General features: G+C 41.2%; 1 protein-coding gene and 1 long non-coding RNA gene across 2 annotated transcripts; one reads left to right on the top strand and one right to left on the bottom strand.

The window, feature by feature from the left end:
• Positions 1–35814: 35814 nt before the first annotated feature.
• Positions 35815–119349, top strand: COL6A5 (collagen type VI alpha 5 chain). Its single transcript, XM_029940830.1, has 40 exons — positions 35815–35875; positions 36972–37571; positions 41204–41836; positions 44725–45285; positions 48350–48907; positions 50989–51564; positions 54471–55046; positions 57076–57416; positions 57530–57611; positions 59742–59884; positions 60438–60530; positions 61657–61710; positions 63426–63497; positions 63856–63882; positions 63993–64037; positions 64127–64180; positions 66287–66349; positions 67181–67246; positions 67697–67750; positions 71999–72034; positions 72539–72601; positions 74025–74087; positions 75119–75181; positions 76725–76787; positions 78208–78258; positions 78389–78424; positions 79941–80003; positions 81031–81093; positions 83435–83470; positions 83587–83623; positions 86775–86786; positions 88801–89285; positions 92288–92381; positions 92924–93583; positions 96491–96581; positions 98741–98949; positions 111526–112215; positions 113581–113677; positions 114593–114837; positions 119321–119349. Exons 1-40 carry the CDS (start codon positions 35815–35817, stop codon positions 119347–119349), a joined length of 7845 nt encoding a protein of 2614 aa, XP_029796690.1.
• Positions 83408–87267, bottom strand: LOC115292846. The gene is made up of 2 exons (XR_003909169.1): positions 87194–87267; positions 83408–83760 (listed from the first exon to the last, which is right to left on the bottom strand). It is a non-coding gene; the product is annotated as an uncharacterized LOC115292846 (long non-coding RNA).
• Positions 119350–144179: the final 24830 nt, after the last annotated feature.

Raw genomic sequence — 144179 nt, 5'->3', positions numbered from 1 at the left:
GCCCTCAAGGAAGCCAGGCCAAGGTCAAGGGTCAGCGGCGGCTTTAAAGGGCCTCCGGCGGCGCTAGCTCCGTACCACCTGCTGCGGCGCAGCGTGGACCTGGGCTCCCCCACCAGCTCCCTCCAGCCCGCAGCTGGCGCCCCAAGGCCCTCTGCACAGCTGGGGGTTTGTCTCTGGGGTTTTGAGTAGCCCCAGACCCCGGGAAGTTCGGTGAGTGTTGAGGTGCGGGGGCGGGGCTTGCAGCCCGAGGTGCGCGGGAGGAGAACGCAGAGGGCAGGTGCGTCGGTGTGAGTGGGATTGTCCCCTTCCTGTGATTTTGCGCCTAAAATCCCGGACTCGAAGGAATCTCGCAAATGGTTGGAGCTGAGGTTCTTGCAGCCTAGATTTTTGGAATTGGAAAAGCCCTTAGAGCAGAGCTGTTCATAGTGTGGTCCAAGGACCAGCAGCATCCCCATCCCGAGATGAAAATTCATGAGCTCCAAGTCAGACTTGCTGAACCAGAATCTCTAGGTATAGGGCCCTGGAATGTGTCTTTTCACAAATCCTCCGGGAGAGTCTAATGCAGCTAATATTTGCTAACCCCTTGGAGGTCATTTGGTCTAAGATTTGGGCCTCTCACTCCATGCAGGAACCCCCCAAGTCAACAGGAAGGGGTGCATGGAGGAGAAACCACGAGGCATTAGTATATTCAGGCATAACAAGAACTTTGAAACACTCTTGGTTTGTGGGAATTGCTATTTCTTGTCAAACTGTGAACTATGGTCTTTGATTTCCTCAAAACAGTTCAGTGCTTTAAGAAATGTTACTGAGTTTCTGCTAGGTACAAGGCTCCAAGCAAGGTTCTTTCAAAGTGAAGGAGGGAGTTTAGTACTTTTAAAATCTTCAAACTGGTGGTATATTTTTACTTTAACCAATATCTTTGTAATTTGGTATAGTGCTTCTCTCCACATTTATTTTGGTTTTTGGGTATTTAAGTGCACCTTCTGAAGTTAGTTTTTGTGAATTGTTTTTAACGCAGAATGCCAGATTAGATATTCTAAAGAGATGTATTTGCTTTATGAGTTCTGAACAAAAATCCTTAAGAAAAACTCACATTGGCAAGACATATTTTTTATATTCCTATTGAAGTCTACTTGATACATTTTATAAGTAGAACATATAGGGATCCTGAGATTTTTAATGTTTATTTATTTATTTTGAGAGAGAGTATGCACATGAGAGGGAGGAGTGGCAGAAAAAGAAGAGAGAATCCCAAGTAAGCTTTGCACCGGCAGCGCAGAAATTGACAGATATTGACATGGGGCTCAATCTCAATCAGTGAGCTCATGACCTGAGCGGACATCAGGGAGTTGGATGCTTAACAGACTGAGCCATCCAGGCTCCCTAGGATCCTGGGATTTCTTATGAATCAGTGAGAAGGACAATTTATCATCTTCTCTGATGAGTCCAGTGCCAGAACTAGCTACCTATGCAAACTCGGAGAGAAAAATCAGTTGTTATGGGAAAGCCCCTTGGAAACAATTATGGATGGCATAGTGACCCAGATCATACTGTTCCCTGATCTCCAAGGTTCTGAACCATTCTTGCAGATAAGGCAGCCAGGCTCTTCCTCACTGCTGAGAGCCTCATTCATGAAATATTTAATGATGAAGGTTATATGAATGGTTTGCTGTTAGTAGTGTGTTTTGTTCTTCTTTGGTAGCTTAACAAGTCTAAAGCTACTATTGAATCATTCTGAGACTCTGGAGCAAATCTCTATGGATATTTCTCAGTTTTCCCTTTTTTAAAAATGTTTTTTATTTATTTTTGAGAGAAAGAGAAAGACAGCATGGGCAGGGGAGGGACAGAGAGAGAGGGAGACACAGAATCTGAAGCAGGCTCCAGGCTCTGAGCTGGCTGTCAGCACAGAGCCCGACGTGGGGCTCGAACCCACAAACTGCGAGATCATGACCTAAGCTGAAGCCAGATGCTCAACCGACTGAGCCACCCAGGTGCTCCTTCCCTTCTTTTAAAGGGGTGGATGCAGCATGTATGCTTTCAATGTGGTACTTGACAGCATTAGTTTAAAATATCTCCCTAGACTTCCCTACTGGCCGTATGGTCACAATATTGAATTTTTATTAATATGTTAAAATAGAGAAAATAATAGAATGATCATAGTTAATTATATATGCATGTTTTAAGTTAAAACATCTGAGAAGCATCCTCACAGATTTCAAAGGCTATCTTCTGTTTTGAAAACAACTTTGGAAATGTCCGTTAAAATTACAAGTTACTGCTAGGAATGTCATGTGCCTGTGAAAATAAAGCTTGCTATTGTAAATATTCCTCATCCCAAATCATGGCTACACACAGAGCTTGCTCGTAAGAATTCAAAGAGCATATAGTCAGCATGCTTTTATAATGGAGTGTAAGGTTTGTAACATAGGTCTTATTTTTGCCGTATTTTATGTTGTTATTTCCCCTCTTCATGGTCAAATCACCTTCTAAAAGAGAAGAATTTGTAACCCTGGAACATTCCTCTAGAACCCTGTAGCTATGACAGTGGGGAACAGGAATTTACTTGAGATGTATACTTTTCATGGCATTGCGGTTTGCTTTATGGATGCCCCTGTCAGTCTCCTCAGATCTCAGATCCAGGTCCTTTCTGAACAGGTGCAGAGGAGGAGGTGATGGGCACTGGGCAAAGCTGGGACCGAGGATACAAATGAGATGCCTGCCTACCTTAAGAGGAAGGACTAGCTGGTGGGTCATGGACAGCTGCCAGAATTTTTGTCACTCATCAATCTCCAGTGCCCTGTGGTCCTGACCTAGATTCTCCTGACCTGCTCAAATTCTAATCCTTCAAGCCTCGTTTTGGGGGTATACTCTGATTCAAGACTTGGTCTCTGAAAAGCCACTGTAAAATTCTGCCATCTTTGATGGATCCAGGTGACCTTTGAGCCTTCTTCCTTAGCATGGTTAACTAATTTTTGGAAGATAATAAAGAACATAGAGACCAGAATAGTGGGATGAGAACTTTATAAAGACAGTGTAGTGACTTAGAAGGAATATCATTGCAGTCACTGAGATCACAAGTTTTGGGGCCAGCTGTCCTACCACTCTGAGCCTCTGTTCCTTTATCAGTGTTATGGGTACAATCATCATGCAAAAAGACTTACTCTTCTGCTGGTTCAAGCACCTTCAGTGTGTATTTCATTGGCTAATATTCGGAACAAAGGAGGTTTAGAAATGTGTTTGACAGCTAAGCATATTGCCCTAACCATCAGTATAGAGGTTCTATTGATAAAGAGGGGAGATTAGGTAATGAATAGGCAACTAGAAGTTTACAAAACATGAATACAGGACAGGAACAGTTCTTTGGAGGCTGGAAAATGACAATGGTTGTGGTGGATAGTTAGATGTGTGTGCATTGCGGAGTAGAAAGTGGTAGAGAAAATATGGTAGTGTTTCTAGGCAGCTGGATGGCTTGAGGACCTTTGAGTCAAGCCGATGAGCCCCTGAAATAGAAGTGCTCTGGGTGTGAAATTGTGCTGGATGATATCTCTGTCTAGGTCTTGAAGCAGTTTACATAAATGACTATATTTAAATCTCACAATAATCCTGAGAGTTAAAAAAAAAAAAAGTAGATGTGTTTATTACCACTTCATTGATAAGAAAGTTGAGGCTTAGAATTAAGCTTTTGTCTAACTGCACATGCTCAGTTGACACAGAGCTTCTATAGACCTTCCCTTTTCTGGCACCCATTTGATCTCCTTAATGGGGATGGGTCAGGTTGTAGAAGAAATGAGAGGATGAAAATAACTGTGTATACTTCATTTTTACCATTGTAATAAGGCAAGAAAAAAATTTGGAAAGAGGGAGATAACATAATGAAATTTTGTAATTTAATAATTAAAGATGATTTAATGATTTAAGAGCCCATACCTGGGTTCAAATTGGCATTTAATCTCTTATTAGCTGTGTAAACTTGGGGAATACATTTCAGATCACTTTTTTCTTCTGTGTTATGGAGTAATAGTAACATTCACCTCATAGAGAGATAAAGATGAAGAATAAGAAATAGTGACTGGTACATAAGAAGAAATAAAGGCAAGTTGCAAGGGCTTGCTGTTTCAGATAGATCATAGCTAAGAGAAAAAAATTGGAAATTAATTGAGTTAATTAAGATGTTGGACTACAAAATAAATTTTGGTAGTTACAAGCAACTGAGAGTATAATGAGAGGAAAATGTTTATTCTCCATAGCAATAAATTACAAAATACCTGAGGACTATGAATGTGAAATGTGTAGGACCAACTTCTGTTGGATCCCTGCTGCTGAAAATTTGCCCCCCACCCTTGCCCCAAACACACAGATGCTGCACAGAAAACCCAAAGCACCAGTATTGGTTTTATGCAAAAATACTTCCAAGAAAAAAGGAAGCAAAACAAAGGTTAAAAATTATTCCAGGAAACAGAAGAAAATTACTCTAAACTCTAAGGCATTAGAGAACATAGGTTTTCTAAAGTGAGGGCTCAAAGAAATGCAAGAGGTAATGAAAGACAAAGCCAAGGAAAGCACAGAAGAAACATAAAACCAAACCCAGATTAGAAGGTATAAGTCAGCCTTGTGGAAAATTAGGTTTTGATTTAGAGGACAGCTTTGGGGAGAAAATTTTCATACATTGCAGAGGGCAAGGATAAAGAGAGAAAAGTGGCTAGAGAGCGCCGAATCCTAACCACTAGACCACCGGGGAGCGACAAAAAGTGGTTAGAATAATAGTGTTGGAAAACAAGAGAGAAACAGCATCAGATTTATGTGAAGTTTCTGGAAAAAAAAAAAAAGAGAACAACAAAAAGGAATTGAAAATAAATATAAGACATACTGTATTTCTATGACCTCAAACTATCATTAATTTAGATATGTATCTTTGATTTAAAAATCATCTTTGGGCAAATAAAAAGGAACAATAAAACTATATTAAATGAATGTGTCACAAGATATTTCTCAGTTTGAGAAAGACTAAAATGTAAAATACTATATTTTTTAGTTGAGAAAATATAGAATTAGATGAAAACGTTTTCCAAGTAAAAGAACACCAGCACTGGCAGGTCAAAAGCCTCATCATGTTCTGAAAAAACAAACAATCCCCATCCACCACCCCAAAGTCAGATTAGTATGGTGTTCCTTAAGGATAAAGAATTAAATATCCAAGCAGAAAAATAAAAAATAAATTAGACTGGCCATATAAGTGATCTTAGCAACAGCAGATTTCGGAAGACAATGACTCAATGATCAGGGCTGAGAGGGAAAATGATAGGAATGAGATCAGAAATTCAATAACCACAGTCCGTAACGGCTTGTGCTATATTTTCGTTAGACAGCACCCATCTGGATTGCTCCAGATGGCCGGATGGAAGGTATCAGGTGATTGTGTGCACATTAACGCTCAAGAAACATGGTTTCCTTAGCCACTTCCTGAGAGTGTTCTAGCCTACTGCTCTGTAACTGGTGTGTGTGGTAAGGACAGCGGATCTGCGGAGCCGCTGGTCTTTTTGCCCGGGGGGGGGGGGGCGAAGAACTTGGGCCCAGGACCTAAAGAACAATGTCACTTTCTTTGTGCGCCGTGGTCTATGGTTGTGCTGGCCAGTACGGTAGCCAGTCATCATATGTGGCTTTTGGGCACTTGAAATGTGACCAGATTTTGAGGACTTAGTGTGAAAAAAGAAAGCAAAATGTTGCATTAATAACCATTATATTGATTACATATTGAAATTTCAGTATTTTGGATATACTAGGGTTATATAAAATACAGTATGTAATTAATTTCATGTATATCTTTGAGAATTTGGCTGCTAAAAAATTTTAAATTGCATATTTGGCTTGTGTTCTGTTTCTGTTGAACAATGCTGATCTGCTTGCTTAGGTGGAAAGAGGACCAATCAAAATAAAGAACCCAAGAATGGATATGGACTTATAGGGAACATCAATCCTATTTAAACTTAGAAATAAAATTGAAATAGCTGTGGTATTGTGACCACAGAGCAAGAATCACATTTTTAAAAATAAAATGCTATAATATGAAAATCCTAGAGTTTAAAAGATAATTTTTTTTTTAATTTTTTAAATGTTGATTTATTTTTGAGAGAGAGAGAGACAGAGTACTAGTTGGGAAGGGACAAAGAGAGAGTGAAACACAGAATTCAGAGTAGGCTCCAGGCTCTGAGCTGTCCGCACAGAGCCCGATGTGGGGTTCAAATCTATGAACTGTGATATCATGCCCTGAGTCTAAGTCAGATGCTTAACTGACTGAGCCACCCAGGTTCTCCTTAAAAGATAATTTAATGATAACAGATCAGGAGATTACTTTTACCCCTATAAAATTCAATCAAAAAAATGAAAAAAGAGGCAGGTAATATAAACAAACTAATTTTCCTATCTTTTGTAGGTGGAGGCATAAATTTCATTTCTAAAGTTAATAAATTTAGAAATATAAGTTAAAACATTTTATTTACAAGTAATTTTAATTAGTCTGCTCTAAGTAAAAATCTGATATATTTTCTTCCAAATTGATTATCAGTAGAGGAGAAATAAAAAAAAGAAAACCAAAAATAAGGGCAAAAAAGTTAAACAAAAGAAATAGGGAAAAATAAGGGATTACCAATAAAAACAAAGATGATACAAGTCCAAACATATATTTTATAATATAATAAAAGCAAGTTTAAATTTTCCCCTTAAAATTTTTTTAATGTTTATTTATTTTTGAGAGAGAGAGTGAGAGAGAGAGAGAGAGAGAGAGCAAGCGCACAAGCTGCGGAGCTAAGGAGAGGCAGAGAGAGAGGGAGAGAGAAGATCCAAAACAGACTCAGCACTGTCAGTGCAGAGCCTAATGCAGGGCTTGAACTCAGGAACTGTTAGATCATGACCTGAGCTGAAGTGGGAGGCTTAACAGGCTGAGCCACCCAGGTGCATCTCCTCATTTTTTTTTTTTTTTGAGAGAGAGAGAGAGAGAGAGAGAGGGAGCTCATGTGTGCATTCACACTCCCTGGAGAGGGACAGAGGGAGAGTGAGAATCTCAACAGGCTCCACATTCATCCCAGAGCCCAATGTAGGCCCAATCTCACAACCAAGGGATCATGACCTGAAACAAAATCAAGAGTTGGATGCTTAACCAAGTTGCCCAGGCACCCCTAAATCTTCCTCTTAAAGAAAGAGATTCACAGATTAGATCAGAAAACTATATCCAGCCAAAGGCTCTCTACCAGAGATACATCTAAAATTAAAAAGATTTTAAAAAATTTTTAAAAAGATTTGATAACTGACATTAATGATATGCTATCCAAGAGAAAGCAGGGATTATAATGTTATACACTGTTGAGATCAATAACAAATATATTAAATGAGGTGAAATGCATACTTTTTAAAACATCCTTCCTTCCTTAAAACAAACAAACAAATGAACAACAACAACAACAACAAAACCAATATTTATTGAGTGTCAACTATTGACCAGACACCAATAGAGACTGGTGTAGACAGTGAGCCAAAGTCGCTGTCCTTCTGTGAGGGAGTGTATCATCTAGTGGCAGCACACGCTGTAATCAAAGGTCACATCATAAAGGTAAATAACAAAAATGATCTGCAGTGAAGATATAGCTGTCACAGACCTTATGGAATGGCTAGCATGGTAGAGAAATAGATAAAGCTCAAACTGCAAGAAATGAAAATACAGTGTAGGGGAGATGTCGGTCCACTGATATTAGTCCTCAAGACATCAGAGAGACAAAAATAAATAAGGATGACTTAGATTAATAATGAATTCTGTATCATCAGGAGAAAATATTTTATTTCCAAGTGTCCATAAAGCATTTTAAAAAGTGGGTTTAGGGACGCCTGGGTGGCTCAGTCAGTTAACCATCTGACACTTGATCTCAACTCAGATCTCGATCTCAGGGATTTGAATTCAAGTCCCACATTGAGCTCTGCACTAGGCATGAAGCCTACTTAAAAAAAAAAAAAAAAGAAAGAAAAAATAGTGAGTTTATATCAGGTCACAAGGAAACCTCAATCTGTTCCAAAAAAGAAATTATTACAGACCTCATTTTCTGAACGCAATGCATTAAAAGTCAAAGTAGGTAATAAAAGCAGGAGTTACATTAACACTAAAAAATAAAACACGTTTAATGAAACAAATGAAACAAATTTAAAATTCATATCCACTAGAAAAATTTTAAACCAGAATTGAAGAATATCTGGTCTATCATAATGAAAATGCTTGCTTATCAAAGCCCGTGTTGTAGAGTTATAGCTGTACCGAGGAAAATGTGCTGCTCAAAAAGCTTTCATTTCTAAATAAGAATAGAAATAAATGGATTAATCATTCAGTTCAGGAAGCTAGAAGACACAAAATGAGTGGAAGAAAAGACAGAGAACTGATAATTGAGACAGAGGAAAACAGCCACATTGATTAGTAAATGTAAAAAAAAAAAAGCCTTTTGGAGAAAAATCACAGTAAAACGAATCTACTGGTTACCATAATGTAGAAAAACAGCAAGAAAACAAAATGCCCAATATTAGCAATGAGAAATTAGGCATAACACTTAGTAGGGAGAAATGAGAGGATCTGATTTTTATCTGATTTTATCATAAACAGTACACAGCCAGTGTGAAATGGAAAGCTGCAGAAGGAATCAGGAATGCTAATTAACTAAATCCGAAGTAGCAAAGGGGCGTGTAACACGGGAAGAGACTGAAACTGCTGAAAAGCTAGTGCGCTGACCCGCTGAGGCCGTGCATAAATACCTTTCAAAACTTTCAGTGATAGGCAATTCCTCCATCATTTAAAATGTTTAGGGATAAAGAGAAAGAAGAAAGGTTTCCAAGTTGTTTTTGTGAATCCAGCGTGGCTGATATAAAACCACACAAAGGTCGCCCGCAAAAGCAAGGGAAATATGTGTGAACAGTGATGCAAAAGACCTGGACCAACTGTTTGTAGGTAAAAGTCTATAGTACAGAAAAGAAAATATAGAATGACTAAGTGGAATTTGTTCTGAAAAAAAATTAGTTACATGTGAAGAGCTGTAATAAACTATTTACTAATAAAGTTCCATAAATAGATGCTGAAAAGGTATTTGGTAAAATTTAGCAGCCGTTCTTGATTTTCTTAAGTCTTCAGTGAAAATAAGAAAATAGGGGCATTTTCTTATTTCTATGATTAGACGTATATGTTATAAATTAACTGCTAGCATATCACACTTAGTGATGAAAAACTTGAAATATTGCCATTAAGTTAGGAAAATTAACACCACCATTATTTATTATTAAATTCCAGTAAATGTAATAGTTCAAAAGAATAATATAAGCTACTATATATACATTTAAAAAGAAGGGGCCAAAGTATTATTATTTATATTTAAAATAAGAGTATACTAGGATGATCTGAGTTGGCAGGAAAGTTCAGTAAAGTAGCCAGAACAAGTAATAACTTAGTGAGGTGAGTAAAAGAGAAGATTCCATCTACAAATTAATGGAAGATACATAAAATCCAGGACTGTGTATACTCATAAATATTAAGAGTATATCAGATCAATGCAAAACCAACACTCAGGAAGGGAAATGGGCAGAGATCTTTCTTTTTTTTAGGATTTTTTAAAATGTTCATTTTGAGAGAGAGAGAAGGGCAAAGACAGAGGGAGAGAGAGAATCCCAAGCAGACTCTGCACTGTCCCACAGAGTGACGTGGGGCTCGATCTCATGAATTGTGAGATCATGACCTGAGCCGAAATCCAGAGTTGGACACTTAACTGACTGAGCCACCAGGTGCCCCCCAAATAACATTTTTAAGTATCAAAAGTTATATCAAAAGTAACTGTAATGAATTCTATCCTGATAGGAGGCTTATCAGGCAAACGTTCACAGGACCCGTGGAAATCCTAACGCAGCTCTATAGCCATGCTCACTTGCTTACCCATATTGTCTGTGGCCACGTCTGCAAGGGCAGAATTGAGTGTTTATACTGGAGACAAAGCCTCAAATATTTACCATCTGGTTCTTTACAGGGAAAGTGCGCTGACTCTTGGCTTAGTGTATTAATACTCATGGTATTTTTTTTTAACTTTTTTTTAAAATGTTTTATTTATTTTTGATACAGAGAGAGACAGAGCATGAGAGGGGGAGGGGCAGAGAGAGAAGGAGACACAGAATCTGAAGCAGGCTCCAGGCTCTGAGCTGGCTGTCAGCACAGAGCCTGACGCGGGGCTCGAACCCACGAACGTGAGATCTGACCTGAGCTGAAGCTGGAGGCTTAACCGACTGAGCCACCCAGGCGTCCCACTCATGGTATTAAACTGAATTATCCTTATGACTGGGGTTTTATTTTCATTACTTCACCTAGACTAGGAACCTTTCAAGACAAAAAGTTCTGTTTTTATATTCTTCACATTCCTTGACCATTTGTCAAAGGGGGATGTTTTTGTGGGTTCAAAATTTTAAGAGAAGGAAAATCACCAAGTAGTCAAGATTTATATTAAATTCTTCATTCCATACATCATAAAAAATATAAAAAGAATGGGGGAAAGAGATGGTTTTAAGGGGAAAAAATCTCTAAACACGGGGTCTTTTCCAACATCAATTGCAAACAAGTATCTTCTTCGTGTGGCATGAATGGAAAATCAGGAAAAAGCCAGCAGATGACAGTGCTGAGAATATTATTCATGAACTACAGTGCCAGTTGTTTATAATTTTGCTTCTAATGTTTTAAGAAAATAATTGTTGGGCCACTTGGGTGGTTTGGTCGGTTAAGCGGCTGACTTCGGCTCAGGTCATGATCTCGTGGTTGGTGTTTCTGAGCCCCATGTTGGGCTCTGTGCTGACAGTTAAGAGCTTGGATGGAGCTTGCTTCAGATTCTGTGCGTCTCTCTATGTCTGTCCTTCCCCCGCTCTCTCTCCCTCTCAAAAATAAATAAAAATTTTACAAAATTAAAAAAAAGAAAAGAATAAGTGTTTACAAGCTTGGCATAAAATTTCAGATTTATTTTTGGGTCCCTCAAATTTATGCTATATACTATATACTATACTGTAGTTTATTTATACTATGAGGAAGATTCAGTTTTGACTCTATATTAATTTTAAGACTCAAGTCTGCATTTAGTTCATGTGCGCTGTGATTCAGTTATGCATAGGAAAGCTTTGTAATGCCCAAATCGCAGTATCCCCAATGGCCAGAGACCACCAGGGAGACCGAGGCACGCTTGTAAAGGCAAAGGGCTTTATTATTACAGGCTTAGGCTCGCCGGGGCCTAAACTCGGGCTCACAGACTTCACCAGCGCAGTGGACCCATGCTGAGAGCCCCAAACAAGGGCTGAGTAGGGTTTATATAGGGTTTGGGAAGGGGGACTTACAAGAAATTGTAACATAGGTACAGTGACCCAATCATAATGGTACAACAGTATTGGCAGCAACTTTAACCATACGCATTGTTTAGAGTGTTCGTTACTTTTGGTGGGACCCAATCACAATATTTAGAGTAGTTTTGAAATTAACCAATTACAGAGCGAGCCTAGGGTCTTGTTTGGCGACTATCAGGTTAACTTTAACATTAGGTAACAGGGTCCTATCTAAAGTTCCTATCTGCAGGCCTCACCTTAAGGAATGTGGGGAGAGGTAGCCGGCTTTTCCTGACTGGATACCGCAAGGTGGTCTCTCCTGCTCTAGGCAATGTGTCACTGCCTGATAGTTTTGGGGAAACTGAAACTTAGGTCTTCTAGTTCAGAGGGGCAACGTAAAGCCTGTCATGGCGTCTGTTTGGTTTAGCCTTACAGCTTCTGGAAGAATAATATGAAGCTGGTGGAGAATGGGAGGGTGTATCAGTTGGTATACCTCGGTGGAGGTGTAGAAGTGGTCCATGCATCTAGGAAGGAATAGATTATTATTGACATTGATTAGAATTTCCAGCTCCTTGGGATAATATAAAGCAGATCAGGTTGGTTTTATTACTGTTTTATTCACCCAGAGCTCGAGTTTCCATCCCTCCTTCCCTCAAGTCCTGGCAACCACTGATCTTTTTATTGTCTCCACAGTTTTGCCTTTTCCAGATGTATATATAGTTGGTATCATAGAGTATGTAGCCTTTCAGCTTGGCTTCATTCACTTAGGAATATGCATCGAAGCTTCCTCTGCGTCTTTTCATGGCTTGATAGCTCATTTCTTTTTAGCACTGAATAATAATAATGTCCCCTGTCCCACTGTTTATTTATCCATCCCACTTGGTGGAGGACATCTCAGTTGCTTCCAAATCCACTTTCAGATAATACTGTATCACTCCATGCTTCATCCCTCCTGTCACCTTGAATCATTGTTGTCATTCATTTCACCTATGTGTAAACTATAATCATCAAGTACATTATTATTATTTTGAACAGAGTGTTGTTGGATTAAGAACAAGAAGAATAAAAGTTTATATTTAACTTTATTCCTTCTCTAATGCTCTATTAACTATATTTCCTTATTTTCTGTTTCCCTTTTTTTTATGCATATTTATTTATTTTTGAGGATGAGGGAGAGACAATACACAAGCAGGGCAGGGCCTGAGAGAAAGGGAGACACGGAATCTGAAGCAGGCTCCAGACTCTCAGCTGTCAGCACAGAGCCCAATTTAGAGCTCAAACTCACAGACCATGAGATCATGACCTGAGCTGAACTCAGATGCTTAACGACTGAGCCTCTGAGGCATCCCGTTATTGTCTTATTCTTGAGGCTCTGGCATCTGGAATCTTGATGAGGAGGGAGGGACTGCCAGTACCCAGGATTGACTGATTCCTAGAGGTAGTAAAGGACATGCCTGCAAGCCCTCCTTTGATATGCAAGCCAACCAAACCTGAGTCCATATCCCCCACCGGACTCCTCTAATTGGGCTCTTGAACCCTGGAGTCTATCCCCTTTTCCTAATCTTCCCAGGATTGAGCAAGACAACTAGGGACCACCCTGACAGCACAGAACCCACTGTGATGATTCAAATTATCCAATTCTAAATCCACCCTGCTTGTTTACTTTGCCTCATTCGTTTTTTCCCAGGAAAACCATAATAAAGGCTCCCACCCCCCAGTTCTCTCTCTGCCGGGCCCCTCTTGCCTAAATTCTTCCCTCTGTGGCCCCTGTGGTGTGCCAGTGCCTTCTGTTTCCAGGGGGCAGTGAGTAAAATAATAACTTCCTTCATGACAACCATTTTTGTGTCTGTGCATCTAACTACACCGGTTAAGAGAAATCCTGGGTGCCATTACAACTTGAATCTTCATGTAGATCCAAGTTTCTGACCGATGTTATTCTCCTTCCCCAAAGAACTTCTTTTAACATTTCTTGCAAGACAGGTCTATTGGTGATAAATTCTACCCGTTTTTGTTTGAGAACATATTTATTTCTCCTTCTCTCTTGAAGATAGTATTCTAGGATGCAGAATTCCATGTTGGTAGTTTTTTTCTCTCAACACATTGAAAATTCCACTCCACTCTCTTCCCGCACACCTCATTGCTGAGAAGTCAGTTGTAATTCTTATCTTTGCTCCTCGGTAGAGAAGGGTTTTGTTTTGTTTTGTTTTCCCTTCTGACTTCTTTCAAGATTTTTGCTTTGATTTTCTGTTGTTTGAATGATGTGCCGGGTATAATTTTGTTGTGCTGTTGTTTGTCTTTGTTTTGCTCTGGCATTATTATCCTCTTTGCTTCCTGAATCTGTGGTCTGGTGTCTCCAATAATTTGGGGGACATTCCTGGTCATTATTGTTTCAAATATTTCTTCTGTTCCTTTCTCTCTCTCTTCCCCTTCTGGTTCCCACTGTAAATGTGTTATACTTTTTAGTCATCTCACACTTCTTGAATATTCCATTCCATTTTTTCCAGACTTTGTTCTTTGCTTTTCAGGGTTTAAAGCTTTTATTGAAATGTCCTTAAGCCCAGACATTCTTTCTTCAGCCGTGTCCAGTCTGTTAATGAGCCCATTTAAAGTAATTTTTCATTTTTGTTACTGTGATTTTGATCTCTTACATTTCTTCTTGATCCTTAGAATTTCCATGTCCTGCTTACATTTCCCATCTGTGCTTGCATGCTGTCTATTTTTTTCCATTAGAGCCCTTTGCATATTAATCAGTTATTTGAAATTCCTGGTCTGATAATGCCACTACCGTACTGTATCTAAGCCTAGATACTGCTGATCTGTTGCTTTAAATTGTTTTTGCCTTTTAGCATGTCTTACAGTTTTTTTGTTGTTGTTGTTGAAAGCTGGTTGTGACGTAGCAGGCAAGAGAGACTGCAATAAATAAATTTTTAGTGATGTGATGGTGAAATGTGGATGGAAGGGAAGCGATCCATAGTCCTATGATTAGGTCTCTGTCTTTTAAGTGTGCTGTGCTCCTGGCCTGTGAGCTTCACAGGTACTTAGGTTTTTTTTCACCCCCTCTGGTGGGACAGGACAGCTACAGGAGGCTGGAGGTAGGTATTTCCCTTCTTCCAGGTTGACTGGGTTCTGGTAAATCTAACCCCAGTGGGTTAGATTTTGGTAAAATAGAAAGGCAGTCTTATTAAGAACAGAACTTTCTGGAATGTTTCAAAATGGTTACTTTTGCCCTCCCCCTGTTGGAAGCACAAGCAGTTTTCCTTAGATCCTGACTGTGAGAACTTTGTAGAGCTACCTGAAGTAAAACTCAGAAAAGTGTGGGTGCCACCCTAACACTGGGCCTTCCCCTGGAGTTTTAACTCTCAGATTTGTTTACACTGAGCCTCCAACGATTTGTCAGTTATGGTTTAGGCTCATGGCGGTGGGTCCCACAGAGGTCTCCAGAGAGATTTCTGCACATGGGTTTCTGCTCTGGTAAGTTGTGATTCTCTGCCCCTCCAGTGGGGGCAGTGGTTTGCCCTGTCATTTCATTTCTCTGATGGATCTAAGATTGGCTGATTTTCAGCTTGTCCATCTTTTTTTTTTTTTTTTTTACTTGTACTTGAAAGCTTGACTTTCAAGCTCCTTACATGACAAACAGGAAATTGGAAGTCTTGGATACGTTTAAGAGAGAAACTGAGTGCTCTTCATCATTATATCAGAACAACAGTCATTCATTGGTACTATACTAGATAACTGCATCATATATCTGTGGATTTTTTAAAAAACTTTTATTTCTAATTTATTTTTGAGAGACAGAGAGACAGAGCATGAGCCTGGGAAGGGCAGAGAGAGAGGAAGACACAGCATTCGAGGCAGGCTCCAGGCTCTGAGTTGTCAGTACAGAACCCAGGCTCAAACTCACAAGCCGCAAGATCATGACGTGAGCCCAAGTCAGACTGAGCTGACTGAGCCACCTAGGTGCCCCCATATCTGTGGCTTTTTTTACTCAATTTTTATGTTTGCTTTACTCAGGAAAATTCTTTTAAATTTAAGAATCAACTAAAAATGTCTTCAATTCCACCTAACAAGAAATATATTTGACAATTAAAGAAAAGTGGGATCACCCTCTACACACTCTGCATTTACCCGCTAACCTACTGTATTCTTTTAAATATAGCAAGCATTGAGTTGCCTTGCATAATATTTGGAGAACCTGAACCCCTTCCCTCAAAACTTACACTAAAGATAGGTCAATCAAACATGTGTCCAGAAAGAAACAATACAGATAATAAAATATACACGTGGCTATTAAAAACTAGTGGTGTAGACTGAGTGTTTGGGGCAAATGAGAACATGGAAGGTAGATGCATCTGCAGTAATGAGGGCAGGCCAGGCAGGTCTTGAAGGAAAGTTGTGATTTGACTTTATGTAGAAGACAAGGGCTATGCAGGTTTGGGACAGATGAAGACACTGAGTGGGTACCAGGGAATTAGGTCAGCTCAAGAGGGATTGGGAATTTGAGAGCTTTCCAGAGACTGGTTCTTGAAAGTTACAGCAGGAAGGAACCATCTTTGAGCTCCAATCTTAAATTTCTCAGTGGGTCAAGTATCTAAGTGCATTCAAAGGTTGCCAAGTGATGTTGGTCGAGATTCTTTTTGCTTGTGATCTATCAAAGCAGCTCAAGCAAAAATGGGATTTATTGGCTAAAATATCTAAGGATGTCCAGGGACATGTGAGGCTTATCAAGGTGTTCAGTTGAAGTCATCACAAACATGTCTCTCATGATCTTGGAGTTCTCCTTTATGATGGTAAGATGACCCCAGCAACTGTAGGCTTATATCCCCCCCCAGTTTAGCATCCTTGTAGCAAGAGAGCTTCTCCCTCCCAGTAGATCTAGCAAAAGCCCACATATTGGCTGATGGTTATTGGCTCTGATGGTCTGGGTCAGGTACTCATCCTTGGATTAACCACAGTGATGGGAGCAGAGCTGGCTTAAGTCAGGTGTTCTTTTCCAGAGTAGGAGCGAGATCATGAGTCCAGCAACTACATGGATTGAAAGTAGGGAAAGAGGTTTCTCAGAAGCAGTTGTGATTGTCGGGCAGACCAAATCAACAAGTTTCCACTACAAGATACTTTATACACATGATCTCATATAAATGTCTCAACAACACAATGCTACAGCCATTACTGGTCACACCTTATCGATAAGGCCACTGAAGTACAGACTGTACCCCTCTGCTTCTACAAAAGATGGCCCAACACAATGGTTCTCAGCCTTGACTGCACATCAGAATTCCCTGGGATGCTTTAAAAAAAAATTCCAGTGTTCTGGCCACACCCCCAACTGAGTCAGAAATTCTGGGAGTGGGACCTGGTATCAAAAATTTTTAGAAGCTAGCCAGTGTGCAGCCATGGCTGAAAGCCACCACCCCAGAGGTTGTTTTCTTTTCAGAAAGTTGTAATGAGAACAAGGGGCAGAGCCAAGTTCTCTTTTCTCAGCAGTAGCACCAATGAGGCACGCCCTCAGACCCCAAGGAGGTCCAACTACCACAGGGAAGCAAACTACAACCCCCAGTGGAAGTCAGACATTGAGAACATAGATGGAGATGTTACTGATCCGGGAGTTTTAGGATTTGAAGGGCGTCTTTGGTTCAATGTCATTTATTCCGAAGTGGATATAACAGGCTTTACGAAGTTTTAGCAGATGGAAGTAATAGAAGCATACATGATACATTCTTCTCTCTGGGGATGTTTCTTCAAAAAAGAACCTGGTCCTGTCAGAAGGTTTTGGATTAGATGGTTCAAAGGTAATTATGATACTTGAAAAATGAAAATCTCTGATGCCCGGGGCCTCTGGCAGAGGTACCTTCTGGAAGTACTCATGTGGTTTCTCTGCTCCTCTGTAGGAAGGGTGACTGCCTCATCTGAGAGGTCCAGACCTTGGAAGGATGGACCTGCTTTATTTCTGTCTTCAGTAGAGCCAGTATTCCCAGAAGAATTGGGTTCTAGTTCACAAAATGAGAGCGTTTCATAGCTGAAGTTCAAACCTCTTGCTGTGTATAGTAAGGAACCGTGTCTCATAAAAGGAGCTCACAGTTTGAACTATGAATTCTGATTATGAATTTTTCTTCACAAATCCTGATCAAGCTTGTAGAGGTCGTTAGAGTATACCAAGTGTTTTTGTGTGCTTTTGTTGATATTTTTCCTAAAATGAAGTGTTATTTTTTTAAGTTAATTCTCACTCGGTTCTTTATAACTTATTCTGAATTATCATGTTCATTTATTCTTCCCATAAATATTCACTGTATGCTTAGTGTGTGCCAGACACTGGAGTAGGTGCCGTAAATGTTTCTTTTCTTGCTTTTTCATTTTCTTTTTTTTTTTTTATGAAGTTTGCAGTGACATTTAAATAATTTTTTTAAATGTTTTATTTATTTTTGAGAGAGAGACTGCGTGAGCAGGGGAGGGACAAAGAGAGAGGGAGACACAGAATCTGAAGCAGGCTCCAGGCTCTGAGCTAGCTGTCAGCACAGAGCCCGATGTGGAACTCAAACCCACAAATGGCGAGATCATGGCCTGAACTGAAGCCGATCGCTCAACTGACTGAGCCACGCAGGTGCCTCTGCAGTGACATTTTAGAAACCAATAAGTGCTGACCCTTACTATACTTTGGAGTTTAGCATTTGGTACTTTTTATATTTTATGCTTTCATACAACTATTCTGGCTCCCTAAGTAGACTATATACTCTCAGAGGAACTATTTTATGTATTTTATTCTTTGTGTCCAGGAGCTTATTAACAGTTTCATTAATTATCTGTAAATGGCAGTGTTGGATGACTGGGCAAGTGACAGCCGGTAGATTTGTTCATTAAACCACAGCCCATGTTTCTGATGGGCCTTATTTGTTTAGTTTTAGAAGACAGTGGCATAAGCATTTAGGCCTTCAGTCCTAATCTAATCTGCTCTTTCAAAGATGTCCTTAGAATGCGATACCAGTCATTCCCCAAATAAGAAAAATTTGAGAAAAATGTTTCCTTGTTCTGATGTCCTGTGTACCCTACCTGTGAGCTCCTCTCTGTCTGAGATCCCTGATCTCTCCTCTTGCCCTTTGGGCAGAATGTCACCCCTGGGTTTGGAAAGTGCACCAAGGGGCCCTCTAGTCAAGGCCCTACTGTTGCAAGTATCAGTCCTTCCACAGTATCCCTGGGGTTCTCCTTACCCCCGCTTCCTTCAACCAGAACCATCATCAGCTCATAATTGCCAATAGAATTAAGTCACTTCTAAGTGCTTCTTAGAGCATCGAAAGCCCTCTGCCATCTTGTCATCTCAACTCCTGCCTTCTTCGGTCCTGTCTTCCACCCCTTTTCATTCCACATCAGGCACCACAGCCAAAGCAAGGGCTGGTGGCCTCCAGGACACCTGCTGCTCGCTGCTCTCCAGTCTTCGCTCTCACGGCGCCATAGACACCAGAACAGTCTCCTCCGCTTATCTTTGCCTTTTGATATCATAGGCATCCTTCAAGTCTAATCCAGATGCCACCTCTTCCTTGAAGGTTTCCTTAATTCTACTGTTTCCCTGCATTTTGTTCATGTCCTCATTTGAAATAAAGCCTCATTTTGCCTTATAAGTATTTGCATCAGTATTTGCCTTCAGACCTTCCTTAACGTCCTTCTCTCCTTTCTTACTGATCACTCACTCTGTGCCAAGCGCTAGGGATATAGAGATGTATCAAATATGTTGTGGTTCCTGCTCCAAAGAAGTTTACGGTCTGGAGGAGGAGGCAGACCTATAGGCAACCAGAAGGAAAATTTCGGGAGAGTAAAGAGTTTTGTCTCTTTTATCCACTACTGAATCCACATGGCCTACAACCGTGCAGAGAACATAGTTACCACTCAAGAAATGTTTGTTGAGTGAATAAATAATCAGAAGTGTGTGTGGATATACATGCACGTGTATATACATATATACATGTATGTGCATATATGTAAATATATGGAAAGGATGAAATAAAGTCCAATAAGACTGCAAAGGAAGAAAGACTTTGCTGAGTCAGGTTCCTTTTTTTTTAATGTTTACTTATTTTTGAGAGACACAGAATGTGAGAGGGAGAGGGGCAGAGAGAGAGGGAGACACAGAAACTGAAGCAAGCTTCAGGCTCTGAGCTGTCAGCACAGAGCCCGATGCGGGGCTTGAACTCACAAACTGTAAAGATTATGAACTGACCTGAGCTGAAGTTGGATGCTTAACCGACTGACCCACCCAGGTGTCCTGCTGAATCAGGTTCTAAATCATGAATTGAACTTTGCTGGCAAAGTCTTAACCTTCTTTTTCCCATGTTTCCTGCACTGACCTTCATGCATCATGGTAGGTCAGTAAATGTTTATGGCATTGAACTGAAGCTGTTCCTAGCTAATCTGGAATTCTGAATCCTCACTTCTCACCTGTTTTGCCTAGCCTAGATTAAAGGACAGGCAGTCCTAGTACTGATGCCAAATCTCTTTCCTCCCCTACCATCTAGTTCCTTGATGACACAACGTCTTGGGATTTGGAAGGCCTTTGCTTTTATAAAAGTGGAACCAGGACTGTCCACAGAGTGCGGCCTCTGCTGCTAGGGCAGACTCCCAGGGACTTGCCTAGAATGGGTCCAATATCCCTTTGCCACATTGCTGCTCAGACTGGTGGTGTTTGCTTCCCATGTGCAGGGCATTACTTTATTGATTTCAGGATGCTCCAAACAAGGCCATTTGCTTCTAGAAAAGCCTGGAGTTGCTATGTGAGGTTTGTTGAGTAGAAATGGCTGGATAAGTGGAGCTTCTAGCACTTGTACATAATTGACTCAATTCTACAAGGCCTTGAGAACTCGCTGTAGAGCAGGCACTGATCTAGGCAACTGGGACCTTTGGTGGTGAGGGATGAAAGGCCAAATCCTGCCTTCAATAAGCTCATAAGTCAGTAACTACAGAACAGGGTGAAATGTGACCAGTACCAAGCAATTGGATGGTCTTGGAAGTTTGAGCAGCTACAGTGAGGGTCTGTGTGTGTTGAGAGATTTGGGGGTGTGGGTGAGAAAGGACAGCCTGTCTGAGAAGGGGTGCCATGGAGGAAACATGAGGAGCATGGAAACCAAGGGAGGCAGAGCCACGTGGAACCCACACAGTGGGCAGCCAGCACAGTAAAGTAAGACTGGGCACTTACTGGCCCCTATCCCGTCTGTGAGGGAAACCCAAGTGGCCTTCTAGATGCTCTCAGAAATGAGCCAGAGCGCCAGGGAGGCAGAGACCCAGGCTTTTAGCCTCAGGTCTTCCATAGACCAGCTGTGTCACCTTGGATGTGCTATGCAACCGTACTGGGCCTCTGATCCTCAGCTGAAGTGTGTGGGGGGCACACGTGCAGTTATAGCCCCTTCCCAGCTAGAGGTTGTGGTTTCTAAATTGCATCCTTCTCCCTCTGCTGGACCCATATTCTGGTCAAAGCCTGTTCTAGGGCTGTTTGTGGTGCAGATGCCCCGAGTGAGGGATGATTGTCTAGGGAGAGTGGGGGGCGGCCGCTGGGGAGAAGAGAAACAGGGTGTGCACAGAACACAAGATGGCCTGAGCTTACTTTCTTACCCTCTTTCAGTAGTCCTTGCTCCTTTGGCTGCAAAAGGAGAGAGAAAGAGAAATTAAGCCTGGTGGTTTTAGAATGCTCTTTGTACTGTATCTGCCTTAGGATTTAGCAATGTAAACCTCCAACAAACTATTTACATACTTATTTCCAATCCAGTGGGCTCAAGACTTACACAAGAGCCTTTGATGTGTTACCATAATTTACTGCATAATTGCTGTTTTCTTTTCATGTCTACACCTGTTTGAAGGTTGGATCCTTGCATTGTGCCTTAATATGTCACTATGTTAAGCTTCTTTGTTTTCTTGCTTCACCAAATCACATTTAGATTTGCCTTCTGTTATAAAACAGACTGCCTCATAGGAAGTACAGTTTTCCATTCAGAATGAGATTTGTGGAATGTAATCAAAGGAAGGGAGATGATTAATCATTATTCCATTATTACTCTCCTATTTTATCTCCTGGCAATGGCGGAGGAGTTTTGTTCCCATATCTTTGTGTTTGTCTGATGTGTCCTGAAAATCCCTGTGAGAAATAGTGAGGCCACCTAGTTCGCACGTGGAACTTTCTTTTCAGATGTTCAGTTCAGCTACTGATTCCCCCTGAAGTGGGATGGGGTACTCGCCCCTCAGAGACAAGGCTAGCTTTTGATTCCCCATCAGCCTCTGAGAGTTTGAGCATTTGAAAGTGTGAGAATGTCCAGGTTGGTCCGTGTGACAGGTATGTGAGCTTGGAGTTTCTTTGTGCCCCAAAACTGGTTTGGGGTATAAATCCGCCAGCATGGCTGACTGACTTTCCCCAGGGTATCGCTTGTTATGCCACTTTCAGCTTCAAGACCTTCCCTTATAACATCTCAGGATCGAAGACATTTGGAGTTAAGCTGAGCCGTGGAGGTGTGAGTGAATCCTCTCCCATGGTGCTGGGATCCCCACTCTGCTGTCTTGGAACGTCTTTATCCTCACCTTTCCTTACTTTTGCTCTGCTAGTTTGGACAGGTTGATAGTTTGGTATGGCTGCTGGCTTCCTCTATGGAATCCCAACAGGAGAGACTGGGCAGTTGAGCTGTCAAAGAACCGAGAGCCATAGATAGTAAATAAAGGGTAGCTGCTCAAGTATAAGCACAGGGCCTGGGGTAGGAGCACGTGGGTAAGAGATGGGGTTGGGGGTGGTGGGCCCAGGTTACAGCACTGCCCTTTTCCTGTGCTGAGAGGCTGCTTTCTTATGGCAGAGGCTGCTCCCCCTATGTGGGGGGAGACCAGCCTTCCCCTCATCCTCAGGAACTAGCCAAGGGAATGAAAAATGAGCTTACACACACAAAATATATTTCTTTTTCTTAATTAAAATTTTTTAAAATGTGTTTTTTGTTTTTGTTTTTGTTTTTTTTTTTGAGAAATAGAGAGGGGATGAGCAGGGGAGGGGCAGAGTGAGAGGGAGACACAGAATCTGAAGCAGGCTCCAGGCTCTGAGCTGTCAGCCCAGAGCCTGACTCAGGGTTCCAATTCATGAGCTGTGAGATCATGACCTGAGCCAAAGTTAGACACTTCATTGACTGAGCCACCCAGGCTGCCCACAAATCATGTTTCTGTCAAGAGCATAAGCACTAGGAAAGATAGACAAATCAGAACAACCTCTACTAAAGGAGGAGAATAGAAAAAGCAAATAAGAAGGTGAAGTGGAAAACGTCAGCTAGATGCCCCAATAAGACACCCTTCACTCCTACCCCCGGCCCCCAGCAACCATAATTCGGCATTCTTCACTGAGCAAAAGCATCTTTTTGTGAGAGTGCTGGGATCCAGTAGGAGATTGTAAAACCCAGTGTAGTGCAAGACTGAGGAGAGCCATTTTGAGAAGGCACTCACTCAGATAGCTGACTTGCCACAGACCCATAAACAGCTTTGTATCCCCAAGAGTTCAGTTACAGCATCTTTGGCTTTGGTCCTATCACCAGCACCACATGCAAGGGACCTGGGCAGGGTCACCCCTACCTTTGGACCCTGAAGTGGCCCGTAAGTCAGCTCAAGCCCTTCTTGGCTGTATTCCAGGGGCCCCTGGAGATGATGCTATCAAGATGGTAACGTAGGTTGTTCCCAAATTCAGTCCCTTCTCAAGGAGACCAACTAGCAACTATCCATTGGCAAGGCACCATAGGCTGAAGCACCCCTTGGACTACAGAGATCAAGAAAGACAGCATTAGAAAGTAGGAGGAGCAGTTTCACTTTGACTACATTGCCCGCCCCCAGGCTGGCACAGGGGTCATTGGGGGAATCTGCTGGTGTTGGTCACTAAGGGTCAGACAGAGATGGAGAAGGGGAACACGGCTTAGCACCGCCAGCACTCAGATCTTCTTGGATCACAGGTCTGCATGCAGTAGCTCCTGGGTGAGATGCCAGCCAGCAGCTCTGCCCATCTCCTAAGTCAAGCTCATGGCTCTGTGTTGACCAGGGAGCTTGGCTGACAGTTCTACTTGATCTGGGTCCCTAACCAATGGGCTGAATAGGCCATGGAGCCCATTCTATAACCTCATGCAGGCAAGGAAGCAAATTCACAGCCCCACACAACTGTGGAGCATAGCCTCCCATTTTGCCTGACGGGAACCCTGGTTGGAGAGCCCTGGCAGCTTGTGGACCCCTTCCTGCAGCCCTGGTCAGGTGGGGAACCAAGTCAGCAGCCCTGCCAAATCGTGGGCTATACTCACATGACCTGAGAGACTGAATGGTGATGCTGGGCAGCCTTGAAGCCCAGTCTCTGGTACTGCCCAGGCAGTGGCTCTGCCCAACTGAGGTGCAGACACTGTGGCCTCAATCTGCCAAGGTTCCTGGACAGTGACCCCGCCCAACCTCAAAGCTGTCAAAGGTTTGAAATAGCCAAGCTAAAGCCAATGAATCACTGAAGTAATTAGTAAAAATTATTGTGCACGGAGTTTGTGAACCCGGAGCACTCAAACCAAAACATAGAATGAGCCTCAGGGGTATGTTGTAAGAAGGCAGCTTATATAGTGAGAAAGAAGGGACTGTTTATTTGTCCAGTCCCCAATTGGTTACAATATTACAATTTCCACTTCATATCAGTTTCAAGAAACAGTTGAAGTTTGCAGATCATTTCTAGAGGCACAAGCAAGAAATGATCCAGGTCAAGTTAGCCTGGCAAAAGAAGCTACATTACACTTTGGTGTAAATTGGTTCTGTCTGCTCAGGGAGCCTTCAAAGGCTCATCTCCATCTATCCTTGATTTTAACAATTCCCTCTGCTCAGGGTTTCTCTCAGCAGGCTGGAAGTGTGACCGACCAATCATCATAGAGTTATCGCAGTTATCACTCTTGATGTAGTCAGTCTGAAGAGTCACACATTTGCTGTTTCTGTTAGTTGGGTCATCAGGCTGGAGGGCCCTATAATCACTTCATCATTCATGTGGCTATTGTTGATTTCATCGAGTTGTCTGATCCTGACGGATACCCTTTGGCATATAAGTGGATGCCGACAAGAATATAGAACCTTCAAGAATATACAATGCACTTGAGAGGTTAATATGGTGATTATAATTTTTTTTCTGTTTTTTATTTAGTTTTGAGAGAGAGAGACGGAGAGCACAAGAGGGGGAGGGGCAGAGAGAGAGAAACACAGAATCTGAAGCAGGCTCTAGGCTCTGAGCAAGCACAGAGCCTGACATGGGGCTCGAACCCATGAACCATGAGATCATGACCTGAACTGAAGCCGGATGCTTAACTGACTGAGCCACCCAGGTGCCCCAGTATGGTGATTATAAAGAGAACAGCCAAGGATGGAAAAATTCTCCAGAGCGCAGATTCCTAGGAGCCAAGGTTTAACCAATTAAATAAATCAAATGGGTTTTAATCAGATTCAGGCTTTACCTTTCTAAGTCAATGTACAATTTTCCTAGAAGTTATTTATCTTGGCACAACAGGATGTATTAGCAAACACACTTCCTCGTGATCGGGTAGGACAGGGTGAACTTGAGGATGTTGTATTTCAGAAGGCACTCCTGCAGGGGACTTTCACCTAAACATCAGGCCTCTGTATGATATGAGCAATCGGGTGTTTTAATGAGAGACATTTTTGTGGAAACAAAAGGAAAACAAAGGTTAATAGTTTGAGCAAATTATCAATTCAGTTTTCTGAGTTTGGCAAGCAGCCAGTTGAGAAGATTTCTAGATGCTGGGCTCTGAGCATCTTCAGATGGAGGAAGGCAAGCAGTGGAAATCAGACAGATTTTCCTGGTTTGCACTCTGAATGTGCCCGGTGACCCTTCCCAGTGGCCACGCAGCAACAGGGCTGAGAGCTGTTCACGCGCTGGGTTGTTGCAGTGAGGTCTCTGAGGTTTACATCGAGCTGTCCAGCTTTAACCGGCATGGCTTTGGAAAAAAATGCGGCTTTAGTTTTGCAGTGATGGCAAGTCAAAACAGTGGGAGAAAATGGAAAATGTTAGTTTGGAGAACTTGAGCCATCTTTTGGAGGAAATTAGAATACAGGACCCAGTCCAGTTTATAGGTAGAAAACAATCTTCAAGGACAATGAACAGTGTTAGACTCTTCTATCTATGATGGTATATTACTGAAATATAATTTTTCCTGCATCATTTCCATTTCTATCAAAGGTAACAATAGCAAGATGAGTTTGTTTATAAATTTAGTTTTAATAAACTTGGCTTAAGTGCAGTAAGAACAGTGATTGACCATATAGGCTCTTTTATATTTTATTTATTACAAAAATAGTTTTTATTTTAATTATTTTTTCTTTTTGAGAGAGAGAGGGCAAAAAGCAAAGGACTAGCAGAGGGAGAGGGGGACCCAGAATCCCAAGTGGGTACCACACTCAGCATCGCTGGTTCCCACTACCAGGAGACCATGACCTGAGGCAAAATCAAGAGCCCGAGAGTCCGGACTCGTACTTGACTGACCCCCCAGGTGCCCAACCATATACACTCTTTTAAATCTGGAAAACAAAACATTCAAGAACCAGCTCTGTTTTAAATGAAATCATAAAAATTATAATCGTCCTTATAGTTCTTTCAGTCTTCTCTAATTCTTATTGATCTTGATCTTATATTAGCAGTTTTAAATATTCATGTGTTTCCCATCAAAGTTTTAGAAAATCTTACCCAGTTCAGTGTTATGATCTTAGAGTTATCAGAAACTTGCATTCTAGAGTACTTCCCATGAATTTCTCTGAAGATGAAACATATTTATAAAAGCCTCAGTTTAAATCAGTAACTATAAATGACAAAAGACTTAAAAATGACCATAGTTAAAGTTCAGATAAGAGTTCATTATAATGTAATTGACAGGGAAATTTGGTTATCTGTGATATACTACATTTTAAGACAGTAGCTGGAATGGGTCATAATCTTATATTGACACGAATCAGATTCCCAGGAACTCCATATAATTTCTAGAACATTTATATGAGTAACTTCCATGAAAATATTTCCTAAAGAAAGTTTAGTATCACTTTTTTTTTTTTAATGTTTGTTTATTTTTGAGAGAGAGAGAGACCGAGACAGAGTGTGAGTGGGGAGGGACAGACAGAGAGGGAAACACAGAATCTGAGGCAGGCTCCAGGCTCCTAGCTGTCAGCACAGAACCCGACACGGGGCTCAAACCCAGGAACTGCAGGACGATGGCCTGTGCCAAATTCAGATGCTTAGACTGACTGAGCCATCTAGGCACCCCTGGTATCACTTCTAATTTAACAATGCTTTCCATGAAGTTTAACAGATGCAAAAGTTACATAGTTATTTAACAAAATAAACAACTTAGCTCTTTTATTAGAGAAGATTTGGTTTTCTTAGAAAGTTCAAAGACCTGATAAAGATGAAACATAAAATCTTTTTTATGCATAAATACTTTATAATGAAAAACAGCTGGGGTTCCTGGGTGGCTCAGTCGGTTAAGCCTCCGACTTCGGCTCAGGTCAGATCTCACGCCTCCGACTTCGGCTCAGGTCAGATCTCACGTTCGTGGGTTCGAGCCCCGCGTCAGGTTCTGTGCTGACAGCTCAGAGCCTGGAGGCTGCTTCTGGTTCTGTGTCTCCTTCTCTCTCTCTGCCCCTCCCCTGCTCACTCTGTCTCTCTATCTCTCTCAAAAATAAATAAGACATTTAAAAAATAAAAAAGATAAAAAGAATAATTTCATAAAATGCAAATAGAGTACATACATGGCATGTACTGAAAATAGAAAATATGTGCCAGCTTATTCAACTTTAAACTTATTAAACTTATTAAACGCAGGGCCCGAACCCACACACCGTGAGATCATGACCTGAGCCAAAGTCCGACGTTCAACCGACTGAGCCACCCAGGCGCCCCTGAAATTATTCTCTTTTATTTACATATAGAATATAAATAAATTATAATCTAAAAGTTATAAATAAAATAAAGATATATCTTATCCACTTATCTGTAGGGATAGATTTGGATAATATGTATATCTTCTGTTTAAATACATTTTAATCATAATTCACCAGCGGTCTGTGATCACAGCTGGAAAGACAGGAAATTACAGTAAACCCTCCTACCGGAGCGGAAGCTCTCACAGGTGTCCCACTGCCTCTCACCCTCCAGAGGGGAGCTTGCCCTTTGTCCGCCTTCTCGGAGCACCGATGCACACAGTCGGCATAGTTCATTCACGCCTATTACTCTAAGTGTTCTGGCAATTTCTCTTTGGTTCATTTTGTATTCTCAGCTCTTCTTCCAACTTTTTCAACCGCTTGACAGTTCACGTTGCTTTCTAGTAAAATCTAGGGGCGCACAACGGTGAACTATATGTTAGTATTCCGTAGTAAGTCAGCCAATTTATAAGCACATTTTAAAATTGTTAGAAGTGTATTCTTTCTCATAATACATTTTTTTCAGTGTGGCACAAAACATGTTTATTAATAGACCCCCAATTTGTCCTTCTGTAAAAATTAAAAAGCCAAAAATAGGTAAACTTATGTTTAACATTTAGTGTTTTTCTTATTTGGAACTGATTTAGATATGTGGTGACTATCCACTGTTTAGTTTAACTTAGTGTGAACTTTGATCTTATTTATATGTTTTTAAATTACTTGCTTTTAACAATTATGCTTAGATTAGATCTCAAAATTACCATCCTCTTAAGTTCTTTTGCTTGTCGACAAATTTTGAAGAAATGCCTCATTTTATTAAAACAACAAATTTAAATTAGCTTTTATTTATCAAAGATTTTCCCAGGTCATGTGAATTTGAAAAACATTTGGGTTAATTTCTCTGAGAGTATACTTAATTTATATGAATGCTTAATTTTCTTTGAGCCAATTAAGTAGATCTCTTTACAAATTAATTTTGGCAGTACCTTCTGGAGTTAGAAAAAATATCCCATATCCACAGTATACACACATAGACACATATAACATACAGATAGACACAGAGTTCTTATAACTTTTGTTTTTAAAAGTTCAGCCATAAAAAAAGTTCAGCTATGTCTCGGGCACAGCACTCGAAAGAATAGTCAAATCTAGGGGCGCCTTGGTGGCTCAGTTGGTTAAGCATCCAACTTCTGTTCAGGTCATGATCTCGCTCTTTGTGAGTTCAAGCCTCACATCTGGCTCCCTGCTGACAGCCTCAGAGCCAGGAGCCTGCTCCAGATTCTGTGCCTCCCTCTTGCCCAGCTCCTCCCCTGCTCATGCTCTGTTTCTCTCTCAAAAATAAATAAACATTATTAAAAATTTTTAAAAAGAATAGTTGAATTCAAATGGTGTTTTTGGCAGATGGACAAAGTTAAATAAGGCTGACTCTCAAATGGTCAAAGTGTTTTACTAAAGAACTTTTATTTGTATGCTGCAAGGACCCTTTCAGAACTTTTTGAAGTCATTTTGTCTCTTAGAAGCCTCTGCCTACCAAAGGATGAATTCCACTCTCTCTGTGAACCTTGGGATCCTCTCTTTTAAGGATACCACCTAAGATGGACCTATCCAGAACAAAGATTCCCCACAATGGCCACTGTGATTCTAAATTATTAAAAAGTTCATCCATTTTTCCAGAAAGGCACAAGATCCTGGTCCAAGGACCAGATGGAATCTTATATTCTGTTTGGATTTCCTAAATCTCAAGGGGCTCTGTTTTGTAACAGCTGTTCTAAACCTTCTAGAATCATGTTGTTTCCCCTGATTTTGAACAGGATAGGTGATTTACCCATCAACAAATAAAAACAGAAACCAGAAAGCAAAACAGAAACAGAAGACAAGTGTGTACAGTACAGTTGGAGAGCTCAGAAGGCAGAGAGTGGAGCTCAGATCCAGGAGAGACTTACCCTCATGCTCCAGGGCTGGGGAGAAAGCTGTGAGCTCAGTGGGTCTGTGGGTACCAGCACTTGGTTGCTCACTGGCATTGGAGTTGGTGGTTGTCTTCCATGGATCCCACTTCTAACTCCATGAAATGTCAGAAGTTCAAAATAGTCATTATAAAACCAATGAATCACTGAAGTGGTACTTAGTAAAAATGTATTGTGTACACACCACGATGACAGCATTTGCAAAAAGTTTATAAGCAGGGAGCACTCAGACCAGCACATGGAATGCTTCTCAGGGGTATATTGTTAGAAGGCAGCTTGTGTAGTGAGAAAGAAGTGACTCTTTATTCGGCATGGCGATTGGTTACAATGTTACAATTTTCAGTAGTGACCTCATACTGATTTTAAGAAACAGTTGACATTTGCTTATCAAGCAAAGAAATGATCCAAGTCAAGTTAGCCTCCCAAAATAAGCTAAATTGAGCATTGCCTGTGTTACTAAACTGGTTCTCTTTGCTCAGGGCAACTTCAGGTCTAGGCTCCATCTGTCCTTGATTTTAACAAAGCCCAGACTGTGGCCACACCTAAACACCGAGTCCTGCCCGTGGCACCGTCCAGGCCCAGACCACAGCCTGAGATTCCACCAGACAGAGAGCAATAGCAGAGCCTGGCCCACAGCACTGTTTGGTCGTGGGGTCCAAACATCCACACTGCCCTGCCAGGGAGCAGAGCCTGGGAACTTGCTGAACCAAAGGTGATTACAGAGCCCAGTCCGTGGCTCTACAAAAATGGAAATACAACATGCCCAAACTTCTGGGATGTAGCAAAAGCAATTTAAAGGGAAAATTTAGTACTATAGGTGCATACATTAAGAAAAAAGAAAGATCTCAATTAAAGAAGCTACCTTTACATCTCAGGAACTAGAAAAAGAAGAAAAACCTAGCCCAAAGTTAGCAGAAAGTTAGAAGTTAAAATAGTAAAGATTAGAGCAGAAATAAAAGAAATAGAGAATAGGAAACAACAGAAAAGATTAACAAAAGCAGGAGTTGATTCTAACTACAATTTCATATTTAATACATATAACACATGGTGCTCTTCACAAGTGCAAATTCTTTAATTTTTAAAATGATTTGATTTTATTTTTGAGAGAGAGAGAGAGAGAGAGAGACAGAGTGCAACCAAGGGAGGGGCAGAGAGAGAGGGAGACACAGAATCCAAAGCAGGCTCCAGGCTCTGAGCTGTCAGCACAGAGCCTGTTGCAGCCCTGTGGCAGGGCTCATGACCTGAGTTGAAGTCAGACACTTAACCAACTGTGCCACCCAAGTGCTCCAACAGATAATTTTTTTAAATCAATAAAGGATGTTGAATTTTGTCAAATGCCTTTTCTGTAGCTATTTAAATGATCATAAGATTTTTATCTTTCATTCTACTAACATGAGGTATCACAATTATTGATTTGCATATGTTAGCCCATCCTTGCATCCCACAAATGAATCCCACTTGATCATGGCATATGATTTTTCTAATGTGCTGTTGAATTTAGTTTGCTAGTATTTTGTTAAGAATTTTGCACTTGGGGCGCCTGGGTGGCTCAGTCGGTTACGCAGCTCATGTCCTGATCTCACAGTTCATGGGTTCAACCCCTGTATCAGGCTCTGTGTCTCTCTCTGTCTCCAAAATAAATAAATATTAAAAAATAAATGAATGAATGAATAAATAAATAAATAAATAAAACCTCTTGACAAATTAGGTAGAATGAACAACCTCAACATAATAAAGTCCATAGATGACAAATATAAAGTATCATGCTTAATGGTGAAAGGTTGAAGGATTTTCCTCCAAGATCAGGAACAAGACAAGGGGACCCACTATTATTATCCTATTCAACATTATTGGAGTAGGTAATCAAGAGGATGTGACTGTTAGTCCGGGATCAAACTGGATCTTGGGAGTTGAAATCTCCTCACCCCTACTTTGTTCTTGGTATATATGAGCTACCTACCATTTCCATAGTAAAAATTGTCCAAGAACATTTCCTGGAGAGAGTAAGGTATTGTTGAGACCATCTAGACAATACATGTGACTGAACCCAGTTAAGGCCTCTGCATAAACTTCTTCGATTCTGGGGGGTAGCTATGGAGATCTACTTAAGGAAAGTCTCATGAGTAATTTCCTTTACTTATTAAACCTGCCACAAGTCTGGAGTGCTCTGCTCTTTGGTTTCTCCTTGCCCTCTAGTACAGGGGCCAGTTTGTGAACTGATAGATGTAGTACTAGAAGCCCTATTGCCAGAGAAATCAGACAAGAAAAAGAAATATAGTCATCCAAATCAGAAAAGAAGAATTAAATTGTCTTTTTTGTATATGATATGATCCGATATACAAAAAAATCCTAAAGGCTCTACCAAAAAACTCTTAGAACTAATAAACCGATTCAGTAAAGTGCAGTATATAAAATAAACATACAAAAAGCAATCGCATTTGTATCCACTAACAATATACTATCAGAAAAAGAAAGAAGCAAAAACACTCCCATGTGAATAGTATCAAGAAGTATAAAATATTTAGGAATAAATTTAATAAGGAAGTGAAAGATCTGTACTGAAAACCCTAGGATATTGGTGAAAGAAAGTGATGAAGACACAAATAAATGAAAAGATATCTGTGTTCATGGATTGGAAATGTTAATATTGTTAAGAAATCTGTACTGCCCAAAGCCATCTACAGATTTAATGCAATCTCTATCAAGAGTCTAATGTCATTTTTCACAGAAATATTTAAAAATCCTAAAATTCATATGAAATAACAAAAGACCCCAAAGAATCAAAGCAATCCTGAGAAAAAAGAACTAAGTGTTATATTTCCTGATTTCAAACTATACCAGAAAGTCATAATAATCAAAGCAGTATGGCACTGAAATAAAAACAGATACATAGATCAATGGAACAGAATAGAGACCCTAGAAATACACTCTTTCATATATGGTCAATTAATTTATGACAAGGAAGTCAAGAATATTAAATGGTAAAAAAGACAGAAATGGTATTAGAAAATAGAACATCCATGTACAAAAGAATGAAACTGGACCCCTATCATACACCACTCACAAAAATTAACTCCAAATGGATTAAAGCCTTAAAAATATAAGACCCCAAATCATAAAACTTCTAGAAAAGAACAAAGGGGAAAAACCTCCTTGACACTGTTCTTGGCAATGATTTTCTTTTTGTATTTCATCTAAAGCTCAGGCAATGGAAGCAAAAATAAACAAGCAGGGGTACATCAAACTAAAAAAACTTTTCTGTACAGCAAAAGAAATGGCCAACAAAATGAAAAGGCAACCCATGGAATGGGAGACAATATTTGCAAACCTATCTGATAAGGAGTTAATATCCAAAAAATACAAGGTACTCACACAACCTGATAGCCTCCCAAAAAACAAACAAATAATCCAGTTAAAAAATAGACAAAAGACCTGAACTAACATTTTTTCCCAAAGAAGATAAGCAAATGGACAACAGGTGCGTGAAGAAGTGCTTGGCATCACTAATTATCAGGGAAATACAAATCAAAACCACACCTCATATTTGTTAGCATGGGTATTACCCAAAAGACAAAAGGTAACAAATATTGGTGAGAATGTGGAGAAAAAAGAACTTCTATGCACTGTGGGAATGTAAAATGCTGCAGCCACTATGGAAAACAGTAATGGAGGTTTCTCAAAAAATTAAAAAGAATTACTATATGGTCCAGTAATTCCACTCTAGGTACATAGCCAAAGGAAATGAACTCACTGTGTCAAAGAGGTATCTGCATCTTCATGTTCATTGAAGTATTGTCTGTAGTATCCAAGACATGAAAACAACCTGTAATTGACACATAAATGGATAAAGAAATGTGATGTGTGCACACACACACAGAGGAGTATTATTTAGCCACAAAAAAGGAAATCCTCCTATTTAAGGGCATTATGATAAATGAAATAAGTCAGATGGAGAATGCAAATGTTGAACAACCTCACTCTAAAATAACCAAGTTTATAGAAGCAGAGTAGAGTAGTAGTTTTCTGGGGGGCCAGGGGTAGGAATGTGTGAGGGTGGTGAGCCAAAGGATACATACTTCCAGGTATAAGATGAATAAATTGGGGGGATGATTATATTTATAGTTACATTAACTATAGTATAATATGGTTACTACAGTTAACAATACTATACTATGTACTTTAAACTTTTCAAGAATGTAGATCTTAGAAGTCATCAATACTCACACACACACACACACACACACACACACACACGCATACAAGAGTAAGTATGTGAGGTCATGTGTTTGTTAACTAGCCTTAATGTGGTAATTATTTTGTAATGCAGACATGTATCAAATCATCAGTTGTGTATCTTAAACTTACTCCATATAATTTGTCAGTTATGTCTCAGTTGGGGAAAAAAATCAATAAATTGAAAATTATGGAACATGCTGTTTGGGGGGTGGGTATTGGACTATTATTTGAAATATTCAATAGATACCAGTCTGGCAATATTCATAAAATCTTAAAACATATCTTTGACCTAGTAATTCCATCTCTACAAAATTAACCTATAGATATGCACATACTTGTGAAATGGTATATATATAAAGTTACAATATTTATTTATAGGCTTTATTTAAAGTGCCTACTATGTTCCAGGAGCTGGCGATATAATGATGAACAACAAAAATCTCCATTCTCTTAAAACTTAATCCCAACAGTAGGGAGAGAGAGACAGTAAGAATAAATGAGTAAGACATGCCTGCCTTACATCACTTGCTGCTGCCCCAGTGTTTTGGTGCCAAGACCTGCAGAGTGGGGATCTGAGCTGGAAGGAGAATTAGAGAGGAGCCAAGCTAAGGGACGTAGGCTGGAGTGGAGCTGCACCTGGATGGCCACCTAGGATATCTTCTTTGAGGCTCTAGCACCAGAGGCAAATAGGGCAAGCGAGTCAAGCCCAAGCATAAATCCTGAGAAAGGATATACATATAGTTCTGAAAATTTATTGACTCCTGAATCATAAATGGCTTTTTAGAGAGGCCTTCTTTTCATCCCTGAGTTCTTAATATTTCCTATTTTTAAAGAACATTACTGAAAATATGGTGTAAGGAGTTAAAAATTCTGTCCTCCATAGACAGTCTATATTAATTGATTGAAAGAGTTAGCATCATTATAATGACAATACCGCACAAATTTATCTACATGTTCAATGCAATCTCTATCAAAATTCTAGCTGCCACTTTTGCATAAGTTGACAAGGTGATCCTAAAAGTCATTTAGAAACACATGAGGTCCAGAACAGCCAAAACAGGCAAGAACAGGCAAATCTGTAGAGAAGAAAGTAGATCAGTGTTTGCCAGGGTCAGTGAGAAGGGGAGAATGGGGAGTAACCACTAATTATGTGGGTTTCTTTTGGGAGATCATGAAAATGTTCTGAAATTAGTGATGATGGATACAAATTCTGTCATATACCAAAACACAATGAATTGAACCCTTTAAAAGGGTAAATCTTATGGAAATTATATCTCAGTACTAAAAATAATGACTAAGTAAATATATGGTATGTTAGAATGTGATGAATATAGATTTAAAAGTCATCGTTGTCATGATTCAGTCACTAACTACTAGGGAGCTTTGTTAATGGCTGTCCTTAGCAATATAAAGGTTTAGTCTAAATGATTTATCAGTTCTCTTTCAAATCTAGCTTCCAATGATTCTCCATCTTCCTTCATTGTCAGCAATTTCAAAAGAACTGCTGGGAAAGTCAACTCTAGAAAAATAAAACCCAGCCCTTATACCTTTGGTATCTCATTTAAGGTAACTCTATTTTTGCATATCAGTCATTTGATCTCTTTTCATCAGGTTAAAAAAGAACTCTGAATTGGCAGAATTTTCAAAAGATTGTAATTTCTTCCCCTGACAATTTCCAATTGGTTGTGAGTTTCCTGGAGAGAAGTGCTGAGGTTAAAATAATTTGTAAAACCAAGTATCTCTGTAAATGAGAGAACTGTTTTCACAAGGGTTCCATGAAGAAACAGACGTGGGTAGCCGTTGGGTTTTTAAAGCCAAGTTGCAAACATATACAATAGTCATTGTTGACATAAAGGTAGAGGGTAAAGAATATGTGATTCGTGAGGACACAGACTTCATATGAGGCACATGGTGGTGAAGAGCTTGGGCTCCGCAGTCACCTCATCTGGGTTAGGAGCTTGGATCCACCACTTACCAAGCCCCTCTTTGCCCGTTGCCTCATCTGTCACATAGTCATAGTGTTCATCCCTCCCCTTCGGACTGTTGCGGAGATTAAATTCGATGATACGCATACAGCCCTGAGAAAAGTATCTAAGCCAGGATGAGGACTCAGTAGATGTTAGCATTCTTTATTTTCAGTAAATACTCCACATGCTTAATGAGTGTTTTAAACACACGTGGCATTACTTGACAAGTACTTGTTCATAGTGAATTGTGTTCTAACCCAGATTTGCCAGCAGTTATTTCTTGTTCTACAATGAGATTTTTCATATTGTAAGTAACATGTTTTACAGAATAAAAACAAGAAATCTTCACTGACAAAATGAGGATCCTGCTACTTATAGTAATCCTTTGGACTGAAACATTGGCAGATCAGAGTCCAGGTACCAGTATATTTTATGTTTCTTTTCATTTCAGAAAAATAGACTTTTTTATGTTTTCACAAAGTTTTATTTTAATACCTTAAAAACAAATTATTTATTTACTAAAAATTAAAAGTGGACAGCATTGAGTTGTAGTTGGAGGTATGCAATATCAAGCATACTTAATCTCTCAAAGATGACAGAGGGCCATGGGCAAAAGGCATGAATTACACTACACCTGGCTAAAAAAATTTTAATTATTCAGTGATTTACTTAGGTCCCGGTGTTCCATGTCTTCATGAATAGAGTCAATGCATTTGTTTTGTAGGTCAGTCTGCATCCTAGGATTTCCTGACAATTTTCCGAGTTACTTTGAAAGAAAGAGCAATTATTGTTACTAGCACACCACAAATTTCCAGCGTGGAGGTGGCTGGCCATGACTGCTTAAGTAGATGCTGGTGGCACCTCTCCTGGCCCAGGCTCTCTCTATCAGGCTGATAGCCCCCTCCCCCACCCTCTCTGACCCAGCTGCTGTGAATATTGCCGGCAACAGCTCACAGACATGGCCCACTTTCTCAGGAGAATTGCCTTTGGCTTTCCTAGAGACAGCTCATGCAGGAGATTTTTCCCTAGCCCTCTGCTCCTTCCCTGTGATTCCTGGGGATGGTCTGCAGCCCATGACTGACTGAGAGACTATAACAGACTGGCCCGCTTGCTTCAGAGAGCCACATGCTCCAGAGTCCTCAGATCAGGCAAACACTCCAACTCAAGACACCTGCTTACTTGATACTGTTTATAAGAGTTCCTCTTGGCCCACAGACCACTTTGGGGACTTTATTTTTTCTTTAGTATAATATCGGATTTGGGGTTCTACAACCAAAACAGAAAAAAAGATGTCTCTGGTATAGAGTTGAGAAACAAAAACTTTACTAAAAGTCCTCTTGTTGGATATTTTCACAAAAATATAGTTTTTTCTGTTTGACCCCCAGAAGACACTTCCCTGGCGATTCTGAGTTACTCATAATCTAGGACATAGTCTCAAATGAGTCCTGTGGTCTAAAAATGTAAAGGCTGAATAATCACCTTGTTTAGCTTTGTTGCAATTTTATTTTGATAGAGCCAGGCCCTGAGTATGCAGATGTGGTGTTTCTGGTGGACAGCTCTGATCACCTGGGCACCAAGTCCTTCCCTTTTGTGAAAACGTTCATCAACAGGATGATCAGCAGCCTCCCCATAGAGGCCCACAAGTACCACGTGGCCCTGGCTCAGTACAGTGACCAGCTCCACACCGAGTTCCAGCTGAACACGTTCAAGAGCAAGAACCCCATGCTGAACCACCTCAAGAAGAACTTCGCCTTCATGGGCGGGTCCCTGCAGATAGGAAGTGCGCTCCGGGAGGCCCACAGGACCTTCTTCTCCGGACCGGCTGTGGGGAGGGACAAGAAGCAGTTTCCCCCGATTCTGGTGGTTCTGGCTTCATCGGCGTCTGAGGATGAAGTGGAAGAGGCCTCCAAGGCCCTGCGGGCAGACGGGGTGAAAATCATCTCCGTGGGGGTGCAGGACGCTTCTGAGGAGGAGCTGAAGGCCATGGCCACGGATCAGTTTCATTTCAAACTTCGGTCTGTCAGGGACCTGGGTGCTTTTTCTGCAAACATGACGCAGATCATCAAGGAAGTGGCCCAGTACAGGGATGGAGTGGCAGGTGCTGATATAACAGGTAAGGAAGCCCTGGGTGGAGGAGCAGCCGCTCCTGCATGCAGGCGGATTGGCATGTGACCCCTCATCTCCTGCAACACAAATTCTGGTTTCCATCTTGGGCCACACTGAGGTACAAGACGTTTCTCCACCTCAGCTCCTCCTCCTTTGTTTGCATTTCCTCTGAAGGGCCTCCTCTTGCACCCCTTTGTCTTCTTACAACTGGAATGACCCCCAGCCTCATTTCAATCTCAGCCCTATAGTGGCATCCTGTCAGAAGGCTTTCCTTTCAAATTTCTTTGTATTCTCACAGTTCCCTGTGCACGCTTGGTGACAGAAGCACTTCCCATAGGCAATAATTACTTCTCTCTGTGTTGGTCCCCTCCACCGATGAACTGGCGGCCCTGGAGGGTAGAACTGGGAACTTCTATTTGTCTGTATATTCTTTGGGCCTACACGGTGCCTGACAATGATTTCTATTCATCATAGTATTCTGTTCTTAGTATTCTAGAATTCTACTCTTAGTTTTCTATTAGTATTCTACAATTCTATGTCTTAAGGAGGGAATAAATGAAAGTCTTCCAGAAAAAGAAATAAGTTCTGTGCCTGTTCTCTTGGCCCTCACAGCCCTGGGACAGTGTTAGGCACACAGTAAATAATCCGAAAATGCCCGCTAGTTAATATATCGCCACACTAATGGGAGCAGTGACCCTAGAAGGAGGCCAGGCAGAGGATAGAAGCCCTCGGCTGCAGTGTCTCCAGCCCTACATCCGCTGTGCTGGCTCGTCTCCTCTCGCACTGTTATTTCTCCTTACAAGTGAAATCTCTCCGAGGAGGATCAGGGCCTGTGAAAGCCAGGAGGTTGGCTCATTCCCTCTCTCAGTCATGCAATCATTTTGTGCCTATCTTTTTCACATCTAAAACACACATGTCCCCCCACTGCATTTTCACATTTTTGGTAGTAGGATGTGTTTTGCAGTAATGCTTTTTCTTTTTTTAATTTCTGAGAGTTGCCATAAATAATAGTATACCTTACACTAGACTGAATCTTTGAATTGAAGAAATACTGGAAATATTTTGGACAGGCTTATGGGTGTGAATGAGACCAATTAATAGCTCAAATTGAACTGACCCAGTACCCTTACTTATATAGTTAACATCTTAGCGATCGCATCCCCCAACATGAAATTCTCCCCAACTAATTTTCTGAGAGCCACCAAGAGTTTCTCATGTGGCAGCACAGACCCCTCCTCTAAGGCTCCGTCATCCATGTTGATTGATGCCTGTGGTGTGCACGGCTGCTTGAGAGCAACACCTTACTTCAGTCATTGCAGCTGGTTCCCTTTGGGGGTGCTGTTTCTCGGGCATTCTCTCTAAGAGCCATCCCCCAGAACCCCCAGGGGCCACATCTGCCTGTCAGCTCCTGGAAATTTCTGCATTTCACACAAAATGCAGAAGTCCTCCTTCTCAACTGCTCATGTTGACCCCCTAGACAGGGGGAACAGTTATGACTGACCCCATGACTTATAAGGTCTCACGTGAAAAATGCCTTATTTGTCAAGTCTTCAGTGAAGACCTCAAAGCAGAAGACTCTTGAGTACACACAGTTTACGTAGGTGATCCCAGACGGCATTAGGAAGGAATGAGTAGAATGAGATAGGAGGCTCCCCGTGCAGTGTTGAGGAGCAGGCAGAACCGGCCAGCGCACGCAGTAGTGTGCCGTGCTAATGCGAGACTCCTGCCCTCCTCCCCAGAGTGAGGTGGGAAGAATTCCTGGCAAAATGGATTTTCCTGGCTGCCTCTGTGCTCAGTTGGTGATGATGGGCCATTCTGAGCAGGAATTATCTAGTTCTAAGACTCAAGGAAGCCACCTGGTGTGGGCCAGAGTGCCCTGAACAAAAGGTCATATGACCCAGATGCTGCCACTAGCTGGCTCTGCGAGCTTGGGGAAGTGATGTCATCTCTCTGAGCCTCGCGCCAGCATCCTCCTTTTTGAGACATGGGAGCTGGGAGGACCTTGAAACTTCACTTCTGCCCCACTGGTACCAATTTCATGGCTGTAGCCATGGCCTGGTTTTGTAGCCAACCAGTTCAGGCCATAAAAACAAATAGACTTACTGAATAATAGGAAGTTAATTTCTGTTGTGACATTGTAGTGCTCAAGGTGACCAGTTGTTTTTCCTCTACTCAGGTATGTGGGTTGGGAGTGGCTCTTGCATCTTCACATATGACTTCCAAGGTGCCCTGGGGATTGTTACACAGCTGGTGGGTGGGAGAAAGCATGAAAGATCACTCTTGGGAGGGTCTTGTGGGATAAGCTTGGTTTTGCTCTTGTTTCATTATCCAGATCTTACTCCCATGGCCATACCTGACTGCAGGTGAGCCTGGGAAATCAGGTCTAGCTCTGCGCCTAAGAGGAGGAAATGGGTTTTCGTGAATTCTGCCAAGGTTTTAGTGAGTTTTACAAGGTTTTGCCACAGTTAGTGTCGCTCCTGAGACACCAGAGAATCCCTTTCCTTCCACTCTCCTCATCTCTCATTCCTCTTGCCTTGCGAAAATAGCAAGATCTTATGATTTAGGTTCTTCTTTTATTCAGAGAAGAAATCCTCCTACAACCCTGCAGGTGGCTGTATAGCCAGCCTGTGCTCTGTGGGACAGTGAGGTTTTACGAAGGTGCTGTGTGCAGATTATCCTCCAAGTTTACTTCATGGAACTTTGCAACAACAAGGTTTGGCTTGACAGGACACTGAATTCATTATCTCCCCTCAGCAACTGGGGTGATATTTTAAAGATTTAAATAAGATCATGTGACTCCCATAGGACTTAGGCCCTGAGTCTCTCTGGCCTCATCCATCATTTTTCCCCTCACTGTCACCAGCCACTCTGGGCTTCTTGCTGTTCCCACCTCCTACTGTTCTTTCTGCCAGAATTCCCCTTCCTCCAGAACACGTGACTGAATCTTCTTCATTCATATCTCAGCCCAAATGTGATCCTCTTAGAGAGGCCTTCCCTGACTTTATATCTCAAGTCAGTTAGTCCTCATCCCACATCCCCAGAATAGTAGCTCAGTTGACTTACTTACTTTATTTCCTTGTGACACTTATTACCATTTGAAATAATATAATCTAGTTATCTACCCTCCCCATATAATGGGAGCTTCCTGAGGTCAGAGGTATTTCTACTAACCCACCCCTGCATCCTAGCACTTGAGAGTGGTGGCGGTGATTAGGGTAGTAATCATACTGGTGGCAATGAACCTGGAGGTGGTGGTGAACATGGAGGTGATGGTGATAGAGGTCCAGGCGATGGTGGTAGTGGTGATGGTAGTGGTGACGGTGGTTGGTAATTGTTGATAGTGGTAGAGATAGAGATGTTGGTGGTGATGATAGTGAAGTGGAGGTGGAGGTATAGGTAGTCGGTGGTGGTAGTTATGGTGATGGGGGTAGTGGAAGTGGATGTGGGGGCCTTGGTGGGGGGTGGTGGAGGTGAGAGGGGGTAGTGGTTAGTAGTGGTTGCCGGTAGGGTAGTCGTACTAGTGGTGTTGGTGAAGATCATGGCAGTACTGGAGGGGTTGATAGAAAAATTGGTAAGAAGCATTTTTCAGATAGAAGGAACATAATTGCAATAATCCTCCTCCTTTTTCTCTCTCCCTAGTTCTCTTGCCAGGGACCTGTCAGAGAGATTCATTAGCTGACATCATATTCCTGGTGGATGAGTCGGTGGGCACCAGACAAAATTTAAGGAACCTGCAGAATTTCTTGAGGAACATTTCCGCCTCCATGGATGTGAGATACAACTGCACGCGCTTTGGACTGATGAGTTACAGTGATCAAGCTGAGACTATTTCCTTTCTAAAATCAACCACGACCCAGGCTGAATTTCAGCAGCAAATCCAGAAGCTTTCTCTGCGGGCTGGGAAAGCCAATGCTGGTGCTGCCTTTGGGAAGCTGAGGCAGGAAGCCTTTTCCGAGTCTGCAGGCAGCAGACGGGCACAGGGAGTGCCTCAGATCGCGGTCTTTGTCACTGATAGACCATCGGCGGACCAGGTGCGTGACGCCTCGCTGCAGCTTCGGATGCAGGGCGTGACTGTGTTTGCCATGAACATCCAAGGGGCTAACGACACCCAGTTAGAAGAAATAGTGTCTTACCCTCCGAGACGGATGGTCTCCGTGCTCAAGTCCTATGCAGACTTGGAAGCTTACAGTAAGAAATTCCAGAAAAAGCTGCAGAATGAAATTTGGTCCCAAATTTCTACTCGTGCTGAGCAACTGGACCTTGACAAAACTGGTATGTTTAAAAAAATACTTTTCTTATTATTAAAGTAATACAAGTAGTGGCCTACGGCGGGGGCAGGGGCGAAAACTGACCGTAACTGGATAAGGGAATGTTAGTAGTTAGGGAAATGTTCTAAGACTGGATTTTGGTTGTGGTGGCAAAACTTTATAAATTTACTAAAAATCATCGAAAGATTACAATAGGTGAATTTTTCAGCATGTAAATCATACCTCATTAAAATATAAAAAATTAATATGTGTTAATTATAAAATAGTTAAATAGCATTGATGAACATGAAGGGAAAAAAATCATCTGTAATCCTGTCTTTCAGATAAAACCATCTTTAACATTTATCCTCATGTCATTTAGTTTCTTCTCTTTCTCTACACTATGTACACACAAGCACATACGTGTACATTTTTCCAAGGTAGTACAGCATGTACGTGTTGGCGCCGTTCAACAGAACTTTTGCGTGATGATGGAAATGTTCTCCGTCTGTGATGTCCAGCAAGGCAGTCCCTAGCCACGTGTGACTGTTGGGCACTTGAAATGTGGCTCATGTAATTGAAGATCTGAAATTCAAGTTTAATTTCATTTTAATTCATTTTAGTTTTCATAGCCACATGCAGCTGATGGCTATTGTATCAGACAGTGCGGGATTATACAGTTAAGTAACTTGCTGGCCTGGGATCAACCCTATCTTTTGCAGATTACTGCTTATCTTTGCCCTACTATTTTATATGTTTATTTCATAGTTTAATTCTCAGGTCCAAACTTATTTCCAGTAGATCTGATTTCTTAAGGACCAACTCCCTAAAGTAGTGTCAATAGCTACAAATTGCCAAAAAGCTGTCAATAAAGAAAATATTTCTGAAATAAGTAAATAGTCTTATATTTTAAGGATCTGTTCACACACTCAACCAGATAACTACATAAATAACCTAAATGTTAAAATGAATCTCTTTCTCCTACCCAATTTCAATACGTAGTCAATAAAGTTGTAAATAGACTATTAGTAAAGTTGAAGCATGTTTTAATAGAATCTACTCAAGAAAGGAGGGAACATTGAGAGTTTGTTTGTTTATTTATTTATTTATTTGATGTTTATTTTTTGAGAGAGAGTGCACGTGTGAGCAGGGAAGGGAAAGACAGAACAGACAGAGAGAGAGGGAGATAGGATCTGAAGCAGGTTCCGTGCTAATGGCAGATAGCCTGATGTAGGGCTCAAACCCATGAACTGTGAGACCATGACCTGAGCTGAAGTCCAATGCTCAACTGACTGAGGCACCCGGAGTTCTTTTATTTAAAAATTTTTGTTAAAATCTTGTGATGTACTGGGGTAGAAGCAGAAAAGTTGACAGTCTCTGTCTTCATGGGGTTGACACTCTGGCAGGAAGCAGTCTGTGCTCATGAACAAATGAGTAAGATAACTTCAAAAAGTATGGCTATTGTTGTAACCCACCGAGATTGAACCCACTCAGGCAACAGTCAGATAGGGAATTTTAGAGAGCTTTATTACAGATTATTTTAGTTGGCTGAACAGCTCCTCCCAGGTGGTGGAAAGTACTCAGGGAGCATGCTGCCAGGTTGGAGCATGGGGTTTTTAAGGGTTTTATGAGACAAAGCACGTCATTTATTAGTCAGCCAATTACAGGTTATAAGCACCTTATAGTAACCAGTAGTATCTTTTTATATACACATTACTTTTGTTGGGAACCTATTGGTTTTAGAGTTCTTTGTTTCCGATGAGGTTTGAAATGACCAATCACAGCACAAGGGGAGGAGGGAGCAAGCAGTTTTACAGAAGCAAGAACTTTTGCAATACAAGGGGAATGGTTACCTGATACAGAGTCCTGTGAAACAAATGTGGCAAGCAAGCATGTACAGAAGCAGATTGCGAAGACAATGTGCTAGTCTTGTTTGTTCAAGACTCAAGGTTACACAAAGCTGTTACCTTTCTTTTTCCCCTTCTGCTAGTTTCTTGTTATTGCTAGGGTTCACAGACAGTGGAAAATTTTCTGTTGCCTCATCTCCCACTGTCTGTTGTCCTAGTTCCCTGATTAGGGTGGTCTCTAACAGCTATCATAAAGAAAATAGAGAGGGTAATAGGGCAGATGAAGACCAATGTGCTTTAGCTAGAGGGGAAGAGAAGGCTTTTTTTAAGAACTGACATTTAAGTTGGTATATCCATGATGAGATAGAAGGAATCAGCTGTGTGAATGTTTAGGGAGAAGAATATTTCAGGAAGAGTGAGGAGGGCAAGTGCAAAAGCTCTGGGGCACATTCAGAGTATGGAAAGCAGTTCTGGCGTGGTTGGAGCACAGTGAGTAAGATGAAGAATTGCTCAAACTAGGGTCCAAGAGAAAAGCAGGGAGAAAGTTGAGGCCAGTTTTATATTTTTAAATTCTAAAAGCAATTATAAACCATATAAATAGAAGAGTAATATGATCTGGTTATAGTTTTAAATATAGTGTTCTAGTTGCTCTAGGGGAAAAGGTGTTTTTGACGAAGTAAGAGCAGCAGTTCATCTTCATTGCATTTCTCAGGAAATAATAAGGCATAAAGTGTCTGAAAAGGCAGGTGTCAATACTAGACAAACAATTTAACTTACAGCCTGGAGACTTGGGAATCTGGTCCTTCCTTTCAATTAACTGGCAGTGTGACCTAAGACAAAGTATTAGCTGTCACTGTTTCAATTTCCCACCAGGTTGTTGTGAATTTCAAAGAAGGAAATGGGCATGAACAGGCTCAATGAAGCAGACAGTTTCTGCGCAAATAATGAACAGTTCTCATTCTCCAGATCCTTCACAGCCTCCTGTTCCTCTACAAACCCTCTTGCAAATGTCTCTCCAGATTTTCTGTAATTAACAAAGAATGCATTTTCCGCATTTTTTTTTCAGGCTGTGTGGATACCAAAGAGGCTGATATCTATTTCCTCATCGATGGCTCATCCAGCATACAGAGAGAGGGGTTTGAGCAGATGAAGGACTTCTTTTTGAGAGTGATAGAAATGTTCAGCATTGGCCCAGACAAAGTCCAAGTTGGAGCCGTACAGTATTCAGATAAGATAAAAGTGGAGTTTCATATCAATGACAATTCTAATGATGTGGATTTAAGAAAGGCTGTTTTGAACATCAAGCAACTCGGAGGAAACACTGATACTGGGAAAGCCCTGGATTTCATGCTGCAAATAATAGAAGATGGAAGGAAGCATAGGACAAGCAAGGTTCCCTGTTACCTCATTGTACTGACTGACGGGAAGTCTAGGGATAATGTCCTGGAGCCTGCTAAGAGATTAAGGGCTGCACAAATCACCATTTATGCAATTGGCATTGGGGATGCTAACAAAGAAGAACTCCAACAAATTGCTGGGGAAGATGAAAGGGTTAGCTTTGGGCAGAACTTTGATTCTTTAAAGACAATAAAAAATGAAGTTATTCGCAGAATCTGCACTGACAAAGGTGAGCAAAATTTAAAAAGGCTTTATTCTCTGCATGTCTTGGGGGTGCTTCCTGCACACTTATAGCCAGGCTGAGACAAGGAGTGATGTGACCAGTTGTCTGGTTAACATTTTGTAACTTCCTTTCTGGTCATGGAGGGATTCAGCCCCTTACTTTAAACCAGCTGCCAAGATTAGAGAATCCTTCCATCAACAGATGCCCTGAGGCCATCTTGAAAGTCCTAAGTTGGGAAGGTTGCTAAGAATATCGTGGCCTTGACAAAGCCCACCAGTATGGCATGCAAGAGTGTGTGTGTGTTTGTGTGTGTGTGTGTGTGTGCACGCATGCGTGTGCACTAATTGAAGCACACACTAATTGAAGCACATGGATAGAAAATGGGCTCTGGCTTTAGGTAGGTTAGGATTCAACTCACCTTCTTACTTGACCTTCAAACTTCCCCATCTATAAAGCGAGGGTAACATCTCCATCCTAGGATCCTTATGGGTTTAGCATAATAAATATCAACCATCATTCCTCCATTATGAATGCTAATCTAGTATAGGTATAACAGTTGTTTATTTAACAGAAACACATATTTGCATTTTCATTCAGACTAAAAATTATCTAAGTAAAGTTAGGAAGAACAATTTGCAAATACCTATACCTGGTGGTGATTTCTCTTATTAGTAGCAGCGACTTAGTAATTGAAGATGATATACATTGATCTCTAGGATTAGCACATCCTTACTGGTTAAGATAAAGGATACTGGAGTCAGTGAGGTAAAGTTCAAACCCTAGCTTTATTAGCTGTGGACCTTGAATAGTTTACTGTCTATCTGCCTTAATCCCTGAGTGTAGACCTAGCTTCCAGGTGAAGCTTGAAGGTGATAAGGCATGTGGAACAGTTAGAAAAATGCACATGCGCACATAGTAAGTGCTACGTAAAAATTAGCTATTGCACAAGTTAGCTAAGTTCACTGCTGAGAAAAAGAGGAGAATTTTCATTTATTTGAACTTACAAAAGTAAACATTTTGGAATGTTCTGAGTCACTAAAATCAAAAGATAAACAAGCAGAGCTCAGAGCAAAATCTTAAATCCAAATATTGTTCATTGTTCTCCCTGTTATGGACAGTAATAGAGTTGGGTCTTCACGATGCTCTAGAAAGAGTACAAGAGTGAAAAGTTCCCCAGTGTTTCCTGGGGATGACACAAAGAAAAGTAAAAGGGTTCCAGGAAAGGCAAAGTAGATTGTATCTTGGTCCTTCTAAGGGAGATAGTCCTGGGCCAGTCGGAGGAGGTACAGCACATCTCCTGTAGGTCAGGGGGTGGCACTTGACCTGAACACTGGCGCACCTGAAAGAGGAGACATGCTGTGGACAAGGAGATGATCCATAAGATGGTGAACAGAGAAAGGCAGGAAAACTAAGGAACTGAAACCTACAGGCCTAGAAAAACATTGACTAGTTTCAGGGCAGATGCAGATAGAGTGAGACACAGTGTGCCTAGTGCTTAGGGGATAAGAAAAGAGGCCATAACAAAAAAACCCCAAACTACACAACACAGAATATTATTTCTCTCTTGCATAACAGTCCAGGGTGAGCAGTGTAAAGATTTAGTAGAGAGGCTCTTCCACACTCAGCACATAGCTCCCATCTTTAGGTTGATGGTAAAGCTCCAGTTCTCTTCACCTTGCACTTGCGGAAAGGGAGAAAGCCAGGGGAGCCCACCACGCTCCCCTTTGTTTTAATGTTAAGACCCCGAAGTTGCCAAATCACTTCTGCTCATATCTGTTGGCAAAAACTTAGTTACAGGGCCACATCTGCATCAAGGAAGGCTAGAAATTGATATTTACCTGGCCAGTCATGTGTCTCGCTAAAACTATATTGACATGGAAGAATGGGAGACCAGATATTAGAGGACCAGAAGTTATCTTGTCACAAGCAGATATAAGGGGTATACCAAACCGCATGTACACCAAATCACATGTAAAAGTCTCCTCCTTTGACATATGCTTCATGGAGGAGAGGCTTCCATGCTTCACAGCAGTGGGGCATTGCCAAGGCCACAAATATCTTTAATGACCTCTGTAAGTATGACTTTCAAGAAGGCCCCAGGCAGCTTGGGTCTTAAATGGTGGCTTTAGTCCTCCCTGGTTGTCCTTGCACAGGTTATTAAAAAATAACAAGCATTGTTTTATTCCTCTTTGATGTTAATTGTTCATCTTCAAATAGTATGGGTTGACTCTGCAAGAGTTAGGGGAAGGACTGCTAAGAGAATGGCAGTGCCAGCAGGTAGAGCAAAGGGTCAACACTAAGGAGATACATGCTAATGACAATATATTTGCATTTATATATATATATATAAACACATCTGTACCATAAATTAATAATGCCATTTTTTCCTATGGCTTATAGAAATTTGTCTTCAATGTATACACACACACACACACACACACACACACACACAAATATATATCCATTTCTAATCAGTAGAATATCTACAAACTTTATGTATAAAGGAATAGGCCTTTACTTATACAACCATGTTGACGGATATGTGCTTACTAATGTACTTAACTATTTCTAGTAAAAGTTTTTCACCCCAATTTCTAATACTGATTCATAATGTTTATCAAATAAATGTAAATTATCCCAGGAAATTCAAGATTATACATAAAATCCTGAAATATTTGTCCTATGGGTATAGGGAACCGATTACCTTTTCTCTTATTCCTTTTTTTGATCACCATCACATCCTTTAACACATAACCTGATGCTTGGCACTTATACACCTCAAGAATTATGAATGAATGAACTATGCATAAATGAATGATGCATATATGAATGAAAATATACTTTGGAAGTTGCATTTCCTCTTTAAAACTTCTTGGATAATATTCAGTGGATTTCTGATTCAGGATCTTAGTCAATAGGCCTCTACTATAGAAGCAGATAACATTTCCAAATACAATAGCAGGTGTTTGAGTTAATTTTTGATGTTTTCTGACTAAAGCATTTCTTTCTTTCCCACTGCTTCTTTATATTTTGAAAATTATATCAACCTGTTCTTTTTGACAACACGCAGGATGTGAAGACATGAAGGCTGACATCATGTTTCTGGTGGACAGTTCTGGCAGTATTGGAACTGAAAATTTTGAAACAATGAAGACCTTCATGAAAAACCTGTTAGCTAAGATTAAAATTGGTCCAGACAGAACCCAGATTGGCGTCGTTCAGTTCAGTGATTATGCTCAGGAAGAATTCCACCTTAAAAAATACTTCACAAGAAAAGAAATTTCTGATGCAATAGATGGAATGTCTTACATTGGCAGAAACACTTTGACTGGAGGTGCACTAACCTTTGTAGCTCCATACTTTTCCAACTCCACCAAGGGGGCCCGTCTTAGGGTCAAAAAGTTTCTCATCCTCATCACGGATGGAGAAGCACAAGATTCTGTGAGAGGACCTGCGAAAGCTCTACGGGACAGTGGTGTCATCATCTTCTCCGTGGGAGTGTACGGCGCCAACAGGGCGGAGCTGGAGGAGATCAGTGGGGATGGCAAGCTGGTCTTCCAAGTAGAGAAGTTTGAAGATCTAAAGGCAATAGAAAACCAACTCATTTTTCGTGTATGTGCTCTCCATGGTAAGTGACACTGTTATTCTTCAGGACTCAAGGATGTGAGCTGTTGACTTCATAGGATGAACACTGGGTTGTCCCACGGGCTTGGACCATATCTGGACTTTACTGTTAAGTTTCAGTCTTGTCTATGTTGTATTAAAACACCTGTGACCCCCAGGGATATTCCAGTTTAACACATTTGTCTGCTAGTTCGGCAGCAAAATAGTCTGGCTGTGCTGACTTCAAATATATTCCCACAGGTTCTCAGAATTTCTTATTGAACTTCCACATCTTTAACTACAAGCATTCCTAGATTTTCCAGAGCCAATTGTTAATCTCAAATGATTCCTCAGAATTGTTTCTGACCTGCCAATAACCATTGTTAAGTAGTAAATAACTAGAGATATAAATTCATCTTCCTCTTAGTTAAATTAAATTCAATATCTTTAGCATACCCCCCAAACATCCGCTGTATTTTACATCTGCCTGTTCATGTATCTATCACTTTGGAAAATTTTTACTTGTTACTTTTTAAAAATGATGACTTGGGATCATTTTCTCTCACAAACTGTTGTACTTTAAAAATTGAGTTGAAAAACACTTCAATTTGAGTCCATCAACTTTAACAGCTTGTGACCAGAGAAGTTGCTATAAATATACATGTAAGACAAAAAACACCCATGCTTTTAAATCTACCATGTGCTGTTACCTGTTTTTTGGTACAATTAAGAGAACATGCTGAAGTATTAGTAAATTTGTGCTTTGTTGTTCCCCTGGCAACATAGAGACCTTTGGACTGTATTATTCAGAATTATGTGTGAGAAATCTTTACAAAGGTAACAAACAAATTGTCTTAAGACAGCGGTGCTGTGATCTCTCTCATAACAGCTTAGTTAAAGTGACAGTGATTTCTGGAGTGTCTGGATGGCTCATTTGGTTAAGCATCCAACTCTTGATCTCAACTCAGATCTTGATCTCAGGGTTTTGAGTTCAAGCCCCACATTGGGCTCCACACTGGGTGTTAAAAAAATGGCAATGATTACCAAACTCTTGGTAATATTGAGACATTCTAAGAAAGGTTTATCTTAAAGTCACATCCCCACCTTTGAAATACATGGGACTCTTCCTGGCATTTCTTCATTTTGATAAATGCAATGTTGGTGGAGGCTCTTTCGATAGCATTAGGTGAAATTTCCCTGGCTCACACATTAGATCGACTCATAATCCTCAAGTCATGACTAGTCACCAAATCTTGGTGGGTCATTGCCCCAGGTTCCTACAGATATGGTCTGGGTTCATCCATGGCATCTTAGACTTGAGAATTTGAGACCTCATTTCCAGAAATAAGGCTTGGAGTTACCATATATAGGTAGAAAGTGGAGAAAGTGAAATTCTGAAAGGCATGTGTTTAAGTTACTAAGGGAAGAAAAAGAGGGGAGAGAAACCCTATACTTTGGAGACCTATCCAGAGTGGTCACTTGGCTTCTAATGTGGAGAAGAGCTTGGGGCTGAGGTGAGGTGATAGGAGCCTTAGCTCTCCTACTTAAGGCCCTTCTGGGTTCTAATTCAGGAGGTCAGGAGAAGGAGCACAAATAAATGCCAAGATGCATGGTGTATATGAGAAAGTTTGCTCACCAGAAGCTGAAAAGACACCTGAACAGGAGGGAGTAAGATAACAATCCCAGCTTATACAGTGAGCCTCTTGAGCTCTTTAAAACAGCAGGCCAGTTTGGCAAACACTAGTAATGTCTCACCATTATATTGACATTGAACTACCTTCTGACATTTCCTTTCAGTTGAAAGCCTGCCTAGCAAAAGGCATCATGTATCCTAATGAGATGTAGCAGAACAAAGTGGTGTGGCTTAAGAAACACTGATCACAGAGTCATTGTCAAGTACAATGTCCTTGGAATCATGGGCAGGTTGTACATCACTGAGCTTCAGTTTTTTACTCTGTAAAATGGCAACAGCCACCTCTAACGAGTAAGATGCAGTATCTGGCACATAGTAGGTTCTTGGCTAATGTTAGTTTGCTCCCCCTTCCCAACTGTCTGTGTAGGATACACTGCAGAAAGATTGTGATGCCTACTTTCTTCTTCTTTCAGATTGTAAAGATATTAAAGTGTTAGACATCGTGTTTGTGCTGGATCATTCAGGCAGCATAGGTACACAACAGCAAGAAAGTATGATGAACCTAACCATCCATTTGGTGAAGAAAGCAGATGTTGGCAGCAACCGCGTTCGGATTGGAGCTCTCAAATACTCAAATAATCCTGAGGTTCTTTTCCACCTTGGTAGATACTCAGACAGATCTGCAATCATTGAGAAACTGAGGACACGGAGGGACACCAAAGGGGATACCTATACTGCCAAGGCTCTCGAGTATACAAACATAATGTTCACAAAAGAACATGGCAGCCGCATCGAGGAAAATGTGAAGCAGATGTTGGTCATCATCACTGATGGGGTGTCCCATGACCGAGCTCAGCTCAATGACACAGCACTGAGATTAAGACACAAAGGCATCAACATCTACGCAGTAGGTGTAGGACAGGCTGACCTACTTGAACTGGAGACTATGGCAGGGGATAAAAACAATACTTTCCATGTAGAAAATTTCAACCAACTGGAAGATATTTACCTGCCTCTGCAAGAAAAAATGTGTATCAATGCACATGAGCGTAAGTTGTGATTTTTCAAAGTTTCTATGAGGGTAGCAATAAGAGGTCAAGCAAAATATAAATTAAATCTTGGCTTCCTATTACCTGGGTGTCATGGCTAAACATTTCTCTGCTCAGGCTATATTTTCTTATCTTTCAAATGCATTGATTGAACAAGATCTGAGAGTTCCCTTCCCACCACGATGTGCATTGAAAAGCATATGGAAGGAAGTTTCAGAAATATTCTTTGAGGTCTTTCTACCTTGTTGTCTTTTTCTTGGCAGAAAAGAACTCTACTTAGGATCGTATTCACCTTACCCTGTTTCAAGGCCACTTGTACCATTCCATTTGTGCAATGGTCTCAGTGCAACCACTGATCACCAGTTTCAGGCCAGACTCAGCTGGAGAGTTGCATGGTTTGATAGATAAACTTTTGCTTTCAAAGATCCAGGGCCCTCTAACTGGGATTATAGACATTCTCTAGGGCCACAGGAAGTTCAGGTGGCCTAATGTGCTTTTCTGGATAAGGGCTACTAAGGCAGAAGAGAGGATATTGGAGTTCAATATGGAGTAATGGAGGCTGGTTGGTAGGAGCAGAGAGGGAAGGGACCTAAGGTGATTCCATGAGATACCACTGGGGGGGGGGATAGTCTGGAGGCATCACACCCAAGGAAAGAGTAAGATTTGCCACCTGAGCTCAAAGTGAGCAATGAATTAATCTAGGTTTCATATAAAGAATGATAATGGTATTATCTGTAAGAAAAAAATTGTGACTTTTCCCAAGGCAGCAGGGCTTTCTCAGGTCTGCCTGTTCTAGCCTGTCCCTGGACTCCCACCATGAAATGTGGTCTCCTTGCCCTTTGTTTTGCCCCCTTCAGTTCCATTCTCATCACTGAGTGATCTTCCTATCACACACGGGACTATGTCACTGCTCTGCTTACGGTTTACAATTACTGGCCTCCTGAGTTCCATCTCGCCTTGCCCACAGCTCCAACCTCATCTGCTGCCCCTCCCTCCTTCACAGTCTCTCCCGTCAATCTGTAATTCCTCTGCATATTTGTACACAGCATTCTACCCTCCACAAACATGCTAGCCCAGCATTTTCCCTGGCTACCTCTAGCTTAGTTGTCATGTTTCAGCCTTTATTTGCCAGTTTCCTGCCCCAATACTTGGCAGTGACCCCACTGTGTCTCCCAGCTCCTGCACCTTCTATTTCTCCTGGTGGTACCACTGAATGCGAATTCGCTATTTCCTTATCTGTATCTGTCACAAGACTGTGACCTCTTCGGGCAGGCTTGGCCTCTTTTTATCATTGGGCCCCATCAAATCTAGTACATCACCAGGACTCACAGTCTTTTCTTACAAAGACAGAAGTGGTTTTATTCTCCTCTCCCATGCCTTTCAGAGGCAGATGCTGAGGCAGAGTTTAGGATGCAAGATGTTTATTAGGGATCCACACCTATGACAAATTGCGGGAAAATAGGATGGTCAGAAATCAAAGAGTGATCCATGCTTGACAGAGCTCCAAACCTGGCAAAAAGCTCTGGAGCATGGATTGCCCATCAGTGTTGTCCAGGATCAGACTAAGCTGAGTGGGTGGTCGTACCCCCTTCTCACTTAGTCTGCAGATGTGGGCTGCCCAGGGAAGGGCACGGTCTTTGCCAAGACATCTCCCTGTAGTGAGGACGGCTCCCTGAAAGGGCCGACAGCCAGAAACCCTCTGCTGACCATGCACCCACAGCCAGGCAGTAAATCCCTCCTTGAAGGTCTGTGTGGACAGCCCATCTTTGTGTCTACCAGAATATCCTTACAAATAATTGTGTGACCGTGGGCATTCCTTTGTTTCAATTGCCTTTAGTAACCACTTTAGTGCTGGCCCTGTCCCACCCATTGCTTTTGACTGGAACCGAGTATAGAAGATTATCCCTTGGTTATGGGACATTTCTCTTCAGATTTCAGGGAGGTAACCCCATGCCATGTTTACTAGCCATTAGCACTTGTCTCGTTCAGTTTTAATATTTGAGTTATGATATTATAAAAAACTGCAGTATAAAAAATACTTTTACTTAAAGATAAAATGATGAGGTGGTCCCTATGCCAGCTGCACAGTATGGAAATTGTGTATTCTTAGGCAAGTCACTTAATCTCTGAATTCCACTTCTCTATAAAATAAGATTAATTTATTAAGACATGGTCATGAATATTAACTGTTACTGTATGCCAAAAGCATTTTTAAAAAAATTATAATTCTCGGGGCGCCTGGGTGACTCAGTTGGTTAAGCGTCCGACTTCAGCTCAGGTCATGATCTCACATTCGTGGGTTCGAGCCCCGCGTCGGGCTCTGTGCTGACAGCTAGCTCAGAGCCTGGAGCCTGCTTCAGATTCTGTGTCTCCCTCTCTCTCTGCCTCTCCCTGCTCATGCTCTCTCTCTCTCTGTCTCAAAAATAAATAAAACATTAAAAAAAATTTTAAAAAATTATAATTCTCGACACAAATGTAAAGTAGTAGCATTAACAATAACAAGAACACTGATCATAGTCCAGGGGTTCCATTACCTTGACTTGGGTGAACCATCCAATCTGAGTGTGTTGAAGGGATTTCCAGCCTTTGCAATGACTTTTTAATGAACGTATTTGAGCTATTCAAACTTCTCTTTTTCTCTGAGCAACTTTCAGATGAATTCTTTTAGAGACGTTTTTTCAAATGAGTCATGCAACTACTAAAATTTGAAACGAAGTCTATTAACTTTTTTTTTCCCACTATGTTTCCTTCTCTTTGAGGGCCAATAGTTGATTCTCTCTTCTGTTAACTTATTTCAATTTGCTACTAATGTGGGGATTTAGTAAAGCAATTTAAGTATTGAAAAAAAAGACAAATTTTTGAATCATTCATGAGGAAAAAAGTTGTTTTGTTTTTTCCACTTGCAGCCTGTGGCCTTCAAGAAGCTGACGTGATTTTCTGTTTTGATGGCTCCGACATGGTATCCAACTCAGACTTTGTTGCCATGACAACTTTTCTTTCAGACTTCATTGATAATTTTAACATTGAATCTCAGAGAATAAAAATTGGGTTGGCTCAATTTGCGAGTGACTTCCAAAAAATCATTGAGTTGAAAAACTCTCTGACTACAGCCAAGTTGAAAGATCAAATTCAAAAAATCACCAAGAGCAAGGGGTTTCCACAAATTGACCTGGCTCTTAGAAAAGTGAAAGTCATGTTTGATCCACCTTCTGGTGGGAGAAGAAATGCTGGTGTCCCTCAAATTTTGGTTGTTATCACATCTGGGGTTCCCTACTATGATGTGTCAGACGAAGTACAGATCCTGAAAAACCTTGGGATTTGTGTCCTGGTTTGGGGCATAGGAAATGTTCATAAGGAACAACTTCTGCCAATAACAGGCGATTCTGAAAAAATAATCACTTTCCAAGACTTTAGTAGCTTAATGAATATGAGGATGAAAAAAAGAATGGTCCGTGAAGTTTGCCAGAATTGCAGGAAAACGAGTAAGTGTTCCCCTTGTTCTTTATTTGTTTTTAATTTAATTGCACCTTCCCAGTGCTTCATTTCCCCAGGTATCCTAGGAGCCAGCTCTAGACGAATGTCTTTTTAGAATAGTACACAGTGAAAATAGACCTTTTCTCTGTTTCTGGGAAGCTTGAGATCAGCCAGCTTCCCTTAGAGACAAGGAAAAGGGTGCAGAGGCTGGAGGAGGCCGTGGATTGTGTCCTCTGGTCAGCTCTGTCTCCTTACTCCAATCCAGTGTTTATACACCTCTTAGTACCCGGAACTCAGTCTCCTATTTCTACGCTTTCCACTTCTGGAAGTCCTAGAATAATACCTTGCAACCAGTAGGAAGTAAGTAAAGTAAACTTTACTATTTTAACGTTGTTAAACTATCTTGTAAGGGACTCCATGTTCCTCTGTGTGTCTCTGTGTGTGTGTCTATATGAGCCTATGTATGTGCGTTATTATTTATTTATTTATATTTTTACACTATTTAAATCCAAGTCACTTAACATGTAGTGTAATAATAGTTTGAGGAGTAGAATTTAGTGATTCATCACTTACATATAAACAGCCAGTGCTCATCCCAACAAATGCCCTCCTTAATGCCCCTAGCCCATTTAGCCCATCCCCGACCCAACAACCAACCAGTTTGTTCTCTGTATTTTAAGGGCTTCCTATGATTTACTTCCCTCTCTGTTTTTATCTTATTTTTCCTTCCCATCCCCTATGTTCATCTGTTTTGTTTCTTAAATTCCACACGATGGCATTCGTGTGATCCATAACATAGTGAAGATTTGAATTGTCCTTAGAGATTATTTAATACCCAGAGGCCACAAACACAAATGGCTGCAGAAGCCAGGAGGGTAATGTAAATGAGTCCAGGAGGCAGGGAGGGAAGGAAATGAATGGAGAGCAATGACCGGTCTGACAGGGAGGGTATTGCTCGCTCCAGCTGAGAGTCCCCATAGAGGACTCAGGTTCTATACATTTGGGCTGCCGAGTTGGCAGGACAGCACATCTGGAAGCAGTGGTGAATGATAACATTTTGTGGAGCTGGTAAACATGCAGACATTCCTCAGTGTGCTTCTGTTTCCAGAGGTACGACTGATGCTACTTCTTTCACAAAATGGGTTGGTCTTTTCAAGTTCTCCAGATCTTCGACACCCCATTTGGGGGCTCAGCTGGAAGCAAGTTACCGTAGGGGAAAGGGCCCTGGGACTGGATTCAGAAATCCAGGGTTCTCATTCTGGTTCAATAGTAGCAACCTCCATGAATCACTCTTTCCTCATGCAAAGAGGTAGGGTCAACTGGGCAGGGTCACAGGGGTCCAGATGGCCAATTGTAGCTGACTTGTGTTTGTCCTGTACCGTGTTGACAACTTGTTAAAATTCATTGACAGATTTTACAAACTGAAGATTTCACATTAAAAAAATCTAGATTTCAGCTTCTCTTTGAAAAATCAGGCAATCTGACAACACTCGGGCCCTTTTCCCACACGGCTAGCTCTCAGTGGGAGCTGAACAGTGACTAGATGGGTGGTGGTTCTCCATTCATTCTCTGTACTCCCTGACCATTTAGCTCATTTACATTATCCACCTGGCCTTTACAGCCATTTGACTGTGTGATCTCGGGATTAAATAGTCTGTAAGGATAATTCAAATATTTAATATGATCATATGAATCGTAGTATGTCATCATTAAAAGAAGAACATATGCATGTGTGTGCGCACGCACACATACATGCACACACACACACACACACACACACAGCCACTGGGAATGAGGCTGAACCATCATTGGAACCTCAGATAGCTACTGGAACTTGTAATATTTGAAAAAGGAGAGAGGAAACACCTGTATTATATGTTGATCAAGCAGCCAGTATCTTCCTTCTTAAACATTTTTGGGCACCGGAGTCCCTCCAGCCCTAGGGCATGCCATGACTGCTCTCCTTTTTAATGCCTGGTCTGCCCATCCTTGTTTCTGTCTACTCATTAATTGGGTCTCATTTTCCTTGGTCTCCAGATTGCTTTATGGACATAGTGGTTGGGTTTGACATTTCCACTCAACTACCGGGGCAGCAGTTGTTCCACGGCCACCCCCGACTGCAAGCATACCTCCCCAGCATCTTAGAGGACACAACCTCCATCAGGGGGGTAAGCTGCGGGGCAGGCACAGACATGCAGGTGAACATGGCCTTCAAGGTGAATGATGATGGACAATTCCCTACCGAGTTCCTAATCTACCAGAAAACAATATTAGACAGGCTACTGCAAGTCATCGTCAGTGGGCCAACTCATCTGAATGCACAGTTCTTGCAGTCGCTGTGGAATACATTTGATGAGGAATCTGAATCCCAAGGACAGGTACTCACATCACATTTCCTCTCCCATCTTCACAATTTTTTGTTTGTTTCTTCCTCCCCAATTACATGTTTCATTTCCACATCAACCCATTTTCTGCTTTCTTCTTTCTCTAGGTGCTACTCATCTTTTCAGATGGTCTTGGGGGTGAAAGCAAGATAATGCTTGAAAATGAATCGGACAGGCTCAGAGAAGCAGGTACTGTGTTGCAAATTTGAGTGGGGAAGCACAGAATGTGCTGAACAAGGCCCTACTTACTTAAGTGCTTTAGATCTTAGGATCTGTCTGGCCACTAGTAGTAGCAGTTGCTGTTGGTGCCTTCCCAGACCCCCTTGACCTACACACTCATCCCCCAGGGGTTGCAAATGCAATAGCCAAGTGCTTACACCTGTGACCTTCTACAGTCATGAGTCCTTGTCTGACCTGAACCATTACCTGACACTTGGAGCAGTGGTGGGTTTACACCATGTCCTACCTAGAAATGGAAGTTGGGGACAATCGATATAGTGATACAAAAACCTGGTACCTTTGCCTCCAGTGGGTCAACTGTGATTGAGTTTACACCCCAGAGTCCTTCATGAATCCGACCAAGGTGAAGACTTCACTGAGGCACATCTTTGCTCACAACATCCCCTTCCCTTCTCTCCCCTCCTCTTTCCCCCTCAATAAACTAGATACACACAAATTCTTCTGTTGGATTCTGCTTCCAAGGCACCTGATCTAGGACACTCCTTACTGTTTCTGATTATCCATCTGAAGGACAGCCACATGGATCTTGAAAAACATTTCTTAGTCTCCTGTCATAGTTTCAGACTGAGGTGGAAGCTAAATGCAGAAGTTGAGAGTCATATGTAGCAACAGGAGGCTCCACTGATCTTCAGATGGGATGCATTGTTTGAGACTTCTAGGCATAGACCCACACTGGCTTCTGGGACGTAGCTTCTGTTGCCAACCTCCCTGGAGGCCATAAACTCTCCTGCATGATTGTTGGATTATGTCCTCCTCCTTTCCCATTGTTCTGGGCACATCAGGTTCCTTAGTACAGCCTCAGGTACTTTGCAGGGTCCCGCCCCTGCTCCCACTCCTGCCTTCCCTCACTCCCCACATGCAGTGTCCCAGGCACACAGAGCCACCTGCTTCTTCCTCCAGTACACCTCATGCCTCAGTCCCCCCGTCGTGGCATATACTATTCATCTACCTAGAACTTTCCTCATCTCAGCTCTTCCCCAGTCCTTCTCTCCACCTTCCATCTCTGGTTCTCTCCCTTGACCAGTTTCCATTAGTCCTTCAGGATCAGCTTAAACACCAGTTCTTCGCCAAAACCTTCCATGACTTTCCAGGGCTGAGTTAGGAGCTTCTCCTTTAGGCTTTCAAAGCGCTCTGCCATTCCCTCTCAGGACACTTACCGCTTCTCAGAGCAACTATCTGATCTCTGTCTTCCTTTTCTATTTGACTGGACTTCTCTGCAGGGACAGAATGTACCTGTCCTATTCATCTTATAGCCCTGGTACAATGATTGATACAGAATAGACTCCTAATAAGCAAAGATTTGTTTAATGAAAGGATAGATAGAATAAATAGACTAGTGAATGAATTAACAAGTGAATGAATGAATGAATGAATGAATGAATAGAGTCTAGTTATGGTCAATAGTTCACCCTGGGCTTTCCTCGGGCTCTCAGGGCCTGAGCCCCCAGGGATGTTTGGCTGTGGAGATGACATTGAGAACTATTTTTTTAATGTTTATTTATTTTTGAGAGTGAGAAAGAGAGAGAAAGAGAAAGAGGAGGAAGAGGGGCAGGAAGAGAGGGAGAGAGAATCCCAAGCAGGATCTGCTCTGTCACCACAGAATCCAGTGTGGGGCTCAATCTCACAAACTGTGAAATCATGACCTGAGCTGAAATCAGGAGTCGACATTCAACCGACTGAGCCACCCAGGTGCCCTGAGAACTATTATTAATTTAAAACTTTGGAAAAGCTCTGAAGCTGAGCAATGCCCTTTTCTTAAAAATTACTTTCAAATGCCAAAAAACTGCATCAAAATTCGGTGGTGAGGCATTAAACACGGTTTTCTGCTAGTGTTTTTCTGTCGGGTTTGTACATAGTTGCTCTTTGAATGCTTTTTCTCTGGGGATTTCCTACTGAAGTTTGAGCAAGCAAGCAAAGTTGTTGGGTTACCCCTACATCAAGAGTCCTCCTTCTTCTTAATGTTTCCTTTTCTCTTTCTGATTCTCTGAACACTGTTCAGCGAGTAGAAATAGGATGGGCTTTTCCTCTTTTTTCATGGGCAAGCCCTTTGGTTTCAAATCTGTCATGTTTACTGACCAGGACTCGATGCACTGCTGGTGGTGTCCCTAAACGTGACTGCCCACGATGAGTTTTCCAGCTTTGAATTTGGGAAGGGGTTTGATTACAGGACTCACCTGACCATTGGAAGGAGAGACCTGGGCAAGAAGCTAGCACAGTACCTGGTGAGTTGTTGAACAGCGATGCAGTTACTCAAAAGGCCATCAGAACGAAATTGGAATTTTGATGAGCATTTCCGGAGAGTGCCTGGCTTACCCCATTACATGCAGTACATGGTCTTTAGTATATGCAAAAGTGTGAAAGACCAGAGTGATGTATTTATGGTTTTGTGTGTCCTTCTGCCTTTATTATCTCACCAAATGAATGCACAGGGCACTAAAAAACCTACCAGCCCCTCGTTAAGTAAAAAAATCCCCCGGCAGTTAATGCTGCAGAAATCCTCAGAAATGAGGAGTCTGTCAACGAGGATCCAGCCAATTGTGTGCAAACTTGGCCTGTGGTCATATGTGTGGCAGATGTCCTTTCTATAGGGAGGTCATTTCCTGGTGGGTATGCTGCGTCGCAGTTGCTAGTCAGAAAGCACCTCTGAGCCTCTGCAGCCCCTCCCCCAAGGAGAGAAGATGGCCATGCAGGTGGCGTGTTATGATCTGCATGAATATAGTTCTTAACGCCGTAAAGTTCCTGACAATTGTTGCTCACTCCAGTTTTCTTCCCCAGGGAAACATTGCAGAGAGGACTTGCTGCTGCGTATTGTGCAAGTGTTCAGGGAATGCAGGTGCTCCTGGGATCCGAGGACCTCAGGCCTTTAAGGTGCCATTCAGTTGTGAAACTCTTTGATCCATTGTGCGTTGATTTGGTGGGTGGGGCTGAGGCCAAGTGGTAGAATTTGCAGCCTTCACTGGATCCTCATGTAATTGCTTCGGGCATTTATTTCATGTGTCTTCTTTGGGTATTTCGTGTAACTCCTATGGTGTAGGGCCAAGTTCAGAGGGCCTAGCTTTTGTTACTGCTGTTAAGAATAACTCCCTATGTGTGTGTGTGTGTGTGTGTGTGTGTGTGTGTCCCTCATGACGTTGCTCCTTGATTTTACAATTTGTACTTTTGTACCTGCTTTAAACAGTTGGAAGGGTGCAAGAGGTGTTAGAAGAAGTGGGCAAAGTTGTACTTCATCAGCAGTGAATGAAACTGGGCTGCAAAAAGAGCAAAGCATTGCAGATTCACAGGCCTTTAAAAAATGAAGTGTAAGAGATCAGTTACCTAGCAATAGCCTAAATATATTCTCTTCATTCACGGGATGCTCTAAGGTGAGGACAATGAATGAACCACAGGTAGACACAACAACATGAATAGGTTTTATAAACACTATAATAGCAAAACAAAAACAGAGAAGGAATACATATAGTCTGGTTCCATTTATAAAGTCTGAGAGCAGGCAGCACTAACCTGTCATGTATGTCTGGGGATGAGTAAGTCAGGACCTGCGTTACAGGGAGAGGAAAGCAAACCTCAGTTTAAATCTTTGCCACAAACAGGCCACAAGGCAGTGAAACCCCACAGGACAGAGGGAGCGATGGTCGCAGTTAATATGTAGCCTCATTGCTGGGAGGAGTGCTTCTTTCCGGAGCTCTCAGAGAAGCTGCAGAACATGCTGTCTTTGGAAATGTACCCAATTTGCCTGCTAGGAGAGTTACAGTGGCCATGGCTGCCGGCCATGCAGCCTCAGGCACAGAATGACCCAGTCACCTTGACCTGTAACGTGTGGAATCCATGGGTCACCCTCCCACAGAGGTCAGGGGCTATCAGACTCCCCAAACTCACAGCCACCCCTGCTGGCCTGTGACCAAGTTGAAGGGAGGGATTTGTCTGTAACACCTAACGGATGTCACAAGTTCAAGTTGTAGGAAGCCGCTGAAGTGTATTTTCTCTTTCCTCCCAGGGCTTTCCCGGTCTGAAAGGCAGCAGAGGACACCGGGGAGAGGACGGGGACCCTGTAAGTTTTTCTGACCCTCCTCCACGACATGAGCAGTGATTTTCTTTTGCACAGAAAGCTTTATGTTGCTACAGAAGGAATTTTCTGGTGGTTTTAGAGGAAAATGGGTTGTTTCCCCCTCCTTTTATTTGTCTGGGTCATGAGTACTTGTCAAGTGAACTTGTGGAGGGAAGGAGGGAGCAGGCTAACCTACATGTTGCCTGGCATGTTTTTGTCAGTAGCAGGGAGCCAGGCATGCTCTGGGCCCCCCACCCCCGTTGCAGGGCAAAGCAGGGCTATCTTGAGGGGCTGCCTTTGGACTCAGAGTTCAGTGTTTAGTATATGGAATGGCTCGGCTTTCTGGATGCATGGTACACAGAAGTTTTCTAATCTCAATCTTTGACCCTTAAACCAGAACTCTCACTAGATTCATCAAATTGGGAGAATAGATTCGAAGGAACTGAAACACTTGGGTGGTTCTGTTTGGGGCAGGGAAAGTTCAGGAAGCATCCAGCCTGTACCTCCATCCCCTTAGCAGCAAGCTAGCTCTTTGTCTGGGCAGCAAATTCTGATTAAAAGCACAGGCTCTGTGGTCAGATAGCCATGGGCTGACCTGGACGAGAGACCTTGGCAAGACACTTAACTTCTTGACACCCCCAGTCTGCTGATCTGTAAAACTTTTCTATTTTCCTCTGGTTCTAGTGCTATCCTAGTTTACACAATGAGCTCTAACTCACCTCCCACATACCTGCAGGGGGTCTTGGAGCCCACCCAGGCAGCATGGAGGGCTTTGACTGGGTGTCTGGCCATTCAGTAGCTCTCAGCGACCTGTGGCCACGAGTGAGGCCTCCTGCTTTCCTGGGAATAATCTTCAGAGTAAAGAGAGCAAAGCAGGAGGAAGGAAAATCCCCTCTCCCCTCACCTATCAGAAAGGGAAGAATCAAGCTCATTGCCAAACAAGTATTCATCCGAACAGCAAACTGTCAGCACCCACTCTGCACCCAGATCTGAGCCAGGCACCAGGGACACAACTAGGTAAAGAGACAGCCAGGTGGGGGGGGGGGGGGTCCTGCCTTCCAGAAGCACAACACTGCTTTTCTCTCGAGAGTCATTTTACTCCGGCATTTACCTGTGTTTAAATATTTCCTGGGAGAAGCAGGATTGCTGGGAGATGAACACATCATTGACCTTGAACACTCTTCTCCCAGGGGATGGTCTGACTCAGGGTGTTTCACCTGCTGTTCATTTCCATAACACGAGCACTTCCCATCTTTTGGTTCTTGTGATAGTGGCCCCTCCCTCCCTTCAGCTGCTTCTACTCAGCCCCGGTCCCCTGGCACTGGCTTGCTGCAGGCCTGTCAGCAATGCTGACTTTTCCAGGGCAGCTCTGGGACCTTGGGCACAGTGTCAGGGCCAACGTGTGTTGCTGGAGTATTTGAAAGGTGGCCGGCAAGGAAAGGGACTTCTGAACCTTTGGCTGCGCCATCGGATGAGATGGTGTGGCATCCGGGCTCCTCCTCACTCTGTGTGATCTTGGGCCTTGCAAGGAAGCCCTGAAAGTTGACTGGGAAGACGCCGGAATGGAGGGGAAAAGCAGAGTTAAAATGACGGAGTTGTGGGAGGATTTGCTGTCTGAAGCTCAGAGCGCTCCTGTGCTCTAGCTTGGTCTCTTAAAAAGTAAACTGCTGATTTTTGGCAAAAGAGTCACTTTGGACTGTTTGGGTACCTTTCCTTAGGGAAGACGAGGAGAAATTGGGCCGACAGGAGATAAAGGGATTGCAGGATGTCCAGGGGAGCGGGGCCAAAAGGTAAGGCTCTGCTGGAAATGTGATTTTGAATTCCCCACAATAGCCTCTTGCCTCTCTCCTCCTTTCCTCCCTCCCTCCTTTTCTCTGTTCCATCCCCCAGCATGCCCCCCCTTTCCTCTCTCTCCAATTACTTGCTACTGTCCTCCCCTGCAGACTACTTCTACTTCTTAGAAATCTCCCTGAGTTTTGATCGTTTGTTCAATCCCAGCTCTGTAACCCCTGTGGTTGTAGAGCCTGAGGCAACTAAAGAACACAATCACCCTCTTTAGGGAGGCAGCCACTTCCGTCCCCAGCGGGGTGTGGACCCACCTCCTGACTATCTCCGATGTGTCAGTGAGAGGTATTTCATCTTTTACAGGGAGCCAAAGGATATTCTGGATCTAAGGTACTGTAGTGTCTTCTCAGCCGCATTTGATTTCCTGACAGGATTTGTTTCCCAGTAAGTATGTGGCCCAGCTCTCCTCTGACCTGATTGTGCTCCCTGTTGTCCCTCAGGGAGAAAGAGGAGATGATGGGCTTAAGGGACTGGATGGGGAAGAGGTAAGCCATCTTTCAAGTACCTTAACATCATCATGACGTTGATATATTGTTCTTTAAATGGGGGTTTTGTTTTCCTTGTCTTCTTTTAGGGCTTTCATGGGTTACCTGGGGAAAAAGGAGAAAAAGGTGATCCAGGATCCCAGGTAAATCTTCAGTAAATCAAAGAAGAAGTTGGTGACAGAGATAGTCTTAACTGCTGTGCATCAGTGCTTAGAAGGGAGAAAATTAAGAGCTGACTTGACCACACAAGGAAGGCTTGTTACTACTGAACAGATGCTGCCCTTCCCATTTGGGAATTTTCAAGAATTCCAGTGAGGGATTCAAGGCGTGCAAGGTTCTTCCTTTGGCGTGTTCTTCAGAAGTCTGAAAATGATTGTTTTTGCCTTCCAGCAGCTTCCTTGTTCTCTTTATTGCATCAGAAAAAAAAAACCATAAAAATCAATAGAAAGGTACAGAATTATTTTGGTGACCTTGGTGTAGTAAATTACAGTGAAGCTGTTTTATCTTAAATTCATTTCAATACTTACTAATATGTGCCAGTTGGTTCCAAACAGCTCTGTTGTTAGGTTCTGACCCACTTACTTATGCAATATTTTTGAATACCTGGCATGTGCCAAGCACTGAGTTATATGCTGATGATTCAGAGATGAACCACACTGTCCTTGTCCTCAAGGATCCCCCGACGTAGAAAGACAGACATATTAATTGCTAATGACAGTTCAGAATGTGATTGAGGTCATGTCGTAGGCAACTACGTGGGAGCCCAGCGAAGGGCACCTAACAGCCCTAACTCAGGTGGGGAGGGAGTTAGTTCAGAAAGCCTTTCTGGAGGAGATGATCCCTGAGCTGAAGGTGATAGGAATTAGCAAGACATGGAGGAAGGCCATTCTAGACAGAGGGAACAGCATAAGCAAAGACACAGAGGTTCAAGGGCACTGCAAGTTGAGCTTTGGAGTACAGGTAGAGGGAGGTGAGGTTTTGGCAGTGGTGGGAAGAGATTGGGAAGGCACTGGTGAGCCATGTGGAGGAGTTAGGCTTTTAACCATTAGGCGACTGGGAACCTTTTAAAGGCTTTAAGTACATGGGCCACTACTGAATTTGCATGTTGAAAATATTACTTGTCAGTGGTGTGGAGAATGTGTCATAAATGACATAGATGCAAGGCAAAAATGAGAGGATCTGGAATAATCAAGTTGAGAAGTGACAAAGCCTTCAAGTAAAGCAGCATCAGTGAGAACAGACACAAGACATACTAAGGCAAGGCCTGTGCTGGAATGAGCAGCAGAGTGCAGTATTTAAGGACGTACTCATTCTCAGAGCTCTGCAAAATTGCCTCCCTAAATTCTACACCCCAGGCGACTAGCTTCTCTCCCCCTAGTTCTGGCTCCAGGACATAAGATCTCTAGATCTAGGCGGCCAGAGAAGCAGGAAATCAGTCATTCAAAATGTCTTGAACAATCCTGGCTTGGGCAAGCTTAGCTGGGAACACTCAGCTGGAACATTCCTGTGGAGATTTCCGGTGGGCAATTTCATTATAAATGTCAGAAGTTCCTAGACTGGCTGAGACATCCAATACAATACCCACCAGCAATAGAAGACTAGTTAAATTCAAATTAGTGAAAGTGAAAAATTCTGCTCTTCAGTGGTACTAGCCACATTTCACGGGCTCAATAGCCACATAGGGCTAGTGGTTACCATATTAGACAACACAGAGAATATTTCTATTAGTGCAGAACGTTCTGTGGGACAGCGCCACACTAGATCATGAGAGTTTTCCCATGGCTCAACTTCATTATGGACAATCCTGACTATAGATAATCCTGACCTTTTAAAACTGAACTGAGCACTGCTTGGGGCGCCTGGGTGGCTCAGTCGGTTAAGCATCCGACTTCGGCTCAGGTCATGATCTCACAGTTTGTGGGTTTGAGCCCTGCGTCGGGCTCTGTGCTGGCCGCTAGCTCAGAGCCTGGAGCCTGTCTTCAGATCCTGTGACTCCTTCTCTCTCTGACCCTCCCCTGCTCACACTGTCTCTCTCTCTCAAAAATAAATAAAAACATTAAAAAAATTTTTTTAAACTGAACTGAGCACTGCTTGAGAAGTCCGAGGAAACCCACTGGGAAAAAGGAATGTGGATCGTTTTGTCTGATTGACTTTCTTGCTGCCGAAACCACACTCTTGACATTTTAACACCATCCTGAAACCCTCCTACAAGCTAACTCAGAAGCTCATTTTATTTATTTATTTTTTAGGGCAGCCCAGGTTCCAGAGGCCCCCCTGGGACATATGGGGAGAAAGGCTTCCCAGGAGATCCTGTAAGTTACTGGGGTCTAGTTGGCTCTGAATTATGTAGTTGCTTCAGGCTCCTGTCTCCTTTCCCTGTGTCGCCCACTGACATCTAGGTGAAAGCTTGTCTTGGGAGTGGGGGTAGTAGGTATTGGGAAAAATCTGTCCACATCTGATCTTGGCTGATTATGTTGAAAATTTCGGGGCTCCTGGGTGGCCCAGTGGTGTCCGACTTTGGCTCAGGTCATGATCTCATGGATTGTGAGCTTGAGCCACCATGTTGGCCTTGCTCCTGTCAGGCTGTCAGTGCAAAGCCCGCTTCGGATCCTCTGTCCTCCTCTGTCTCTGCTCCTCTCCCACTTGTGCTCTCTCTTTCAAAAGATAAAAAAAACATAAAAAAAATTTGGAGCTGGGAACTTGGCTTACATCTTAATCATCCTATTGTTACGTTGAGACTTCCAGTGTCCTTTTGGGGAGACATTTCCACAGTTTTGCTTATTGAGCTTCTAATCTTACAGATTCCCTAATTGCAGACTCAGTTATGAGGGAATCTTCTTAGACCTCTAAGGGAGTAGCAGAAGCATGTTCGGACATCAGTGAGGCTGCCAATGCAGAGAAGAGGTCATTGTCATTGCTTCAGCAAGCACTCTTATCACTTCATTGACACCAAACCTTCTTCAAACTTGGGAAAATATTATTTTATTTTTTTCAAAAATTGGTAAATTTAAAATATGGAGAATTTTCTCTCACCCATCCTCTCTTAACCCCAATCAGCTCAATACTTGAACATTGTACCGTTGTATTTGAAAGAAAAAGCTGATATTCCTTGATTCTGAAATACTTTTTAAACCTTCCTCTAGGGTAATCCAGGACGACACAGCAACATCAAAGGACAAAAGGGCTCCAAAGGAGAACAAGGAAGACAAGTAACTGGTTCTATTTTATGTACACAGAACCTATAGACCTATTTACATATATATGAATGATTAATTCTGTTACTGAATGGAGGCTTTCACGAAGTCTTAATTATATAATAAAATATGTGTTCCTTCTATAATTGAATAACACCACTGAGTTCACATTTAAAAGAGCATTGTTTTCTGAAAACAAGACAGATCTTTACCAGGTTATACTTTTATGGGTAAAATTATTAAGTTTCTGGCAGGTGATATTCTATGGGGAACCTGATAGTTAGCAGTGCATGTTGCTACACCATTTTCTTCTTTAACAGATATATACCCAGTATTGTTAACATGCAGAAGATTCTAGCATAACCCATTTGCTCTGCTGTTTTAATAGTGCATGAGGTTTTTATGCTGATGTAATTAGTCACAATATATTGCCTTATTATCTTGGGGGAACAATTGTATTTCTAGGGTAGAACTGGACTGACAGGGATTCCGGGTGATCCTAATTCCAGAGGAAGAATGGTGAGTTTTTCCTTGAACATTTATCATCTGAAGATGTCATAAAGGTTTTCACAGTACTTGGCACTGCAGAGTTGGCTGGTCCACGACTGAGACATTGGGACTATTGTCATTTGGGGCTAGGTGATGTGAGTGGCTGTCATGTATATTCAAGGATGTCTAAGAGCACCCTTGTTCTCTACCCACTAGATGTCAGTAGCACTCACTCCCCTCAAGTTGTGGCAGGCACAAAATGTCTGCAGATTTTGCCAAGTGTGTGGGATGAGGGGGAGTGGGGAGTGAGGGCAGGGAGCAAAATTGCTCCTAGTTGAGAACCTCTATGACAGTCTGCCTTCCTTCTTCCATCTTCCAGAGGCTTTTGAATGTCTTTGGAAAGAGTCAGCGCCTTTAACATGAAAATCCTCCTCCGGTAGCTTAGCATCTCTGAGCTTCTATAAGAATATGAACTGGGTAAACCCACTGTCTTTATCTTCATATGTCACCAGTGGCAAATTTTCTTGAATGAACCAAAACACTGGTGACTAGGGACAAGCCTGTGGCACACTCAAGAGCCTAGGGCAACATTATAGCCTCCCCTGTGATATCACGCCTAAAACAGGAATACTGGATTTCCCCTTCTTTTTATGGAAAAACCAAGAACCCACTTTTCTTTTTGTGGACTAATGAAGTGGGAGATGATAATTATAATGAGTTAGAAACCATTTTATCATGCACTCAGAATGGAGATCATAAAAAGACAATAACGCACAGCCTTCTGGATTTGACCCCGCGCTTTGTTCACTTGAGAACTGAAAATACTTGGCTTCCTTTTCTATCGCAGACTTGGAGTCTTCTCATCACTCTGAAGGCTGTGGCGGATCACTAGCTAGATAGTGGGGAAATGTGTTGTAATTCCTCTTGCTTCTGTTTATCTTGAATCTTAGTTCTTAAAGGATAAGATCTATAGTCAGTTGGCTTAGGCTTCCTGGTGCTTCTGGTAAAAATTCTCTGGGACTCTGTCCTGTTCTCCACACAAGAGAATAAAAATTAATCAGAGAACACCCTCGAGTTCCATCCACGTTGCCATGAATGGCCAGATTTCATTCTTCCTCATTGCCATGTAGTACTCCATTGTATATATATACCACATCTTCTTGATCCATTCATCAGTTGATGGACATTTAGGCTCTTTCCATGATTTGGCTATTGTTGAAAGTGCTGCTATTAACATTGGGGTACATGTGCTCCTATGCATCAGCACTTCTGTATCCCTTGGGCAAATCCCTAGCAGTGCTATTGCTGGGTCGTAAGGGAGTTCTATTGTTAATTATGTGGATGGAACTCAAGGGTGTCATGCTAAGTGAAAAAAGTCAGGCAGAGAAGGACAGATACCATATGTTTTCACTCATAAGTCTAACAGGAAAAATTTAACAAGGACCATGAGGAGGGGGAAGGAGGGAGAAAGAGTTAGGGAGAGAGATGGAGGCAAACCATGAGAGACTCTTGAATACTTAAAACAAACTGAGGGCTGAAGGAGGAGGGGGAAAAGGGAAGGAGGGTGGTGGACATGAAGGAGGGCACTTGTGGGGAAGAGCACTGAGTGCTATATGGAAACCAACTTGACAATAAACTATATTAAAAAAATTAACCAGAGGAGTCCAGGGAGCAGCAACATATACTACATACAATAAATTAAAAAGTTTTAAAGTGTTTATTTATTTTTGAGAGACAGAGACAGAGCACAAGCAAGGGAGGGCAAGAGAGAGAGGGAGGTACTGAATCTGAAGCAGGCTCCAGGCTCTGAGCTGTCAGCACAGAGCCCGATGTGGGGCTCAAACCCACAGACCATGAGATGATGACCTGAGCTGAATTCTGATACTCAGTCGACTGAGCCACCCAGGAGCCCCTACATGCAATAAATTTGAAAGAGAAATGTGTATTTTTCTTGGTTTAAGAGAAAATACTCTTAGTCTGAAATAGCTTTATAACTGCCCCCCCTCAATCAAACACCTTTGAAAAACTAGGGATGGGGCTGGGGATTACTACTTGGACAAACCAGCCAGTGACTCTAAGTCACTTCAGAGACAGGAAGCTCTCAGGCCCCCTCTCCTCTCTTCACACCCTGTCCTTCGCAGCTCCTCCTTTGTGACCTCTCTTCTCCTGAACTGAACAAGGCAATGTGAATATAAAACAACATTAAGCTTTTCTACCTCTTCCCTTACTTCTAGTGAAGGCCAGAATTCTCTGTGAGGGTCAGAGGATCTTAAGTAGGTAACAGATTCTAGGAACACAAGCAAACCTAAGACACGGCCTCCCACTCTGTGGGACAGAATTCCAACTTATGCAAGTTGATTGTACCAGGTGTTGCCACGGTAGTGGCTTGATGGACTGAGAACCAGAACACTAGAAATGACATTCCGGGTCCCTTCTTTTTGGCCTGTCACACACAAATGTTTATACAGGCACTGAGATGGCTCGAATAGTTAAGCCTCAGACTTTGGCTTGGGTCATGATCTCACAGTGTGTGAGTTGGAGCCCCACATAGGGCTGCTGCTGTCAGGGCAGAGCCCACTTTGGATCCTCTGTCTCCCTCTCTCTTTGCTCCTGCCCCACTCGCACTCTCTCTCGAAAACAAATAAACATTTAAAGAACACACAAATCCTTCTAAATAATAATATTTATATTTTTATAGCATGTATTTTATGCCAAGTCCTGATCAAATCACCCTTCAACATTAATTCATTAAATCCTCATAACAAGCCTACTAGGTAGATACTATTATTATATCCATTTTACAGATGAGAATAACAAGGACCCTTGGAACACTTGCCCAGGATCAGGATAGGCAACAAGTGGCAGAACTGGGGTTTGAACCCAGACTGTCTCACACCAGAGTCTGGGGTCCTGACCTCCTAGCTAAGGCTTACTGTGCAATTGCTCTGTGCCACACAAGCAGCAGCCTTGAGCTCAAGAATGCCTGACTTCTAAAGACACATCTCTAACCATTGTGCAATATTGTCTGTATGTAGGCCAAAAGCTCTTTTACCCTTTTGATGGAATTATGACATCACAGGGTGATAGTGGCCTCACCTTTGTTTGCTGTTTCTTCCCTGTTTTCAGGTCAGGAATTCTATTAGTCACATCAAGGTACAAAGATCTCACAAGTTAGAATGGGTAACTTCTCCCAAAGGGCATCTGCATTTTGAAACCAGAGTACTTGAATCAAGGGGGCAGACCCTCAGGGAAGGAATTCTGAGCATTAGCCAACGTGGTAGAGGTGATACTTGGTCAGGTAGTTCATTCTAAGGAGATTCGGATGGTAGGCAGTTGAAAGAAAACTGATTCTGAAATAATTTCTGTGGCTGCCTTTCTGAATGCCTAAATGGAATTTTTTAAAAAGTATTTGTCTTGTACCTAAAGGAATCATAGTCATTTATCACAATACAAAGTAGATTGATGATTGAGATGTTCCCTAGCTCTCTCAGAGGGGCAGGGGCGGAGGACGTGGGGGACGCGAGAGTATAGATTTTATTGTTGCTGTTTAGGAAAAAAGAAGTTAAAATCTGGGGTCTCAATCCTCTCCCGCCTTGAACACTCTCTGGACAGGGTGTGGCAAAGTCAGCCACTAGATGGGGAGCCTGAGCTGGGGACATGGAAATCACCTCAGGTTAAGTGCATGCAGATTTCTGGCTTCAGAGATCAATCAGCCCCTTTCTCAGGTGAAGCTGGCCGGTGGCCAGGCCACTGGACCACCACATTGTTGAGCAGACCCCATTGGCCATTTCCTTCTTGTAGAATTCTATGAAAACAAACCTTAGTGGGCTCCTGTGTGAAGCGCTGAACCTAACAATTTTTACTCTCCCTTAAGATATATTCAGGGTCTGGGACAGAGAGACAGACAGGACACAGCTTGTTCTCACGTAGGAAGCCTCTGATTAGCAGACAAGACAGTGCTCTGTGGAATCTGATGAAGAGGGAAGGAGAGGAGTCAGGTTTTTCAGAATGATTTGATTCTCCAAACAACCTCCTGAGTAATTGTCAGACTGGAGCCGGATCTGTAATGAATTTCAGATTGGCTTTCAATCAATCCCCCAAATGTTCGTCCATAATGAAGCGCCCAGCATGAAAACTTGTCTTTGGAAAGTGCTTCAGGGAAGCCATTTCTGTGAGCTACTCATTACTTATGTCTGTCAGGGAATGAAACAGGCTGGTTTGCCTCCAAGAACCCTCCACTTGGATATACACACTAACACTTTGCCTTTTGTGTTCCAGGGAAGGGAAGGCCAAAGGGGGCCCCCAGGTGTCTCGGTGAGTACCCTTTACATCCTGCCCTGCAAGGGGTCGGTTCCAAGGAGAGTCCTCATGTGCAGATGGCACTGAGAATGAGCAAGAATGTGACGAGGACGTTACAGGAAATGTAGAGCAATAGACATGGCCCCGCCCATGGAGCGGAAACAGAAGGGCCCATCGTTCAGCTGCCAGGGACTGGACAGGCCTGACCTGAGGCAGAGCCCCCTTCACAGGCACCTCAGAGACAAGAGGACCTGTGCGATCCCAAATGTTATATATTTGACTGCTTTTCACAAGCACTGGGAATCAACTGGATGGGAGTGAAATTCTTCACTAGAGTAACAATCATGTTCATTTTTTAGTATGGAAATGAATAAAATCCTAGGCAAAGTAAGGGGTGAGCCAAGGTTCATTCAAAATATTACCCATGTACTATATATTACAGTACTAGGTAGTCTAAAGAGAAAAATCTCTATGGAAACTATGTGGATACAGTATTGACACTGAAAACTTGTTCATCAGGGGGTGCCAGGAGATCCTGGACTTCCAGGCGCCCAGGGAGCTGATGGATTACAAGGCCCACAGGTATGTTGAAGTATTTCATAAATATTGATAAATAATGCCGAGTTATTCCAATGGGAAGCCAGTGGGTAGTTCTGTATAAAAATAAATGAGAAATGCTTAATCTGCTCCTGGCCTCCTCCGTGGTCCATGTTTCTGGAATTCTACATTTCCCATGATGGGAGAGTGATTTTGCTTCATCAAACCTACTCCTGTTTTGCAGCTCATGATTAGAGGAAATGGATGCTCTGTGCTCACCTAATAGTGTATCAGTTTGTTACTAATAATGAATTAGTAAAACCTTACTATTATATCAGCAGTCAACTCATTACTATAAATTAGTAATAATTACTAGTTAGTGGTTAGTAGGTACCTGAGCCCTATCTTTTGCTTTCCAGAGAGGGTTCAAGGCAGGAGATGATTCAGACATGAGCCATTCTTTCTTGATCGCATCATTGCTGATATGGGCGTTGGAGTCAGGACATCTCTGTCTCTCTCTCATGTTGGAAATATGGTGGAGGCATGCCCCGAGAATGGTGTTGTAACACTTGGGTATTTAGTTACCTTATGGAGCCCATGTTAAGCCAGAGCTTGTCTGGAAGGTGTGTAAAGACCTAAGACCTTCTCAAGACTTCATTTTCCTTTTAGGAAGTTTCAGATACTAACACTAAGGTAGCATTTGTTATTCTCTTGAGGGTCCTAGGGTCCCTGAATCAAGCCACCAGCTAGCAAATCCTTTAGATTGAGTCACCATGTGACCAGCCCAGATCCATCTCCCCTTTGTAGGGAGAAGGGTGACTTTAGCTCAGCTCCAGGGTCTCTTTGATACTCAGGCAATGAACCAAGGCTGGGCCAGTGGGTGCAACAACCATGTGCACCGGGCAACCAGGGCCAATGGACAGCTGCTGCCTTGGTGGGAAACGTTACCAGCGCCTCCATTTTTTTCTACTATGCAAGAGATCTCTATGAGAAAATTGCATCTGATGATAATATGGGGGAAATTATGCCTAAATTCCTCTGATAGGGCTTCTGTTCCTAAAACGTCCTTTTATACTAACTTGAAACAACTTTGCTTTCCATTTTACACATTGATGATGAGCCCTCAGGCCTAGGTAACCTGCCCCAATAAAGGAACCCATCTGACCATTGTTTATATCTTAGCTCCTTCTTCTAAGGGTTTTATTTCTCCCTGTAGTCTCCTTTTGATTTCCCCCTGTCAGAAGGGAATGAAGGTCTTTGATCTAGGCAGAAATGCCTTGGTAGGATCTGTACCACTGAGTCTGGGCCTCTGCTCAATTCCTTTTGTAAGATATGCCTAATCTCACAGTTACAAGGTGAGGTGCACTGCTAGACCTATGCTTTTCTGTAGACATGTTTCAAAAGCATTAAAGAAGAAAGTGCATGTTCATGGCCTCATGTAATTATGTTTCTTTTGTTACCACTATAGGGGGTAAATGGAATTCCTGGCAGCAAAGGAGAGAAAGGAAGTCAAGGGCACAAAGGACCTCAGGTGAGTGACTCAGGAATGTTGGAATTCAATGGCCTCCAATGAGACCATTTTCTCTTACTTCAAAAACATCTTCATATATAGTTTATTTTATATTATCTCTATTTTGGGTATTTTATTTTTCAATTAATTTGGGATACATTTGTGACAAAAAGGATCGGGAGCAAATTTTAGCACAGCCCTGATCCTTGCATGTCAAGTAAGCCCTCCTCTCTCTCCTTCACTGGGGTTTTACTGGGAGAGCACAGACCCCTCACATCAGCCTGAAGGCAGCATTTGGAAGAGTCCAGACCTTGCCGACTTGTGAGAATTTCAAACCCTGATGCACTCTGCTGGTTTTTCTAACTTTTAAAAATGTATCCATGCCATGCGTATCTCCGCCGACTGTAGATATTTGAAATGGACTCTACAAAGATCCCTCACCACCCAACCTGATTTGATTCCTCAGTTCACCTCTGAATCTGTTTGGTCCCTGGGTTTCTGACCATAAGTAACAAAGAGTCGGGATGGTGAGGGCTTCCGATGGAAAATGTTCTGATTCTGCTCAGTTCTTCAGCTCCGAGAGCGAGAAGTCAGAAGGAACACCTGTGTTCAGCTCGTTATCGCGCTGGCATGTTTGTGGAGTGCACTTGTGCCCACTTTCAGATGGGACTGAAGCACATTCTGTTTTGGATGCACGTGGTGCAATCCTCATGAGTGGCAGTGCCTTGTTCTCACAGAATCAGTACCTTCCAACCAATTTGCCGCATGTAGAAATAACATACATCATGTCAAGAGCACCTTTTCTGGTTCTCACAAAGGCCCCGGACGGGCTCGTGGTGTCCCAGCAGATGAAGACTTGTGGCCTTCTAACCAGGACTCTCACCTGAGCACCCCACTTTCGGCACAGATGTCTCTTCCCTGGGTGGCTGGGTCTCTTGTTAAGCAGGCATCAAGGAGCTGTTGGAAATGACATGAAGAAAAGCAAGACTCATCTAATGGGCTTTCCAAGAATTGCTGCAACACCAACATACATGTCTCCTGTTTTTGTACAGGGCTCTTTTGGGCCGATGGGAGCTAAAGGGAACATTGGAAATCCCGGACCTTCAGGGAAAAAAGTAAGTGTCATCTCCTACAGATTTCAAATACTGAGAAAAAAGTACTTCCCTTCTTGTCCTGATTTCCATGTTAATTCTTCACATGAGCCAGGCACCATCAACCACCCACCTGCTTTCCGCTGATACATTCTTTTGCTTCCATTGGGCAAAGAATTTCTAAATGCTTATCTCTTCCGGACACTGCCCTGTGTAATGAGGAGAGAAGCTGTGATCTCAGCCGTTGTGAAACCACTCTGCAAACGGTCTTCGTGTCCCCAGCTTCCTGCAGGCATGGATGTGTGCAGGAGGCAGAGTCCAGAAGGAGGGGGCGGGTGTGTCCAGATCAAATCTGCTGGTGCATACAGTTCTCCAATTCACCCTGCTGTCCCTGAAGTGGCTCGGTTGGAGACTGTCAGACGGCAGACTGTTGACCTCTTGAGAATCCCACTCGCTGCTAAAAACCTTTGAGCAGTGTCCTCCTCCATGGCCAGCTTCCTGGGACTGGCAACTGTGCTGTCACACGAGGGCGCAGGGAAGGGGGCGCTTGCTGTCACCATCTTGCAAGTCTTGGTATTTGAGGATGGGACCTATGCTTTCTTTCTACATCGAGCCCCACAAATCATGCAGCCAGTCTTCATTTCCCTGGAGCTCTTAGGAAAACCTCTGGATTTTAAAGGAGCTTAGAAGACCCTCTGACCCCGTTTAATTCTGAGGCTTCAGAGCTCTTTTCCCTCCCACATGCCTGCTCCAGGCTTCTCAACAATGCCTTCCCTCTACCCCACCATTCTCACGCCTCCTGTGATCCTTCCTGCTTACACAGCTCTGCCCTCAAGTGTCGCACCCCTGCTCCTGTGCTTTAGGCACCCCCCTCCCCAGCCCAACCAAATCTAATTTAGTTATTTATTTAAAATTTTTTTAAATGTTTATTTATTTTTGAGAGAGAGGGAGCGTGAGTCAGGGAAGGGCAGAGAGAGAGGGAGACACAGAATCCAAAGCAGGCTTCAGGCTCCGAGCTGTCACCACAGAGCCTGACAATGGGCTCAAACTCACGGTTCGTGAGATTATGACCTGAGCTGATGTCTGATGCTTCACCAAGCCACCCAGGTGCCCCTTATCAAACCCAATTCAGATTCCCCTCCCCTTCACTGGAGTAGCATCCTGAGTTTATAATCTTCTGTCTAATTATCTCTCTTTCCAATAAGACTTTTTGGTGCAGTAGGACCACGTCTATCATATTCAGCAGTTCATTTTGCAGGATGATAAATACTTGGATGGGCAGACACATCAGCCAATGAATCAACTTTCCCTGGGGTAAATTTTCCACCCTTTGCCTTCCCTTTCAGTCCTTCCAGAACACCAGGAAAGCAGTGCTTGTGCCCAGCCTTGGGCTGTGCTGATGTTTGCTGCTCACCTTTGGGAAGATCATTACTGGTTTCCTACACCCCATGCCATGGCTGAGCACTGAACCCCCACAGAGAACCTTGAGATTTCCCATCTCAACCTCCTCTAGTGGGAGTCAGTTTGGATTTTACTGACCTGAAGCTCTTTTTGTCTCACTTACCAGGGGGAAAGTGGAATTCTTGGAGTTCCAGGACCAGTGGGACCACCTGGACAGCGAGGAAAGCAGGTATGAGCTTTTAGGACCTTTATCTTTTTGCAGCTCCAAGTGCTTAGTTCCGAGGGCAAGGTAAGGGGACTGGGGCCCTCAGCCTAAGTACCTGGAGTGTTGAAGGTATTTTAGGACCTTCTAGGAAGATGCAGGGGTATTTCTCCCATCCCCTGGCAACTCTTGTTCTAGAGCTGTCTGTTCAAACAAGGGAGAACAGCAGGAGGGAAAGGGGGCATGCAGAGAGGCTACTGGGTCACATTTCAGTATTTTCACAACCAGTATGGCCATATCGATAGATGTCCATTGAAAAACAGCACTACCCATTTCTCTCCCTGTTGCAAAACTCGAGGGCAGCAACAAGAGGGGGGCAGATCCAAGACATGAGCCACCTGTTCTAGTGGCTCTGGCTGTACCAAGGCCTCTGTGCATGGTGCAGCCAATGTAGGAACGATTTTTCATTTCTTTTCAAAAATAATGTTTATTATAAATGGTTATGTATGTGTATTGTAGCAAATTTACCAAGCTTAGAAGATGAGAAGGGGGGAAGAAAAATTACCTATAATCTCACTATTTTGAAATATTTATTATTTACATCCTGGAGATACCAAAATAATGACTCTGTTTTTCTCTTTTAAGAGTGTATCATGAGCACATTTTCATATTGCTACATTTCCCCCTAAACATTATTTTTAATAGCTTCAGAATAGTCTGAATGTATGTACCTTAATTAATTTGACCAATCCCTTGTGGTTGAATACTTAATTTGTTTTTATTTTTTTACTGTCATAAATAGCACAGCAATGAGCATTCTGGTATCTAACTGGACTTTTAGACAAAACATAATTTCTGTGTAGAAGTTTCAAGAAGTAGCATAACTGGTTCAGAAAACATGTACCTGTTTTGCAAAGTGCCCTTAGGAGTATTCAGTGATCTATGCACCCAGGCGTTACACAGGGAGATGCTTACGTCAGGACATCCACACCAACAGTGGGTATTGTCACTTTCTTTTTTCATCTATACCAATTTCATTAACAAGAAATAGTTTCTCATTACTATTTCAAATTGCATTTCTTTGGTTACTAGTGAAGATGACATTTTTTCCATTTGTCTGTCAGCCATTTAGAAGTCTTTGGGGAATTCCTCACCCATGTCTTTTGAATCAGATCCTAATTTTCCAGGCAAGTAATTGCCACTGACTCCATTCGTCTTGACTGAGCATCCCTCTGCCTCCTGCAATGTTTGCAGAGTGGAGCTGGCCAAAGTACCAAGGCACATCCACCAAGTGAGGAAAAGCCAACAATGTGCATGTCCTCAGAGTTCAAGGTCACTGATAAGGGCCCCTCTACATGGAAGTGGCCAGTGCTTCTCTCCTGACACCAGTATAGAGTGCAAGTAAGTTTCACTGTTGAGAAATTAAAACGAACTGGTATGTCCACAGGGAGATTATGGCATCCCAGGCTATGGTCAAATGGGACGAAAAGGAGTAAAGGTAAATATAGAAAATTATTTCTTTAATTATTTCTTTAATTTATGAAACAAACCTAAATAATAGAAGAAGAAACCATCATGCTCCAGAAGAGGTATGTTGATTTATTTATGTTCTCTGCTGCAAATTGTAGGGCCCAAGAGGATTCCCTGGAGATATGGGGCAAAAGGTACTGTGCACATTTCCTTTTGAAATTACCATGATCTTAACTTTTCCTTGAGAATTGAGGTTAAAAAAAAAAAAAGGAAGCAAGGCAGTTGTTTTTCTAGGACTTCATGAAGAAAGGACCATACTTTTTTTTTTTTTTTAATGTTTATCAATTTTTAAGAGAGACACAGTGCAAGTAGTGGAGGGGCAGAGAGAGAGGGAGACACAGAATCCGAAGCAGGCTCCAGGCTCCGAGCTGTCAGCACACCTAACCGACTGAGCCACCCAGGCATCCCAGAAAGGACCATACTTAACTACTATAAATGAATCTTTAAGTTGGAAAAGACAGTCCTGTCCTTTGCTGCCTGATGGTGCTGGTCTTGAAACTCTACCTTTAGATCTCCTCCCCGGCTTACTGCTCTTGTCCTCTGGCTTTCTCGCCTTGGTAATCTCATTCAGAACTCGGCTTCAGCTGCTGCTGTTTGTCCTTTATTATTGTGGCCTTCACTTCCCCTTCCTGTTGGAAGATGACAACATTCTCCTCATTGATCTCCATGACCACCTTCTTACTGCTTCGGTTAGTCCCAAGCACTGCTGTCAACTTGAAGTTTTCCACAGTGTAACCTAGTTATGTTCCTCTCCTTAGCAAACAGGTTCCAGAATTCCTCATGGCCTACCAGATTGAAAAACCCATCTCCATGCTCTCCATCAGACATAACCTTTATATTTCAGTCAGAGTAGCTCCTATTATATCTGTTTTTATACACTGGAAATCTGTAATAAAATTCCCCATCCCCTCTTTTTAAAGCGTCCTGTCCAGAAGAGTGTCTTCCAATGCTTGGTACCCAAATTAAAATGCAAAATAATGATTTTAAATAATTGAATGTCTAAGCAAATCAAATCAACTACAGGAAAACAGCCAATTTTTGAATCTTTTTAAAAGTGCTTTTAATTGCTGAATTACCAGAAGAGATTCTTTCCTTAGGTAAAGAATGGTGCAAAAAGGAACTGTCAGGACAAGCATTCTCAATATAAAAAACCAATTTTCTAATTTACTGATAAAGGAAGAAAATTAGCATATTTCAATTTAGGGATAAATGTGAAATTAGGATTTTTAAAGTAAATAGGTGCTAAAATTCATTTCCCACCAAGGTCAGAGTAAATTTTTTTTTTTACCTTCAGTTTTTTCAGAATTGATTTATGAATTTAGGAAGTAATTAATTGTTTAGTGTTTTCTATGGTTAATGCTCCATATGTTTTTCCTGATTTTCAAAGATTCTTTCTTTAGATATTTTTAGTAACTGATTGAGTAGCCATTGCATTGATAGTTATATAAAAAATTTGTATTAGAAAACTAAGAATAGTTTGGGGAATATTAAAGTGTATCAATGACTTTGTTCCAAGTGACAGAAGATGACATTTAATGTTTAATGCATAGTATAATCATAAGATCAGTTAGGTTTTAGATTAAGAGAATTATTTCTTTTATATCATAGCAAATATTTTAATACCATGATTTCTTATATTTGAATCTTTAGGGTGATGTTGGTGATCCCGGACTTCCTGGGGGTCCTGGACACAAAGGATTTAAGGGATTACCAGTAAGTGGCCCATAATTCCAGAAATAATAAACGTTTCTTTGAAAGACTTTGGCTTTTATGTATAATAATAAATGTGGATTATTGATCTAACCCAAGAGCATCTGAAATGCCACTTTCTGGCTCTGTGACCTTCACCACACCTTTTCAGGGTCTCTGTTTCTCTAACATGAGACTTGAACTTGACACCAAAGGTCACTTTCAGCTCTAAAATTCTGTGGTTTCATGAATCAGAACTATTTTAAAGACTTACAGATTGATAGTTAACTGTTCCAAGAAATGTCAGTGCCTTCCAGTACTTTCTAAGGCAATATTAACCCTGAGTGGGAATGAAGCTGAAATCTTCCCACTGCGTCTCTGAGGGTTTTCTGACAATTCCACTACTCATAACCGAGGTCATCTAGGGTATTCATTTTAAGGAAGGCTGTTGATATCTTCTAATTAGCAAAGTGTAGAGTAGTGTTACAACTTTTAAAAAAACAAAATGCTGAGACAAGCATCCTTTCATTTTGAAGTTTGAGTGTAATATCAGTGGTCATTATCTGCATGAAAGAGATGCAGTTCAACAGATATTTTCCATCTGGCTGGATAAATTTCATTAGCATCCATATCTATCACCTTGAAGTATGGGAATGACACAGCCCACCCGTGTCCTCTTATGTATGTGGAGAATTATTTTTTGTATTTGATCCTCTGCAGATGGGAGGTTTTTAATTAGGTATCTGTGTGCTCTAGTGTATATAAATATAAATATATATATATATATATATTTAGCACCAATCCTAGTTTATGTCATTTAGATTTAAATGCATATCCAGTGTCAGAGAAATGTATGTCACTAAACGGAGAGGCTCAGAGGGAAATGGATACTTACCAATGGTTAAGGATGGCTATTAATAAGTAAGGAATTTACTTACATTCATAGTTGCTTGCTTTAAAAAAATTTTTTTTTAATTATAAAGTCTCATTAAATCTTAGGTACTCTCCATGCATAAACAGTGTGGAAACTAAAGCATATTCCTATCTGCAGCTCACTGTAGGCTTGAAAGGAGAAGAGGGACCTCCGGGACCCCCAGGCCCTCCCGGACGGAGAGTAAGTACCCCCATGAGAGACAAGTAGCCTGTGCTGCTTTCTAGATAGTCATTGGAAGGAGTACAGAATTTGAATTCAGAGCACTGGATCCAACTACAAATTTTTCTTCTTGCTGGCTCTGTGCCCTTGAGCTAGTCCTCTGGTCTCTCAGTTTACCTTTAAAATGAGGATGACATATCCTGTCCTACCACCTTAGAAGGTAGCCATGAAGATCGGATATTTAAATGTGAGCACTCTTTGTGAACGATAAATTTCAATGCAAATACTAGCTGTTACTGCTATTTTTTTTTTTACTGAAGTTTATAAAAATAAGGATGGGATAAGCTTCATAAAGGTGTCTTGGCAAAGTTCTGTCATGCGAGACAAGTTAATAGGATTTCCCAAGTCACTGTTGCCTTCTCCTCTTCAAAACGTAGACTCTAGAGAGATTTGGAACTATAACTGCAGGCTTCCACTAGCTTCCACTGGCAGAGAACAATCACTTCTGGAAGCATTCCCAGGCAGAGTTAGGCACATCCCCCACTGACGAACACCCATATCTCTATTTTAGTGCTTCTCATGTTATCATAGTGATTTATTTCCACATCTCTCCCCTGATGAGCACAGTCAGGTAAGAACTAGATGTTGCCAGCACCTGGGTTTGTGTCACAGGCACAGGAAGCATTGCTCATGGAGTGGAGAAACTGCTTATCTTATCTTGTTTTGTGAATTCTAAGTGTTCTGAGACTACCTGGAGGAGGAGTTCTTTAACTTGGGACCTTATAGAGAAAACAGAAGTATGGATGTTTTGTGGATGACAATAGACTGAGAGTCGGCTAGCTGGAAGGACACTCTGATGCATCTTTGTTTCTTTCACATTAAGGAACTGGCGTATATTCGTAGTCATGTGGGTGGGAATCCAGTCTCTGAGTCATACTGATCGGGTCTGGATTTATCTCCGTTCCAGATTTTGGAGCTCTCATGTGGGGATCGTGCATCTTCCTGCCTTGTGCTTGGCCCCGGCAGTCCACTAGAGTGTGGTTTTGCTGTCCTGGGGCTGCTGGTCCCTAGAGTGTGGCTTCTCTAGCTTGGGTCTGCCAGAATCAGATCAACTTCTGTGTCTTGGGCTCTCAGTCCTCAGCCTCTGCTTAAGAACTTGCTCCAAGCTCTTCTCCAACTCAGTTCTTTAGGACAGACGCTCTTCTGCTCTGATCCTCTGTAAGAGGTGGGCTTGCCTACATGCTTTATTAGCCAGAAACTGTTCCTCTCTCTGTTTCAATGGCTGCATTCTTTTCTGTCTTCTGCCATAACATAAAAGGAAGGATGTGCCTCTGCATCTCCTAGTGAGATAGTTCATTTCCTGATTCTGGTCAGAAGAACCTGTGCTCTCAGTGGGCAGAATTATGGATGCCACAGCATCTCCAGGTACCACCAGCAGCACACAATGGGCCACCTCAGCATTCAGCAGACAGTTAACAGTTTATTGGATGGATGGATGGATGGATGGATGGATGGATGGAGAGATGACCCAGTTGTCATTTAGGACAGGGGTTCCTACACTGACCTCCCTGGTTGAGCTTCTGAAGCCAGTGAACATGTATGATTGTGAGCCTATAATAGCCTTTTCTGGAACCAGCACACTAGCATTCACCAGTTGCCCAAAGAGACCCATGTGCATTAAACATGTTAACTGCTGCCAAGGAGAAGCCTGATCCTGATAAAAGGAATAAGGGGAAAAGAGAAAAGCTCAAGCTGTCAAAAAAGCACTACCTCTTTTAGGAAGCCTCCTTGATTCATTTCACCCAATTATGCGTACTTCTCTGTTTATAGCCTCTCAACATTTATGAGCTCCCTGTGCATGCTCTTCTTTTGTATAATGCCCATTTTGCTACATAATTATCTCTGGCTCTTTCACACATTGTGTGCTACTGCCTGCATTTTAAACTCCTCGAATTGTAATACATTTGTACCTCTACATTCTCAGTAAATTCCTCTCCTTGTGGCACATCTTGGGAAGTCTGTTGTTTACATTTCAAGTTTCTTATGAGAAGTACCTTCTAAGTGTCATATCCTGAGTGCAAACATCTTTAAGAAATACTTTAGTTTCTTATTACCTAGAAAGATAATTCATTTCACTCTGGGCAGACATTGGCTTAACTGATCTCACATTGAAACAAAGAAGTTTACACTTCTTTGGTTTAAGTGGGGGAAATAGCATTGTAATCTGTCTGTTCAGGAATACTTTAATCACTCTCTGCCAGCTGTGCTTTTTAAGAATGTGCTTTTTTTTTGTTTTGTCTTGTTTTGTCTCTAAAGACTCCAATTCACAAACCGATAACTTGCTCTGGTTTTATTTTCCTAGGGCATGAAAGGCATGGCGGGGAAGCCAACATATTCTGTATGTATCTCCTTATTCACAAACGAAAACCCAACCAGTCCACTGGCAAAGAAGCATGGCCTCTCGGGGGCTGCTGTGCTCACATTTCTGTTCTCTTTCTCTTTTTTTCTTTACAGCAATGTGATCTGATCCACTTCGTGCGGGACCATAGCCGTGAGTATCCGTGTGTCGTAGGACAAGGGCACTGGTGACTGGCGGGAGCGCTTAGACGAGGGTGGTGTGGGGACGCAGAATCATCAGGCTGAATCCACTGGGGGCACGTGTCCTCTGCAGCTGGCTTGTCTTGAGTACTTGCAGAAGAACAGCGCATATCAAAGGTGGGATGGAGAGGGATATAAGTAAAAGATTCACCAAGTGTGGTTCATACAGGAGAGAAAGCATGCTTATGAGAAGCAGTTGGCAACCAGCTCAAAAGTTGTCAGAATCAGCTCACACTAAAACAACAATACTGTACAAAGGTCTGCGAGGGTGTTAAACAGACCAGCATGGAGATTTGCGGTTAGGTGGTTAGTTACTTACATCTCGTTAGGGGGGGGTCATGAACCTAGTTGTGGAGAAGTGACGGGGAGCAGAGAATAGTGTCAGCAGAGGAATAAAGCAGGAGTCAACAATAGAGACTGTCTTTGGTCAGGAGGAAGGGCAAATGAGGTAGATGACACACAGTGATCTCATTTCTGAACATTTATCCCAAGGAAATAAAGAAAAGAAAGAAAAAGTTATAGGCAAATATGGTTGTTGAAACATTATTCATTAGAACAAAAATGAACATACCTTTAGACTGTTTGAACTTGGAGAATAATTAGTTTATGGTGCATCATCTTCTGATCAAATACTAAGCAGATATGGGTTTTTTTTTTAAAGATTCAGAATATGAATAATATTGTCATTAAAAAGCAGAAAAGTAAGGTGGATCCTCATTATTTTAAATATAGCTAAGTATATACATAGCAACAAGTTCTAGAAGAAAAGGAGAAAAATGTAATAATTTACTGAGTTAGAGTGGTAGAATTTTAGGTGACTTGTCTTTTTTCATGCTTCCATTGTGGCTTATAATGATGCTTGTACAATCTCAATCAGAAGAATGTAAGATGGGAAAATTGGAGAGACTTTACTGAAGGACACTGGATAAAAACATAGTCATTGCAAGTGTGGGGTAAGAAAAGAACAAGAACAAAACCAAGTTTAAGATAAGCATAAGGCCAGAGCAGGAGAAGTTTAGTAGCACTGTAGATGAGATTGTGAAGAGAAATCCACTGGTAGGAAACTATGATGGCCTCAAACATTTTAGAGACAGGAACATGTTGTGTGGGCCATAAATAAAATGATCTACAGACAGCTAATGAAGTGGGCTGTAATAAAGGTGTGAGGATCAAGAGAAGAGGCTGGGAGGTTGAAGTTACTCACACACTTGTGGTCCTTAAGGTCACATGGATGGGTTGAGGTTCTAAGGATGGGAAATGACAGAGAAAGAAACAGAACCCCAAGGGATGAATCAGAAAGACATCTTAGTAAAGCAAGTGGGGCCAGAGGATGGAAAATGGCATTGCAGAGATGAGAAAGTCCCGCAAGTGTGGGCCACTTGAAAAGTGAGAACAAACCAGTGGACAGAAGATTCAAAGGGAGGGACCTGGGTGACAGATGTTGTTTGAGAAGCAGAAAGGCTCTCCATCACCCTGAGGGAGTAAGAGCCAGGGCCAAGGGCTCCAGGGGGAGAACAAAGGGAGAGCCACTGTGGGGGAGGGGAGTTCTCAGGAAAATCAAGATAGCTTTCCGGGAAGAATAGAGGAGGAAGCAGTGGGGGAGGTGAGTACTGGCCCAGGGATCTGAAGACAGTTTTCCAACACTGAATGAAAGGAGTTAGACAGGAAATTAGGGGGTGGAGGGAGAGTGTGGGTTCTGTAACCAGACAGGGTGCTGATCGGTAAGTGTGGAACTCCGGAGTTCAAAACTGAGATGGCCTTTGGGTAACAGGTGTTTAGAGCTAATTCAGAGGGCCTCACTCCATAAGTGACATCATGGAGGCCTTCAGGGTTGGTCGGACTCCTGGTCTACCATTTGATCTTCTGTCCTACAGCACCGGGATGAGGCACGGGTCCGGAGCTGATCCCTGGGACCCTACCCCCAGAGTAAAATAAGAGCTCCAGGGGGCTGATGGGAATGTGGAGTGGGTGTAGTTGCAAATAAAATAGGAGGGCCCAAATGATGAGAATTTTGGAGGGAGGGGCATAAGTAAAGAAAACTTTTAGGAAAAATAAACATATTAAAAGAGATCAAGTAGTTTTCCCCAAATCAAGCAAGGTTTTCTACACTCACACCTGGTTAGGTGTGGCTCTTTCCAGAGCCTGTGTTCCTAGTCTCACAACTGGGTTGGAGGTTGACAAATGGAAGTGCTCAGTCAGGAAAAGGGGACCTGTTTCAGGCCTTGAGATGTAGAGGAGACTGTGGGTTCTGAGACCTGTCTGCATCCCAGCAGCCATAGGATTAAGACAATCAAATGGTGTTAATGGGGTCGATGTGAGAGAGCAGCTCTGTGGGACAGCAGGGTGGAAGGCTAGCCACTTACCAGTGCTAATAAAATCTTTTATTATACCAGAGTGACTCATTTGCTTCTTAAGAATTGAGAAAAATGAGCAAGGACATGGTCTGGCCACTGCTTTCTAAATATTTCTCAAGATTTCCAACATTTCCCTCTGATTGGTCTCATGCTTACAGAGTAAATCACTTAGAAAAACCAGCTGCTCTTTTGCTCAGGAGAAACCCTTAGGGCCTCTCCCTCCTCCCTGTAGATATGGAGACACTCAAACATGGGAACTGAATTTTTTTAACAGAGACCAAGTTTATTTGGAAATCCCCATATTTCTGCAGGAAGAGAGAGGTTCCCAGGGTGTTCATCTGGGAAGAAAATAAGCCCTCATATTTAGGCCGTGCCTTGCTGAATGACTCTCAAGGCTGTAAGAAGAGAGGCAAAACAAATTGAATTTGAGCTATCTTGCCATTTAATCAGAGGCTCATCTATTCTGCCTCTCAGACAAGTGATCAGTGTTTCAGATTTCAACCAAGATTCTGCTGAAGTCGCCTGGCCGTGGCTCACAAGGAGAAAAGGTCAGGAAGGTTCATCCATTAATTGAATTCTGTGTACAGGTTCCTCAGTCCTCCGACCTTAGCTTCCTGTTATTTAGGAATTAGCCTCATTTGCAGTTAGAGTCAAACAAAATATTAAAGTTTGCTGAAATTTTGTTTTGGGGGATTATTTTTATGTGTGTGCCAAAAATGTAACCTACTCTTCTCTCTCTCTTTTTTATAGCTTGTTGGGAAGGTGAGTATTTTTACCATACTGTGTTTCTTGCTGAGTAATTAATTGCATTCTGACAAGACCAATTTGAAAAAAACTGTTAGCCCCAGCAGGGAAAGACTTCTTCCTTCTATGCCTGACACTTTTATTTTTTGATTATGGCTGTAATTGTCAATATCATGTTTCTACCAGATTGGGAAATGGTGACACCCAGCTCCCAGCCCTTTCACACTATTGTGCTTTCTAGGTCCTGTCTCAGTTCACAATTCAGTTTCTTCACAGAGTAGGCCTGTGTTGCTGGGGAATTCAGGGACAGGGCTCTGCATGACCACATTTTAATTGCTCTGTCGCTGACCCAGTGATCACTGGCTTCTTGGACGGACAATGTTTCCTTTCCTTTCTCTGACCCACATGCACATCTTTTATCTTACCAATGGCGCATTACTTGTACACCTGACCTTGCTGTGGATGGTCTTTCTGGAATTAGGACCTCACTGGGTGTTGCTTGGCAACCTTAGATCCCTTGGACTCCATTGCCACTGAAGTTCCTTTTGTCAGTGTCAAGAGCTCCTGGTCTTCTAGAAGCCAACTGAAGTAGCCTCACAGGAACTTATCCCAAAAGTTTGAGCTTATCCTGAAATTTGACATGATTCACCTTAATTCTGGGAAAAACAAAACCAAAAACCCTTTATATATGTAAGTGCCCAGTAAAATTTCAGGGATTTGAAAATCCCTGCTGAGCCCTAGGAAAAGGAGAGACTAAAAATAAATAGAAATTGGTTCTTCTTTCTGGGAAAATCTGTGACAGTAGGTCAGTCTTGAAGATGCTGGCCTACCACTCCTTTAATAATTTTTAGTATTAGGGTGAAGAAAGGAAGGCTAAGGCTACTTAATTTCTCATATTTTATTGTTCATTATTGGCTTTGATATTTTTTCTTCACAGTAAAATTCCTTAATTCAAAACACATCTCTGAATCAACCCTAGCTCCTTTTCAATTGCTGAGAACACTGGATTGGGATGTGGGATTATTGGAGTCTAATGCGCTTGGAGAGTTAGCCAGGTTCAGGATAGAAGAACAGTCTATGTAGATGAGGGTATTCATTTTTTAAATAATTCCTATTTCTCTTCCCGTGGTCTGACTTTAATAGCACTTTGAAAAGTTAGGTTTTATATGTAGGGCAGATACCCTGTGAGATTCTTTAAGTTCAGTCATCATAAAATTATTAGCACTGAATTGGAAATTGCGAAGAGCCCCCTTTGCATAACAGCTCATGGTAAGCCTGCCGTGGTCCTGCTGTTCACTGCCTCTGGCCACCCTTCCTTTCATTCAAAAGCTAGCTTCTGGGAGGTTCAGAGGTCCCCTCTCTTGGGAAAGAGCCTCTATGCTCATGAAAAATAACAGTCAGTCTGTACTTTTCCATGTAGCAATTCTCCCCAGGACAGATGCCGTAAGGGCAGTCTTGAATTCGGTTCATCTTTACACGCATTTCACAGTGTCTGTCACCCTGCATGCTACTCAATGAATATTTGTTGCATCAGTGGATGAAAATCTTCCAAGCGACGAGCATTATTGATAGATAGTTTCTGAAGATTTTTGAAGACTGTAAGCTTTCAAAACCTTCAATAAGCCATCATATCCTTTTATTCATTTTTTAAAAAATTTGCTTACAGTAAAATTCATTTTTGTCTGTGAGTTTAGTTTTAACACCTGCCTAGATTCATGTAACCACCACCACAATCCAGATACAGAACTGTTCCATTAGCCTAGATACTCGCTTTCAATTCTTTTTAACTAGCAGACTGAGTGAGGGCTGAGAGGTCTGAGTGTTTTACCACCGAATATGACTGCTAGGGATTTATATAACACCTTCACACTAACAGAGTATTACTTGTGCGGACCTATAGTTCCAGAACTGCAGACAACATCTCTATCTCCCTAGACCTAGGTGGGAAACAGCTTCAACCCTGAGGTAAAGAGAATGGGAGGGGCTTTTGAGCAGCAAGATAGCATCATACTTCTGCCTTTCATGTTTGCAGCAAAGTGTCCAGTGTACCCAACAGAGCTGGTATTTGCCCTGGACCAGTCCTATGGTGTCACAGAGCAGAGATTTAATGAAATGAGGAACATCATCGCATCCATCATCCAAGATCTTAAGATCAAGGAAAGTAACTGCCTTGTGGGAGCAAGAGTTGTTGTAGTTTCCTATGACTCTGGCATCAGCTACCTCATCCGTGGGTCTGATTACCGTAACAAGAAACAACTCCTCCAGCTTCTTTCCCAAATAAAATATCAGCTCCCCACGGAAGCCCAAAACATTGGCAGTGCGATGAGTTTTGTGGCCCGGAACGTTTTCAAGCGGACCTATCCAGGACCCAATGTGAGGAAAGTTGCTGTGTTTTTCAGCAACAGCCAACCAACCAGTCGGTCATCCATCATGACAGCCACCATGGAGTTTAATGCCCTAGATATCAGTCCGGCAGTCTTTGCCCTCAATGAAAGGACTTTCGTTGAGGCTTTTGAGGTAAGACCTTCCACCAGCAACTTCTTTGTTTAACTTAGCGGTGCTAGTAAGATGGGAATAGTGGGGAGCAGGGAGAAATACATGGTTTCTTGACCCCCTCTGCAGTTTTCACGACTGTATTGTTGCCAGGGTCCATGAAATCCAATGTCTACTAATAGCACTAGTCAGTAATAAAAGTAGCCACATGTGCTCAGTTCCAGCTGTGCACCAGGCTCTGGCCCTAGAGCTTTACATACATATTCACACATTCTTACAACCCTCTGAAGCGAATGCAGTTTTTGCCTCTTATTTAAAAATGAAGAAACAGGGGCACCTGGATGGCTTAGTCATTTGAATGTCGGACCTCCGCTCAGGTCCTGATGTCACATTTTGCCAGCTCAAGCCCTGAGTCAGGCTCTCTGCTGTCAGCATGGAGCCCACTTTGGATCCTCTGTCCCTCTCTCTCTCTGCCCCTCCCCCACTCACTCTCACTGTCTCTCTCAAAATAAATATACTTTAAAAAACTAAATAAAAATGAGGAAACAGGCCCAGAGGGTTTGAGTGACTTCTCCAATTTTGTACAGGTACTAAATGGCTAAATCAAACTTTGAACTAAGGTCTGTCTCATAGAAGGGGCCATGAATATGGTGCTCTACCAGCAGATTAGGTGTTTCTCATATCTGTCATCTCCTCGCTGAATCTCATTGGATAGCTGGTCTTAATTTATGATGGATGAAGCTTAGGGGATCTTTGAACCCGAAATAAGGAAATGTCATCTAAAATATTTAATGTATATGAACATTTTTCCCAGGAGAGGCTCTGTTTTGTGGGAATCTATGTTTCTTTCTCTCCCACCCTAAATGAAGAATTTTTCCATCTACTGTTCTTTTTTTTTTCTGTTTCTTTAGAGAGAGATCTTAAGTGGGGGAGTGGGGCAGAGGGAGAGAGAGAGAATTTCAAGAAGGCTCTTTGCCCAGCTTGACCCCACAACCCTGAGATCATGACCTGAGCTAAAATCAAGAGTCAGACGTTCAACTGACTGAGACACCCAGGCACCCTCTGCCCTACTATTTTTAATTATATTCAGATTATCCATGGACTATGTGCTCCTGGACCTGGGTGAAGCTGTCATGTCATCCAGGAGTTTATAAATGTTTATATATATGCACAAATACATATATTTCTACTGTGAAAAGAAAAAAGAAGCCCTCTATAACATGAAGAAAATAAATCTGCTCATGAAACATCCAAGAAGTTTTTGGGACTAGGAGACAGGGAGAGTCATAATAGAAACTGACAAAAAGGTTTATAGGAAGTCAGAGTTTTTGTCTATAAAAATAATTACCTCCCAACATACTAGATAATGTGTTTGTTATATTATGGTATATGTCCCCCTTCCACTAGACTGTAAGGTAGAGATTTTATCTGATTTGTTCATTTCTATATCCCCAGCACCTAGGACACCACCTATAACATTATAGGCATCCAATAAATATTTATTGAATGAATAAATGAATGCATGAATGAATGAAGAGCATATGATTTATTTCTGTGAATAACTTCCTTGATTTACCAAGGTAGCATTTAGTCTTTATATGGGAAGACAAAGTAAAATACAATATAATACCCAAAGCATTCAATTTTATAAAAAATAGGAATGTGGGGCACCTGGGTGGCTCAGTCAGTTAAGGGTCCGAATTCAGCTCAGGTCATGATCTCACAGTTTATGAGTTTGAGCCCTGCATCAGGCCCTGTGCTGACAGCTCAGAGCTTGGAGCCTGTTTTGGATTCTGTGTCCTCCTCGCTCTCTGCCCCTCTCCCACTAGCACACCATCTCTCTCTGTGTCTCAAAAATGAATAAACATTAAAAAATATTATAAAAAATAGGAATATGGTAAATATTTTCTGACTGTAAGGCTGGAATAATTATACATATTTTTAAATGCTCACTCAACACTTTACAGAAAAATAGGCTGTGGCTTTTCTAAATCCTTTACTTTCCCAAGGGAGAAGGGGAAAAAGCATGAATACAGTATCCTTATGGATTGAGAAATACATTCATCACCACCTGGGAATGATTGATTTCTTTCATCGTTGTAAAACTATCTGCCTTCCATGGTGCCTCATACAGAGAAAATGCCCCATAAATACTTACTGACTCACGAAACAAATGAGTGAGTGAATTAAAGAATGAATGAATGCTATATATCGTCCATTTCAGTAATTATTAAAGCAATAAAATCAATCAAGAGACAGACAAAATCAGGCCATGTACTACCAAGGATTTTGAGGAGACTTAGTGTGTTCTGTCTACAATCTTTCAAAATAAACTTTTCAGTTAGAGTTTGTGGTTGAGGAAGTCCTCATCTGAAATAATGTACTTGACATCTGAAAGATGCACCTTCTTCTAAACAGTGTGATTGGGGTGGAATAGTTGGGATCACTACTTAAAGAGGCCAAGGAAACTTGTACGTAAATACAATTTCTGCAGGAACCAATTTCAGAAACTGACTTGTGGTACATAATCAGCTGGTACATAATCAGAAGCATATAGGGGTGTCTGGCTGGCCTAGTCAGTAGAGTGTGTGACTCTTGATCTTGGGGTTGTGAGTTCAAGCCCCAGTTGGGTACTTAAAATCTTAAAAAAAAAATCATGTAAAAATTCAGTGAAGAATGGCAGGATTGGAAATAAGTGTGAGATTTTAATACTTTCCCCAGTAGGTGAATTGAATGGTTATCTTGTGGTAGTTTTCTCATCATAAAATAAAATGCTGATACCTGTCCTATATACTTCTTTGTGTTGTTTAGAATAAAAGGGTGATGGTGTGTGTGTGTGTGTGTGTGTGTGTGTGAGAGAGAGAGAGAGAGAGAGAGAGAGAGAGAACATGTACTGAACTATAATGCAAGATAATGGTGGTTCATTAGGGGTTTTTCAAACTAATCCTTACAGTGAGTGCACAATGGCTTCCTGATAATGTTTAAAGAAAATGAGCAAATAAATATATACTTCTTTTTCATTATAGTTTGACAACACCGGAACATTTCAGGTGATCCCACTTTTTCCAAATGGGGAATATGAGACATTAGAAAAACTTCAGGAATGTACAATTTGCTACGGTAAGACCCATGAGAAGAATTTGTTGTGGTGAAACAAATGCTTTCTGAGCGAGTTATTAAATCTGGCTTTATCAGACATTTCTAGTTTTGATCGTAGATTATAAATTTCCCAATCTTTCAACACCATCCCTCAGAGTTTTAATCTTCATAATATTTAGAGCTTCCACAGAATGTGAAAATTGGTTTAGAATATTATCCCAAATGACGTGGCTTTCCTTGGGGACAGTTTGTTAGTTTGTGTCAAAAATCTCTAAAATATTGAAAATATTTTCTAAATGAATTTAGATATGACTTAAAGACTTCAAACCTGCATGCTACCTATGTCCGCTTTCAAAAAATCCTTCCCAAATTGTCTGCTAGTGGCCACAGAAATTTTGGGACATTGAAAATTCCTCATTAATTTAGATAATGTAAAATTAAAGAGGTATTGATCAGATTATTAATTCTTGGTAATCTGTTACTGAATCACTTGAAGAAGATCTCAAACAACAGTGTCTTATTCAGACATTGAACCATTGATAAATCTATCTATGTCTTTCCAGATAAATGTTTTCCAGATAATTGCATCAGAGAGATTGTTTTACCTGAAAATTCATACATGGATGTAGCCTTCCTCTTAGACAATTCTCGGACTATAACAAGTGATGAGTTTAAGGCTGTGAAAACCTTGGTGAGCTCTATAATTGACAACTTTGACATTGCATCAGAACCTACCATCTCAAACTTTGGTGATAGGATTGCCTTGCTGAGCTATTCTCCTTGGGATAGTTCTAGGAGAAGGAAGGGTGTGGTAGTAACAGAGTTTGAATTTATAACTTATAACAACCAAGTCCTAATGAAGAGGCACATCCAGACTTCCCTCCAACAGTTAAAAGGAGATGCCACCATTGGCCAAACCCTACTATGGACCATGGAGAATCTCTTCAGACGAACACCCAACTTGAGAAAACACAAGGTCATCTTTGTGATCTCAGCTGGAGAATATCGTGAGAGAAAGGATTTCTTAAAGAGAGTGGCTCTGAGGGCCAAGTGTCAAGGCTATGTCATATTTGTGATCTCCCTGGGCTCCGCGCAGAAGGATGACATAGAGGAGTTAGCCAGCTACCCACTTGAACACCATCTGATACAGCTTGGGAGAATTCATAAACCAGATCTGAATTATGTTACGAAGTTTTTAAAGCCATTTATTTACTTGGTCAGACGTAAGTCATTATTTTGTTTTTTTTCTTTGTTTTAATAAATTAGTGTTCGTTAATAGCAGTGGTAGCCTAACACATCTTTGAATCTAGAGCCAACCCAAATCCACAGATTAGATGGTGAGATGGAGATAGAGATGGCACATATCATGGTCATGTACTGTTCTTACCTTGGTCGTAATGTGGTGAGATTTTTTCCTGATAGAATGTCTTTTACATTAGATCTCAGGACTAGAAAGCACAGGGTGATTGGAGGTCTCCAGAGCCACATTTGTTCAACCTGAAGAACTTTTAGCAGCTCTTTGATGAATATTTACATAAAAGTTTTCCCTACTGCTCTTGGTTTATTTTCTTTTTTTTTTTTTTAGTTTATTTGTGTATTTTGAGAAAGAGAGAGAGAGAGAGAGAATGCATGAGCAGAGGAGGGGTAGAGAGAGAAGGCCAGAGAGAATCCCAGGCAGGCTCTGCACTGTCAGTTCCAGGCTTGAATTGATGAACTCCCAGTTCATGAGCTGAAACCAAGAGTCAGAAGCTTAACTGACTTAGCTACCGGGGTATCTGGGCACACCTGGTTTGGCATGCCCTGGAGACCTGAATGGAGGTTAAAGATGGCATAGTTCTGTGCTGTTCCCGAAGAGTCTAAGCATACAAATCACATAGGAATCTTGTTAACATGAAAGTCCTGGTTCCATATATATAGAGTGGAGCCTGAGATTCTTCATTTCTAACAGTCAGTGCTTCTGGGACAAGTATGACATTGTGAGTAGGAAGGCTCTAGGCCAATGCACTACAAAATGTCACCCATTGGATGGGTGCTAGTCCATAAACTGATCTGCAAGAGAGGAACACAGAAATTGAGAATAAACATCTAGAAACTTACAGCAACATGACATTGCCGCAGCATACATGCACATGAGCAGTGTAGTCTGTCTCCTATAACAAGATAGAAACCGCAAGTATCAGCCTGCAATGGATGAGAAATAAAAATACCTTCCCCACAAATGGTTTGAGAAATACTCTTCCTGGAGCAGTAGTTCTCACCTGGGGATGATGATGTCCCCCAAACATTTGGAAATGTCTGGGGATACTTCTTTTCTTTAGGCCACAGCTGAGGGAAGGGATACTGGTATCTAGCGTGTAAAGACCAGGGAGGCTGCTAAACATCCTACAGTGACCCAGGATACCACCCCCTGTTCTGTAAAGCAAAAGATGGTCCGGCCCAAACTGTCAATAGCACTGAAATTGAGAAGCCCTGTCTCTGAGGCATCCCATAGAATCGGGGCTGAACCTATTCTTTCTGAGACTCTACCAGGTTTAGACGTTGGTTCTACTGGACCCAACCTCACTTCCCTTGAACTCCAAAGTTGCCCTGATATTCAAGGAATCTCCAACAGTACCATTGTGACAGTATCTTGAGAATCCACTCTTCATTGCAGAGAGAGCTCCACTTTTCTGCTGTGACTCATATTTGATTGAATAATCCAACAACTTTCCTCTTGGGAATATCATGGTATTTCTTTAACTCTAAATGCCTTCAATTGTACGATATTCCATTATATTATGTAAAAAGAAAGAGAAAGTGCTCCCAATTAACTCTTGGTACCAACTTGCCTATTAGAGTTTTATATTTTGTAGTAGTTAAAAGAGTTCAAATATTGGATATATTATCAGATATCACTCTTGTGCATGCATCAAAAGGGAATATATATAAAATAGACTGGTGAAGGCATTCCTAAAATGTTTTCATATTCAATATGGGATTACTGTGAGCTATTTCTTGACTCAGGTTCACTGACACTGACACTGTCTTGCTCAATGCAATATTGTTCTTTATGTCATCAAGATTGATGAGGACACAGCACTTTTAAAAGACTCTATAAAATAATTAAAGCTGGACTTGGTGGACACTTAAGTGAGGCTTTACAATTGTTAGAGCTAGCTTATTTTTGATTTCTGCCTGCCCAATGTTGCTAAATATATTCAATTCATCGCCTTCCCATAACCACTTCGTTTGTAGGAGTTAAAAGACTCCTCTACTAATACTACTGGGAATTTTTTCTAAACTACTGACCCTTATTCTACAAGTTTTGGTGCTGACCTGTTTGGTGTTCCCACATGCACAGTAAATAACCACCTGTATCAGAGTTTCTGCCTCACTAAAAGCAGCTGTCAAATGTAATTGATTAGAAAACACAGTGTCATTTCAGAGAAAGGGGAAACAATGCTCCTTTTAGAACTAGAGAAGCACAATTGTTATGAAACCATAAATATTCTGAAATGTTTTCATGAATTGTGGCTCATTCAGTAGCCAAAAAATAGTTTAACTAAAAACTATTTTCTTGAATGAAGGGAAAAAATGATATGCTTCTTAATATTCCATAGCTTATAGAAAAGCAATGGCAAGGCGATAATGGGGCATTAGATTAGATTACTGATTATTTAGATCAGTAAGCTAAAGTTTTTTCTTGGATTATTTTCCTCCTAGGAAATCCATGTCAATGGGTGCAGAAGCACAGAAATAGCATCATGTAATAAAATGCTACCTTTTCTATGTTTGATCAGTTAGCATATGTCTGAGTGAAAAAGCTTGACAGTCAGAATAGAATTTACCTTAGATTCTGTTAGCCTGACATGTGGAAATCACGTGTCTCTGCATAACAGTTAACCCTTAAATGAACAACTCAAGGAGGGTTGTTTCCATGAGCCTAGTCATTTTTTGGCTGCAAAACCCTCTAACATCACATTTTGAATGCTCATTTCTAGTTGCTACTATTTTCTGTGTGCCCCCCAGCTAAGTTTTGCTGAAATACTTTAGTGACATTTATTCCTTCAAGGAAATTCCTGTTGGATTCTTTTTCCTTAGCAAACAATTTCTGATTTCAATATCTAACTGTAACTTTGCCCTCTTGATAGGAGAATTCAACAGGTACCCACCACCAATGCTTGAGAGCACCTGCAGGCTCATTGGTCCAGAAGGACAGGGTAATCAACATCGTGATTTCCTGTGAGTTGAGAGTTCTTATATTTACAAGTGACTGTTAATTGACTCATGGGTTGTAACTGGCTGGTGGCAGGTTATTCGGTTGAGGAAGCTAATAAGGTCTCTGAAGTAAAGGTTTCATGTATTCCATTTTCTGTAGCAGAAGTTACATAGCAAGTAGGCTTTCTGGATTGATGTGTCTATAACATCCTCATGGGCTTTATTACAAATTTGCCTTTCAATTCATGGTCTCCTGAGAAATTCCCACAGTGAAATGTTCCCCAGAATAGAGCCCACAATTTAGACTCAACTGCCTCGACCTCACTTCTCATCTCTCCACACCATCAGCACTGAGTTCTGGCCACATTGGACTCTTGTCTGCCTTGTGTGAACGGTTGCTTCACCCTCCCGCGTTTCTGGTCACACCACCTAGAACTCTGTTGCTGCCAGTGAAATCTTACCCATCAACCATGGCCCTGACTGAAGCTGTCTCCTCTTTGAAGCCCATTTTTACTTCCAAAGTCCTTACTTTCTCGTACCATCTTATACCTCCGTGGAGGCACTTATTACAGTTCATCCCAATGTCGTGTCTCACTGAAGTCTGGGGTTGCATATGATTCATTGTTTAATACCCCAAAAGACAGCGTAAAAGACCCCACGCACATGTAAGTATTTTTTCTTAAAACTGTATCCTAAATAACAATATAAATAATTAGTCTGAATGGATCTAGAACCTCAAACAGAATGAGTAGCCCTTTCGGTTTTTCTGTACTTCTCTCTTTATTTCCCCAAGGTTTGATCCCTGACCGTAGCCTTGCAAAAGCCTAGATTTAAGCCCATAATTACTCCTCCCTCTCAGGCTGCAATTAAGCAAAGAGCTTCTCAGAACAGGTAAGGTCTCTTATGCATATCCAGAAGCAAAATGGCAAGATGAAGCGTCCTCAAAACTCATGGCGAGTACATATTCCTATAATGTCAGATTGTGTTTACTTGGCACTTTAGCAAGGAAGTGCCCAGCAGCCAACACCTGAAGAACAATAAGGCATTGGTGTCATGTGAAGCAGTATTTCCCTACATTGGATAAGTGATAGATTCACTTAAAGGCAAATACATTCTTACAGAACTGCTGACAAAATATTATAATGTGATTCAAACGTGTAAACCGAAATCTAGTGGCAAATACTACATTTACAGTTCTTGTGCCACAGTCAGAAAATGAATCCGCATCCTCTTCAAGAAAACTCAGGAAAACACAAATTTAAAACACTAATTCAAGATTATGGATGATCCTGCTTTGCGAAAATAGAATTCCTGAACAGTAAAAAAATCTAGCACATATTGGTAAACAAATGTAAAATACGAAGCGTGTTGTGGATCCGCTTTCAGCTTGTCTCCTCTGTTGCACGAGGTCCTGATTCCTCACCGGTTGTCCTCACCTGTATTATTGCAGAATTGTGCATATTGCGTGTCCTGATATCATCGGGCTTTAACTTGGGATGAACGTATTATTTGTGTGTCGCATCTGACTTTTTCCCCTTTCCTCATTAACTCTCAACAGTTAAAGTAATAATACTCCTGGGTGCCAATACTAGTAGCAAACACAGATGTGAACATGGACATTGAAATTATGTAGAGGTGCCTAAATAGAATCAAAGTAAAAATCAACTTGTATTGAATATGTTCTCTGTCATCATCTAAATAAAAACACAGCATTCTCAACTTACAGAGAACTCTTATATTCCTAAGAATAAAAATGTAGATAACATTTTAATGTCAGTGAGGTAAGTTTTATAGAGTCTTATTCTTCTAAGAGCAGTTTTTGGTAAATTACTATTTTCTATATTTTCTGTGGGGATTGATACCAATATGAGGGATTATACGGTGGTTGCAAATAACCTATGATCGAGTTTCTTGTCATTTATCTAAAACTCTATGGCAAATCAGACTCAGTTTATTTCAAAGTAATGGTTATTAGGCAATAAGCAGATGGGGCACATTTTATTTATCAGCTTATGCTTTAAAAAAATTAAAATTTTAATAATTGTATTGAAATGAATTTAGAGTTTTACCAGTTGGATTTCTTTTAAGAAATTATTAAGTGATATATCACATTGTTAGGAAATCTTATTTGCATTCCCCAAAGCTGTGGAGATTCACCTAAAACTTTCCATTTTATCTGCTAGACTTACTCCTGAGCCACATGAGATTCCTTCAGGAGAGAACAGCTTCATTGCCCAGGAATTAAGTGACGGGAAGGATTCATCCTTTGTGTTGGAGGACAGTGGAAGTAACCACTTGGTTTACATCCCAAGCCACATACTGATGCCACAAGAATTAATGATTAAATATGAAAAAGGTCAGGATTCTGAAGAAATTGCAAGCTTTATATCTGGTAAGGAAACGAAAAGTGATGACGCACGTTTTTAAATAACGGGGTCCTCATCTTTTAACACTAACAGAGAATCCAGTAAAATTAAGGGTGTTCCCCAAAGCAACTTTTTTCAAGTTTAACATAGTAGCTACAACTACTGCATTTATTGAAAATGAGGATTGGAGTGGCAACAGGCAGCACTGAGGAGATCACTGATAAAAGCTCTAAGGAATGTCCCTGGTAGCTTCACCAAACTTTAGATTTCTGTAGCCTCCACAGCTTAGCAGGTTAGTATGATGTAGAAGGAAACAGGACAGAGAACATTGGAGCAAAGGAAGGACTAAAATCACCTTAAAAGCTGGCCAAACCAGTGCCTCGGACGTTGTGATTGCATGAGAAGGTATGTTATTTTGGAGGTACTTGGAAATGGCAGAGCACAAACTTTCCTTTTCTACACAACTGAATGGGAAAGCAGGAATGCTGTGTCTTCTGGCAGGTTTAATAGTTTCAAACAAATCAGGTACATAGGACTTCTGTCTGTGTTTTCATTAACAAGGGTGACATTCTAAACAGGCCTCAACCATTTCAGCTGTGCACTTACAGGCTTCCAAAATGCTTATTTGGCCAGAATGCTCACATTTCGAGCATTATGTCCTAAGTATCATGTATGTTGTTAGACTACACAAATTTAATAGAAAAAGAGGCCAATCTCATGCCAGTTATTCCTAAGCATGCATCGTACTCATTCTCAGTAATTTCCTTGGTTGAATCGTCCCCCTATTTATGAAATAGAAATATTTGAACTTTATTGTTAAAACAACTGCACTTTCCTTTTTGAAGCTAGAATTAAGAATAAAAAAGTCAATCACTAGTTGAAACATAAGACTTAAAAAAAACGGTAGTGCAGTAAAACTAAATGTACGTAGTACTGTGGCATCAAGACATTCAACTGTGTCTACTTTTAAACGGTTTTTATTATCATATAGACATAGCTTCAGCAAGAGAATAGAATACTTATTTTTAATGGATATAGTTAATTTTCAGTGTGCATTTCAATGATACAGTACAGGAATTTATTATCGCTTGGTTTAAAAAGAAGAAAGGAAAAAAAATAAGTGGTTTGACAAGGTTAGAATACCAAACTGTCAATTGTGATTGTTTTATCAGAGGTAAGTATTTTAAAGTCTAGGAACTCAGAAATGTGAATCTTTTCAGCAAAAGACAGATATAACTGGATATTTAAGAAAAAAAGAAAAAGAAGCTAATCTTTGTTGCCATTTTTTAAAATGTTTATTTATTTTTGAGAAAGAGGCAGAACACCAGTGAGGGAGAGGCAGAGAGAGAGAGAGACAGACCGACAGATAGAATCCAAAGCAACCTCTAGGCTTCTAGCTGTCAGCACAGAGTCCGGCATGAGGCTTGAACCCATGAACTATGAGATTCTGACCTGAGCCAAAGTTGGACACCTCACAACTAAGTCACCCAGGTGCCCCTGTTGCCATTTTTAGTAACCGTTGTTCAGTAATATTAGAAAGACTTTTCATTTGGTTTTCCAGATGTTGGAGAGCCGAGATTCTTGGAGCTAGTGGAAGGTCCATTTCGGCTGAACAAACAATTGGACATGGCTCTAGTAGGAAAAAATGTAGATTGTTAGCTGCCCCTCCCCACTTTATTTCTCTTGGAGTGGGTTGAAGTGTATTGGGAGTTCCGTGAAGGATTTTGTCATGTGTGGTGCCTGCAAACAGTGTGAGTGTCAGACCTAAGGATAAAATACATTTTTTAGCCTTTAAAATAAATCTGAGTTTCAGATTATAATTGTTGTCTAGGGACTTTGCGCTATTTCTTTTTTATCCTCCCTCCCTCCCTTCCTTCCTTCTTTCCTTCCCTCCTGTTCTTTCCTTCCCTTTCCTTCCATCTCTTTCCTCCCTCCCTCCCTCTCTTTTTCTCATCATCTTTAGCCAGTTGTGAAAACCTGCTGAGAACTTTGTATGTAATGTGCTGTCCTTGGAAAGTACATAGTGGTTCAGATACTGTATTCAGTTGCTAGGAGATGAGCTTTGATGAGTTTCAGATGTATGGCACAAAGAAAAGGTTGATAACTTGCATAAGCACCTCCATATGCCGTGCTTGTTACTCATTTGTAATGTGATACTGGTGGCTGATTGCTGATCTTTCTGCCCTTGAACTGAGAGTCCTGGGGGAAAGTCAGGAATCTGAACCGTTTAAGAAATGTACAGTTTCCGGAATCCCATGTGCTGGTGGTGAGTTGTGTATCTTTCACTGGAAGCACAATCACTGTCTCTTTACCTGTGTCCCTCCCTTTGCTTCTTACTATCTGCTCTGATTTCCAAGTTTGTCTTCAATTCCATCATCTTTCCTGGTCCTTGATAGCAGCTAAAGGACAGTCTGTATCAGAATCACCTGGAAGTCCTTCATAAGCACAGACTGCTAAGCCCTCCTCAGAACTACTGCTTTACGTTTAGGGGTTTGAGTGGAGAAGAAAATCTGTGGGCTTTAAAAACACTGGTGAGTTTTGTATGTCCTCCAGTTTGAGATCCACTATCCCAGGGATAGTGTGGTCGCTAAACCAGCAGTACCAGCAACCCCTGAGAACATGTGAGAAATGCAGCTTCTCAGCATTCATCCCAGACCCACCGAGTCAGAAACTGGGGCTGCGGCACAGCAGTCAGCATTTTCACAAGCAGCACAGGACCCTTACACAAGTTATGTCTTCAGAACCACTGCTCACCCTACCACTTTGGGGTGCCGGATTTGCTTTGCGTTCTCAATGGAGCTGAAAGCAATGGAGTATTTCCTATCACTGAACAGAAGCGGGAATTCCTGTTTCCAAAGGATTCCAGGTGAACTGCATTATGATTTTATTTTATTCATCTACGACCACTGAACGCTCATCTCTCCCTCCACCCATCTAACAAACATCTAACAAAACACTTTTTAAGGACTAAATATATAGAGATAATGTAGAGATGATAATATGCATTTGACCACAACCTCTGCCATATAAAAATTCACCGGAAAATTCAGTCCTTCCCAATTATGTAACAATGAAATACACATAGTTCTTTGGAATTATGTAATGAAAAATGGATGGTTTAATTCTAAGCATCTTGCAAACGTAGCATTTTATCAGGCATGCTATGTTAACCAATATTTAAGATACAGTTAGTTTCCTTTCAAGATTAAAGAAGGACAGGATAATTAGTAATGAAACATTACAAATTTGGTGTAGGGCTCACTCATAACTTTAAAGGGCCTCAGGCCATAGGAAGATTTCAACAGATGTACTTTTCAATGAATTCCATCCAGTAATGAGAAGGAACACTTCTGCCTTTCAACTTATCTGGAATTGTGCTTAAGGGAATTTGCACAGTCTTTGTTTCACATTTTTTATTTTCTAACCTGACTCAATCACAAGGTATTAGAGCTGAGAAGGTGTTTAGTGATTACCTCTTGCAGAGTCACCTGGGGGCAGCCTGCCCTAGGAGACTTACTGCAGTGTCCAGAGACAGACTTTTGTTGTCACAGCTGGAAGGTGTCACTGGCATCTAATGGGTAGAGGCTATGGGTATTGCTAAACCTCCTACAATTTCAGACTTCCCCCTCACAACAAAGAATCATCTAGACTGTCAATAGTGGGAGAAACCCTGTTATAGAAAAAACTTCACGCCCCCAAGGTCATTCAGGAAGATTCAGAATAGGGCCTCACCATCCCTACACCCTGTCCACTGTTTCCCTCTTACACTCTCAAAATTCTGCTAATTTAAAAAAATTACAAAACTACAAAAATTGAATGTTAAGAATCTCAAATCAAATAATTTAGCAAACAGCTATTTGTAGTGTAGAATATATTCTTTGGTTTTTCCATAAGCATATTGGTTTACATAGTTTCATTCAATTGGATATTCTGCTTTTCATGCAATATGTCATATGTTTTACATATTGCTACGAGCTTCATACTAATTTTTCTGTGTCCTCATAATGTCATAATGTTGCTTTCAATGAATGCATTTATCTCTTGTCAAACACTTACCTTGCCTCTACATTTTGCTGTCATGTATTGAACTTGAATCTATTACCTTGACTTCTGCTAAATTTAAATCTGTACTGGAATTAAATGCAGCAGAATTGGCTTCTGAGTCCCCCGTGGAACACTGGTGGCATGTCCTACTTTCATGTCAGTACTGAATTATATATTTTTTTTATATGTTTATTTGAGAGAGAGTGCGTGTGTGTGAGACTGTGTGTGAGCAGGGAGAGGGGCAGAGAGAAATATAGAGAGAGAATCCCAAGCAGGCTGTGCACTGTCAGCATGGGGCCCGATGGAGGGCTCAATCCCACAAACTGTGAGATCATGACCCGAGCTGAAATCAAGAGTCCAACGCTTAACCAACTGAGCCACCCAGTAGCCCCTGAATTTTAATGTTTCATGAACTTTTTAGGAAATTTCAATAATCTTGTCGTTCTTTGGGGGGATAAACTGAATTTCCTAATCAGTTTAAGATATTTAAGACAACCAGTTTTGGTTATCTTTCCTGAAGGTTTTGCATGTGGACAAACCAAGGCAAACTGATTGTTCAGGGTATGTGGACTTTCTGAATTCAAATACACGCAGCAGTTGCTCCTGTATGTTTCATGCAATCATTTATTGCAAGTGATAAAGCAATGTTCTAGAGTACTAGTGACATTTTTTCATGTGGACTCTTTTTTATGGAATAAAATGTGGATGTTTGAAGTAGTGATTGGGAGATAGTGATGGTGGTGGTAGTAGAGGTGGTGTTGGCACTGCTTGTGGCGGTGGTGAAGACAGTGGCGGTGAAGGGGTTTAGCTGTTGCTGCTGCCGGTGGTAGAGGTGTGTAGTAGAGATGTTGATGGCAGTGATATTGTTGATGGCGGAGCTGGAAGTAGGGGCATGAAACTGGGGCAGTGATGATCCTGGTGATGATCCTGGTGGTGGTGTGGAGGTGACAGTGACGGCCCCCCTTGAAGGCTTACTGGATGAAAGCACTAAGCACTTACATGTATTTTCCATGATTACTCAGATGTCCTTTCCTGTAGCAAATATGTGTTTGGCTCCTGTTCTGAGTTAAGCCCTGAGCTAGTCCCTTTGGGGGGTTAGACAGGTTTGGGTTTTTTTTTTTGTTGTTGTTTGTTTGTTTGTTTTTCAAAGACTCCGAGGCCCTCTCTTCAAGGAGCTTATGGTCTGATAGAGTAGAGTATATTCTGTGTGTACAAAAAAAAAATGCATAACATCAGAAAGTATTCAGTTTAATTAAAAGTGCAGATGTAATGCTTTGGTTAGTCCATGCAGTGCAGTTCTCAAAGCGCCCTGTGCACTGTCTCACTTGCTGACGGAGCAATGCCTGAGGAATAGTCGTACCCACAGAAGCTACTGCTTCCTTGGTGCAACTCTGTGCCAGGCGCGTGCTAAGCACGTTACATACATGATTTCATTTCATCATTACCAAAAAGTCTATCGTTTTTATTATTCTTACACTTTGTGTTTTGCAGATGAGACTATTTAACATGCAGAAGTTAAGAACCTCAAGCAAAACCACATAGCTTTAAGTGGTAGAGCCAGGATTCAAACCCACGCCCACCTGCTTTTATCTGTGTGTGCCCGTTGCCTGCTTGGTGGCATTGTCTGCATTTACAGATGAGGAAATATATCCAATGGCCAAATTTGAGAATAAGTTCAATCACATCATCATTTGGGAGACTTATTTCTAAGTAATTTTGGTAGTGCAATTTTATTTTAAAAAATTTAATTTTATTAAAAATAATTCCTACTTATAAACTCATTCAGAGGCCAGAGCACAGAATAACACCATAAAGACCAAAATGCCAGATCTGGGTGGTTTGGGTCTAAATCATTCCTAAGGCATGCATTACTTTTTCTCAAGATTCTGGTACCTTCTGCAGATGGTTATTTCAGAGCATGAAGCAGACAGCAAGAGTGAGTCTTTCAGTCTAAGTGCCACCTAGAGAAGTCTAGGCCAAAAAAGGCATATATTCTAAGTCTTTGGGGGCAAAAGATGAAATCTATTTTAAGACTTTCACTCCTACTTGTTCAGGCAGATGGGAGAAAGAGGAGCTCATACAACAAAACTAGGGAATTTTTAATGTGTCTGTATTTTCCTTTGGAGTAAAATCAATGAGACACAGTCAAACATACTCTTGAGCCTCCCCCCCTTGCTTTCCCAGCTTAGAGCTTGGCCAGCGACCTCAGCAGACAGGAGGGAGGACAGGCCTGGAGTGGCTATTTTAAATGGAAAGGTAGGTGAGTTATTGCCAACTCGTCCGTAGTGAAGCCTTCATAAACACAGCAGAATGAGGTTTCTCATTTCCGAGAGCACACTCACAGATGCGTGTGCAAGCTGTGTTCCACTACTATCAGCTGACTATGCATGTTTTCTTATGGAAATTCTGATTTCTGAAATACAGTAACATGAGAAGGATTTTCAGATGTCTGAGGCTTTTCTATTTGTTTATTTCCCTCTAAAAATTTTACTTGTGGAGTACTTAGTATATGTTAGGCACTGTGCAAGCTTTATTTAATTCTCTAAAAAACCTTACAAGGTTATAGTTTATTATTATTTTTCAGATAAGGAAACTGAGATATGGAGGGATTCAGGGTCATAGGTAACCAATGGCAGACAGGACTCACACCAACTCCAAAGGTTCAGCTCATAACCACTGTGCTACAATGCCTAGAAAAAACAACATTGGAAAGTTTTATTTAATTCATCTAGTTGCCTACTTTTGGAAGAAAACTTTCTCTGGTGGCTTCAGTCAGAAGGAATAGAAATTGACCAAGAACACTATTCTTCGGATCTGGTCCCAGGGACTCTGGCCAAGTGGTTAATGTGTCCTTTAATGTGACTGCAGTGTTCATATATCTGATGACTGGTCCTTCTAAAGGAGTTACACGAGTGGGGCTCAAATCCTGCCTTTTCCCCTTTGAGGCTGTCATTTCTTAGCCAACTCATTTACTGTCTCCAAGCCTCCACTCGCTCATCTGTGGAAAAGGAGTGATGATAATCTCACCCTCATAGTGCCTTGTGGAAGGTTGCATGAGGGAAGGCATGCCCAGAACTGAGCACAAGACCTACAGTGAACTGAATGCTCAATTAAATACTCAGAAAGTGGGAAAGTAGGAAAGAAAATATGGCCAACCTCATGGGAAGCCTGAAAAAACAAGGTTAACTTGAAGATCTCAGCTACAGCTCATGTGGAGAAATACACACACATAAGGTAGTCTCAGGGTGCATGTGGCTTGCCTATGAAGAACATGTGGCTAATTCTGGCCCCTGGACAAAGGGGCAGATCACTGGACAACTCATGCATATCCTGAGGTTTCTCACAAATACCATGAAAAGCAATGTAGCTACTTCACAGCGTACTTAATCCCAATGCAAGTGGCTCAGGCCCTGAAGATTCTTCCTTCTCTCTAAGTTCCCTTTCCACCCCCACTTCTCCCTAAAGTTTCTGGCACACACATGGCATTACGGCTTACATGTTGGCCAAAGTCAGGCAAATCTCTGGGGACGCTTCCCTGGAAACCTAACTGGATCCTTCATTCCTTCCGAGTCTCCTTCACAATAGAGTGAGCCAGCCCTTCCTCTTCTGCCATTCTGAGGAAATTCTTCCATTGACTTGAAGATGGGAATTTGGCTCCTTGACATTTCCAGAAAATACACAGCATTGCTGGGAGCTATGAGTATATTGTATCCACACTCCTGCCAGGTTTTCTTGAAGAAAAATATTTTTTGTGGGTTCATACTCCCTAAGTAAGATAAATTTAATTCAAAGTGGAAAAATCATTCTTTATGTTCAACTAATTTTAGAGTTTTGGAACCATAAGCATCTACATTTAGCTTCTTGAATCTCATGCTAATCTTTAAGTAGGAAGAGAGCCTATGTTTACAGATTTTATAGGCAAAAATACACACCATTAGAAAATAATCCCGCTGGGTCCTTTGGGAACAGATTGAGATTTTGCTCAGATATAAAGAGAAATTTGGGGGAAAAAACAAAAATCTTTTTGATGTGAGCATGCATGAAAAAAAATATTTCACTAACATAACCTATCCCTCCGCTTCTGTCAAAACATTTATGAAATACTTTTTCTCATGTTTTAATAAAGTGTGTTGACTGACCTATTTAAGGAAGCCAGAATGCTTTAGTTGGAAAACAAGAGATTCTGATGACAGAGCAGGTGGTGGTTAGTTAACTCCAGGATGGTAAATTTCAACATAACAGAAATGACCACTTAACTGACCTCCACAGTTGCTAATATCCTATAGCCAAGAGCTCTAGAAGTGGTTTTGGTGGTGATGTGTTAGGGCTAAAGCATGTTACATAGCAGTCACAGCAAGGAAGAATATAAAATAAATGCTTTTGTCTGCACTTTCTAATTCTTATATAATAGTTTAATTAGAAACATTTATCTTGATAAAATTCTGAGAAGAATTTGAAACTAGGTTCCTGGCAGGGAAGAAAAGGCCCCCAAGTTTTAAACATGTTTGTGAAATACAAAATCCTGTTCAGTTACTGCAAGTATATTGATAAAGGAAGAATCTAGTATATAAATGATGGATTCTGAGTCCTTTTGTGAAAAAGAAGAGAACATAGGAACATCTCAAACAAAATGGCCAGTTCTTATCTATTATATATCTCTACACACACACACACACACACACACACACACACACACACACAAAACGATACTTTTCAAGCTGCTAGACATCAGGAATTCAAAGACTGGTCCCTGAGAGGCAGAAACAAATGAGGTAAAACCTATGATTGCTGCGGCTTACTGCCATGGTGCAGAACGGAGGAATTCAAGTGGAGCCCAAGGCACTCCTAGAGATGAGGAGGCAGAGCTGAGAACCCAGGGAGACCAAGATGGTAAGAGTTCCCAGGACAAAATACCAGAAAGGAGAAAGCTTCAAAGAGAGAGAACCCCAGAGATCTGCAGAGGGTCCCCTTAATTATTCAGCAGAGTGGTGACAGTACATACATAAGAAAATGCCCTGAGCCGGGGGGAAGAACCATCAGAAAAGATTACAGAATAGTGCCAGTTGCTCACGGAGGGCCAGGAACAATGCCTTTTCCTGCCAGCAAGCCTAGAAAAACTCATAATTCATAGAGTATTAGAGGAGAAAACTCAGAAAGGTCTTGTCTCAGTAGTGGGGAATAATTAGCCTTAAATTAAGCATGGCTCTGGATTCACCAAATAAATCATAATAGCACAACCCAAAAGGATCAAACTGTTTGCATGTAACATGAATATTTATAGGAATACAAAAGTGTTCTACATCAAAAAAGGAGCATTTCACAATATCTGGCACAAAAAGACGCCTGGAAGCATGACCATAATCAAGAGCATAATCACTCTAAAACAAAGCAGAGCTGCCACAGATGTTAGAATTAGCAAAGATATTAAAATAGTTATTATAACTATATTCCATATGTGAATAAGTTAAGTAGAGACATGCAAGATATAAGAAAAAGATTCAAATAGAATATGTAGAGATAAAAGTTGCAATGTCTAGGATGAGCAATACATTAGATGGCATTAATAGCAATTTAGATTTGGTAAAAGAAAATATCAATAAACTTGAAGATATAGCAATAGAAATTATCTACAATGAAACTGAGGGAGAAAAGTTTTTTTTTTAAAGTGAAAAGAGCATCAGAGTTTCAATAACCTCTCTCAATAATTGGTAGAAAATCCTCACCTAAGGGTATTTATAGAATACTCCACACAACAAAAGAATTCACATTCTTTTCAATATACATGAAACACTTATCAAGATAGTCCATATTGTGGGCCATAAAGCAATTCTCAAAACTTTAAGAGACTTAAGTCTTACCAAATATATTCTCTGATCAAAACAGAATTCAATTAAAAATCAATAGCAGAAAGATCTTCAAAAAATCCTTTAAGTATTTGGAAACTAAATGAAACACTTCTAAATAATCCATGATCAAAGAAGAAATCAGAAAGGAAACTGTAAAGTATTTTGAAATGAATGGAAATAAAATCACAATATACCAAAATTTGTGAGATTCCACTAACACAATACTTACTATAGCATTAAATAGTTATGTTGGTAAAGAAGAAAGTTTTCAAATCAGTGACCTCAAATTTCACCTTAAGAAATCAGAAAAAGAAGAACCCAGGGTAAGCAGAAGAAGAAAGGAAGTAATAAAATTAAAGTGGAACTCAATGAAATAGAAAAGAGAAAATCAGTAAAACCAAAGGGTGTTTCTTTGGAATATCAATAAAATTGATTGGGGGCACCTGGGTGGCTCAGTCGATTAAGCATCTGACGGGTTCACGCCATGATCTCTTGGATTGTAGGTTCAAGTCCTACACCAGGCTCTGTGCTGACAGCTCAGAGCCTAGAGCCTGCTTCAGATTCTGTGTCTCCCTCTCTTTCTCTCTGCCTTTTCCCCATTCATGCTCTGTTTCTCTCTCAGAAATAAATAAACATTAAACAAAATTTTAAATTATAAACTCACCAGGATAAAAGAAAAGACATGATTAATATCAGGAATGAGAGAGGAAACATATTCTATGCATATTAAAAAGATAATCAGAGAATATAATAAAATTTTGCCTATAAATTAGCTTCGGTGAAATAGATTTCTTGCAATTTTCACAAATTACCAGTGCTCATTCAAGAAGTTATCTAAATAACCCTAAACCTATTAAAGAAATTGAATTTGTAGTTCAGAATTTCCCTTATGAAAAACTCCAAGCCAAAACGACTTCACTGGTAAATTCAACAAAAACATTTAAGGCAGAAATAATACTAATTTGACACAAACTCTTACAGAAAATTAAAGAGGAAGAAATTCTTTTCCAGCTCATTCTTTGAGGCCAGATTACCATGATAGCAAAACCAGACAAAGGCATTGCATGAAAATGAAAGTACACACCAATATTCCTCATAAACATAGATGCAACAATTCAAAACAAAATTTAAGTAAATCAAATCCAATTGATATTAACTTGATTGTTGTAATCATTACACAAAGTGTAATGTTATTAAAATACCACATTGTACACCTTATAATTTTTACAGAATTTTTATTTGTCAAAAAAAATCCAACAATAGATAAAAAAGGTAATGTGGAGTTTACCCCAGGAATTCAGTTATTTGAGTATACAAACATCTAATGGAACATTTGCCCTGTTAATAACATTATCTATGGTGGTATTTTTTGCATTCTATTTCTATTATCAAGCTTTTATGACATTAATACAGGTTAATTGATTAATTTGCGAGGATTGTTGTGAGGAGTAAATAAAGCAATAAATACAAAGCATTAAAAATGGAGTTGAGCACAAATGGGGATCAATACATTTTTGCCTGTTATAAATCTACTTCTTGCTTGATTAGGTTTATTGACACACTCCTTTCATGGTAAGAAGAATATTGGCTACCTACTTTCTGTCTTTCTAAGCTGGAATTTCCTGTTGTGGCTTCACCAACCAGCCACCATCCCCATGGTTGTGGACATAGTTTTATGATCTATTAGGCTTAGAGCAGTGCTACTTGGAGTGTTGATCTGCAGCAAGATACGACATTAGCATCAGATTATCAAGGCACTGTTTCCTTCATTGAGAAAGTCTTGCTACAAAAAATTTTTTAAAAAGGGTGTCAGCTGAACCGAACAGTGTATTTAGTCATGTAGATGACTTACAACGTGGTGCAAGTTCCTTGTTTTGTCATGGGCCAATAAGCTGTAGACTGGCACTTAACCAACATCTTAGAGTATTTAATGCCTTACAGAGAGTTTGGATTCTAAAGTCAGCACTTATACTTGTTCTCATGACAGCACACTGTGGTGCATATTTTGAACATGTGTATAAAGGTCCATGTTTTTGACATCAACATATGTGACTTGACATATGCAGGGTTACTGCATAATAATTAGATCTCATGCAAATGTGTTCTTCAAGTTTTGTGATCATATAGAGTGCACTAAAAATAGTTCTATGTTTCTCATCTTGCATATGAAAATAGCTAGAGGATCAATCAAAGATCTTTTTTTTTTAAGTATCCGTTTTATTTATTTTTTATGCATTTTTTTAATGTTTTATTTATTTTTGATACAGAGAGAGACAGAGCATGAGGGGGGGAGGGGCAGAGAGAGAAGGAGACACAGAATGTGAAGCAGGCTCCAGGCTCTGAGCTAGCTGTCAGCACAGAGCCTGACGTGGGGCTCGAACCCACAAATGTGAGATCTGACCTGAGCCGAAGTCGGAGGTTTAACCTACCGAGCCACCCAGGTGCCCGATCAAAGATCTTTTAGACAAAGATCTGAGATGGGCTGGCAAATATTTCTTTTCACATGACAGCCCCTGGTGAATGCCACTGGTTTCCCTTGAAGTGTGTGGAGAATGTATCTGAGAACAACTACTGTAATTGATTAATGATGCCTGCCATGGGTGTGGGAATGAAGCATGGTAAAAACCCCATGATATGTATTGGCCAATTCTGGCTAGGAGTTCCAAGTCTAGCCTTCTACTAAAAAGAATGACTTGAGCTATTCTATTGCAGGACATGAAAACCATGGCAGAAAAGAAGAACCAGGTCTTACTTATGAACCTGGCAATACCTCTCTTCAAGAATATTACATGGATGTGGCTTTCCTTATAGATTCTTCCAAAAGAATAGGAAATGAGGAGTTTCAGGAAGTGAAAACTTTTCTAATCTCAGTGCTTGATTACTTTCACATTGCCTCAGACCCACTGGCCTCCACATTAGGAGACAGAGTGGCAGTCCTGAGCTACTCTCCTCCAGGCTATATGCCCAACAGTGAAGAATGCCCTGTCTACCTGGAATTTGATTTGGCTACTTATAACAATATATACCAAATGAAACATCATCTCCAAGACTCTTTTCAACAGCTCAATGGAGATGTTTTTATTGGCCATGCCCTGCAGTGGACACTTGACAATGTCTTTGTAGGAACCCCTAACCTGAGGAAAAACAAAGTTATCTTTGTTGTATCTGCTGGTGAAACCAACCCCTTAGACAAGGAAGTCTTAAGAAATGTATCTCTGAGAGCCAAGTGTCAGGGCTACTCCATTTTTGTATTTTCCTTTGGTCCTATACACAACGACAAGGAATTAGAAGAATTAGCCAGCCACCCACTGGATCATCACTTAGTCCAGCTTGGCCGAACCCACAAGCCAGATATGAGCTATATCACCAAGTTTGTCAAGCCATTTGTTCATTTAATCAGACGTAAGTCATTAAACCTTTTCTCTCCTATTGCTTTTGCAATGGATTTAATGTTTCTGTGTACAATCCACCATTTGACCTAGTAATAAACTCTTTACTTCAGGGGAGTGTGGTAGAGTCTAAGGTGTGAGTAGGAGTGACAAGATCAGAGAAAAATATCAGGTCTTACTGATCTTGAACTTTACTGCTGCACTGTCAAAGTCTTTGCCAGAAAAAACCCATATAGGTTAAAAAAAAAAAAAAGAAGTCTCTTAACCCTCATCTGTTTACCATGTACTTGGTACTACGTACCAGACTCTTTAAATGGGTTATATCATTTAATCCTCAGTTCAGTCCTCAAAGGAAAGAACTAGTATCCCCATGTTACAAGTGAGCATACTAAGTAAGGTTCAGAGACATTAAATAAATTGCTCAAAAAGCTCACAGTTTCATAGTTGGCTAATTCTAGACTCAGCCCCAAGCATTCTGACCTCAGAGCTGTGCTCCTGTTCATTAAACTATATTTTAGTCCCTATGCCCTTAAGGAAATACACTGTTGTAATCAGTAATTTCCCACTACCACCAGCCTCCATCTACTCCAAGGACTTCTGTTTTACCTTTCACTATAAATTACCTTTGGCTATGACTTGAATTCTTTTGAGCCATGGGAATGAATCTCTTCTAGACAGATTGTCTGTCCCAGACAGTTGTCTCAGGCATAGCCAGGCAGGGGCTTAAGGTAGGGGGGGTTCTATAGTGGGGTTTTGAGGGTGAGTGCCCCAGCTTCTGTCCATGTGTTGCAATTTTAGACATGGGTACAGCAGTATACCTAAGAGTGTGCAGCATCAAGCCAATCTGGCCTGTGCTGGGGAGTAGGAGTGAGGCAGGAGCCACACTGAATAGTTACCTGCAGCCCGTGCACATTTACCAGGGAATGACAGAGATGCAGATTTCCTGCCACTCACAAGGCTGCAGGGCTCATGTAACCCTTAACAATCTTGGAATTCTAGATTTATATATAGTAGTAAAAAAAATTGATGCTTTCTTCCAACCCCAAGGTAAATAGGGCAGACCATTTCAATAGCTTAAGGCATCTTCTGGAGAGATCTTCTTGTTAGAGGGAGAGAAACAGATGTTAGAAGGAATTGAGAAATGTCCTTGAATCATATCACAAGCCTGTAACATACAGGGCTTGAGCATTTTTGACTAGTCACTGCTGTATCTCACTGACTTTGCCAATGAGGCATTGCAATGTTGAGGGTGTCTACTTTCCTGGGTCCCTTCTAAAATTAATTTGCTCTTGAAAACACCACAAGAGAAGATAAACTGACTTTGGGAGATAGAATATAGAAGGGTAAAATTGAGATTAACCAGCCACTCTCTCTCCAGGTGCCATCAACAAATACCCCCCTGCAGATCTGATACCCAAGTGTGTTAACATCACCTCTCCCAACCCAGAGAACGTTGGCTCAGAAAACACTGTATTGTGAGTTGACAAAATCACAGTTTGGGTAATACTACAGCTGGACACAGTCCTTGCAAACATCATTTGAAATGAATGGGGTTTTAGTTTTCGGGATGCAAGTTTGGCTGTTGGAAGCAGGTGTGTGTGTGTGTGTGTGTGTGTGTGTGTGTGTGTGTGTGTGTGAAGCAGGTGTGTGTGTGTGTGAAGCAGGTGTGTGTGTGTGTGAAGCAGGTGTGTGTGTGCATGTGTGTGTGAAGCAGGTGCGTGTGTGTGTGCATGTGTGTGTGTGTGTGAAGCAGGTGTGTGCATGTGCGTGTGTGTGTGTGTGTGTGTGTGTGTGTGTGTGAAATATTCCTGGTTTGTGATGACTGCATGGATCGGGGGTTAATAGCAGATAGAATATGAACCATATTAGAAAGAACCATGTTTCGATTTCTGTTGCTTTTAGGAGAAAAACAAGAGGCTCTTATTAATACCTTATACAACATCACCCTAATATTGAGTACTGTCCAAACAGAAAACTTATAATATCAAAGACTAGCTGTAGCAATTTTAGAGCAGAAGAAAAACACAGAGGAGAAAAAATTGTGAAAGCAATAAAAACATTTACCATTTAAAAACCAGAACCCATATGAAAACTGGTAGGAAGGATTCTTTTAAGTTTGATTTTGCAAAGTACAACCCTAAGTACTCAATAAAAATTCAGTCATGAAAATAATATTGCTTTGGAGCCCTAAACCCCTGATACAACCTCCTAATTTCCCTTTGGAGTATTAAAAATTTGCCCCTGAGTCAGATTTCATCCACAAACCGCATTTGGACTATTCCAGTCACATGCATAAAATTGATTGCTGTTATAGATCTTCCTGTATTTACATTTAATTCTGCAAGGGGCTTGGCTAATGTGTTTTTCATCTCTTTTCTCTGTCACCTCAGCCTTATTCCTGAGGTGTATGAAATAGAGACAGGAAACAGTGAGCTGGTTGATGAATGTGGTTCCCAGGAGCAGCATTCCTTTGTATTAGGGAACAGTCCTAGTAATGGCTCTGGGACCACTACTGATTTGATCCAGAAGTTATACATGCTGTTTTCCACTGGAGAAATGATGGTGAATGATAAGGAAGAGGCACGTTCAGAAGGAACGCCAGCTCTAGCAGATGGTAAACATCAAGATAAAAAAGGTAACCTTGAGTACAATAGAATTGAAGACCCTGAAGTAGCTGTGTTTGGATTTTGCCCTGGTGGAAGATGAGCAAGGATGAGCAAGGAGAACCCACTGGGACAGTGAGATGACAGGATAGAGGAGCCCTATCATCCAGGGCTGCAAGGGGTTCCCAGAATGAGGAGGCAAACAAGATAAAACTCCAGAGAGGTAAAAAAAAAAAAGAGTCAATGGTGTTGGCAAAACCAGAACTAGAAGTAGATGTCAATGCTTGGTGTGGGGTCAGAGAATGGAGACAGGAGAGGAATGAGAACAAAGACCACACATGTCCATGGTAGACAAGCGGGTCTGTACATCCTTGTGCAAAATCGAGGTGAGGAGGAACTATACAATGAGCCTCTCATGTTTGAGGGTCTGCCATCTCCCAGAGGACTCTGGCCATGCCTGCTCTGAGATGTGGGCTTCTAGCCCAGCCCCAGCCCCAGTGGTGCCTGGAATGGACAAGGCTGTTGTGGTTCTGAGATCTCTTTGGAGGCTGAGGACAGATTCTTAGGCTACGTGAGGAAATGGTTCTGGACCTACAGCTAAAGAGAAAATGGGAGATGAAGAACAGAAAATGATAGTAGGCTCTAGAGCAGCTATTCAGCTGCTGTTTTGCTGTGCACCGAAACTATATGGGAAAGTATTTTATTTTATTTTTTTAAATAGTTTATTATCAAATTGGTTTCCATACAACACCCACCCACAAGTACCCTCCTCCATCACCACCACCTCTTTCCCCTTCCCCTTCAACGCTCCCCCTTCCCCTTCAACGCTCAGTTCATTTTCAGTATTCAGTAGTCTCTCAAGTTTTGCATCCCTCTCTCTCCCCAACTCTCTTTCCTTCTTCCCCTCCCCCTGGTCCTCCATTAGGTTTCTCCTGTTTTCCTGTTAGACCTGTGAGTGCAAACATATGGTATCTGTCCTTCTCTGCCTGACTTATTTCACTTAGCATGACACCCTCGAGATCCATCCACTTTCCTACAAATGGCCAGATTTCATTCTTTCTCATTGCCATGTAGTACTCCATTGTATATATACCACATCTTCTTGATCCACTCATCAGGTGATGGACATTTAGGCTCTTTCCATGATTTGGCTATTGTTGACAGTGCTGCTATGAACATTGGGGTACATGTGCTCCTATGCATCAGCACTTCTGTATCCCTTGGGTAAATCCCCAGCAGTGCTATTGCTGGGTCATAAGGGAGTTCTATGGATAGCTTTTTGAGGAACCTCCACACTGTTTTCCAGAGCGGATGCACCAGTTCACATTCTATGGGAAAGTATTTTAAAATAAATATTCTTGGGTATCTGTGAAAGCTGCAAGCATCCATATCCTATGACCAGCGATTTTACTGATATTTATATGCACAACAGAAAAATATATATTCACCAAAAGTCATGTCCTAGAATGTTCACAACAGCACTATTTGTAGTAGCACCAAAGTGGAAACAAAAATGCCCAATAGCAGGTATGGTAAATAAATTTTGATATGATTACACAACAAAATACCATACAGGTATGCAGTATATATGTACATGGCTATATATGTATGCAGTACAACAAATGAATTCTTCTTATATACATCTACAGTGTATATATTAGATATAAGTATAATTGTAAATATAGCTAATGTATAGATATTGAACAAAATCAGCAAAATGATGGAAAATAAGAGAGATGAGGGTAGAGGAAATACAGAAAAATATAGAAAGGGGAGAGAGGTGTAAGAAAAGAAAAATCAAATATAAATACAGTGAAATATCTAGTTCCAATCAAGAAGGACTGAGCTCATACTGCCTCTCTCTTCTACTGACAACCTAAAACTATGCAGAAAATACAAAAAGTAACTACCTGAGATCTCCAAAAGGTAACAAAAAGCAGATATATTGGGAAGGGGCATGATTTTTCTTTTGTTTTCTTTTGTGGTTTTGTGCTAAGGGCAAACCCAGTCCTGGAACTGTGTGGTGACAGTGTGGCAGGAGGCTAAAACTCAGTAGAACCCCCATATTTCTGGGCAGAAGAACTAGGAAAAAGGGCCCCCATTTGTCAGAATTGGTGAAAGAAATTCCTACTTCCCCCCCTCTTTCTTCTCATGGTTTTGCTCTGAAGTAGACAAAATTTGGAGCTGAGTGTAAGGCTAGCTAGCTAGAATTAAAGAGAAACCCTATTTTTCTGGCCAGAGGAACTAGGAAGATAGGCCCTGTTGGCCAACATGTGGGGGTAGCCCCAGAGGCAAGAGAACTGGAGAAGGGGATCCTCTAATTCTAATTATGGGAGCTGCATAAGCTTTCTACAGAGAACTATAAAAGGACTTTGAGTCTATACAACATAATATTCAAAGTGTTCAGGACAAAATCTAAAATTAGGCAACATACAGTGACCAGGAGATGTGAACGATTCTCGGAGGAAAAGACAACCAGTAGACAACTCCATTAAATTAGCAGCTATGATAACTATACTCCATGAGAAAAGGTGAACAACTTGAAATGAACAGAAGTAACATTATCAGCAGAAACATAGAAATAATTTTAAAGAAGGAACCAAAAGGAAGTTTTAGAAGCAAATTACCTGAAATTTAAAAAAAGATTCACTGAATAGGCTCAAAAGCATAAGGAGGATGACAAAGAAAAGAATCAGTGAACTTGAAGATAGACTGATTATATAATCTGAGAGTTTTTTCAAAGTGAACAGAGCATTGGAGACTTATAGAACAATATCAAAAAGCCTAACATTTGTTTCATTGGCATTCTAGAGGTAGAGAGGAAAGGTACACTTATGCAGAAAAAAATATATTTGAAGAAATAATGGACAAAAAAATTCTCCAATTTTTAAAAGATATAACTTTACAGACTTAAAAACCCCATTCAAGACACATCATTAACTGCTGAAAACAAAAGATAAGGAAAATCTTGAAGCAGTTAGAGAAAATCTACATGTTACAAAAAAAAAGGGGGAACACTTCAAATGATCATAGATTTCTCATCAGAAACCATGAAGGCCAAAAGACAGTGAAACATCTTTTTCTTTAATGTACTGAAACCAAAGTCTCTGAACACAGAATTTTTTGTCCACTGAATATAGTCCTTCAGATATTCTCAGATAAAGGAAAAGCAGGAGGATTTGTTGCTAGCAGACATGGGCTGAAGGAGAGCAGGGAGTTGGGGGTGAGGCCAAATGATTGGGACCAGAAGGCTGAGAGAACATGCTGAGGAGGAGACCCAGGAGATCAATGGGGTGGGGGTGGGGGCGGGATTTGAAAGGGAGGCTGGTCAAGTAAGAGAAAGTGGCAGGTACCAGCTGCAGCCATACTGTTTGTAAGATAATTTCATATACATGGTCCCACTGAGTTCCCTCCAAAACCCTGTGCAAGAGACAGGAATTAATACCCCTCATATTTGGATGGAGAAACTGCAGCTCAAAGAGGGTTAGTGACTTCCTGGGACTTGACCCTGGTCTGGCGGCTCCTGATTCAGTGTGTTTTCCCAACACTGGAGGAAGCAATCAGATCTGAGATAGAGTGAGAGGATGTCTTAGCTCAGGCTGCCATAACAAACACCATAGACTAGGGGGCTTAAACAATTATTTTCTCATGGTTCTAGAGGCTGGGAAGTCCAAGATCAATTTGATTCCTGATGAGAGCTCTCTTTCTGACTTGCAGACAGCCACCATTTCTTGCTCTGTTTTTGCCTGGTGGGGAGACAGTCTTGGTATCCCTTCCTCTTGGGCTATTTTTATCAGATCACATCTTCATCCTTATAACTACATTTATCTCCTTAAGGCCCTGTCCCCAGACTGGTCAGGTAAGGGGTAGGCCTTCATCAAATGACTTTGGAGGGACACAGTTCAGTCCACAGCAGGGGATGTAATTAACAGTGTAATCATAGGAAAGAAGTCTATGAATCAGCATTGCCTGTTTGTGCATTATAATGACCAAGGTATTTGTTGACAATTCCATAGTCCAGCCCATACTTTGCATCACTTAAATCACCTTCTCTGGGAGTGAGACACAGGCATCCATTTTTTTGAAGCTCCAGAGGCAATTCCAGTGTGTGTACCAGTTTGAAAAACACTGATAAATCTCATTTGATTCAGTCCTGTTAGATATCTTGAGGTGAGATTCCTTTTCAGGGTAAGGTTGGTGGACTCAAAGGATTATCAAGTGAACATTACTGGTACTTTCTTGTTTATTATTCTTCATAATGTCCTCCAGAAGTCTTCTCCATTTTTCTACTTAATTATATATCCTGCATCTGGAAGTTGATGATGTCTTTACTCATTTCCCTCAGAGAGTTCTAGGCAATAGTCTGATGCAACATTTGGCCAGCTCTGGTCCAAGAAGTCAGTCTGAGTCTCTTCAGGCAGTGTCAGTTTGGCTTCTTTCTTGGATTATGGAAGATTAGAATTTGAAACTTAAATGACTTCAGAAATCACTGAGTTTTCCTGTATCTTTTTACAGATAAGGAAGTGGAAGCCACAGATATCTAAAAGTGTCTTTACCAAAGAACATTCACAGTACCTAGTCCATACCATTTTGTTGCAAAGATTAATACTCTACAATTAGGTTTATAGAGCTCAAGTTCACCTGAAAGTTAGTCCATGAAAGAAAGATAATAAAATCTTTATCTGGGTTGTTGAAAGGTTGAAGATGATACATTTGAAGGTCGGAATACGCCCTGTGCTTGACACATAATCAGCTAGCATTAGCCCTGCATGAATGACCTAAGTCTGGCAATATACTGGGCAATTATAAATAAAAACCCACTGTGAAGAGTCATCACCCTTTAGATGCTTATTCATGTGCTGCTTATCTTTGTTTCCCAAAGACAGTGAGCTTTTCTTCTCATGTGCCCATTTTTTTCTGCTGTTTTGATTTTATCCATCTACTTAGTGCACAGATTCCTTTTTGCTCATTATAGTATACATTTGCAAGATTTTATTTTATTTTTAATTAATTTATTGCTTAATTTACATCCAAGTTAGTTAGCATATGGTGCAATGATTTCAGGAATAGATTCCTTGATGTCCCTTACCCATTTAGACCATCCCCTCCTCCCAAAAACCCTCCAACAACTCTGTTTATTCTCTATATTTAAGAGTCATTTATGTTTTGTCCCCCTCCCTGTTTTTATATTATTTTTGCTTCCCTTCCCTTATGTTCATCTGTTTTGTATCTTAAACTCCTCATATGAGTGAAGTATTATATTTGTCTTTCTCTGACTTATTTCACTTAGCATAATACCCTCTAGTTCCATCCATGTAGTTTCAAATGGCAAGATTTCATTCTTTTTGATTGCCAAATAATACTCCATTGTGCATATATACACCATATCTTCTTTATCCATTCATCCATTGATGGATATTTGGACTCTTCCCATACTTTGGCAATTGTCAATAGTGCTGCTATAAACATTGGTGTGCATATGCCCCTTTGAAACAGCACACCTGTATCCCTTGGATAAATACCTAGTAGTGCAATTGCTGGGTCATAGGGCAGTCATTTGCAAGATTTTAATGCAGATTCTTAAAAAAGTATAACTGTATTCCTTTTCCCATTATGCCATTTTAGGACTTGTTTCTTAGTCTTTAATTTTCTAATATCAAGTGCAGTGTTTCTCAAAGTGTGGTCCCTGGACCAGCAATGTGAGCATCATCTAGGACCTCACTGGGATGCAGATACTTGAATTCCACCATGGGCCTGCTGAACCAGAAACTCTGGAGTTGGGGCCCTCCAGATGATTCTAATGCAGGCTAGAGTTTGAGAGCCATTGACAGATACTGAGCCTAAATTATTCTTCTTTAATGGGAGTCCTCTCACTAGACATTAGTAGATAATTAGATAAAGATAATTTTCCTGTAAAACGTTGATAAGTAGATATCTTTTTGCAGGACTTCTCAGTGCCTTTAATGGACTCATCTTTATTTGTGATTCTGAGACAGGGGCTACAGTCAAACCACTGTGACCACAAAATCTTATAATAGCATCTTTTTGGGCTGGTATTTTATGGAAACCGCTGTGGGAAATAGTAGTTGAAAGAGTGAATCCAGGGATCACTGGATTGGAACGTGGATTTGACTCCTATTTCTGAAATTACTAGTCATGTGATATTAGGCACATTACTTTTTCTCTCTGAGCTTCCATTTCCCCTTCTGTATAATGGGCGTAATAATAGAGCATACATCATAGGCTAATGTGATCACTAAATGAATGTAAAGAGATTCAAATAGCACTTTGAATGGACTGAAAGCTTAATACATATTAGCTATTATTTAAGATATCAATGATGATGATAATGACAGTGATGATGACAAATGGCATTAGAATTGATGGACATGGTAGGAAAAATGTCAGACTGGGAATGAGGAGATCCAGATGCTAATTTTGGTTCTGTCCCCGACTAGCTTTGTGATCTCAAATAGTCACCAGGTTGCCTTGGCCTTCAGCTTTCTTATTTGTATGATGAGGAGCTTGGTCAAGGCCAGTGTTTTTCATATTGGGGGCTATTGGGGACACACAAAGACTTCCCAGTGCATGGGTTTCTAAAAACTACTCTTAAAGGACTCTGTCTACTGAGAATGTCTCTATCTGAGGAATCATGGAGGGTCTCCTCTCCTGCCTCCCTTTTACAAAGACTCGCCCCCCACCTCACACAAGAAATGGTGTATTTCTCAACCATTCTTTTTAAAGATTTTACTTTTTAGTAATCTCTTTTTAGTCCAATCCAATGTTGGACTCAACTCACAACCGCAAGATCAAGAGTCACATGTTTTTCTGACTGAGCCAGCGAGGGGCCCCTTTCTCAGCCATTCTGAATCTGATTATGTGCTTTGTGCAGATGTAATCCTCCTAGGGAGGCATGGGATTGGGGTGGGTGTCAAACACTGGATCTGTAGGCCTCCTAGAAGCCACATAAGGCTTCAAGTCTTTCCCATCTTGTATGTTTCTGTTAAGGAAAATGTGTGTTGTAGAAATGAGGTATTTGAACTCACGTTTGGGGGGGGCGCCTGGGTGGCTCAGTCAGTTGAGCGTCCGGCTTTGGCTCAGGTCATGATCTCACGGTTCATGGGTTTGAGCCCCACGTCGGGCTCTGTGCTGACAGCTCGGAGCCTGGAGCCTGCTTCAGATTCTGTGTCTCCCCCTCTCTCTGACCTTCCCCTGCTCATGCTGTCTCTCTCTCTCTCTCTCTCAAAAATAAATAAAAACTTAAAAAAAGAAATCTTAAAAAAAATTTTTTTTGAACTCATGTTTGGATGTTTGAAATTCAGGTATACTCTAGATTGAGGATAGTAGGAGTGATGACAAGTTTCATTTAGTAATATGTTCCCTTCTATTTCCCAACTCTTGGCATAAGGTGCATCTCTTCTTTTTTTTTCCTAATTTTTAAAAGGTTTATTTACTTTTAATGTTCATTTATTTTTGAGAGAGAGAGAGAGAGACATGGAGCATGAGCAAGGGAGTGGAAGAGAGAAAAGGAGACACAGAATCTGAAGCAAGTTCCAGGCTCCAAGCTGTCAGCACAGAGCCCAACGCGGGCTCAAACTCACAAACTGTGATATCATGACCTGAGCTGAAGTCGGAAGCTTAACTGACTGAGCCACCCAGGCGCCCCCAAAAATACATCTCTTCTATATGAGAAATCTGTTAGAACAAAGCAAAGAGTCTATGGTTGAAATATCAATGGAGAGCAAGCATTGTTTCATTAGCCCCCCCCCCAAAAAAAATCATAGCCTTAATCATTTATCTATGAATGGAATCATAAATAAGACGTCACTGCATGACAAGGTGTTGATTGGTTTTACCATAAGGATCACTTCTACGAATTAGGGTATCTGGGGATATGTCCCAAAAAGTGAAGGAGCTTCAAAATTCTGAAGAAAAAATATATAAAACAGATTACAATAAATATTAACTTATCAAAAAATATAGTAATAGCATACATGTCAAGTGTGCTTAATTTAGCAATATTAGAATTTCCAGCTGTATTTTAGTTTCTTAAGTTAAACACCATACCCATAATTGAAAGATTAACTGGTATTATTAAAAGCCATTTGATCCCTGTACCTGTGTCACAATCTCCTGTACCTCCCCCTTCCCAAACCCATAAAGGCCCTGCCCCACCATGTTCGGGGCTGTCAGCATGGATCCACCATGCCGGTAAAGTCTGTGAGCCCGAGTTTAGGCCCGGCCAGCCTAAGTCCGTAATAATAAAGCCCTTTGCTTTTGCATGCAAAAATAAATAAATAAATAAATAAATAAATAAATAAATAAATAAATAAATAAATAAAAATAAAAGCCATTTGATACATTTGGTGAAGTGTTTTGGGATACATTTTCCAGAAGCGAGAAAATGCCATTTAGTGACTGGGTAGCAGATTCTTTTGTAAAACCTTTTGAAAGATTATGGGGTCATTTTGGACACATAACTCAGAAAGAATTCAAAGAACTATTTGCTATTGCTCTAATAAAACTCCTTCAAAAACCCATCTCTTTATGTAAACTATTTATCAGTACTTAAATCTATAATAATAAATATTAATAGAATTAATATTAAACTTTGCCTCACTCTAACAATAAATTGTAATAGTAAGTAAAAATAATAGGGAAAAACTATGCCTCTCAATAAGAAATGCATTTCCAATAAAGTTTTTACTTTTTTCTGATAGAATTACCAAAATTTAAATATATATCCTGTTTTGATAAATTGTAATGGTAATCCATCAGAAAAAAATGTTAACACATAGAAGCTTATGATCATATAAAATGAAAAATGTGCATTTAAATATACTTTTTGCTGCAGAGGATCATGATTAGGTAAACAATAAAAGGTTTTAAAGCATATTAATATATTACAGTTAAATGAAATTCTATGGGGGAAGTACAGTGGAAATACACATTTAAGGAGAAAAGTAAATACTACAAAATATCTGACTTTTAACTGTGAACATGGTTACATATATTTTAAGTGGACAATGGTGCTCAAATCACTGTGATATTTAGATTCTCTTGGGTAAGTTAAAGGAAAAATGTGACAGTTTTATTTTTAAATATCAGTTTTTACGGTATGTCACAAATTACACATTTTTTTCTTAAATGCATAATAAAAAATAATTAGATGTTAACTTTAAAATATGCAAGGCAAGAGTACATGATTGTTTTCCTTTGAGATGGGTGTGTGAGCAAGCGTCGGGAAGAAAGTAGGTGGGATCATCTCTCATATCCTGCCTTGGGTCAGGTTCCCGGGAGCTGACCCTGAAGTGAGGATTTGTGCGCATGTGATTTATTGAGCCGGCACTCACTGACAGGAGAAGCGGAAAGAGAATGCAGGAAGCAAGACAGGGAAAGCGTGGAAGACAAACAAGGTGTCATCTTGGGCAAAGTACCACAGAACACTTGGTCTTTGCAGACACTTCTGCATGTTGAGTTAATGCTGCAGAGTCATCCCGACCTGAGACCAAGAAGTTGGGCTTTCTTACTCCCTCCTAGATGGTTGACTGGCCACGGGTTGTCTTGGGAAGGGCTTTAAACTCCGAGGCACTCATGCTGCATGTGATTAAAGCCATTCCAGCAGCTGGACAGCAGCCCTCCTAAGAATAGTTGGTGCTGATGCTGGAAGCAAAGGCTCACATGGGGGTGGTCAGGAAGGACGGGAAAGAGGGATGGGAGGGGAAGGAATGTTGTCCTCGAAATTAGCGCTAAAAAAGAAGATCTGAAGGATTCTGGGCAGAGTCCTAGCTCTGCACATTCCTTCTCGCCCTGAATCCATGATACCAGTCACTGAATGTGCTGAGTGTGGAATTTCAGATGATGAATGTACCAGCATTTTCCTAGGAAGAAGCATCTCTATAGTTCTACTTACATGTTGTATCTATGTCACATGTTGCTCATTTGTATCTATTATCACATCACCCTTTTATTTTGACTACCGAACATGGCAAAAACAATGTGTGCTCATTTCATATGTGGCAAAAGAGGAGTCTAGAAGGAACATTTTAAACAAATCCAGTGACATCAAGAGCAAATTCATATTTTTATGTTTTGCAGATGGTGAGGCCCCAAGATGATCATAGCAGGAAAGGAAGATAGCTCCATTGGCAATGTGTGATTCCACGTGGTTCTAACCAGAAAGTGTAAATCATCTGCTACAAGTAGAGTGGTGACCGGCAGGAATTTTTCATGAAACCAATCGGCTAGCAATGTGCTCGAGTTGTTCTGTTTCAAATCTGAGAGGGAGACTTTTCTGAGTAAAGACATCAGTGAGCAGAACTGAGAAACTAGCAATGACTTCATTTCTTCCAAGAATTGGGAACTGACTGACTAGGAAGAGTTAACTGAGTTTTTTCCTTGACAGCTCTATATGGATCAGGCAGAGCTTCTGATGCTATATCTGCTTGAAGATTTTCATCTTCATCACGTCTGCATCTTGAATTGAACTGTGGAGTAGAAAGCAGAGTTGGAATTTGCTAGCAATATCTTCTGTCTCTTCATAGAACTAGAAATTGACATTCATGCCTCCAATTCTATGCAACTCGCATGACCTGAGCCCCATGGAAAACCCACCTGGCAGGCCACTAGCTCCGTAGTCAACGCTTGCTCTTTACCAGAACATTTAGAAAAGAATGGAATTCATGAGAAAGAAAAAAGTGAGATGAGTCTAATTTCATGAGTACTGTTTTGGGCTGTGATCATTTGTTTTACATTTTAGCATGCTTTGCTTTGTATGTACTTGATTTTTGCTGGGAAAAAAATTAGGAAAAGCGCGAATATTCTATATGATCAGAGCTGTTCTTGGGAATTATGGTGGAGCAAGAGACAATTCTAAAATAAAAGCAAGTCTGACCTGGAAGCTTGTTTTGTTCATTTTTATTTACCTGTAGGCCAACTCAGACCCAGTACAGGATTAGACATATTTGGAATACATATACCTATATATAAAATGTAAATAAGCTAATAGTGAATTCATTTTTAAATCTTTGAATTTGGTCAAACAACTAGAAATTGCCAAGAGAGTATATTTTGTATATTTTAAAAGTGACTATGTTAATAGGGTAATATCATTGGCAATTTTGTACTTTTCCCACATAATTTTCCTTAACAGTACTCTAATTGAATAATTATCAAATAATCCAACCAATTCGAGGCTGCCAAAAATATTAAAGTAGCCACACATTGCCCCCTGGGAAGTTCTAAAGCAAACTCTACTCATCAATAAATTAAATTTCTGCTTCTCCCTACGAATTCTGTTACGTGCATCCGTCTATAAATGCATGCGTGAGGAATACATCAGAGCCCTAAATCTGAAAGTAACATGGGTTCTCACAAATGTGAAGCCAGAAGAACTCATACTCTGCTGATGGAAGAGAAGATGGGTCCACCTTTGAACAGCATGTTATCTAGGCAGGTTGACGATGCACATACACTGTGACCCATATGCCTGTAGAACCTCTCACACACGTACACAACAGACCAAATGAAGGCACTGGTTCACCACAGCACTGTGTGTTTCCGTGAAGACCCGAAGCCAACTGAAATGTCCTACATGTGGCATATCGATACACGACAGCTGCATTTGTAAATGGTGGACAGATAACAAAGGAACAAAAAGAAGTTGCAGAAGGACACATTCTGACATCATTTATACCACATCTTAAAACCCGAGAAGCAACATTACCTACTGTGTATGAATGCCCACAACTGTGGTAAGAGAATATAGGACATCAGCTACGTAACACCAGATTTTAGTTATCTTTCAGTGAGAGGGGTAAAGCAGAGGTCTAATTGTCATTATGTTTTATTTCTTACAATAGGTATTGAAAAACTGGGTATTCTTAGTATTACTTTTAGGTGTTTTTGAATGCCTGATATATTTCCATAACTTAAAAAGAGTAAACCCAATCATAAAAATAAATGTAAAATTCAAATAAGTCCTTATGCTACATCCAGAACTCTGCTAAGAATGGTGAGGAATTTAGGGGCGCCTGGGTGGCTCAGTCAAACACCTGACTCTTGATTATAGCCCAGGTCATGATCTCATGGTTCGTGGGTTTGAACCCCACGTCTGGCTCTGCACTTACAGCATGGAGCCTGCTTGGGATCCTCTCTCTCCCTCTCTCTGCCCCTCCCCTGCCTGTGCTTTCTCTCAAAATTAATAAGCTAAAAAATAAAAAAGGCATTGTGAGGAATATAAAATTCTGTATAACCGTCCTTGCCCTTGATGAGTTTGCATTAAGTCAAGGTCACTCTAGCTGGGTAACCTACAACAATAGTTCTCTTTGAACACCAAGCACCAGGACCAGGGACACTTGTCCCCATTGCTGGTACACCACATAAATTTGATCAGTGTATAAAATTAGTTTATGTGACCACTGAGCATACATTTACTTGTCATGTGAATTTTGTGTCTGAGTGGTCGCTTGAGGCTGAACGCCACAATTTGATTCAGGTAAGATGTGAGAGGGGTAACATAAAGTGACACTGTTTCACTGGAGGAACAATTGCACTGTGGATATAAGGAGCTTTTTAGTAAATGTATCATGTAGTTTGGACATTCCAGCCCCACATATAGTACTTGAACATGTGTTGTGAGGACGAAGAGGGAGAGACTGATCACAGGATGATACAAAGTACTGCACGTGAATTCAGAGTAAGCTGGTAAGTGGAGCCAGTAATTGCTTTGGAAATCAAAGAAGGAAGAAAATGACTTGGGATTTCAGTGGTGGAAGAACACTTCGAGGAATGAAGGGGATTCACCCCAGGTCTGTACTTACAGACAGGCCATGAAGCCTTCCTTCTACTTCCTTTAAGCCAGCAGTACAAAGTCCTTCCATGCTTTAAAAGACCCTGAAAAATCTGAGCTTTGCTCATCTTTGCAGCTTAATCTCTTCCCACTGCAAGGAACCTCTTTCCCTCAGTGCCTCTTATCCAGTGTCTCTGGGCTGGCTCTCACCTGCTTAAGAGCGCCTTCTATAAACTTCCCAAAGCTGGGCAAGGTGATCCCCCCCCATCACTCTGTGTAGTCTCCTGGTACTGGGTCTCTTGCTCTAGGTCCTCACCAAGAGAGTTCTAACAGTTATAAGTGTCTAATTCACTTACCTATGTCCCCAAGAGGCACCCAAGTGAGCACCTCTACTGTACCCCAAACACTCAGGATGGTGACTGGCCCTTAAAAGGTACCCAATAAGGGTTTGATGAATGAATAAACATATTCACCTTGAAAGATAAATATGGCTTGTTTTGATGGATAGGAAGGAAAATGGCATGAACAGTGAGAAGGGGAGAACAGCCAGCAAGACCTGTGTGTGTGTGTTTGTGCCCTGACGTGAATGGGGAGAGGGGCAGTGTGTGAGCAGAGCTGAGAGGGGGGCAGTGCGACTGGACTGGAAGTCTTGGATTTAGTGGAAGCCGAGGCCACAGCAGGTGTGGTGGGTGCTAAAAACCCTTTCCTTAAAAGCCTTAACAAAACCCAGCAAACTTAAAAAAAATCTTGAACCATTCCACAACAGCCAGTCTATTTGCATATGGAGTGATATGGAAACAAAATGGCATGGCCCCCACCCCCCATAAGGAGCCACGGAACAGGCAGAAAGCACATACTTTGCTAGCGGTTCTGTTCAGAGAGGACCCAGAGCCGAGCACCGCAGCCTTACATGACATGGACAACACATTGCAGAACAGCTGGTCAGAATTACGGATGACTCAGAATCCTGTGGTATCTCTGGAAAACTTCATTTGACATCTTAAATCTGACTCCTAGGTCTTTCATCCAATTGTGAGCCGCAGGGCTGAGGATTTGAATAACCGTAGTTGAAAATGTGTGCAGCTCTTACTGGACTCCATAAATTGAAACATCTTTCCACCTCTGACCCAAACTCTGGAATTTTCTTTGGACTAAACCTTTTCTCTAGCCCTTCATTGTCCACCTTGACGACCCTAGAGGATCCCATTTTGTAGCACATTTGGAATGTGAAGTAGGTGACCCTCAGTAACTGGTTTTCTTTGTGCAGGGAATGGATGAATGAATAAGCCGTACTTATCTTGCTGATCCTGGCTAGTATCCCATTGGCCTTCCTCACTTCTTCTTCCCAGCTTCTACTTTCCAAACTGCATTTGGATTGTGTGCTGAGAAAAATTCCTGTAACAGCTAGCAGCTCTTCTCCCCACAAATGCCGCTGATAAAGAAGTTCTCGCCTCCTGGGATGCGGACAACATCTGTGTGGGACCTGGCTCACAAGACGTCCGTTTGCAGTCTGTTAAAAGAGCACGCACAATTCCAGGACGCTGGAGGTGTTATAGGAACCGACTAGTAAATGGACTAGTAAGCAGCGCACATCATCTTTTATCCTCTTCGTTACTAGCACTTGTACAAAGTAAAAATGTTCTTCTTCTAATATTGTGTAAATTGAGCTACACGTGTCCTGTGTTTCAGGATTTTGGAGGGGGCGGCCACAGCCTAACTACTCAAGGTGTAGCTGGGGGGCAGTGAAGCGTAGCATCCATATCACCTGGGGGGTTGTGAGAAATGCAGAACTCCTGGGCTCCACCTGAAGTCAGTTGGATGAGAACCGACAGGCTAACATCGCCAGGTAATTCATACGCACGTTTAAGTGTGGGAAGTGCTGACTTAGGATTCACTTCCTGGAAGTTCTGCCAATGAGCAGATGCGTTTTGTGGACCTTGAGCTCAGCTCGGCGTCACAGATCCCACCTACCAGACAGCATGCCTTATGCCGGAGATGGAGAATATGGAAATAAATAAAAGGTGACACATGTCTTGAGTGCAAGGTCCTCTCGCTGGGAAAACTGACCCAGAAAGAGATCATTTCAGTTTCATGTACTCGTGTGAAGGTGAAGGTATGCAGAGAGCACTGTGAGAATATGGAGGACTCCTTACCCCAGACTGCGAACCCAGAGGTTTCTTCAAGAAGAGGTCCTTTGATCTGAATGAAAATGGTTGGATACAACTTAGCCAAGCAACAATCAGTAAGTAATCCCTCAAAAAGCAATTATATTTCCCAGCTCTTTGTTCTAAAATAGATTTTTGTTTAAACCGTAAACCCTATTGTGTTCATGGGGAAGGAGATTGCATGGATTTGGTATCGCTAACTTGAAGCTAGGAGATGGGCTAACTTGAAGCTAGGAGATGGACGTAAAGAGGGTGGTACCGGCCAGTCATAGAGGACCTTGTGCACCATGTTGGAGGTTTAGATTCTACTCTGGAGGCACTAGAGAAGGAGTGTAGTTAGACTTTACCATGGCTGGCACTGGCTGTCGATGGAAGAGAGGATGGAAAGGAAGTTGAACTAAACACAGGCTCATCAGTTAGTTTTGTAGGCAAGAATGGACCGTGGTGCTCTGGCTGGAGATGCGTGGACATAAGTGGGAAATATCGAAAGGGTGAATGACTGGGACATGAAAATCCATTCACTGAAGCAGAGGACCAGGGAGAGAACTGGATAGCTAGGCTATGCAGTATGCCTAAGTATGCGTATGCATAAGAATCCCCTGGAGGACCCCACTCCCAAAGTTTCTCTTTCAGCAGCTCTGGGGTGAGGCCTGAGAATGTGCATTTCTAACACGTTCTTAACTGGCATTGACAGTGCGCATTTTGGGGCCATGATTCCAGAACCACCGCTCTGATGTAGTTCAGTGAGCCTCACTTTTGACTGCTCATTGGGAGGACTTGAGGAATTTTTAAACTACTGACGCCTGACCCTCCCAACATGGATCCTGATTAAATTGGTATGAGGTACAGCCTAAACCCTGGGCGTTTTTGAAGCTCCAGGTGATTCTATTGTGCTGCTGAGCACCAGCTGAATACCACTTAACTATATTAGCAACACAGGTAAAGGAGCCATTTTGGTGTTTCTTACGTTTATGAAAACTTAGCACAATATTCCTATTGTCCCTTGCAAATACTTCATGTAGTGTGGCTTATAAGTAGATAAGTAAACAGTTGATCCATCTGGAAGATCAACATGATAGATGATGATGACCACCTAAGAGGGAAGATAACTGAAAATATCTGGTAGACCTTCGTTCTAAGGGTCTACTAGAAAAAACAAAAAACCCACACGTGTTGAGTCCTTACTGTGTATCAGATGCTCTAAGAGGTGCATCATATACATTATTTCACCTAATTCTGATAACAAAAGGGAAGAGTAAGATATTATCTCCATTTTACAAATGGGGGACCTGAGACTCAGAAAGAGAGGGTTACACAGTCCAAGGAAAAGAAGGATTTGGATCTGGGTCTGCCTGGTTCTTCCAAAAACCATATTCTTTTCACACATTTGTCATGGGAAGAGAAATTGGCTGTAAGATACAGATGGAAAAAAAATAGCCAGAGGTGCTGGAACTCTAGTCCTAACTCTGTCCCTAACTAGTGGTACCACTGTGAGTGAATCCCCATCTCTGGGCCTTGATTTCCTCATCGATACATGGGCAAACAAGCTGGTTCACTGGATTAATCAGATAATACTCAGCACAAAGCCTGGCATATGGAAAGTACTCAAATCATGTGCACTGTTACTGTCTTCCACTTCATCATCATCATTATCCATACAATCTTCCCTAACATTCCTGCAGTTTATAAATTTTGAGATGGAAAATTCGCTACTTTCTCCGCGCACCTGGGTGGCTTAGTCGGTTAAGTGTCAGACTTGGCCTCAGTTCACGATCTTGTGGTTCGTGAGTTCGAGCCCCATGTAGGGCTCTGTGCTAACAGCTCAGAGCCCAGAGCCTGCTTCAAATTCTGTGTCTCCCTCTCTCTGCCCTTCCCCCAGCTTGTGATTTCGCTCTCTCAAAAACAAACATTTAAAACATTAGGAAAAAAATATAACGACGAATTTGCTACTTTCTTTGCTATCAGCAGCAACTTTCTGAAACTAACCAGTGACCTCATCTTGAGAATTGGTCTTTGCTTACAATGAGCCACTCCCTTCCTGTAGCCCCCCTCCCCCACACCCCCTCCTCCTCATCCCCAGGAGGTTCAGCCAGCTGTGGATGCTTGCTGCTCACCCACAGCTGTGACAGAAAGCCGTGGGACGTCTTGGTGACCTCTGCAGGAGGTGTGTGGGGTCTTGCGTGCCAGTCCCCCCCTGCAGTGCCTGCGAGAGTCTCATGCCAGACCTGCAGGGTTTCTGTCCGGCCAACACCTCTACGGTGACAAATGAATCGTATTCCACAGCTTCGATACTAATGATCCAGTTCTGTTATTTGATATCCTGTAAGCTTAAAAATGGGCCAGGATGTAATTTGAAATCATGGAAAAAGTAAGATTTGTTCTGTCACATACACTTACATAATGCTGGGCTTGTGGCTTAACTTATTGGAATCTGTATGTTTCTCGTCTGTGAAATTGGTTTTGTAGGATTTGGCAGGTATAAAGTGCATTGTACAGTGTCTGGCTCACAGCAGCTCCTCAGTAGAGGGGATGCCAGGGAACAGGGTTGTGTAGAAATTTGGAGAGGGCTGATCATGGCTTTATTAGGATTTTTACAATAGATTTGCTGCCACTGTGACCTTCTGTCACCGGTTAAGTAGCAAATTTCTGCAACAGTTTCACTTGAGTGTTTCTGCTGTGTACATGACTAAGGTTCACTTGGACACAGGCTGGGATGTGACCTCGGGCATCTTCAGACTCACAGCTATTTGATAGCAATGGCGGGGCAGAATGGATGGTATTTCATTTTGTGTGAGCCTTCTAGAACTCAGCAGACTGACTCGGCCTAGCACAAACATGGGAACGACTGTCCTCAGAGCTTCTGCCAATGTTTGCAACCTGCCTGGTTGGAAGACTTTCCAACGATCTGAATGCATTTCATGACCTCAGCATCTAGGTCTCTACCAGAAAGCAGCTGGAGCTGATGTCCCAGAAATGTGTGGAGGTTTCTAGACGCATGTTTATCAAAGGAGGGTCCAGAGACCCCTTCCATCAGGCCTCGTTAAAATGCAGAGTCCCAGGCCCCCCTTCCTACCTGGGTAGGATCCCTGGGTGTTAACACAGAACTTGCATTTGAATATACTCTTCAGGTAATTGTTAAACATATTGTATTATACTTTTCTCTTTTAATTTGAGTTGCTATAAAAGTATTACTTGCTCAGATTTTTAAGAAATCAAATAACATTAAAAGGCATACTAAAGACAACAATGACCTCCTCTCCCCGCCCAGATCCATTTCCTAGAGGTTATGATAAAATTTTTTATTGCTTTCTTCCTCTAGTTTTATCTCTTTGTTTCTCAATAACATGCTGATATTGTAGTTCTATGTCCTTTGAATTTTAGACGTCACCTGCTGACTTCCTATTTTAACTGATGAATATTTAGCAATTAACATAATTATCTAGCATCACCTTCTTGAGATAGTCCTTAAGTTTTTACTAAATCAAGAGTTAGGGTTACTATTTATGACTATGTAAAGACTGCTTAATATTGAGCCAAGAAGGGACTATGAATATGTTCTCTTTCTTATTCAACTTGTTTTATCTTGGAATTGCAGATCTATCAAATAACTGTCAATTTTACTTTCCAAATACTCAAATTTATCAAATATTTAGCACTTTCTTTCCTTCACCCTGGAAGACGTCACTCTTAGAGTACCCCATTCTAGGGCTCTAAATTCTGTTTTCCTTGTTACATTTCTTGTTACTTGGTCTATGCCATCCTCTTTCTTAGTTTACTTACTTATTTTGACAAAATATACCCTCCAGTAACTTCCCTAAGAAACAATAATTGGAGATATAATTTTCCAGGCCTTACGTGCCCCCAGAGGTCTCTATTTTGCCTTCTTATTTGGTTGATGGTTTGCACTGGGTTGAGCACTGTCTCCTGAAAGTTCATATCCACCTACTACCTCAGAATGTGACCTTATTTGTATACAGTATCTTCACAGATGTAATTAGTTAAGATGTGGTCATACTGGATTAGAGCAGGCCCTAAATCCAATGACGGGTGTCCTTATAGGAAGGTCATGTGAGAACACAGAGACACCAGAGGACCAAAGTTCACGTGATAACAAAGGCAGAGAGTAGAGTGATGCATCTATAAGCCAAGGAATGTTTGGGATTACTGACCATCACAGAAGCCAAGGGAGTAAAAGGAAACATTCTCTCTCAGAGCCTCTAAAAGGAATCAGCCCTGCTGACACCTTGATTTGGGAGTTCTGGTCTCCAAAACTGAGAGAATGCATTTCTGTTAGTTTAAGCCACCCAGTTGGCAGTACTTTGTCACGACAGCCCTTGGAAACAAGTACATGGTGTATCCAAGTGTAGAATTCTATGTTGAGCATAGAATTGAGTATAAATTTGCCTCCAAATTATGACAGTTCTGCTCCATGGCATTGTAGCTTCCAGTGTTGGCTGGAGAGGCCAAAGGCCACTTGAATTCCCATTTCTTTGTATGTGAAGTGCTCCTCCCATCATAAACTTTTAGATTTCCCTATTCCTGGTGTCCTAAAATTCATAAATACTTATCTGACTGTGTTTCTCTTTTTATGAATTAAGAGGGGCACGTGGAGAACCTTTTCAATCTGGAAAGCCAAGTTCTCCGTTCTGGGGCATTATCTTGTGGTTTTTGTCTTGGAAATTCCTTCTCCTCTACTTGTTGCTAGTTAGAATCTCTTAGATCAACCTTCCCAAATGTCTTAGGCTGCTTCCCATTCTCTACGTGCATTTTGTTTTCCTTTCTTAGCCATTTCCTTGGCTCTGGGTCCTCTATTTTCTCCGTTACTCTGTTTGGGTCTTTCTCATATTAGAAACTTTCCTCAACTGCCCAGTGATGCTTGGTCACCTGCACTTAAAAGTCAGCAGTGAAGAGCTGAGTGGAAACTCGCTGTGAAGGAGGAACTTGTTAACCAGCTCTAGAGAGAGAGAGGAGGAGAAGGAAAGCCCCAGCCACTTTGCCTGAAAGCTTTCAGTCACTCCCTCAGGGGCTTTGTGCTCCTCCACACCTTGTGCTGTATCTGCTACTTTAAGTTTTAAGTTTTTCCAAGGTTCTGAGAGAAGAATCAGATATGTCTTGTATGTCCCTCTCGGACCCACATAGCTTGTGGCTTTCTCTACTCTGCTAAGGAAGTCCCCGCTCTCTTTGAGACAGGGCTCTCTTCAAAAAACAAAGAACAAAAAAACATGTGTGTTAATTCTCTTTGTGGCTGAATGTCCTTTAATTCTCTTTGTCCTTCTTGTTGACATTGAAAGGGTTTCAAGAAGAGACAGATATGTGTCATCCCCCACCATGTGGCACTAGAAGTTTTCCTTATTCGCACAACACACAGCAAATATTTCTATTAGAGCCTTCTGTTTAGTGAGAGAGCTCCAGTTAAACGAGAACACAGACACTGGAATTTCAAAGAGGACTAGACCCCAGTTCTGACACTTACTGCACACTTAATGTGTCTGATACTCCACATCCTTGTCTTTAAAGGCAGATGAAAATATCCACCTGTGACTAACCAATGCCAGTGCACACTGTTCGTGATTTCTGCCTCGGGGGTTATTTCGAGTTGATTTGATCACAAGTAGGAAGAAAGTCACACAGAGCTGAGGCTAATTCCCGCAATCCCTGTATGCTGTCAGCATTTTGCCCAATGCTGTGGAATAGCAGTGGGTGGGGCGTGATCACTGCACTAACTTAACAGAATCATGTGGTCTCAGAAATGGTCTGATGGACAGCCATCATCAAAGATAACTCACAAACTGTCACATCGCAGAAGAAAGGAAGAAGAATGTCAGTGAAAATTGCAAGCTCTCTCTTCCTTTGGTCAGAGTGTGATTTCTCCACAAGAATAGAGCTGTTCAGAAATCTGTCTTTTACAGAGTTTCGAGACACAGCTTATCTTTTTCAAAACTGAATTGTAAAATCCCTCAGGAAGTAGAAAGCATTAACTCAGAGCCAGAGTTCAGAAAGATAGTAACAAATTATTCATGGCTCAAGAAAAGAGTTTTCATAAAATGTGTTGAATAGTTGTATTTGAAATATTAACAAATGTTCTCAAATTCCCAAATGTAGCTTCAGACTGACTGATTTCCTCAAATTTTAAGTACTGCTCAATGAAATATTATTTTTCCAACTGCCTACAAACTCTTACTCCTGAAAAGTCGAATAGTTATACCAGGAACATCTGAAAGTCACATTTAGAAATATTCTCATTATTTCTTGCTGTGAAAGATAACCTTATATTTTCTTTTTGAACTATTTTCTGATTATAAAAATAATGTGTCCATTATAGAAAACTTCAAAAATACAATTTGCAGTACAGTCTGGCATTTGCAGTTAAAGCTTATTTCAATTTTCATCAAATGTGTTAAATTTGTGGGGCGCCTGGGTGGCTCAGTCAGTTAAGTAACCAACTTCAGCTCAGGTCATGATCTCAGGATTCATGGGTTCGAGCCCCGCATCGGGCTCTGTGCTAACAGCTCAGAGCCCAGAGCCTGCTTTGGATTCTGTGTCTTGCTCCCCGTGTCTGCCTTTCCCTTTCCCCCGTTTGCTCACTTTCTCTCTCTCTCTCTCTCTCTCTCTCTCTCTCTCTCAAAAACAAATATTAAAATCAATTTTAAGTAAGTGTTAAATTTAGATTTCATAAAATTCAAAGCTTAAAAAATGGGGACAAAACGTATATTGAGTGGGAGGGATGGATAGGTAGAACACAGCAGATTTTTAGAGCAATGAAAATATTCTGTGTGATACCTTAATGATGGATTCATATGTATGTACTTGTCCAAAGCTATGAAATGTAGATTATCAAGAATGAACCATGATGTAAACTCTAGACATTGGGTGATTATAATGTGTCAATGGAGGTCCACCGATTGTAACAAACGTGCCATTCTATTAGGGGTTGTTTGCAATGAGGGAGACTATCCAACTGCAGAGGCAGGAGGTATATGGGAAATCTCTATACATTCCCTTGAATTTTATTGTGAACCTAAAACTATTTTTTAAATGAAGTCTTAATAAGAAAAAGGTAGATCAAAATATTCAAGTTGCTCCACACTTAAGCGATTTCTAACATTTAAGTTATTTTTACATTAAAGTAATTAAAATTTTATTTTCTCATTCTGACTAGCCATGTTTCAAGTGCTTGACAGCCACATGTAGCTACTGGCTAGTCACTTTATTGGACAGAGCTGGATGGGAAGGTGCATAGATACATAGATATAGGGATAGAAATATGCCACATATGAGAATTTTCCCATATCAGTAAGTATTATTCCAGTACATGACTTTCAGTGATTACAGACTGTATCATTTTTTCTATGGGTATATGTGGCAAAATACACCTATTTAATTATAAGATATTGGACATGTGTTTTTTTTTTACTTTTTTCTATTTTTGCTGTATAAATTTGTACTATAGTTATGATTATTTCCTTGTGATAGATTCCTAGAAACGATATTACTAAGTTCAAGTTGAGCAGTACTAAGTGTATTCATCAGGGTTCTCCAGAGCAACAGAACTAATAGGATATATATGGAAAGAGACATATTTTAAGGAATTGGCTCATGCAAGTGAGGAGGCTGGGAAGGCAAACCTCTGCCGCTTTGCCAGTAGACCGGAGACTCAGGAAGGGCTACTGTTTGAGCCTCAACGCAGTCTTCTGGTAGAAAGCCCTTTCTTCAAGAGAAGTCTTTTTTTTTTTTTTTTAATTTACATCCAAGTTAGTTAGCATATAGTACAACAATGATTTCAGGAATCGATTCCTTAATGCCCCTTATCCATTTAGCCCCTCCCCTTTCCCACAACCCTCCTGTAACCCTCTGTTTGTTCTCCATATTTAAGAGTCTCTTATGTTTTGTCCCTCTCCCTGTTGCCTCCCTTCCCTTATGTTCATCTGTTTTGTATCTTAATGTCCTCATGTGAGTGAAGTCATATGATATTTATCTTTCTCTGACTGACTCATTTCGCTTAGCAGAATACCCTTCTAGTTCCATCCACTTTGTTGCAAATGGCAAGATTTCATTCTTTTTGATTGCTGAGTAATACTCCAATATACATAAAAACCACATCTTCTTTATCCATTCATCCCTTGATGGACATTTGGGCTCTTCCCATACTTTGGCTATTGTCGGTAGCACTGCTATAAACGTTGGGCTGCATGTGCCCCTTCGAAACAGCACACCTGTATCCCTTGGATAAATACCTCGTAGTGTAATTGCTAGGTTGTAGGGTAGTTCTATTTTTAATTTTTTGAGGGACCTCCATCCTGTTTTCCAGAACAGCTGCACCAGTTTGCATTCCCACCAGCCATACAAAAGAGATCCTCTTTCCCCACATTCTTGCCAACAACTGTTGTTGCCGGAGTTGTTAATGTTAGCCATTCTGACAGGTGTGAGGTGGTATCTCCTTGTGGTTTTGACTTGTATTTCCCTGATGATGAGTGATGTTGAGCATTTTTTCATGTGTTTGTTGGCCATCTGGATGTCTTCTTTGGAGGTCTTTTTGATTGAGGACTTTGATTGGATGAGGCACACCCACGTTACGGAGTAAGTCTCCTTTACTCAAAGTATGATTTAAATGTTCATTTCACCTAAAATATATCCTCAAAGAAGCATGCAATAATGTTTGAACAAATATCTCTGTTTTGCGGGCTAGACAAGATGACACATAACATTAACCATCATAGGGGCACCTGGGTAGCTCAGTTGGTTAAGTGTCAGACTCTTGATTTTGGCTCAGGTCATTATAGTGTGAAATAAAAGGAACTCTACAAGAGGCTGCAACCAGAAGGGGTGTTCATTATGGCCCAGCCAGGCGGGGAACAACTGGCAGTCTGGCCCCGAGTGAATGGTAAGGTTTGTTTTTAAAGCCCTAATTATCAATCAGCTATTAGGTAAGCCACAGGGAGGGAACCAAGAATATTAGGTTCCTCTTGGCTGAGTCATGTTTTTTGCATGTTTTATCGGGGTCTGCAGGGTGGGGTCTGGTGGGGTGGGGGAGAGGGATTAGCCAAGTCAGCTAACAGAAGCAAAAAACAAACAATTAAAGGGAACAAGGCCTACTTTTTATGGGGCATGTCATGGGGGTGACCTTCAACAAGGTCATGATCTCACAGTTCGTGAGTTCAAGCCCCACATTGGGCTCTGTGCTGACAGTGTGAAACCTCCTTGGGATTCTCTCTTTCTTCCTCTTTCTCTGCTCCTCCCCTGCTCAGCTCTATTTCAAAATATATAAACTTACAAAAAATTAACCATCACATTAAACTTAGGTTCTTGATACATATTACTAAATCATTTATAATAGTTTATATTCTCATCTGCAATATACAAGCTCATCACATTACATCTAAACAATATTCTATTTTTTCTATTTTTATTAATTTTATATGCAAAAAAATTCTATGATTTTAGTTTATATAGTTCTGATTATGGTGAAACTAAATATTCTCCCATATATATTGACCATTTATGCTTCTTATTCTATTGTCTATTAATTATTTTTCCTACCTTTTCTATGCAAAATGCAATGAAAAAAATCCCAAAGGAAAAAGTATTATTCAATGCTACAAATATTAAGAAAATCTGTATAGTGACCAAAGAAATGATAGACTGAGGAAGTTTTTGAATGATATGACATACTTAATGTTAAATCTCTACTGTCCAACAGGGTTTTGAGAGATACTGAGCTTTCTTGCTGAGAAGGCATTTAAACCAAGACAAGTTGACTAGTGTCAGAGATGCTCCCAAATGGATTCCTAAACTAAGAATCCCCTAAAATACACCGACATGTGAGACTCTTATTATAATACGCTTTTCTCTAGCACTTGCCTTCTATGCAAAGATTCATGTATATAACTGTGGTTATTTCCTGAAATATCATTTTCACATGATTCTTTAGCACAAGATCTTTCCAATAATTATAGCCAGCCACTCTTCTAAACTCTTTGCATACTCAGTCCTTACAACTGCCTCATGGAGTAGGTACTATTAAAATCTCCATTCCAGAGATGAGAAAACTGGCGCCCAGCAAGCCTAAATGATTGACTAGTCGGTTACAGAGGCAACACATAACTGGTGTTCACCCATCTATTGTTCCCATCCAGTTGGCTAGCTATGTGTTGGTTTATTCTCAAGCTGATTCTCAGAAGACTTTGGAATGACTCTCACAAACATCCAAGAGAGACATGTAAGAGCAAAGCTGAACATCACTTCACTGAACTGGGATGAGCTCCAAGAGGTAAAAGGGAAGGGGAAGGATCCTTGGTCAGGGCTCAGATTAGAGCGTGGTGCCACCCCCAAATTTCAAGGACTTTTTTCAAGATACAGTGGAATTTTAATCAAGTCCCAAGAGGTACCAACACTGAATTTCTTTTGTCAAGGAAATTGTGCAGAAAGGAAAGGAGGAACTCCTGGCAAAAACAATCTCAGACAAAGACTGGAACAAAGAGGGAGGTGAAGGAGAGGTGAAATGTTCAAATGTGAGCACTTTCCAATCCATAGTTCAGTGCATGCAAAGTTCCTAGAGGCAGATTTTGAGTGGAAAGCTTCCAAGCCTGCATTCTGACTTTCAAATGGCAGCTCTGACTTGCCATGAGAGAGTCACTCCATTTCTGAATAGTCAGTGAGTGAGAAACAAAAATTTTGCTAAAACTCAATGATAAAGTACCAATAGAAAATAGATAAAATGCAAAGAATATGCAATATAAAAATGAAGAGCATCATGCTTAATGATAAGATGCTAGAACTAATTAATTCAATAGGTGTTTGCCAAGCATCAACCAGGTCAGCCCTTTACTAAGTGCTGGATATACCAATGTGGGCAAAATCAGACAAGTTCTCAGATTTCACGAAGTTTAAAGATAGAAAGACGGTCATTCATCACACAACTAAATCTGAGTTTACAACTGTGGTGAGTGCAATGAAGTAAAGGGACAAGATGCAGGGAGAGAAAGTAATAGGGAGACTGGTCTGCTCAAGATCCTGAGGGTTGTTCATCCTGGCAGAAGTGATAAATTGAGATCTGAGGGTTAAGCAGGTGAATTGGAAAAAGAACAATGTGTGAGAAGGCACGGAATAGGGTACCGTGCCATTAAGGTCAGAAACAAACAGTAATGCTGTTAACACTACTATTATTTTTTTCAACTTTATTTATTTATTCTGAGAGAGAGAGAGAGAACCAGCAGGGGAGGGGCAGAGACAGAAGGAGAGGGTGACAGAGAATCTGAAGCAGGCTCTGTGCTGACGGCAGAGAGCTGGATGCAGGGCTGGAACTCATGAACTGTGAGATCAGGTCCTGAGCTGAAGCTGGACACTCAACTGACTGAGCCACCCAAGTGCCCCGACACTACTATTATTAACTCCATTCAGGAAATCCTAACAAATACAATGGGACAATAAACCAAAATGGGAAAGGAAGAGGCAAAATTGTTATTTTCAGATAACATGGCTGTCTAGAAAATCCTCTATAAGATGTAATTAAATGCCATTATATTGGAAAGGGTGTTTGATAGGATAGTTGGTTATATACACATGAAAAAAAATCTATATATTTTTAATGTAGCAATAATGAGGGGATAGTATTTACAATAAGAACAACAATGCAAAATACCTAGGCATTAGCATAACAAGAAATGTAGGAAAACTATAAAATTCCTCTAAGCAATATCAAAGAAAGCAAAATCAGACATGTGCCATATTCTTTAAAAAAATAGAATATTTTAAAATATCATCTGTCCCCAAAGTATTAGATTATTTAACATGTTAGATAATTTAACCATGTACAGGGTGGGCATGGAACTTGAAAAATTGTTACAAGTTTCATTTGGAAGAATTTTTTTTAACTGGGTGATTTGCTCTCCTATATACTGAACCATACCATGAGGCTATAATAGTTTTTAAATGGATACAAATAGGCATAGGCAAATCAATGGAATGAAAGTTCTAGAAACAGACCTAAATAAATATAGACTTTTAGTACAGTACCATTTTTAATAGCTTGACTGAATTCTGCTGTTTGGATGTGCCATCTCCTGATCATTGGCTATGCATGAGGTGACTGTAACCATCTCGATTTGCCTGAAGCAGGTTTATGCCTCTTGACATGATGGTTAATAGTCTCTTCTTTCAATCTGAAAACTGTCCTCTTGCAGATGATACATCATAAGGTCACCCAAGTTATATATATCATTTCTAATTTTTCCTAATACTAAACGACACCTTAGTAAATATCCTGGCAGCTAACTCTTTAAACAAAATTTTTATATGGCTCAATCAAAATATGTGCATATGTTAAGCTTTTTTATACATACCACCCTGCCTCCCAGACAGATTGTACCGATTTACACTCTCACGAGCAATTATGACCACAGTCCTTTTTTCCCAAATTTCACAAAACTGGTGTACTATTTATTTTTTTAAGTTTTTTTTTTGCCAGTTTGATTAGCAGAGTTTTTTCTCATCACTTTAATATAGATTTCATTACTATCATGAGTGAATATTTGTACAGATTGTTGTTCTTTCATTGCAAGCAACCAAAAGTAATTCTGGACGGATATTGAGAAGAATGCAGAGGAAAGACAGAAGGGGCCCACAGAATGAATGGAAGACCAGGCTCAGGGTATGGTCAGGACGCAGGCATCTCAGGAGGTGACGACGCAGTCACCCCAGCAACAGACTCAATATGAAGGGCATCACTGGGTCGGGCTGCTCAGGAAACCAGTGTAAGAACAAAATGGAGTCCCAGAGACTTTGGTCTTTTAATTCCTCTCTTCACGTTCAAGTTCCAGTTGACCTGGCCCACAGCCTGCCCTCAGGCTGGGAATGGGCAATGTCCTGATTATGATCCCACTGAATCATAGCTAGAGAAAAAGCGAGAACTTCTCAAGGGATATTAGGATGGGGGAGTGGGCCCTGGGCAGGCAGCCCCATAACTGACCATGACCACTCTCTTCAATATTGGCTGCTCATTTCCCCTTCTATGAATGAGTATGCATGTTCTTTGCCCATTTTTCTCCCGTAGTATTGTTGTTACTGTTTTGGGTTTTGCTGACATACAAGAGATTGTCAAGCCTTTTAAAGCTGAATGCAGCAGGACTTTGCAAAGCCCCCTAAAGAGCTCTTCACAAAAATTAACCACCCTCCCCCACAGGTGTTCTTGTTGGTTGGTTGGTGACTTATAATTAAAAAATGTAAGACTGGTAAAGGATCTGGTGCTCTGCTTCCCTCTCACTAGTGCTTCCACCTGTAACACTTGCTGTCTTAGTATATAAACCTCAAAATCGTAGTGGTTTAAGTGATTATTTTAAGACTGGGCCCCCAAATTCTTTGACATTCTTTCCATTGGAAAGTGGGATCTATGTCCCATGACCTCGAATCTTGGCTCTGTGACCTCTTGAGCAGTAAATTAGGGCATAAGAAATATTGTGTCAGCTTCTGGGCCCAAACTTCAAAAACACCAGCTTTTACTCTCCATCTCTTGAGACATTTGCTCTTGGAATCCGGACACTACACCATGAGGAGGAAAGGCCATGATGAAGAGGAAGTGGGGAGGGCCAGGAGCCCTCAACCTCAGCTGACCCCAAAACTCCCTTAGCAGCCACGTGAGTGACGCCATCTTGAAAGCAGGTCCTCCGGCCCCCAGTGGCTCTGCCCTTGCTGATACCATGTGGGATAGGGGACTACTGTCCCTCAGAGCCCTATCCAGATTCATTTAGTGAGTAAAATAAATGCTGTTACTTTAAGCCTCTAAGTTCTGCAGTGGCTTGTTGCACAGCAGAAAAGAACTTGATGGAACATAATACTCTAGACATTTATTTCTTGTTCAGGATTTAGTACTGGTGTTATGGTCGGCAAGGAGCCTTCAGTATAGGAATTTTGAGATTTCAAGAATGCTTACTGCTTTCACCTTCTGACTCCACCCTCCTCTTATGGATTCAGTAGCTTTATGAGGAAAGGGTAAGTGATACAGTGAGTGAGGAAGAAATCTGTGTCTGTTATGCTCTTTGGTCTGGGAATGCAAACAAACATTGCTTTTCTATTGGCCCAAACGAGCTGTAAGCCCACCTGCTAATGCAAAGCAGCCTGTAAATTGTCGTTCTTGGCTTCCCAGTAAACACTTCACACTGTGGAAGGTGAAGCTTAGATCTGTAGTGGAAAAGCCAGCGGTCTGACACACTCACCTAGCAAGTAGATGGAACCATATTCTTCTCTGGACAGTGACAAAATAAGAGAGCCAAGACTACTGGAAGGATCTCAGTGCTCACGTTGCATAGCATATTTCTGAACAAAATGTGTGAAAACTGAAGCCTGGTGTGACACACTGTTTTTAAATTAAATAGTACAATCTATACTTTTCTGAGCTACATAAATTGGCTTATGGAAAATTAAGTAA

This window comes from Suricata suricatta, chromosome 5, assembly GCF_006229205.1.
Source record: "Suricata suricatta isolate VVHF042 chromosome 5, meerkat_22Aug2017_6uvM2_HiC, whole genome shotgun sequence".
NCBI lineage: Eukaryota > Metazoa > Chordata > Mammalia > Carnivora > Herpestidae > Suricata > Suricata suricatta.
Note: the sequence above shows the minus strand (reverse complement) of the source record. Positions and strands in the feature narration are given on the sequence as shown.

Excerpts from the sequence above, each read along its gene's own strand:
- COL6A5 (XM_029940830.1), top strand. The coding sequence starts at position 35,815 with ATGAGGATCCTGCTACTTATAGTAATCCTTTGGACTGAAACATTGGCA. Across the intron at positions 35,876-36,971 it reads ATTGGCAGATCAGAGTCCAG|AGCCAGGCCCTGAGTATGCA; the intron begins GTACCAGTATAT and ends TTATTTTGATAG. Across the intron at positions 89,286-92,287 it reads CTTTCGTTGAGGCTTTTGAG|TTTGACAACACCGGAACATT; the intron begins GTAAGACCTTCC and ends TTTTCATTATAG.